General features: G+C 36.3%; 6 protein-coding genes, 2 long non-coding RNA genes and 2 other non-coding genes across 14 annotated transcripts; 7 read left to right on the top strand and 3 right to left on the bottom strand.

Moving 5' to 3' along the window:
* Positions 1–5009: 5009 nt before the first annotated feature.
* On the top strand, positions 5010–11515 carry LOC147548247 (senescence-associated family protein). 4 transcript variants are annotated; one of them, XM_086670654.1, is made up of 13 exons: positions 5010–5186; positions 6355–6770; positions 7412–7549; positions 8202–8275; positions 8422–8498; positions 8591–8662; positions 9172–9240; positions 9424–9470; positions 9558–9684; positions 9776–9844; positions 9987–10090; positions 10578–10653; positions 11143–11515. In XM_086670654.1, the coding sequence occupies exons 2-13, from the start codon at positions 6424–6426 to the stop codon at positions 11323–11325; spliced, it is 1383 nt and encodes a 460-aa protein (XP_086526780.1). In that variant the 5' UTR covers positions 5010–5186; positions 6355–6423; the 3' UTR covers positions 11326–11515. The 4 variants fall into 4 exon arrangements, with proteins under 4 accessions (XP_086526780.1, XP_086526779.1, XP_086526782.1 ...); XM_086670653.1 differs by having other exon boundaries at positions 5010–5196; XM_086670655.1 differs by lacking the exon at positions 5010–5186 and adding an exon at positions 5230–5277.
* Positions 11516–11657: 142 nt separating this feature from the next.
* Positions 11658–11758, bottom strand: LOC147548246 (U6 spliceosomal RNA). The gene has a single exon (XR_015239109.1). It is a non-coding gene; the product is annotated as a U6 spliceosomal RNA (small nuclear RNA).
* Positions 11759–12178: 420 nt separating this feature from the next.
* CRR3 (chlororespiratory reduction 3) lies at positions 12179–14847 on the top strand. The gene is made up of 3 exons (XM_086671892.1): positions 12179–12504; positions 12609–12748; positions 14549–14847. Exons 1-3 carry the CDS (start codon positions 12272–12274, stop codon positions 14671–14673), a joined length of 498 nt encoding a protein of 165 aa, XP_086528018.1. The 5' UTR covers positions 12179–12271; the 3' UTR covers positions 14674–14847.
* Positions 14848–26769: 11922 nt separating this feature from the next.
* Positions 26770–34945, top strand: LOC147548244 (putative clathrin assembly protein At2g01600). 2 transcript variants are annotated; one of them, XM_086665604.1, is made up of 15 exons: positions 26770–27263; positions 27370–27439; positions 27551–27648; positions 30634–30772; positions 30895–31022; positions 31992–32084; positions 32220–32270; positions 32724–32789; positions 32891–32956; positions 33100–33180; positions 33282–33359; positions 33579–33758; positions 33853–33928; positions 34005–34111; positions 34470–34945. In XM_086665604.1, the coding sequence occupies exons 1-15, from the start codon at positions 27174–27176 to the stop codon at positions 34845–34847; spliced, it is 1701 nt and encodes a 566-aa protein (XP_086521730.1). In that variant the 5' UTR covers positions 26770–27173; the 3' UTR covers positions 34848–34945. The 2 variants fall into 2 exon arrangements, with proteins under 2 accessions (XP_086521730.1, XP_086521731.1); XM_086665605.1 differs by having other exon boundaries at positions 26827–27263; positions 34014–34111.
* An 18943-nt stretch (positions 34946–53888) lies between these two features.
* LOC147548243 (uncharacterized) lies at positions 53889–58624 on the bottom strand. The gene is made up of 2 exons (XR_015237040.1): positions 56284–58624; positions 53889–54958 (listed from the first exon to the last, which is right to left on the bottom strand). It is a non-coding gene; the product is annotated as an uncharacterized LOC147548243 (long non-coding RNA).
* LOC147548242 (uncharacterized) lies at positions 57677–62867 on the top strand. Its single transcript, XM_086666584.1, has 2 exons — positions 57677–62587; positions 62676–62867. Exons 1-2 carry the CDS (start codon positions 62110–62112, stop codon positions 62690–62692), a joined length of 495 nt encoding a protein of 164 aa, XP_086522710.1. The 5' UTR covers positions 57677–62109; the 3' UTR covers positions 62693–62867.
* Positions 62868–71271: 8404 nt separating this feature from the next.
* LOC147548241 (glutathione S-transferase DHAR3, chloroplastic-like) lies at positions 71272–74730 on the top strand. The gene is made up of 6 exons (XM_086666583.1): positions 71272–71709; positions 73352–73442; positions 73531–73674; positions 73988–74105; positions 74244–74384; positions 74464–74730. The coding sequence occupies exons 1-6, from the start codon at positions 71505–71507 to the stop codon at positions 74548–74550; spliced, it is 786 nt and encodes a 261-aa protein (XP_086522709.1). The 5' UTR covers positions 71272–71504; the 3' UTR covers positions 74551–74730.
* A 1575-nt stretch (positions 74731–76305) lies between these two features.
* LOC147548240 (small nucleolar RNA snoR113) lies at positions 76306–76404 on the top strand. Its single transcript, XR_015239067.1, has one exon. It is a non-coding gene; the product is annotated as a small nucleolar RNA snoR113 (small nucleolar RNA).
* A 10993-nt stretch (positions 76405–87397) lies between these two features.
* LOC147548239 (GTPase activating protein 1-like) lies at positions 87398–101311 on the top strand. The gene is made up of 3 exons (XM_086671720.1): positions 87398–87598; positions 97105–97200; positions 100891–101311. The coding sequence occupies exons 1-3, from the start codon at positions 87410–87412 to the stop codon at positions 101176–101178; spliced, it is 573 nt and encodes a 190-aa protein (XP_086527846.1). The 5' UTR covers positions 87398–87409; the 3' UTR covers positions 101179–101311.
* A 19815-nt stretch (positions 101312–121126) lies between these two features.
* On the bottom strand, positions 121127–122340 carry LOC147548238 (uncharacterized). Its single transcript, XR_015238702.1, has 3 exons — positions 122230–122340; positions 122082–122140; positions 121127–121326 (listed from the first exon to the last, which is right to left on the bottom strand). It is a non-coding gene; the product is annotated as an uncharacterized LOC147548238 (long non-coding RNA).
* Positions 122341–127789: the final 5449 nt, after the last annotated feature.

The raw sequence follows: 127789 nt of genomic DNA, 5'->3' as shown, positions 1-127789 counted from the left end.
ATTGAAGTATGATGGGCTTAACTCTTGAGGCACCCACTCTTTGTTTGACTTGACTGTTGTTTGACAGTATGCGAGGATTAAGTCAATTTGGGTTGAAAACGCTAAATCCCGTTCTTCACTTTCCTCTTATTTAAACCCTAGAGTTAACAACTCCCCTCAAACTTATGTGTGAGGTGATGAATAATGATCCACAATTTGTAGACCACTTACTTTTGATAAATACCACCATTTCTTCCTCTAGTAGTCATATGAGCAGTTGGTTGAGTGTGCTACTTTGATTTCTAGATGTACCTAATTCACGAGAAGCCAAACACTTTGGACCTAAAAAGCTGGTGTGCTAGTGGAGTACTAGATGTACCTAGTTAAGTATTTGAAAGTTGACTGGTGATGAAGGATGGCAGAGGTAAAGAAGTGTGTGGTTCTAAATTCTGACTACACCTAGACTGTTCTTGACCAATGTTAACATATGGAAGTATATTATCAAAATTTTTTTTTTTTTTTTTTTGTTGAAGTTGCTTAGTAACTCCACTGTGGGTATGATCAAGTATTGCATGCCATGTATCATATTTGACGGCCACTTGAGCCACATGAGTCGTTGTAGTTCTTGTTTGTAAATTCTTAGTTTGAACCTATATAGGATATAAATTTTTCTTAACTTGTTCTTTTGCTAAAATTTTCTTGGACCAAATATCCTTTATATTGCATCCCCTAATATGAGTTATCATTTTTGAATTTTGAGATGGATAACAAGTTCTTTTTAAGATTAGTAACACATAGTACTTTACTAAGATTAAATGCACAAGTTGATGTTAAGAGCTTTGAGGTTCATGTACTTGCAATAGGTAGAAATTTACCAGTACCCACCATTACTGACTATGTCCCTTTATATGGTTGAGAAGAGTTTAAGTTGGTTGCAGTATGTATCGTGTGATTATTTGCACCTATGTCTGCTGGTCAGACTTTATCCTTTAGCTTTATATGATCAGAAGTATTTTCATTGGCAAAGCATTCTTCATGTTGAATATCATCTTCAAATGCATCTGTTTCACGATCTAAGTAAATATCTTCTTCTTCTTCAACCACTGTGGTATTATGCCATTCTTGAAAAACATCATTTTCACCATCCTTTATATTCATATTCTACTACATTATTGCATTCTTGGAGAGACCCCACTTCATATGGATATGGCGTAGATTTTGTGATATCTTCTCATTGTCATAATCATCTATATGATGTTGTGCTTCAGTGTGATAGCCAGTATGAGGTTCGTTTTTTTTGTATCTGAAGTAACATACTCCCCTTCAATGGCCTTGTCTTTTACATAAACCACATGGGACAGAAGACATTTCAAAGTCATCTACTTTCAGAGAGTAAGCTTCTTGATCTGATTCTTTTTTCAGAAGCCATTACTCATGTTGAATCAACCTAGACTTGAGTTGTGCTAGTGTTAAATGACCATTATTTGCTCTAAGTGCTACTGTGAACTGATCATAATCTGGACCCAGAACTTGTAAAGACAGTGTGATTAATTCTTACTCACTGATTTTGTCATGAATTGACAGTAACTAATCAGAGATTTGTTTTAGTTCTTTGAGATATTCTGCCACTAAAGCATTACCTTTCTTAGAATTTTGTAGGTTTTTCCTTAATTGTTTTATGCAAGACCTTCATTATGTGAGGTCAAGGTACTCTCATACCTTTTATGTTGTTTTTAATCCAAAAGTATCATAATATATGAATTTGGATAAAGTGCTTTTGAGATATGATCTAACAAAGCTTTTTTGCTTCCCCATTGTTGACAATCAAGATTAACTTGTTCAACTCCGTGCATTACTTTTAACTATGGTGGTTCCTCTATTGAACCAATTACATATCCTATGAGTCCATAGGTGTTCACCGTTGTTTCCACTTGATCTCTCTACATTAAGTAGTTTGAATCATCTACTTTCTCAGTAATAAAACTACTTTACAGTAGAATTGGTGGAAGATTACCTAAATTTGTGGAAGCAATGAAGTTTTTGAATTTTGCTGGTGTTCTTCACGAAAAAAAATACTTTAAGTTTCTCTAAACTTCTCTGGTTCAAACCTAGATCTATACTATTTGTTGATGATTCTTGTTGTTAAATGTTACTTCCTGTTTGATCTTCTTCTTGTTTGATGTTTGATTTTACGAGATGTTGACGTTGAATTCTGCAATTGCAATTGAGTTCTTGATGGAAAACCTAACTTTGATCTAGCCAAAATCTCTGCTACCATGTCATTTTTCTTGAACTCTATTTTATTTCAGTCAAATCTCAACTTAGTTTGTTACAATGTATTTATACTAAGTAGAGAGAGAATGGGAGAGACTGAGAGAATCTGTTAGAAAACAAATTCAGTAAGAAGTTAGTTAATAACTAACTTTTCTTATTATTTGTTAAACATGCACGTGCAGCTGCTGTCAAATACTTCTCAGACTTTGCTTTATTTGCTGGGCTTGACTGATGGGCTTGACTCTTGAAGCACCCCCTCTTTATTTGACTTGATTGATATTTGGCGTTTGTAAAGATTACATCAAGTTGGGTTGAAAATCCTAAGTCTCATTCTTCACTTTCCTCTTCTTCAAGCCATAGTGTTAACCATGTTAGTTTGCAAGTCTATGTATATGTTAAGGATATATGGACCAAGATCAACCGTCCGAGATATATGAAGATGAGGGGGATCGACATCAAGAGATCCGACGACCAAGATGAGTCCAAAATATTGAAGATATGAAAGATATCGAAGATATATTTAGGATATCTCTTGTAACTATTTAATAGTAATATTGAGTAGAGAATATATTGTTTCCTAGTTTAGTTAGGAGAAACTAGGAAACCCTAAACCCTATGAATAAGATATAGGTTCTAGGAGTTTAAGCATTCGATTACTAATCAATCATTGTAACGAATCTCCACAATTGTGGATAATAAAGTATAAAGCCGTTCTGGCTTTCTTCGTCGATGTAGGTCGTGATCCTCTGACCGAACCACGTAAACTATGGTGTTATTTATTTCAGTTTATGTCTTCTAATCTACCAACTAACATAAATTTTCACATGGTATCTGAGCAGGTTTCGATTTCAGTCTTGCTTCATATTTCGCTTCCGCATTCCACGATTTTTTTTATCGTTGTAATTCATAACGGTTCAATCTCTTAACCGATTATTTTCAAAAAAAAAAAATTCAAGATTATCTTATCTTTTAAAGAGAAGTTTTTCTTTCCTAAAACGTTTCCTCTCTTTCACTACTCTCCTCTCTCGGCTTCCATCAATCCAGCCGAAAGTCACTTTAATCGTCTTCCTCTTCCAATTCATCAAAGACCTTTTATACACTTCATTCGAATCCTCTGTCTGATTCAATTTCTTCAAATCAAACCAAGTTGATTTTCCATTCCAACCAAAGCTTCCCTTAACTAATTTGATTTGACGCACTTATCCTTCATTTTCTTATATCATTCATATCTTCCAATTGGATGACGAATCGATCGTTTTCTTATATTATTCTATATCAATTGATAATTTTCTCCGTGATCTCGCTTTTACAAGCCACGAATAATTCTACGTCATATATTAATGCAATCAACTTCGACATCTCATCTGATAACCTCCAAAAGTCTGCATACCTCTTTCAAGATTTCCCTTATTTGATTTGTCGATAGAATCCATGAGATGCTCTTTTAAATCCCTTCCCTTGGTAAGCTCCCAAGAAGATTCACTAAGTAAGCTTTTCCTATCTCCAAAAGGTTGACCATCACCAGACTCACCAACCTATTCTTTTACATCTTAGACTTATGAAACATGTAGGAATACACACTACCAGATTTCTGATAGACGGTACATGATCAATTATCCTTATTTCATCCAAAACACAAGCTACAATACTTGCTTCACACAGCATCTGTCCACGTCATATCTTGTATACCATGAATGCCAGCTTTCTCCATGGTATCCCCTCACGTTTCATCATCGTTCATACATCTTTAACGTGCTTTTTTATTTCCGACGATTTCTTTTTCTCGTTGTGATTAAATCATGTCAGTTGAATTTTTACATATGCTTTATTCTCTGGCGTATGCACCGTTGTTTTTCAACAAACTCTATTTTTTTCGAAGTCTCTTAAATTGTTATGATTTAATCATTAATCAAATCGCTTGGTCGATTTTTATTCCTTTTCCAAGTTATCTTGTGATTATCAATATCAAGATCGAGATTAACAAATTTCTTTTTTTTTCTCTATCTTAATGTCCGTTGAGTTCTCCATTAAGTTGGATTTTTATCTCTATTCAAACTTTCACAGTTTCCAAACATCTTTCCCAACGATGTGCCAAGATTCCTTCAGTTGAAGAATTTCAAGTCTTCAAGCCTATTCATATTACCAAGCTGCCAAGTCTTCAAGTTCAAGTTCCAAGTTCAAGCGAATCACTATAATTCTGGATAATAAAGTATGTAGCCATTCTGGCTTTCTCCGTGGATGTAGGTCATGATCCTCCGACTGAACCACGTAAACTATTGTGTTCTTTATTTTATTGTTAGGATATATGGACGGTTGATCTTGGTCCATATATCCTAACAGTAAGCATGTTTTATGAATGTAAATAAGTTTCTTATTTTTATTTTGAACATTTGTAGAAAAAATTGTAAAACTAGTGTTAAAGTATCTAAAAAAAAATTAGCGTTTGGAGTTGAAGTTCAAAAACAAAATGCTTCGGACATTTTACACCTACTGTAGTTAATGTCGCAAACTAAACAAATACATCTTTGTATATGAAATCATGGTTAAGTGCTTATGTTTGATCCATTAGAAAAATAACTACTAAGTCTAAGATCAATGTTGAGTGGGCCATTTCCAATTCTGGGTGTACCATGTTAATGTTTGTCCTCTAAGAACATATCAAGTGTCTAGTCTCGAGTCTTATACTTATCACATATATTCCCGTACAAGTAGAAAACAAAGACATTTTATCCAACACTCCCGTAGAAGTTTATTTTGGCATCCGTTGGCAATCGAGGGACCATAGGCTTCACTTGTGGTCTCAATTTCCTCTCAGTTTTTCAATGGTCCCTCTTCCTCCTCATTACAAAACCTTTTCTTCTCCAATCCTCTCTCTCTCTCTTTCTCTCTCTCTCTCTCTCTCTCTCTCTCTCTCTCTCCACAGTGAAGGAAAGGTTAGTAAAGGTTATCTACTCATCTCTTAAATTCTACTTGTTTAGCTTAAAAAACTATCAAACCCATGTTTCATTATTAGGTTCTGAAGAAGTATGTCTTTTTTGTTTCCCTGTTTCATTTCCTTTCTCTTGGGTTTTCTTCTTTTTCAATTAAATTGTTTGTTCTCCCAGGCTGAAATTTAGTGAAGTTAGATTTTACTCTTTGCTTTCATATGTCATCTTGTGTTACTTATCATAAAATTCAGAGATTTCTCAACAGAAACATCAATTCTATAGCAATTGAATTTTTCACAACTTCTAAACATCCAGCTCCATTTCCCAAACTACTTTCCAGTGTGCCATTATGTACTTTGGTGTTTCACCTTTATCAATTATCAATCAAGTTTAACATAAAAAATAAAATCCTAATTCATGTTGATGGTTTTAAGTTTGTGGGCATATGTGAGAATAGTTCCAGATGGGAGAAGGGCTATCTAGCAACGAACAATATAATGTCTAGGTCCTCTCCACACATCGCCAATTGGTTTTGAGTTGGATGGTCACAAGCTTAACATGGTATCAGAAGCTAGGGCCACACGTGATAGGCTTAATAGCCACACGTGCTCCACGCCACCCGAAATAAAAAACATGTGTTAGGCTAACCACGCCACACGTGAGGGGGCGTGTGAGAATAGTCCCACATGAGAGAAGGGCCATCTAGCAACCAACAATATAATGTCTAGGTCCTCTCCACTCATTGCCAATTGGTTTTGAGTTGGATGGCTACAAACTTAACAGCATCTAACTTAAAACCAATCGCAAATGAGTACGGTAAACCTAGATAGTATATTTTATGTTATGAGAATACCCTTTGTCCATGTGATATTATTCTCACACTCCCACTCACATGTGGTGTACGTTTTACGCAATATGTCCCCTTGTTTTGTTGGTCACGTGGAGAATGAGTGGTCGTTCGACCTGTCACATGTGCGTCTAGCTCTGGCACCATGTTAACTTTGTGGGCATTAAACTAAAAACTAATTGGCAATGGAAAGGACCTTAATATTATTTTCTTTGTTACGAGAGTGCCCTTTGTCCATTTGGGACCATTCTCAGAAATTAGGTGTTCATTTCAAGTTTGGAGCTTGATTTGTGGCATTATCTGATGCTATGATTTTAACTATTTCAGGGTTGAGTTTTGGTAAAGGATTGCTGGTTAAGTAGCTTGATTATTGATCTTGGTCTGTCTTACTAATTGATGAACTTAATGGCACTTGCTGCAAGTAAGGTTTCTGCTGGTCCAATGGTGACTATTAGAGCCAACGGTACCGAACCATGTAGGGTCACTAATTCTTTTTCCAAGTCAATAAATCATTCTGGAGCAAGTCCTATATCTCATAGGGCTGAATTCCGGAGACCTGGATGTGAGCGCCCAGTGACTGCGAAGTTAATCTTCTCCTTCGAGGCTTCGTGGCGTATGTATGGAAGCCCATGTATTAGTCATGTCCGCCGAGAACATTCTCTTTTATGTCAATCTACGGGAACACAAAATACAGAAACAAACGAATGTCTTAGAAACTCTGATGATCGTACTGATTTGACTAGGTATTGTTTCTCTACACTTTAGACTGACATCAAGTTTTCATCTTTTATCTTGTGCAGAGTTTCCAATTCCGTAAGCATTATAATGGTTCTGTTAAGTAAATTTCTCGTTTTTTTACATAAATTCTCACATTTCGTAGTCCAATTCAATATTAAAAGGGACACTCTACCTCTTTGTGTACCACGTGCAGGGTTCCCCGTATGCCCTTTTTGGGTATATTGACGATCTAATACTCAAAATTTGACTCACCAGATATTCTCTCTTAATTTACCCACTTTAGTTAAAATAGTTAGAATTTGAAGTTCCAACTAACATGATTCGATTAGTATACATCCATATTTATCCAAAACAGTCTCACTTCTGGTGGGCCGAAACATATAGTCGTTTCTCATGTTATACATACATAAAATCTGTGCTGCATAACGAAGTTAGAGCTTATTTATTAATCAAATACACTTCTCTTTAATGTATATAGTATAATTTCAAACCAAATCCTATATTATTTGTAATACTATTAGAGAGGAAATTAGAAATAAAATTGTTTATGAGCAATTTGAGTAGAGCTCTTTATTTGCTACAAGGAGTTCGGTTGATATGCTGAGGCAAGTCATATTTCATAATGGTGTATTTTTTTCTCTCTCAGACCTCAAATAGGAGATGAGGAAGTTGAGGACAATTCTACTAACTCAAGTGTTGGGTTAGCCGATGTATATAAATTTGTTTATAATGATGCGAAATTTGTAAACGAAAAAGCCCGCAGCGACATAGTCTTACTTTCACGGTAATTATCTTCTTTTCATAAGTATGTTTTCCTCTAAGAAAACATGCATATATGACCCGCTTTTAATTTACCTTGACACATCTTCTTATATATTTGCGTTTCTAATTTATTTCGTTTGACATTTAAATTCCCATTTCGTGTCGATTTCTTGTCATGCGCACGTTTTTGCATATATTGCATTATTCACAAAAGTGTAAAGTGTTTACATATCTATGTCATGTGGACTCTGGTATGAAGCATTAGATACAACAAATGTAAAAGATCGTAAGGGTTTATGGTTTCACACACACACACACTCGCACGCACAAACAAACACATTTCTTCTTTACCTTTTAGGTCCTAAATTTTAACTCAATCTTTTTGTAACTTTTTGGTCCAACCTTTGTTACATTATACAAAAAGACACTAACCTAGAGTGGTATTTTGTGGTTCTAGTCTTCTAGAACGATTGTGTGCTAGTTCACTTTCGATGTATGTGCTAATAAAGTGTCAGCCTGTCAGGAGTAACATGAAACAGTTTACACATGTCACATTTCTGTGCATCTGTGTATATGATTGTGAGTTGTGACTTGAGTTAGTAGGACTGTTCATATTAGTAAATTACTTAGGTTTACGTGCAAGTGTATAACCAAAATTGTTCATTTGAATCCAGTGGTATAATGAGGTTGAATGATCGTGCATGTCAAGATGTCGCAGTTCTAGGTCTGGGATTTCTTAAGCTTGATGGTAATTACTCTTTGCTTTCGGTATATCAACTTACATCCTAATTTGGAATCAAACGTGTAATATTGTTGTTATTTGATCCTTGTTTTGCTATGTGTCTCTCTGATTTCTTCTTCGTACATTCTTTTTCTGGTATAATCACTGTGTAGCTCGGGCGAGAGAAGACACTGAGAAGATCGATATTGGTGTGAAGCAAAAAGCAGAACGATTACATCATATAACGACAGTATGTCTTTTAGCATACTTCGACTCTTATTTTATGTAAATTATCATAATGGTTGGAATTTGAGTACTATTAACTCATCTCCTCACCACCAGATCCTAAAAGACAAAGCTGAATCAAAACTGAAAAGTGTAGCTAACAAGCACTGGAATGATGGGGCCTTGGAGGTGTTGTTTATTATCTTATTCCTTCTCGCTTTTCCTTGAAATCTTTATTCATGTCATATTTTAGGACGCCTGTTTTTTCATGTTTTTATCAGTCCGTAAATCAAAAGATTCTTTTCTGTAATTTTTTACTTTTCCACCAATTGACTTCATTAGGAGCAGCTCGTGTATGAGTTGGGTCACCAAATTGGAGAAAAGAAGAAGGGTAAAGAGTATGACGAAAATAAAAGAATCTGTTTACTGAGGAATGAAATTTCGGGTTCGGTGGAAATTTCGGTTTCGGTGGATATTTCAGTAGCCATTGAAATGGGAATATTTTTGTCATTTCGACCGAAGTATTTCGAAATTTATTTTCTTGACAAGGCATTGTTAAGAGAAACTTGGTTGAGTTTTAGTCTGGATGGAAATTTTGCTAGGCATGTAATGGAAATATTTTGTTCATTTTAACCGACATATTGTGAAATTTAATTCGTTGTTGTTTACTTGAGACTTAATCTTTTGTATTCATGTAGGCTGATTTGAGGCGTGCTGACTTCTTGGCTAAACGACGTGCAATGGAAGATGCTTGGATGGCTTTGGAGGTAAAGAAATTCATGATAAGTAACATTGTGAATCCATTCGGCTTTTCTTGTCGAATGTTTTCTCCACTTAGGACTAGAGTTGAAAGTGTTGGTTCAAATCCTGTTTCAATTATCGATTTAACCTTAATATTATGATAGATTTGAACGCAATAACAGTTATTTTAATGCTTTGCTTTCTCGCAGTTTGTAAAAAACATTCACGATATGATGGTCAGCAAGATGTACAAACTGTAAGTTTCTACATTTTGTTTAAGTTTTTAATTTAATGCCACAATTAGTGTAAATCGAAACTATATTGACCTAGAGAGTTTATGCAGTCCGTTGCTTATAAAAGAGGGTTCTTTGTCACCTAATGACATAAGGGGTATAATGCTTGAAAAGAATGGCGCGACTTTTGAATTTCTCCCTGGGGAAATCTCTTCAGATCGTATTTCTGCTATTCAGGTCTTTTCTAATTTTCGTGTCTACATTGTTTGCTTCATTATTCTCGTTAAATTTCATTACATCCCTTATAATTCTTAAAAATCATTTACAGGAAGCTTATCGCAGTATGGCATCTGCCTTGTCTGAAGCTGATGGAATTGACTATACTGACCCCGAGGAGGTATCGTCGCCCTGCAAATATACGGGTTCATGAATATTTTTGTAAAACCGAACTTGAAGGAAAAAGTAATAAATAAATGAGCTTATCTGTTGCAATTGACATTATTTCCATTTACGCAAATTTTGTTTTCCATCTGGTGCAGCTTGAATTATTAGTTGCAACTCTTATAGATCTTGATGCCATGGACGGAAAAAGTAGTGTCTCATTATTGGCCGAGTGCTCAAGCTCTCCCGATCCTAGTACAAGGTAAGTTACTGTCTTACTCTTTTGCTATGTTACAGAGATATTCCTTTTAGTATTTTTTTCCCCCTGTATAGGTTTTTATACTCGTGTAATAGGAACTTGTAGAACACTTGCAGTCACTTCAATGGGTAAAATGGTAAACTGTGAGATTGTCCATACATCTCTGTATATGTGCACATCTCTGTCCCGGCATTGAGATTTTTAGGTTGTCCTAACTTGTACCTCGTACCGGTGTCAGATACTGATACATATACAAGTGTTTGTTTGACATAGCTATTTTGCGATAGAAGTCCAATACAAGTAGGACTTGTTGAATCCTCCATACGGATCATTATCTTCGCTTAGATGGAATTCTATAAGTAGGTTACACAATTATAACCATCATCCTTTAATGAATTCATACTTATTTAATTACCATTTCACGATTTACCTATTTCACATTCAACTATATTTTACTTTACTTTCCCGGTTCATTTTTTACTCTTATTAGGCAAGCACTTGCAAATGCATTGGCAGCAGCTCCATCCATGTGGACTCTTGGTAATGCTGGCATGGGTGCATTACAGGTAAATTCATGACTGTTTTATATGCTCGGTCAAAGAGTTGTGCCAATAGATCTTAAGCTAGGGATCAATATGTTTATAGGCAAGCGCTCTGTGCTAACCTACGCAACCCCGTGCAAACCAAGTGTAAATGTGTGAGTTTGTGTAAACCTTACTCGTGCAAACCTTAACAAATCTCTGCAAACCCTATTAAGGAGCTTAAAACCAAAAGCATTTGGTAGATCTTTTTTGACAAAAGAAAATTTGGCATAGGGATTTTGTCCAATTTTGCCTATAGGTTAGTCCTTATTTTTGTTTATTTTGGATCCGGTTCTTCAATATATAATGTTAACCAAGTTATCTTTCTCAGTTCCTTTCAATTTTAAGAATTCGGATAACGAAATTACCGAGAACCGAGACCAGTTACAGTGTACAACTGATCTAGTTCTGGTACTGAAATTTTTTAGCCCAACTGACACTATTTTATTAATAATAATCTTGTTTTTGAAACAGAGATTATCAGAAGACGATAATCCAGCGATTGCAGAAGCAGCATCAGGAGCTATACATGAACTGAAGAAACAATGGGAAATAGAAGAAGGAGATAGTTGGAGATTCACGATGAATCATAAGTTAGTAAAGGGAGCTGATGATCTAACAATTGAAGAGGAGAACGACGATGTTGAAGAAGAATGATAAGTAATCGATTGTTATTGTAAATATATAGATGAATATGCTGGAGAATTTTCTGACGATTATAGAGACTAATTTCAAGAACTGAAAAAATGTTAACCCAATTCTTGCTATGAACCAAATGAACTGTCTAACTGTACTTTATGTATGAAAACTTAGATCAATGGTTCAAATTGTATCTTGTTTGCTTAAAGGGTCGCAGGCTATGTTTTTCTGCACTTTCTCATAAAATCCCATTCCATATCATCTTAGGTAATGAAGCCAAGAATCTGATATGAAACTCCTAACATGATAAAGAATATACATTGAGAACTGGATCGAAATAATTAAAAAATAATAATTTGGATCATTTCTCGCTTTGTGTGTCATCCTTGAGCAGGGGCCATGCTAATCTTCTGTGTATCGTTCCAATTTTATCGAATGTCCCCGTAGGGACAAATGTGTTTGTAAGTCTCTGTTAATAAGAACACAATCTCTTGTCACTCTAATAGCGATGTGGGATTATCCCTGCTTCCACCCCGACATTACTATGTGTGCCTTGAAAGACGGCGAATAAAAATTTTCTATACTCCAAGCGCGATGTCTATAGTAAGAAGGTTCTAAAGGGCCCCTTTAATCCCACCCCACATTGGACGAGTTGGCCTATTCATAACCACGTTAATTTGTCGAAAAATACTGCTATGCAGTCCGAAATTTGGGGTCTAGCACGGGCTGAAAGGTGATGTGGCCGGCTCCAATTGATCAAGTTGTTTCCATCTCATAGCCTCAGCAATAGTGGCCGGCCACATCACATTTCGGCCCGTGGTCGGCCCCAAATTTCGGGCCCTAATTTATCATCTTATCACTTTACCCGTTTAGCCTGAGATGCAGATTTGCCTAGTTTTGTTGGGTGGCTGAGACAGTTTAATTTATCTATCAACTAACTAGGAAGATCTAAAACTCAACAAGCATGGTTTGTTCTTCAAGATGTTTTTCAATAACCACAACCACCATTTTTGGTTCACTAAACAACAAGGATAACAATACCAGTAACAAATCATCTTCTCTTGTTCCACCTTCTCTTCCATACCAAAAATACAAGAATAAATCATCTCCATTAAAGAAGAAGACACAACAACCACCCTCAGTTGCTGAAGTCGAAAAGGCTATTGGTGCTGGCCTCTACAGAGACAGAGATCCCAGGTCTAATTTCTCTCTCTACTCTACTCTACTCACCCTCTCTCTCATGAGCTAGCTGCTAGCCTAGCTATTGGTTGATTGATAATGAACAAATAGATAATGTGTAGGGCGTCTGAGGAGAAACCCACAATGTTTGATAAGATTTTGACAAACCCATTTGGGCAAGACGAAACTCCTGTTGAAAAGAAGCTTCGTGAGACCGGAGAGTGGATCATCGACCGCACAGAAGGCACCACTCGTTCCGCTGGTACTATCTCTATCTGTTTGAACTGTATTAGTAAGTTCAGTACATTGTCTAACTGAGAAGAAAAATGATAGTTGGCCAGAGTTGGCATAATTTCAGGCCCCATGGAGGGCGTAAAAGAATGAAATTCACATAGAAAAGAAAAACTATAGAAGATGCTACAAATATAAACATACTCTAGACCTCAACCGTTCGTTAAGTGTGAAAAAATTCATCAAAAGAGAGAAAGAGAGTTGACTGAAATATGGAAACCGTTGATTTCGTATAGGTCTGGAGTCTGGAGTAGGTTTTGACTTATAGTCTTTTTTAGCACTAATCGATACAAAAACCTAATTTAAATTGTGGCTCGCCTTGCTCAGACTGTTGCCTTCTAAAATTAGGCCGACAACCTGACATATCTATTATCTATTATATAAAACAGAAGAGAAAACGATGACTGGGACAAACATCCTTATTTAATAAAGGATTATTGTCTAGAAGCCCTTCTCAAAATTTATAATATAGTCCTTCGTAGAAATAAAGTTACCTGTTTAAAAAAACAATAATAGTTTCCTTCTTAGAATAATCGTTTCCTTCTTAGAAATAAAATAACTAATTTAAGAAAAAAATAAACAAAATAAATTTCAAGGGTGAAAAAAAAGAAATCAAAATCTTTCTCTTTCAATAAAATAATAACTAATTTAAGAGAAAAGAAACAAAAACAAATAATACAAAAAAATTATAACTAATAAAAATCACTCTCACTCTCAATAAAATATAACAATAAATTTCGTAACATTTGATTGATACAAGTGTCCGTGCCCTAGGGCACGGGATATACTCTAGTTAATTATCATAGTTGAATTAAAAACGAGTGCTTTTTGGGTAAGAGCATCTCTAACAACCCTCTAAAACACCAAATTTGGAGAGAAATCTACCCAACAACCCTCCATATGGCCAAATATTTGGTGTTTGATGGATTGGGGATAGACAACACCAAATTTAAAATATTGTCTAGAAGCCCTTCTCAAAATTTAAAATATAGTCCTTCGTAGAAATAAAGTTACCTATTTAAAAAACAATAATCATTTCCTTCTTACAATAATCGTTTCCTTCTTAGAAATAAAATAACTAATTTAAGAAAAAAAGAAACAAAATAAATTTCAAGGGTGAAAAAAAGAAATTAAAATCTTTCTCTTTCAATAAAATAATAACTAATTTAAGAGAAAAGAAACAAAAACAAATAATACAAAAAAATTATAACTAATAAAAATCACTCTCTCTTAGTAAAATATAACAATAAATTTCGTAACATTTGATTGATAGAAGTGTCCGTGCCCTAGGGCACGGGATATACCCTAGTTAATTATCATAGTTGAATTAAAAACGAGTGCTTTTTGGGTAAGAGCATCTCTAACAACCCTCTAAAACACCAAATTTGGAGAGAAATCTACCCAACAGCCCTCCATATGGCCAAATATTTGGTGTTTGATGGATTGGGGATAGACAACACCAAATTGGTGGAGTTCATCCTTTCCATCTTTGGTCATATGTGCTAATGACTAATGAGCTTTAGTTTTAAGTTTTCTTTTACTATATTTTGAAGTTTGAGTTTCATGTCAGAAATTAATCCCTAACTTAGTTGACAAATACAGATTAAGAAAGTAACTACATTAAACTTAGATTAAGATGAAAACAAAACAATACAACTCATTGGACTAATACTAAGAGCATCTCCAACAGGACACTTAAAAAAATTTCTCAAAAGTCATAGTTGTCAAGTGTCAATTATGTTTGATTGTCTTTGAAATTAATGTGATGCAGGTCGAGAAATTCTAGTGGTACTATGTCTATGGATTCTACCGGTGTGGGTTTGTTTCCTCTTGGTTGCATCTGGGCTTATACAATTACCTTTCGACCTCCCATTTCTAGATGACTTGATCATGTGATATCACTATCTTAACTTTTATCCCAATGTTTTACATATAACTCTTGTATATGAATAACTTTTTTGCTAATTATATGACACGCTAATTGGAATACTGTATGAAGAGTTAATTAAATTTTCATTTTTTTTTTTTTTGATGAAGGATAAATTAAATTTTCATATTTAGTTGTGTGAATATGACGATTTCTTATGTTTTTTTTACGTACATGAATTTTGCACAACCAAACAAAAAAAAATACCATTTGAGCTGGATCAACATAATAAAAATGGGTTCGTATTTGGCCTTTGCACATGGGTCGATGGAACTTGACCTTACATATGTGTTGTCATTTCTCATTGGTGTCCATCATTCTTACATTAAAAAACATAAAAATAAGATCTTTAACTAAATTAAGATTGTTGTATGTCAATTGGGATTGTTATTCTTTTAGCTCTTACAAGAAAGACCTCCATTAAAATTTGGCAGTGCACCTCTAATTTACCTACCACGACCTGATTGTAATGTAAATCATGATAAAGCAACTATCTTATCCAAAGTGATTGCTTGTTTAATGATGGGTGTTGTATAAAGGATATGGATCGACTTGCCAAAGCAATGTCTCGGACTAGAACCAATCGGATTGGTTGCAGACTGGTTCGAGTCTAAGAATAGTCTACTAAGTTTGTAGTCATCAAACTCAAAACCAATTGGCAATAAGTAGAGAGGACCTAAACATTATATTGTTGGTTGCTACATACCCCTTCTTCCATGTGGGACTATTCTCACACGCTCCCTCACGTGTAGTGTTTTTTTCAGCCTAGCACGTACTTTTTTACTTTTCAGGTGACGTGGAGCATGTGTGGCTTTCAAGCCTATCACATGTGGACCTAGCTCTGATACCATGTTAAGTTTGGGGTCATCCAACTCAAAACCAATTGACAATGAGGGAGACGATCTAGACATAATATTCTTGGTTGCTACATACTCCTTCTCTCGTGTAGTCATGCGAGACTATGCTCACATAGTTCAGGGGTACTTTAATGGTGGTTTTGGATTTCAAGCAGAGAATGAAGGTTTGGAATCAAGATTCTTTCTGTCTCTATCTCCTCATCATTGGTCAAAGTTGATTTGGAATGAAGATTCTTTCTATAATGATTTTACTCTTTGTCTCTCTCTAAAATAAGGTTCTTTCTCTAACTCTTCATTGTGAATTGATGATACGATGGATTTGAAATCAATTGTTTTTGTGACAGCGTGAGGATGATGATAATAAAGATAAAAAGAGGGAAGACAGAGAAGGAGGACAAAGGAGCGACGGGCACCCTGGGTGCCTTAAACTAGGTCGTACTTGGCATTAATAAACACGCAGCGCCGATGATAATTCCACAGGATACCTTTAGCAGAGCCCTCACACTTTTTCCATCACATATTTTATCATTTTGAGAGTTGTTGAATGGTTTGTGGTTCTGTTGAGTTGAGCATAGTTAATACCTAGAATTTACGTACCACTATGACATGGCATTTTCACATTTTGTTTGGTCAGCAAAAAAAAAACTTAACAAGGTTGGTGGAGGTGGTTTAACTCTCTCCTTTTGTCTAGAAGTCTTTATTTATAAGAACAAGATATTCAAACAAAAACAATGGTTGTCAAATTTGACCGAGAACAAGGAAAGCTCAATGATCTTATTCTTTATGTAATTCAATTTTCGCCAAATTTGTAGAAGTCACTCTACACGATCACGTGTTAAACGAAATGCTCTTTTCTATTAATATACTTCAAATTTACAAATGATAGAAGTGAAAATTGAAACTAGTCTTTCTTTTTGTGAACTCAAAGGTCATTACTGATGGGGAATAACCTAGTGTATCTCATACACCTAATTGTCTAGTGTTGGTAGCGGAATCTCGAACATCATATGTTTAACACTAGTTTCCAGGATCTATACATGAACATACCAATGAACTAGATTGGAAAGATGATTACCTCTTAATCGCTTTCCCACGAACTAAATCCCGACCAGTATTCGGAAGATAAGAGCTCCAAGTGTAGCTCCTCTACTTGAGACACCGAGTAATGACTTGAACTCCCTTCTTTCAGTCAGCTAGGACCTTCTTGAAGGTTGAGATGAAGAACTCCTTCTTCTTGACTAGATACTTGAGAAAACTCCTTTTCTCTCTCTCTCTCTCTGAGATGTATATTCTGAAACTCTTTCAGTTAACCCTCTCAGTTGTTGAGAATTCTGTCTCTCTCTTTAGGTTGTATAATTAGGTATATATAGAAATCCCTAGAAGAGGTATTAGACTCAGACTAGGATTCCATAAACCTAATTATTAGGCAACACCCAAAATACCCTCCATTGGGTCACTTAAGTTGGCCGGCCAACATAGCCCTTTATGGGCTTCCTTGGCCGGCCCACTTAGGGCCTAGCCGGCCATCACATGGCCGGCCTCCCTAAAGCCATTCCGGGCCTCCCTTTTGGGCCCGGACATGTTTATCTCTTCGGACTTCTCCGAATCTTCCAGGACTTACCAATAACGGATCCAATCCACTTATTTGCCATTATCCATCTAGTCAATTCTCTCCGTTCAAATCATTACTCTGTTGTGTAACCCTTGTAGGATCCGGTCTATGTTAGCCGCGAATCAACTCTTGATTCGACGATCGTAGTTGGCTTCTAGCTAAGCATTACGACCCCTAATTGGACCGGACTAATGATCTTCCGAATAAGGTCATTAAGATCCTATTAGCCAAATTGCACGCATTGCATCCTTGGTCGAAGGACACTCCTTCGGAAGGATACCATTCCTTCAGACTTTAGGCATTATATCCTTCAGTCTCCCACTTGTACTTAGAACAAGTGCAATGCTCGATTCCCATGTTTTTTCGTATCTCATCTAATATGTCATATTCATCAGACTCTCTTGATCCCGAGAACAACTTCCAATCCAAACGATTAACTCTTAATCCGTTTGAGCACGACCATGCATTTTTCAGTTGTTTCTCATCAAGTGGCCCGGAGATACTTTATCCTGATTTTACTCAGGAAAACATAATCCATTCTTGTACTCCCACTCAATTTCATGTCTATCCTGTCTCCCTCATTATGCCGCTTTTATAACCACTTTTTACGGATGGCGTTTGACGGTACCAAAGTTCGACATTCCTTCCATAAACTGAGTGAGTACTCATGTTTTGAGGAATCTCTCCAATTTGCTTAAATGAGAGTTATGACATCTTATAACTTCAACTCTTGAAGTACTCTCATTCGGCGGGTTTCCAGTGTATCAACTATACACCCATGAAGTTGACCTTTGAATACTCCTATTCCCATAGCCCAAGAAACAACGCTATCTTGTCAATCACTCATGCTAGTCTTCCTAAGTCATTATTGTCCAACTAATGACCTGGACTAGGGATAGTAGGACGATGTGCTTCCATGTTCACTTAGTAGGGTTTCTTTCATTAGATCACGTATCTAATAAGCCTACCTGGAACACTCCATCCTTTTGGACTGTCGTCTAAATTCTAAACCACAATTTAGATGACGAAATAAACCTAGTTTATTTCGGATAACAAGAGTCTGTAAAATTTGAGCACCCGCGTGAACTCCTTCACGTTCTCAATTTTACAAGTCATCTTAGGATTCTCCTTCCTGGATCCTAATTCCTTAGATCCGAGCATCTCATGATCGTTCTAAGGTGACAGTTTAGTTTCCTTTTCACTTCGCTTTGTTATTATCTTGCTTTCGAACTCTTCGTAAGCTGTTATGTTAATATCAGTTTTCTCCCACTGAAATTAGTACTTCCCAAGTTCTAATTTTACTTTCTTATCTAGTAGAGTTAAGTAACGACTCCCAGCATGGAAAACTCTTTCCCATCTGTTAGCCTTCCTAAAAGATTCCTATCTTTATTTTCGGAAGATTACTTTTATGACTTTCTTCAATCTTCTGACTTGTATGGGCGACGACATCTTTTCGTACTCCAAGTACTTTTAGATGTTCGGGTAAACAACAATCATCTCATGATCGTTCTTATGTTTTCTAACATAAGTGTCTCTCCCATGTTTATCACGGGAGTTGGGTAGAATTTCTCTCCAAGAGATCTTCTTATTCAGACCTCTCCAAAACTCCTTTTGAACGAGTCTTTATCATCCTCTGGTCTATCTTCATAGACTTTTGATGCCCATGGTTAATTCACCCTCGTCTTCTTGTCCCCTCGTGTATGTCTCCTACATACAGGACCTGAAACAACGCTTGTTTCACTCCCACTTACCTTCTTGTCTCAGAAGATTTAACCATTCTTACTCTTATCTCTTTGGATTTCCGATCCAATTTCAGATTGGTTTCTGCTATAGTTCTCTTGAATCTTCTCAAGATTCCTTGGGGTTTTTGAGCAACCTTCTTAACTCCTTAAGAAGTTTCCAGGCGATCGTCCCTTGAACCATTCAAGTCGACATCCCTTGTCACGGAAGCCGAGTAACTCTTACTCCCTTTCGTTTTAAAGCCGAGTAACTCTTACTCTCTTTTGTTTTAAGGCAAGTAACTCCTTACTTCCTCTTGTTGCTTTTTATCGAATCCCATTCGATTTTTCCTCCCACTTGTCTTCTTTGAAAGGACCCTCCTTTTAATGAAGACACCATCGAGAGCAACAATCTCATTGTGTTTCGATGATTTGTGAGAAAACCCGTTCTTCTTCTTGAAGAACTTATGTCTAACACGCTTTAGACATTAGAATAATTGACAAATTTTAGAACCCCTTCTAAAATAATATCCATATCCAGATGGACTCAATTATTCACTATAGCTTTTTTTAGGTTTTTAGTGGTTTGGCAGATACGTATTAGACTTTGTGTTTTGGAAGACCGATGACTATTGAACTTATGATCTCATCATATTCTTTAGTCACCCAGATCCGCTTCTCGATTTAGGATTTGTTTCCAAAACTTCTCCACTGTCAAGTCTTGCGTCCATTCTAATCACATTAATCGCAGACTTTCATGTCTAACATTATTTTCTACGATTAACTGAACTCTTGTACTCCTACAAGATTTAGAATGACTAAGTCGGATCATTCGTTAAAATTACTTAAAAGTTAGATAGGCTCTTTTTAAGAACACCATAAAATATCTCATATTTTATTCACTCCCATAATCTCATTACAGAGTCAATGTTCTAAAAAGAAAAAGAAATACTAAAACTACTTTAAAGTATTGCCTATCGAGTCTATGATCCTTCTTGAGCTTTTCCAGCAACTCTTGCCTTCTCAGCTTTCGACAGGTTCATCTCCTCTTCAATAAATACTCAGCCCCCTCTTGCTCCTGTCATTCATAATGTGTATTTAATTGAATAACTTTTAATAATTTTTACCTTGACCGGAACTCCCAGCTCCGTCGTTTAGATCTTCCAAGAATCGCGGGCAATCTCTTAATCGAATATGAGATGTACTACCGCACACAAGACATCTCTTGTTAGGAAGGATAGTTCTGGGTCTTGGTGCTTTCCTGCCCATTCTCTTGCCAGACGGCTTCCTTCTCCTAACGTCTTCCGTTCCCGCATTCACAGTCTCCTGAACTCCTAGAATCTCTTCTAGAGTTTCAGGGGTGCCGAACCTACTTTCAGCAACTTCCAGAATCGCCAATAGACTTTCGAAGGATACCCGTCCAAACTTATCTTCAAAGTTTGCTACTACATCCTGAAACCTTTCATCCAATGAATTCAGGATGATGTCAACTGCCATTACGACTGGCATAGGAGACCCCATCCATTCCATGTCTTTGAAGTGATCAATCATCTCCAAAACATGATAACGGACGGGTTTCCCTTTCTCCAGTCGCATTCCCAGTGTCACCATTGTGATTCTAAATCTTTCTATTCGACATTGTGTTCCAAACACTTCTCTTAGTCGTCGAATAATGGTGTATGCCTCCATTTCAATGAACATATCTATATATTTTCTTTCCATGGCCATTAGCATTAAACCGGTTACTGGCGCTGACTTCCTTCGAATATCGTCTACTTGCTTACGTTCTTCATCAGAAGAAGTTTCTGAAAGTACGGGGATCGGAATGTCCAATATTTCTGCGCTTTCTCCTAGAACCTTTCTCAGGTTCCTCTCCCATTGAACGAAGTTGGTATCATTCAATTTCTCAAGTATGGTGTAGAGGTTGAAGATGTTTGTTGTCATAATTAAACTACATGTAAGAAATGCGAAAGTGATTAAACTTGTTATCCTGGCAATTTTTCTTAATTTGCCTATATTATTCTACTTTTGTTGTCCCCTTAGAATAATATAATTCCAAGATCCCATTCCTTCGAAATTAAGCGTACTTTGGCACTGCCCTTAATTCGTCGTCCTGGGTGAGTAACTCCTTACTGATCATATCTCATATGACTCTTGGTTAACGATTTAAACATTAAATCGTCCTTTAGCCTCGAAGTCCAAAACCCTTTTGCTGACTCGTTTGAGAATAACCATTTAGACATGTAGATCTCTTCATAGATCTACCCGTATTGTCCCGAGGTAAAAGATGGCACCCTGCTTTGGCATGACCCACCATCGATGAACAAGGGCTCAACAGGTGTCTTAATCTGGGTAGGCTTTACTCAAAATTCTTTTTAGGACTTATTACGTAATTTATCAAGTTGCGTTACTGTGAACTCTTGCATAACCATTTATGATTTATTACGTAAAAGTTTATGTGGGTTTGCGTAATGATTTGTTAGATCTTAGTATTACCCCTTAAAAGATCCCATCTTTAAGTTTATTTCTTGTTCGCCTATGGTTCGATTGGATCCATATCCAAGAACCTCTATTGACTACTCCCACTTGAACCATGATCTCATCATTCAGTTCGTTAATAGATTCTAAGACCCTATACTCTAAGTATTATTCGGGCACAACTCCTTGCGCTTAGAACAAGAAACGATAATCCTATCTAAAGGTATACTATTCTACGCAATCACACACATCCATACATACAAGAATATGACAATCATAATAAATAAAGTATGTATCCTAGATTCGTTTCTAGGTTTTGCTATGTTCCGTATAGCTATTCGTGGGAATTTTGTGACATCTCTATGTCTAATGGCTCTAAAGTTTCGTATTCTCAATACTCAAACTAGAAGCACATTACGTTTCTTCCTTAATTGTTTCCAAAATCAATATAAGGAAAAACTCCAATCGGGTTCTTCTCTAACCCCGGGTCTATGTCGGAAAAAAATTATGCTCGGAACCGGGAGAAAAGTCTGAAAAACTCCCTTTCAGATCATGACCCAAAAGGCCCCTTGAGTCTCACTCAAAAAGATCTGAGTCAACCCTGGTCAAAGTCCCTTGACTGGTCTCTGGTCAACTCTTGACTCAACCCTGGTCAAGGTCCGGTCCTAGAGACAGCACCTTCCTGCCGTGCTTGGTCTTTTGGGCAGATGCGTCCTAGCTAGCTAGACACTTCTGTCCTAGGACAGACCATAGACATCTCGGGTGAGATGTCTAGGATGCGTCCTGGTCGCGTCCCAGACGCGTCCAGACCATCCGGTCGCCTGACATCCCTCTCGGGTGCTCAATCCGAGAGCTGTTGGAACTCCCAGACGCGTCCCAGACGTGTCTGGCCTTGGGACAGCACATGTGCCATCTCGGATGTTCGGTCCGAGATGCACCCGTGCTTCACAGTCGCGTCCCAGACGCTTCTGTGCACAGACGGCAAGGCCATCCTATCTGGGATGCCTTCTGGACGCGTCCAGACGCGTCCTAGACGCTTCTGGATGCTCCGGTCGCATCCCAGTCGCGTCTGGAAGCTTCCAGTCGCATCCGAGATGCTTCTGGTCGCTCCAGACGCATCCTGGATGCGTCCGGACACCCGTCCAGTGTCTCGGTCCTAGACCGAGACTCTAAATAGGTTCCCTCGAGCGCGTCCCAAACGCGTCAGGGATATCCGAGACGCTCCTGCCTCGGAATCCTATTCCGTCTCGGACTGGGATATCCCAGACGCGTCCCACGCGCTGGGACGTCCGAGACCCGAGAGTCTCGGACTCCTAGTCCGTGTCGGACTGGGATATCCCAGACGCGTCCTAGACGCTCTAGGACGTCCGAGACCCGAGAGTCTCGGACTCCTAGTCCAGCTCGGACTAGGATTCCTGGTCCTTCACGGACTGGGATTTCCAGTCCGTGTCCCTGTCTGTCCGAGACGTGCTGGTCCGGCCCGGACGCGTCCTGGCCGGTCCGGCCAGTAGGGTTTCCAAACTTTTTGGAAATCCAACCGTTCCAACTGATGTTTCTTTTATTTTTCTTTGTTCCAGCTGCTGTTAGGTACTGTTTTTGATCAATTCATCAACCAATCTTCATGGTTTTGATGATTTTTATCAAAATTCTAATACCCTAAAGCTTGTTTATGAAAACTCTTTTCATAAAACTATGTTTCTAGTGTTTCTAGGTCATGAATCTCATCCAAAACCCTAATTTGATCTCATCAAACTTATGTTTGAATCTCTATTCAAACATTAAAACACTAATATCTAGTTGTTCAAGTATGAATCTAATTCGTCTAGTCAAAGATAGTTCATGCAAACGGCTCGTGATGCCACTGAAGGGGAATAACCTAATGTATCTCATACACCTAATTGTCTAGTGTTGGTAGCGGAATCTCAAACATCATATGTTTAACACTAGTTTCCAGGATCTATACATGAACATACCAATGAACTAGATTGGAAAGATGATTACCTCTTAATCGCTTTTCCCACGAACTAAATCTCGACCAGTATTCGGAAGATAAGAGCTCCAAGTGTAGCTCCTCTACTTGAGACACCGAGTAATGACTTGAACTCCCTTCTTTCAGTCAGCTAGGACCTTCTTGAAGGTTGAGATGAAGAACTCCTTCTTCTTGACTAGATACTTGAGAAAACTCCTTTTATCTCTCTCTCTGAGATGTATATTCTGAAACTCTTTCAGTTAACCCTCTCAGTTGTTGAGAATTCTGTCTCTCTCTTTAGGTTGTATAATTAGGTATATATAGAAATCCCTAGAAGAGGTATTAGACTCAGACTAGGATTCCATAAACCTAATTATTAGGCAACACCCAAAATATCCTCCATTGGGTCACTTAAGTTGGCCGGCCAACATAGCCCTTTATGGGCTTCCTTGGCCGGCCCACTTAGGGCCTAGCCGGTCATCACATGGCCGGCCCTATTGCCTGGGCCGGCCATCACATGGCCGGCCTCCCTAAAGCCATTCCGGGCCTCCCTTTTGGGCCCGGACATGTTTATCTCTTCGGACTTCTCCGAATCTTCCAGGACTTACCAATAACGGATCCAATCCACTTATTTGCCATTATCCATCTAGTCAATTCTCTCCGTTCAAATCATTACTCTGTTGTGTAACCCTTGTAGGATCCGGTCTATGTTAGCCGCGAATTAACTCTTGATTCGACGATCGTAGTTGGCTTCTAGCTAAGCATTACGACCCCTAATTGGACCGGACTAATGATCTTCCGAATAAGGTCATTAAGATCCTATTAGCCAAATTGCACGCATTGCATCCTTGGTCGAAGGACACTCCTTCGGAAGGATACCATTCCTTCAGACTTTAGGCATTATATCCTTCAATTACATCATAATCATAACATGCCATACATACATCATGAATCTATGGGAGATTTTATACGCAATGTCCAAAGTTGTGAAAGGCAATCTCGTTAGGTCAATAGATCGGCAAAAGGTTGTCCGTCTGTCAGCGACCTACAACCAAAAGAGAGAGAAAATTCTTCCACCTCTTTCTTCTTCTTTCTTCTTCTCCTTCTCGGCCTCTTCTCATCTCTCTCCCTCTCTCTCTCTAACCCGAAAGTTAACCGTGATAACATTCAAGCCTTAGTTACTACAGTTTCTTTTTCTTTAGGTTGGAACCTCATAAACTAAAATCACCATAAAAATATCAGAGAACCAACATCTAGACCTCTCAAACCAGAAAATATCCTTCTTATTGTAGGAAATCATTCACATACAAAACTTCAAAGGTAAATGGAGTCTGATTAAAAACAAACTCATTGATCTGCCTACTCAACTTAAAGATCTCTCTTATTTCTTAAATTTTGCTTTTAATCATCTCTCATCTGTTGTCTTACTATCAATTTCTCAAATTTATCTGATGTTCAACTACTTGCCCAAGAATGTGCCAAAACTAATCTATCTGTAGGTAAGCTTAATACTCGGTGCATACTGATTCAATCATTGCGAAACTCGATTAACATATAAAAGATATTGATCATTTGATTAGAAGTGGTGTTATTCAAGATAGTGCAAGTGTTGGTTCGTCAACCACAGTCACATCAAAGATAAAATCAACTCGAATCGAAGTAAGGAACTTTATAACTCACTTGAATACTGGTAATCTTGAGTTAAAACAACAAGTGTTTGCGTATATTTCGTATTCGATAGACCATATTGCCGATTTTGTAGAATTTGTGAGGGGGAGGGGATTTCTTTCCGTTGGGCTCCTACCTGTCATATTTTTTGGATTCTGAAGATATTCTCTGTCCCTAAATCCTACATTATATCAAGGCTTAGGTTATAAAAGTTTTAGCTTATACCCTCCCATATTTCGAGATTTTAAGGTATCAACCTAATTTCTGCAGAAGTCCTTTACTGCTACAGGATCCACGACATACTTGGTTGTATTTAGAGTCAGAGCAAGGCGCCTAAGACATTCGTGGAGAACTCCTAATTTTGGACTCAGGTGACAGAGTTCTTTCGGATTCAACGTCCTAATGACTTGGGCATTGGTTGACCAATTAGTTTTTTGAGCTTACTTTAACTTATTAACTTAGTCAACTGATGACCAATATTTGGTTCATTACTTTTAGGTTCGAGTAATTTTTTTTCTTTAAATTTAAATATACAACTTTTTCATTAGATGTCAGATTTCGATAAAACTCATATATTTAGATAGGATTTTCATAATCTTTTTTATAAGGTTTACTTTTAATACTATTTTTTTTTAAATTACATAAAAACAAAGTTTTTTTCCACTTATATTTTTGCAAACTAAGTTAGCAAATTTTGCAAACTACATAGCGAATTTTGCAAACTAGGTTTGCAAATCTCGCAAACTCGATTTGCAAGTTGAGCAGATTCAAAATTTTAAAAAAAAGTATCGAACGAAGAACATCAAAACCTTAAATATCCTCAACGAAGAACATAAAATCCCTAGTTTTTATGGTTACTACTAAAATCACAAAGAAGAACATAAAAACTCTAAATATTTCCACTTTTTTTTAGAAAACAAGTAACTATGACATAAACAACTCTCCGTGGCCGAAGTGAGAGCTTGATTTTCTTACTTGACTATTCTTATTTGGATTTGTTTTTTGGGGTTATACTTAGTTGTGTTGATTTCGAAGAAGAAGAAGAAAGTGAACGAACCTACTGTTCCTGCAAATCTTGTTGTTGATCTCGAAGTCATATCTGGAAATAGTAGAAGAAGAAGACCAAAGAAAAAGAAATCCTAAAGTGAAAAAAATCTTGTTGTTAAACTGGAATCCACCAAAATGTCTATGAGAACCACTCAATTTTTTTTGAGAAATCGACTACGATCTATGTTAGACTTTACAAGGCACGGATACATCACAAATATGTGATAAATACGATAACCGTATGAGTTCAACCATTAATAAAAACTACTCATTTTTTGTTTGACAAACTTGACTCTCTTTTTCACTAAAATCTACCAAAATATCTATGAAAATCCAAATCTACCAAAATCTATGCATTTGCAAATGCTTCAGACACTCGTCAACTCTGAAATGTGGGTGATAGAACACTTGTCACATTCGAAGCCTTCAATAGTGACAACCTCCAATAAGACCAAATCTACCAAAATCTATGCATTTGCAAATGCTTCAGACACTCGTCAACTTTGAAATGTGGGTGATTGAACACCTATCACATTTATTCAATAGTGACAACCTTCAATAAGACCGTGATTGAATGCCATAAACATCCGCGGACTTGGAAAACCTATCAAAATCCAAGAACGACGGTCCCTACACATGGAATTTTAGTGTGTCCAAATGCCATGTGGGATTGATTATTCCAGGTGTATATAGTAAGACAATAATAAACTAGAAATACTTCAAAAAAAAATAAAATAATAATAAAGTAGAAAAATGATGAGACCTACCAAAAAGAGGGCCAACTAGAAAGCAAGTCACAAGCATCACCAAATGTGACAACAAAACTTCAATTATAGAGAGAGAAGAAAAAAAGCTCTCCTTGTGGTTGAATCCTTGAATCCCCTCCCTTCATCAAATTAATTTCTTCTATCGCTTAAAAAAAGCGAAACGATCGACGTAATAGAAAAAAAAGGTTCTCCTCCTCTCTGTTCTCCACAGAGTTTTTGAAGAGAGAGAAAGTAGAGAGAGAAAGAGTGAGCGATCGATTCGCAGAGGCGACGGTGGATAGTAACTTTCGGCATCGTTCTAGAGAGAGAGAGATTACCGGAGAGAGATAACCGGAGAACGGTGAGATTGACACATGTCGACTTTGCATACTCTGAGGAAGGCTTATGGTGCTCTCAAAGATACCACCACAGTCAGTATTGCCAAAGTTAATAGTGAATTCAAGGTAGTATTTTCTCAGATTTGTGATTTTCTCTCTTTCTATTTCTTTCTTCTTTGTTATATCAATCTAAAATTGTGATTTGATCTTGGATTTGGGGGGAAAATCGAAGGACGTAGATGTTGCGATTGTTAAAGCAACGAATCATGTTGAATGTCCACCAAAAGAAAGGCATCTTAGAAGTGAGTTTTTTTTCCCTGATTCAATCAATTAATGAGAAATTCTTGTTTATTAAGATGGATTGTTGATGAAATCTAATGAAAATTTGGGATTTTTTTTTTCATTTCTTATAGAAATCTTGGCTGCGACTTCTGTGGTTAGGCCTCGAGCAGATGTTGCGTATTGTATACATGCCCTATCTAGGCGATTAGCCAAGACCCATAACTGGACGGTGTGTTCTCTTTTCCTCTCTATTTTTCTCTCTTTTTATGCACTAAATTTGGATTCTTTGGGAAGCATCTTCTTTCCCTTTTGATTTTGGTTTAGATCTTAAAAGGGTGTTGATGCCATTTCTTTGGTATGTAATTGAAGTTTATAGGTTTGGTTATGACCTATATGAAAGTGGGTGAAATTGGGAGATAATGGTTTGATATTTCATTTGAAATCCAACTAGGAAAATTAAGAAAGTAGATCACAACTTTATCTTGGTCATTTAGGTAACAAAAACAAATCTTTGAAATTTCACTGAATAAAAATCTATTCAAAATATTGATGTTAGTAAAACGATTTATCTTGGAATGGAATTCTGTTCGCTATTCTTCTTTTACTTTTTTACTACTTGTGTTGAATTAACCTGTTAGTAAGTAGACAACGAAATTGCATAATCTCAGAAAATTAGTTTTTTTCCATCTTCCAGTATAGCAGTATGTCATGAGATACATCATTGTTGTTGGTCTTTGACATGGTGGCCACATGGGCTATTATGACAAAGATAAGGTGAAGACACATGGCTACTACGACAGCGCTAACTGAATATCACAATTGTATTTACCGTTGAAACATTTAAAGTAGTATTTCAATAATGTATGTAGTATGCCACACATGAGAAATGAGAATAGGTGAAAGAGTATTATGCCACGCTATGAAGTATTCCTTATTTAGGGCATTTCTCTTTCCATATTTGAACATTTAAGAATAACTAACTCCTTTATGCGTATCAAAAACATAAACACATCTTTTGGAAAATATAATTAATTGGTTGTGAGTCTGTGACTAAGGATCCCTGTAGGGCATGAAGCAGAATCATATGATTAACAAACTAGGTTGCTGGGACCTTGCTGAATTGTTTTTACTGTACTGGTTCGTTTTTCTGATTAATACTTCTGAAAATAAATCTCTCCAACATTGACATACTGCGGTACCTTAGGTTAGAACAATTGTAGTTGAAATATTTCACAGACAGGAGTGAGGATGAGACGTTAAAGCTGGGGAGATAGAGAGCAAGAGAGGGAAAGGAGCAACACCTAAGGGTATACATTTGTTGCTAGCTTAGTTTTATTGGTCATGGAGGCATTTTCATTTTGTAAGCAAAACTGGTACAATTTGTGTTAGTGGGTGTATGTAACAAAAAAGTTACACATTTAGAGATAAGTTGGGTTCATTTCAGATTGATTCTTATTCTATTTTTATAGAAATACGAGAAGCAAAACAAGATCATGAATAAGTAATATTGGAGAGCCAAAGTGATCACTTTCGATTCTACTGTTGATCAACGAATTTATGGGCAAGGGCTAAAATCTTATTAGAAGCGTTTCATGTATTGTCGGGGAGTGGCTTGAAGAAAGTTATATCATATTGGTTTTCAAAAGAGGGAACCTTTGCCAAGATTATCACACATATGATATAATGCATTCTCTAGAATAATTTCTAAATGGCTAGCTTCAAGAGTTACTTGTGTTTCGGGATCTTCTCTGCTTAAAAATTGTTGGCCTTCATATGTTTTCCTTTTTGAACGTCCAACAAAAACAGAAAACTGAACAAAGGATCATTATTTATGAAAGCACGCGTAAAATTTACAATTTTGATATTGTTAACAAAGCATTTCAAATTGTCGATGAAGCCCTATAAAGTAAGGATTTTAGGACCAGTTTTTTCCACAGCTCCAATTGAAATGGATTCTTTTTAAACATGATTGGAGGAACTCAGAAATCTGTGCATTTTCACCTGTTATTTGCATTTTTTTTTGTACCTTCATGTCTTGCATTAACTATGTGGCCGGAAATTTTTATCTTAAATTTTAGGAACATGTATACTTCAAAATTTCAGCTGGGCAACTTCTCTGATTTACCTAGTTATATTACGTCGTACTATACTAAGTAAGGAACTTCGCTTATGAGCTGATCCCAATAGTTGGGAAAGCTAGACGAAGAGTGTGCTAACTGCTAAACACTTAACTTACCGAGACTTCACGTTCAATTGGGATACACTGATAAACACTTCATAATTCACCATTTTTTTGTTTTTCATCTTGGGGGTTTATATCTGAATTTCCATTGGCTCGTTAGGTACTTGTTTCATATCAGTATCTCTATCTTCCTTCCACAAAATAATTTGAAAACTTTGTGTTCTTTCTATTTCTTTTGAAAAGTGTAATTCTAAAAGGAAAAGAAAACGAAGTGCAAAGTGGGGGATGGTCCTTTGAAAGACAGATCATCTCCTTGGTAGACGTGGTCTGTGCATACAGCTGCTAGCTAGAAAATCCTCTTAGAAAGCAGAGAAATCCAAGAAATATAGTTTTTCTTGCCCACGACACTCCAATGGAATAGGGTAGTGTGATGATAATAACACTCTCCTAGCTATCCTTTTCCTAGTTAAAAGTTATCATGTGCCTATCTTTCCAAATACCCCATATAGTTGCATGAGGGATAATCTTCGAAAGCTCTTTCCTTCTATTGGGAAGTTTTAGGCCTTCCATTGCATGATGTATTGATCGATATCTCATGGCATCACCCACGTTAAGCCCAACGTCTGTGCGAAGAAATCTCAAATGACTCGAGGATATGCTGATTGCTTTGTTGTCTAGTAGGGATAAACTTATTCCATACTACCCTTGTCCACTGATTTTGGTTGGCCTGGTTTCTCATAATCCGTTTATAGCATTGATTCACTGTTACTGGATGTTGGGGATTCTCCTTCCGCTCTACTCGGTGACATTGTTCCGAAAGTTGAATGTTTTCCACTAACGTGAAGATGACCATGTACTCATCTATTTACCAGTCGTTAAGACCTCTTCCTAGGAATTCCAGCAAATGCTACCATTATCTATCGAACATGCCTGGGGGACAGTACAAATTTGCTGTTCACAACCTGAAGATATTAGTGTTACTACTACGCTCATGTTGTGATTATTGTTTCCTTTCTTGTGCACTATTTACAGGTGGCACTGAAAACACTCATAGTTATCCACAGAATGTTGCGGGAAGGAGATCCTACTTTTCGCGAAGAGCTCTTGAACTACTCGCAGCGAGGGCGCATTCTCCAGTTATCCAATTTTAAAGATGATTCAAGCCCTATTGGTTAATAACTCTTCACGCGTCTCTTTGAAAATTTTGTTATTATGTTTATAATGATAAAGCTCTCTAATTCTGTACTAGTGAGAAGAAACTTATAGTTAGTTTTGTTCCTTTTCAATTTTCAGCTTGGGATTGCTCAGCATGGGTTCGTACATATGCACTTTACCTGGAGGAAAGACTAGAATGCTTTAGGGCCTTGAAGTATGATATTGAAGCGGAACGTCTACCAAGACCTGTACAGGGGCAGGACAAGGTATATTTGAAGTTAAGTTTGTGTTCCATTTTTTTGCTCCTTGGCGAAGTATAAAACAAAGTAGGATTCGAGCAGGTTCAGAAGTAGAATACATCTGACCCATCTTTTAAAATTTGGTAGACGTATATGCATCTACAAAGAAAAAACAAAACTTACAAGCATCATCTAAGTTCATGCAACACGAGAAGTAATAAAATTTACATTTTTTGTTTTTTATGCACTTAATTCTTTATATTATTGTAGTGAAAAGAAGAAGACCATATTATCTTATGTTTTCGCGTAAATTTGGTACCTTTCTTCCGTAAAGAAATTAGAGGACGCTTTTTTGCGCGTCGAGGCATACCCCTCACAGCGTCACTCCTATTTTTCGGAGCAAACCGCCTTGAGACGGGAAATTGTTTTTTAACATTGCATTTGATGTTTGTGAATCTAAAAGGAAACTGCATAAGAAGTAAGAACTAGGAACCAGATTTAACTAGATATGTAAACGAAGCTCGTACTGCAGATAATTCTTACATTTCCAGTTCATATCCGCAAAGCTAATACAATTGTTTTTTGTGGGGCTCCCAGTCTTTTGACCTTTTCTCATATTGTATACATTTTTTTCATGGACTTCAAGATTCATTACATTCATTACATGGTCTGGATACGTCATGAATATATAATATGTAGATACATCATGAATTGATTAAGCCTTATAACTGCCATCACCAAAGACGTCTTGGGCCCTAAAGGCCATCCAATGGGGCCTAAAGCCCATTATTCATACTTGTACTTTATTTAACCCAAGTTCAATAAATTATGGATTTCTACTTCGTTTGAGAATCGAACCTGGGGCCTCCGTTTTCCAGAGTGGGTGTCTAACCGCTGCACCAAAAGTTGGTGGACCATATTATATACATTTGATTGTTTCTATCACTTGTGGACCTTGTGGTTTTTTAATTTTATCTGTCGTTGCTTCTGTTGCAGGGTTACAGCCGAACCAGGGATTTAGACAGTGAGGAACTGTTGGAGCAGTTGCCTGCTTTGCAACAATTACTGTATCGTCTTATAGGATGCCGGGTATTTGCTGCAATTTAACGAAAACAATCATTAGTTTTATATGTTCGAGAGTAGATCTATCCACTGCTGTCTTTTAAATTCTCAATTTTATATGTGATGATCTTGTTTCTTTGACCCGTACTTCTTACTTTACAGCCTGAAGGGGCAGCTGTGCACAATTACGTAATACAATATGCTCTTGCTCTGGTACGCCCAGTTTATTTTATTTCTGTTCTGTTATGACCGCTGCTTGACGAGCTTTTTTTTCCCTGACATGTAAAAATTGAGGCAATTATTCTAAGGGATTTCCTTAAGGCAGTAAAAACGTTATATTAGCTGAGCATTTTTTTTGTTTTGTAAACCACGGAAGGGAAAATTTTGGAAATATGTGGTTAAAATAAACTGTTGGTGTCAAAACAAATCATGTATACGGAATCAAAGTATTAATTTGGCTAGCTCTTATTTTCCCAGACACACTACGTATAGATTGAAAAAGAAGGTCCTTTTATATTTCCCTGTCCCACCCAATAGTCATTGAAATATTGAAATATTAAAATTTGGACAGTTAATGCGAAACAGCTTAAATGTCGCTCTTTTAGTTTCAACTTCCAGGTTATTATTTTTATTCTACCTACTCAAGATACTGGTATTTCTTTGCAGGTCCTTAAAGAGAGCTTTAAAATTTATTGTGCTATCAATGATGGCATTATAAATCTTGTTGACAAGGTACAGAAATTGATCTCTTGTTAGGAATATAAAACCTTGTTTTCACAACCCCACCTAACCTCTTCCATTTTCCCTAAGCACAATTACTTGTATTGTTGCAGTTTTTTGAGATGCCAAGGCACGAGGCTGTGAAAGCTCTTGAAATCTATAAACGAGCTGGACTACAGGTAATGTTGCAGATTTAATATTTTGTTGTTTCCTGAAGTTGAATCTTTTGAAATGCCTACGCTTCCGTAACAGTAGTTTTTCTGAAACAGAGGTAGTAGTTGGTTGTGGTGGTTCCCTAAATAGGTAAAAGTTTTTCTTGCAGGCTACAGGACTTTCTGATTTTTATGAAGTGTCCAGAGGGTTGGAGCTTGCCAGGAATTTCCAGTTTCCAGTCTTGAGAGAGGTAGTGGTTTTGATGAGGGGTGAAAATCTTTTTGATTATTTTATTTTTATCCCATTAAAAGACAGCTCGGTTAATTTTTACACTGGTTTACCCTCATGCAGCCACCCCAGTCATTTCTTGCAACCATGGATGAATATATACGAGAGGCACCACGGATGGTTACAGTTAGGGAGCCATTGGTTAGTACAATATTTGTTATCGTGCCCCATTCTAGTTGCATGAAAAATCTAGTTCTCAAATTACATGTTATTTTGCTTTCCCCACTGTTAACCTTAACCTTTCATTTTTAGTAACAGGCAAGTCTTTATGGTCAGAAAAATGACAGATACTGTATTTTTTAAATCTTCTTGAGAGCCCACATTATTATGACATTGACAGTATCAAATGTTCTGGAACAGGAAATGCCAGAAAGACTCCTTTTGACATACAAACCAGAAGAAACTTCTACTTCAGAGGATATAGAACAATCACCAATTGAAGAACAAAATCATCTGCCTTCGAACATTGATGCTGCTCCTGAAGTTGATGTTCCTCCCCCTCCTTTTGCTGACAACAACCTGGATGATGGAGATCTACTGGTAATGCCCCTTAGTTGAGCATCACCATAGGAGTTGATGCTATTCTACTTCTTGTGTTCACATCTGTACTCAATTTCATTCTTTTATCGTTTAGGGATTAAATGCTACACATCCTAATGCATCTGCAATAGAAGAAAGCAATGCATTGGCTCTCGCCATAATTCCGAGTGGTAAAATATCTTCCTTTGCTTTCGTTCCTTTATTATCCATATAATTGTCGTCGAGCAATGGGTTTTTGATTTGCAGATACCACAGCTTCTGCTCCAGCAAGAGATTTTGATCCTACTAATTGGGAACTTGCTTTGGTTACTACTCCTGGAACCAACATTTCTTCAGACAATGAAAGACAATGGGTTGGTCCTCTCAGCTCTTCTTACATTAGAATTTTCAATATTCAATTTCTTACTTCATGAATGAGTTAGTCTTGAATATAAGGGGTCAGTACATATTATGTTATTTTATGAATAGAATGCGAATTAGGATCAGACACATATTTCCTGCTTTAGTGATTGACTTGATGGTGATAAATTATTTGAAACGGAGAACTATGTTCTTGTCTTGGGCTTAAATGGTTTTTAAAATATAAAAAATACTTCAGCTCTAGAATAAGTTGCACTGATTTGAGTGTTTTTTTTATTTCCTGTCTATGTTCGTACTTCTTTTCTAAAGGAAAAGAAAAACTTTTGTAAGAATGGTTGTTCTGTATTTCAGGCTGGCGGGTTGGACTCATTAACACTGAACAGTTTATACGATGAAGGAGCATATAGAGCATCTCAACAGCCTCAGTATGGAGCGCCAGCCCCAAATCCATTTGAAGTGCAGGATCCATTTGCCGTATCAAATAATGTTGCCCCTCCTTCAGCAGTTCAATTTGCCGGAATGAATCAACAACAGATAAATCCCTTCACTCAATATCCATCAACAACCTATAATCAGCCACAACAGAATTTACTTATGGGTCCACCAAATCCAAACTTAAATGGGAGTGTGTCAAATCCATTCGGTGATATGGGCTTTGGCCAGTTTCCCGTGAATCAAGCTACACATCCTCAGAATACTAATCCTTTCGGAGCGAGCAGTCTGCTGTAGCATCGTTGCGGTTTTTATATGCACCAATATACAATTTGACCACGGCGGTCATACTTTGAAGGTGAATTAGCTGAATCAAAGCATTGTGTTTTTCTTTTTCTTGTGTGTCCTATCACATGTTAGTCTTGTCTGGCTATTTGAGCTTTAAAGATTATAACAAAAAAAAATTGATGATATTTGGATTGGACTAAAAGATTCTGAGGAGTTGATCCATAGCTTGTAAAGAAAGTGAACTTGTTGGAAATGTTAATTCTGTTGTTAAAAAAAAGCTCGAAACCAACAGCGCTAAACTTCAAAGGTCTTAAGAACTTTGAAAATATGATAAAAGTTTTGAATACCGGCCACTTAAGATTCTTTGAGATTTGCTTCTTTGGGCTTCATTTGAATAAGTGTCATCTTAATAAGTGGGACTGGAACTTGTATAAACTCTAACCCCAAAATGAAATCTAAAATAGGAATTAGGTCCTGTTAGAAAGCATAAAACTCAGAGAGAAGAGAAGTAGAAGATTTGTTTTATTTCTTCAAATCAAATCAATCCATTATTACTCTTCATCAAAAAAAAAAAAAATCAATCCATTATTACAATGATACTCTGCTTTTATACCATTTATCTTAGGTGAGAGAAAGTTAGTTGAGAAGTTGTTAGAACTAACAATTTCTTAATAACTTTATAACAACTTTTTATATAGGCACTCGTTATCTGCTATATTACATGTTTACGAGTTACACCATAGCTAGCTATTGTCGCTAACATGCCCCCTCAAGAAGATGAAGCTAGAAGCATCAACTTGTTGCGAAGAGGAAGAAAGGTTGACTTGGAGAGACCCTTTGTGAGGATGTCAGCAGGTTGTTGATCTGTTGGAATATGCCTGATTTGGAAACGACCACTAGTAACCAAATCACGAATGAAGTGATAGTCCACTTCAATGTGTTTGGTTCTGGCGTGACAAACTGAATTTGCTGCTGCTAAGTTTTAGCTCCCATATTATCACAGTAAAGCACAATAGGTGTGGAAACAGTATGATTCAGTTCTTGTAAGACATAAGAAACCACTTACTTCAGCAGCTGCTAGAGAAAGAGCCTTATACTCTGCTTCTGAGGGGGACTTAAACACTGTTGGCTGCTTTTTAGAACACCAACAAATCAGAGAACTACCTTAGACAAGGCAACAACCAGTGGTTGATCTCCTAGTGCCTGGGCACCCTGCGCAATCATGGTCCGAATAGCCTACTAACTTGGAAATATTACCTTTTGTTATGGTGAACCTTTTACATATCTCAGTATTTTCTTCACCAATTGAGGATGGGCAAACTTTGGTTTTTCCATAAATTGAACAACAAAGGCTAAATCAGGTCTTGTCATGTTAAGATACTGAAGTCCCCCAACCAGACATCCATAAGAGGTGGAATCATAAATCAATTCCCCATCCAACTTAGAGAGTCTGTTGCCCCTTGAAACTGGTGTACTGCTTGGCTTAAAGTCTAACAAAGAAGCTTTGTTCAGTAATTCCAAAGCATACTTCTTTTGAGTCAGGAGTAAATCATTTGAAGAACTCCTAGAAACCTAAATACCAAGAAAGAAGTGTAATGAGCCAAGTTCCTTCATAGCAAACTCAGATTTCAAAGTAGTAATCAGACCAGCCAAATCATGAGAATTGCTTGACCACTGATCCAAATTGGTGTATCTTTCCACTGTACCATCTGCCTTGTACTTGACCCTGAATACCCATTTGCAACCAAGAATGTTCACGAAGGAAGATGATGTTTTATTTAGTGACAAGGCTTGGTATTCTTCAAGCATTTCTTTACACCAATTTGGATCAGTGGCTGCTTGTTATAAGTTGTTGGCTCAGGAAGTTGCTGTGATAAAGTGACAAAAGCACTTGGAAGGGGATGATAACTGCTGTAGTGTACATATTCATCAGGTATTCTCTTAGGTAGTGATACCAGCTCTTAATCTGGTTCTCATAAGATGAACATACACAGTAGAGGGAACTGTTACAGGTGTTGGTAATACACTTGATGTTTCAAAAGTAGACACATTTGGATGAGAAATATAACCAAATTCAATATGATATGGGAGAGTTAACTGTTTATATAGGCACTCCTTATCTGCTTTTTATTAACACTCGAGTTACACCATAGCTAGCTACTGTCACTACCAGGTCCAAAGTATACTTCTTAGTGCGTCCTCAGTCCAATTTTTTTTGTTCCTTTTCACTTTGCTCCTCTATAAATACACAGTTTAATCTGTTAGAAAGCTTTAGGGTTCTTAGAGTTGAGTCAAGAATATCAAAATTACTTTGCTCCAACTAAATTTTTTTTTCTCCATTTTGAAATAGAAATCACTTTGACTCAAGCTCCATCCAAAACCACTTAGACCAAATATACTCAAACCAAATATTGGAGGAAGCGTCCTCTTCTACATATTGTTTATCTTCCTTCGTCATAAGGTTGTTCACTAATGGTCTCATTTCGTTAAGAATGAGTTTTTGTCCTTTTTTGTTTTGTTTTTTTTATCATCTCAAACAATGACTTCCGTTCTTCGGATAATGGTCGGAAAGTGACTTCTCGAAAATCGTCCTTTTAACTTTGAGTTACTGTTCATCTGTGTCGACAGTCAAGAGATGGGGGTTCGCGGGTTTACCTTCAAGTTAGTGTTCATCCTGTCGATAGTCAAGAGATGAGAGTTTATGGGGGATACCTGCAAAGACACTCTGATGCTCAAAGTCAGTTAAGTGTCGCAGGTTATAAGTTAATAAGCGAAGGGTAAAAGGTCAGATCTCTTTTCGGGGCAAATCTATGTTCTTTATATAAGTTTGCATGGTGGTGGTGAATCACTGGTTCAAAGGAGGCCACGTGGCAGGGCCCATTAATGGAATTTGTCTAATCATAGCAGACATGATTGTATCTTGACGCTACCTGACCTTCCGTGTAACCGGCATTTCTCAAGTTGTTGAGCTTACTTATGCAGACCTTCCTATTTGAGCTTACTTATGCAGACCTTCCTATTTGAGGGCTCAAGTTGTTGAGCTTACTTATGCAGACCTTCCTATTTGCGGGCTCAAGTTGCATAGCTAACACGGATCCACCCTTCTGCTGACATATAAGTCACGACAGAGCTCAAGGGTCTAAGAAACTCGTGTCGACTTCCCATGTCAGGACACATGGATCCGACATGTGTCGCCAATGTCAACTAGTTGACTTATTTGTGTGGTTGAGACTGATCAATATTCCGCTCAACATGAGTCCCACACTCCTTAGCAGAATGTAGGGATCCTAAAATGTAGAAGAATTAATAGTTTCATTCACCTCTCATGGTTAGCCATAAGCAGAATTCGTGTTACCAATAATTTCAATTTCTAAAGAGGTAAATCACACTTTATGTAAAGCTGGAGGGTTTGCTTTGCGTGTCAGTTTTTGATTCTTCTTGCCAAAGGCCGAGGCCTTTAACAAAAAAAAACTGGAGGTTAAATCGGAATTAACTTTCTAATTTTCTCCCTCTAATACGCTTTCTCAATTTTGACGTTCACAAATTGGGGGTAAAACGGAATAAACTTTACTTTATTCATACCAATTAATAAATAATACTAGATTTTCTATCCTATTTGATTATGTGTATGACCCCCGGATCGCGAAGCAGGTACCATTGCACCAAAAAGTTGTTCTCTTGACCTAGCTATTGAATTGATTGTTTTATTTACTTTCTAAATAATAAAAAAGATTATGTTGCAAAAAGATCACATAAAAGTATTGAATAGGGTGCTTCTAAAGGCACCGGGCCAAAAGGCTGTTAGCATCCATCTCTGTTAGCACCAAACCCAACCGCTCCTTTCTCTATTAGCACCGTCTAATTATGTAGGCACCAGTCTCTTCTCAGTTAACCCTAACCCCTCCATCCATCTCTCACAAAACCATTAGAAAGCCTAATTTCAAATTTTTTTCCTCTCTAAGCAAACCGAACTCTACTCATCAAATCGCTCATAATCTCACGAATCTCTCGCAAATTTTGCTGTGAAGAAGTCCTTTCACTCTCTAAGTGTTAGAATCAAGCATCATTTGGGGGAGATGAAGTTGAAAGCAAACTATAATTGCTCTTTCAAGGTTGGTTCAGAAACTCTAACTTTTATGATTTTTTTGAACAAATTTGTCGTTTGGTTGATTGGGGATGTTAAACAGAAGAGATCATAAAGTGAGTATTATGAAAATGTCAAACAAAAGAAAACAAAAGATTCTGCTAGTCTCATAACCTTTACCATTAAGCTACCCCCTTCCCCTCTCCCACCTAGGGGTGGGAATCGGTCCGGACCGGTCGGTATCGGACTCTAACTTCATCGAACCGGTCGACTCGGACATAAACTGTTGGTGACCACCTATTTACTCGGGCGGACTCGGACGGTCACTCTCAAGAATTCTTTGTCCATTGACCGTCCAAGACCGTTTATTTTACCGGTCCAGTCGGACACCGGACGGTCTCGGTCCGGACTTTCCAATAAATTTACTTAATTCAGAACTTTATTTTGTTACTTACAAATGAAGATGTTTAGCCAAGAAATCAAAAGTAAATATAAAAAAGAAAAAACACAGTTGATCATTTGACAAGATATAATTAAGCCATTCACTAATGTTTGGTCTTCCAGAGGACTATATGACTATAGCCAACGATCAACATATATTTATATGTCTATAAAATTCAACGGTCAACTTGTAAAAATGAGGACAGTTTAGTCGGTCAACCTATTCGGTCACTCGTACCGGTCGGTCAACGGTCGGTCCTTCGACATAAAATTTTGACCGTGACCGTCCGCCAATTCTTTCGGGCCGGTCGGACACTGACCGTTATGACCATCGGGTGTCCATGGACACTTTTTATCTCGGTCGAACGGGTCGGATAGCGGTCTTCCGGATCTTTTCCCACCCCTACTCCCACCACCCCCTTCCCGTACAAAACACAATCAATCTTGTATAAATTTCTTGTAACTTTTTGCTTTACCATTAAGCTACCCCCTTCCCATCTCCCACTACTGACAAAACACAATCAATCTTGTATAAATTTCTTGTAACATTTTGCTCGACTTCTCTATTACCTTACTATAAACTATAAACTATAAACATATACTCCTACTTTACCATATATTTAGCAAAAGTATAAACAGAGAGTGATAAACACGATAATATGGTCTCTTAAAAACAGATTTGTATCCGATTAGTAGACACAATTATGCTCTATTCTCTTCTCCCTCTCTCCTATTTAACCAATAATTGTTTACATAATAATACTTTTCAAATTGATGCTCTCACGACAAAAAACAGAACTACAATACTGAATTAGTGGGACGGTCAACTCTTTCACCTATTTAGAACTAGAATACCGAAGTTTCCTTTTATTTTGAAAAAAGATGATGGAAGAAGCAAACGAAGGCGAAAGTCACCCACATAAAAAACCGGTGCTTATAGAGAACTCGGGTCAATGGCCATTGACCCGAATCAATAAAATTTCCGGATGCTAACAGTCTTTTGGCCCGGTGCCTTTAGAAGAACCCTATTGAATAATGGATTTTTTTTGTTGAGAGATTGAATAATGGATTTAGTTATAAATACCATCTTACATGAAACATTTTTAAAACCTATAGTAAAATAAACAAAATGTTGAATGGGAGTAAAATCAAGATTTTTGTTAAATATAGAAGCCTCCCTATTTCAACCAGAAAAAGGTAGCATTCAGGTGAAAATTAATTAGAAAACTCAGGAGAGCCAAAGAATAAAATGGAAACCTTGTAAGTTCCAAATTTGAAAACCCTAAACTCACTCTCCTCCATCCTCTGTTTCTTTCAAATACCCCTTCTTCCCCTACTCTGTTTCCAGTAACCTTCCTCCCTCTTTCTAGTTTCTCTCTCTAGAATTTCTAAACAATTGTGAATGGTAGAGGTGTTCAAATTAGTGCCTGATTTCTCCAGGCTTATTTCCTTTAATGTAAAACAAACTGCACCTACACCTTCAGGTTTATTCAATCAATGCAGTTGGTATTACCGTTGTATTGGCATTGATCCCTAAATTTTCATTCTTTAACTTTCTCTCTCCCTTCTTTTTTCTCTCTCTAGAAAACTTGAAATAAGAAAGATGATGATGTATCAGAAGCCAAAGAAGATCAATCAAGGAAACCCTCTTCCCATAAAAATTAATGTAATTGGAAGTGCAGGACCATTACGTCTTATAGTAAAAGATGAAGAACTTGTTGGTTCAGTAATCAATATAGCTCTTAAATCTTATGCTCGTGAAGGTCGTTTTCCTATTCTTGGTACTGATCTTGATCATTTTGTTCTCTACTGCTCCAATTCAGAAGGCCCTGGTAATTAAATTTTAATCTTTCTACCTCTCTCTAGTTTTTTTTTTCTCTCTAAAATGTTGAATTGGGTTAATGACAGAACTGAATCCAGAGGAAACAATTGGGTCTCGTGGAGGAAGAAATTTCTGTTTGTATAGAAAACCAGAGGAGGAGGAGATGATTATAAAGAAGAAGAATTACTCCAAGGGAAGTATTTATAGTAAGAAAAGAATGTCATTGAAGAAAATTACTAGAAAGGGTAGTAGTGGTCACTGGAGGTCATGGCTTAACAAAAAGTCCCATATTTTTCATATTTCCTATTGACCTTTTTGTGACCTATTGGTAAATAACCTATTTGTTCAATGTCATGTAAATGTGGATTCAAAGGATTAATTTTAGTTTGGTTGGTCTTTTCCATACTGTGCTCTATGTGATTGTTATTTTCTTTATTATATTCGTCAAAGTCTGACTTGTTTGAATTAAAGTCAATTGAAACTAACTTGTTTGAATCATAGTCATGACTTGTGTCTAACTGACTATCCATCAATCGATCGATTATGACCAACTATCAGTCGTCGATCTCATTAGTATACATAATTAAGAAGCTAGTATTTTTCTCATTTTTTTCTTCTCTCTCCCCACACCTACCATCTCTCAATCCCCCTATCTTCCTCTCTTACCCTCGTTCTAAAAAACACAAACAAATTGTTTGTCTTTGTAACAAATAGGTCTGTTCGTGAAGACACACAACACATGTTAGTTCGTCTTTTTGACGACCAAAGTTTAAGTTTGTATTCTTCACGAGAAGGTATGTTTGCCGTGTTTGTTAAGATTCATGTTAGTCTTCCTGACAAACTCACAAACATATTTCTTCGTGCATGTTCTTCTTTACCAACATATCTATTTGTCTTTTTCTATTCGCAAATGGCTCCTTAATTAGTGTGCTTATAAAACACAATCAAGCTACCGAATTTCAATCTAGATAACCAAAGAGGTAAGAAGTGCCTAAGCCTGCTCAAGAGGAAGAAATCGAGTGAAGAACAAGAACAAATAATTGGTTTTTTGTTTATGCTCTTTATGTTCTTCTTGTTGTTCTTGATGATTCTCATTTTCTCCATCAATTGGAGATGTAGCGGAGGAACCATCAAGAAAGAGGAAAAGGAGAAGGCACTGAAAAACTTTAGAATGAAGTAATAAAATAAAGAAAGAAAATATTAGCTGCTAGGTTTGACTAATGAAATCATGATCTTGAGAGCAAATTAGAACGTTAAACAAATATGAAATCAAAAATTTTGAATTGGTAAAAGATTAGGAGATAAGTTGGAATTAACAGTAATATGAAAAATTACTTTTTACCCCCTCAACTAGTTACCCAAAATTCTCACCATCCAGGTCCAGTTATATAATACCGGAATCTTATCATGAACTTCATGATGTTCTTCACTTGGGAGCAAAGGGAGAAAGATAGAGAATCACAAACAAAGGAGTTCTTATAAAGAGGAAGATAAAGTTGTTCTTAAAGAGAGAGAGAGAGAGAGAGAGGCAAAATGTGGACTACTAACCTGCCAACATCAGCTTTTGCTCTGTCATTTACCCCTAATCGTAACGTGAGCCTATTTACAGGCAAATTATACTTAACGAGAATCAATGGACGCTCAAGATCTCTCAGTGTTAAGATATCTGTTTCAGTTTCAGATCCTCTCCAAGTCTGTTAAAAATTCAATCACCACTCCTGGAAAGCTTGGCCACTGTAACATCCTCACTCTCTCTCTCTCTTGATTGTGCTTATCATTCAAGTGATTTTGTGAAAATTTAGGTGATTATGTATACCACTTTTTCTTTGTACATCTCCTCTAGGACCTGAAATATGGATACTTGGAAGCTTCAAGTTTCAAATTTAGGACCCTGATAAGTGATAAAAATGTTGAAAGGTTATCAAAATAGGATTTCACACTACCCACATTTGATTTTCATATCTAATTGTTGTGGCATAGCTTTTAAAAATGATTAATGAGTGCAACCTTTTTAGCCTATTTATTGTTTTTGGCTTATTTTTAGTGTCATCATCTGAATGACTGTATCCATTGATTCGCCTACGAAAAATATTGAAGATGATATGTTACCGGAGTTAATCTTTTTGGTGTTTCGTATAAAAATGTCTTAGCTCCTGAGTTTACCCCGCTCTAATCGGATCAAGTAAACATGGGCTATATGAATGGTTGGTCATGCCCTTCTGTCTTAGCAATGCTCCCAACACTCTCGTGCTTGTGATGAATCAGGTACTTGAACATCGTATTAGGCGAAAATTCGTTGTTGTTTATTTCGATGATATTCTTATATTCAGTAAAATTGAGGCAGAGCACCTTGTACACCGCCGAAAGGTCCTAATCATTATGCTGTATAAGGAAGGACAACCCATGGCAGATTACCTTATTTTAGAGGGTTATCTATTTAAGGACAATAACTTATGCATTTCCAAAATGTCCCTACGAGAAAGCTTGACTCGGGACTTACACGCCAGTGGATTGGGCGCACATCTCGGAAGACATAAAAATAGTCCTTAGTTTTATTGAGTCAATATTTTGGCCGAAATTAAAAAGAGCTGTGGAGAATTATGTTCAGAAGTGCTACATTTGTCAAGTATCAACGAGTCAGGCTCAAAATACGGGTCTTTACATGCCCCTCCCCATTCCCGCAAATATTTGGAAGTATCTGTCCATGGACTTTGTGTTAGGCCTTCCTCGAACACAAATGAGGGTAGACTCGGTTTTTGTGGTCGTTCACAGGTTTTCCAAGATGGTTCACTTTATTCCGTATAGGAAGACTTCGGATGCCACACATATAGCAAAATTATTTTTTTGCGGAGTTGTCAAGTTACATAGAGTACCTAAATCGATTACTTCTGACAGGGACTCAAAGTTCCTTAGTCATTTTTGGGGCACCTTATGGAAGATGTTTGCCACTTCCTTAATTAGATAGAAGTATTATAGCTCATCCCCAAACAGATGGACAGACGAAGGTAACCAGCCGAACTTTAGGTAACATGATTCGTCGTATCTGTGGAGATAAATCCAAGCAGTGGGATCATGCATTATCCAATGCCGATTTTGCCTACAACAATGCAGTACATAGTGCTGCCGGAAGAACTCTTTTTTCTGTCGTTTATGTGAAAGCTCCTAACCACGTTGTGGATTTAGCAAGATTACCCAAGGGGGCGGGAGTTAGTATAGCAGCAGAAAATATGGCAAAACAGATTCAGGCGATGCACGACGAAGTCTGACTTCGACTTCAGGAGACTATTGTGAAGAACAAGGCGGTAGGAGATAAGCATCGTTGGGAAAAAGTATATGAGGAAAGTGATCAAGTGATGATTTTCTTACGAAAGATCGAGTTCCTGCATGCATGTATAATAAGTTGAAGCCCAAGAAGTATGGGCCATTCTTCAAAATCAATGAAAATGCTTATGTAGTAGATCTTCCTGATAAAATGAGAATTTCAAATACCTTTAATGTGGCTGATATTTATATTTTCTATCCGGATACGCCACTTTATTCTAACTGTAACTCGAGATCGAGTTCTTTTCAAGCGGAGGAGACTGATGAAGAGGAATGGGTCGATGCGGCCAAAGTCAAAGTCAAACGACAAATTTATCTTTGATAATTCGTTTTATACTTAGATAACATCATTTTAGGTAATAATTTTATAAAGTTGTTTATTTATTTGTTTTTTTAATTTTAGCTACCATTTTTCTAACTTCATTATCATTGAGTTATTACTATTTTCCCTGATTAGACATTATTTACATTTTTCTTTTAGGTATTTGTTTGTTTTTAAGTTATTTACTTTTAAGTAAAATAAATAAATAACTTCTATATACCAAGAATTTAAATCTTTATTAAAAGTAATAACTCAATTTTTAGTGTAAAACTAACCTATTGAATTGGACATATTTGAGGTTGTCTTTTATTGATGGAGAGGAATTGGTCGCTGCGTCCAAAGTTAAAGTCAAACGACAAAATTAGATGTATCTTTAAAAAATTAGCAGTTTCCTTGAATTCGTTAGTAGTTTTTATTTTCAGGTAGTTTCTATATTTTTGGTAGTTCCATTTTTTTTTAGAAAGTTTAGTTTAACTTTTGGGAACCTTTATTATTTAGAAGTTGTTATTGATTCTAGTTTATTTAGGTTTTCGAGTCTTTACTTCTATATAAAGGGTATTTAGCAATTGTCTAAGACATCAAGTTTTATCAATAAAAATTCAGTATTTACTTTAGAGCCGTGATTCAATGAGCTCAAGCTCATAAGATGAATTATGAGCTTGAGCTGATGGACCGTTATATCTTCCAACATCATCTCACAAATCAATTTACAGTTGGATCCTCCTTGATTTAAGGAGCAGAATAAACCAAAAAGGAATTAAGACTTTAATAATCCTCTTAATTACGATATTATCACATAACCTTCGATTTTTCTCACTCGTTCCTCTCTTTACTTTCTCTCTCTTGTTTTCTACTCTAATTGTTATTAACCATCGTTGACTGCTTCCAAAATACAAAACCTCTCCACCATTAAAATGAATTGTGTAAGAACCTGTGTCTTGACCCAATCATTAGACATCTATACCCATATGGTGATGTTGGGTTGATTCATTAATACTATCATCGTCGTAGTCTCTTCACCATCCTTCGGAGTTTTCTTTTGTATGCGTTCGATGTTTTTCTGTTTTGTTAAGGAAAATTAAATGTTTTGTGTGACAAGCAAGAAAAGAAGTTTGTTGTTTCGGTTCATAAATTAATTGTTCAAACTTGTTGTACTTGCTAATTCGAAAAATCAAATCCACGCCGAATTGTATAACAAGAACAAAGATGAGTTGATTTGATCTACATTTTCTATTTTAATATTTCGAGTCTTCGAAGGGGAACTAATATTTACAAGCTTATAAATATATAAGAAAAGAAATAAACATTTTGTCACATGATCGTCTTGATCATTATTTTTGTGTTAAAGGAATACAAAGCAACCATTTGAGAAGAAAACTAAAATGAGAAAATGGAGAGAGCGTGAGCGGAGGGGTGGAAAGATGTATTTGATAATCTAGTAATTAAGAAAACATTTATAGTTAATCTTTCTTGGTTTAACTATCTCCTTAAATCAAGGATTAAATTAAGAAATACCAAGTTGTTAAATTGATATATGGTATGATCCTAAAAGATCTAACGACCATGAGCTCAAGCTCATCGTTCACCCTATGAGCTCGAGCTTATTAAATCACTAAATGCTTTTCTGAGTTTTCCGCTGCGTCACTTTTTTACTAACTTTTATAGACTTAAAATCTAAACTTTTAATAAATTTCAGAGTTTAACATCTAATTTTGTATTAATTAATAATCTTCATGATTATTCTTTTTTTTTTTTTTTAAGTTTATTCATCTGAATCTCATGGTGTATGAATATAAAAATAAAATACTTTGAAAAGACCTTTAATAGATTGGTAAAACATTGTGAAATTGAAATTAAAATTATCATTTTTTTCAACAACCTAAAATAAATAAAAAATTTTAAGTTTTTTTTTTATACAAATATAATTAAGCTTAAGATAATAAAAATATGTGAGATATGTAATGAAGATAAATATCCGTCCGATTTGAAGATAAAAGGTAAATAGAAAAGGTAGAAAATAGAATAACAGGATAACAAACAGTACTCTCGAATTTTGTGTAACCACACAGGAAAAAGAAGAAGAAAGAAATAGAATTGTGTTCTATCTCAGCACACAGGAAAAAAACGAAGAGAGCAGAAGAGGGAAGAAGAGAGAAGAAGAAGAAGAAGAAGGAAAACATTATAAATTATTTCTTTTCATTTTATATTAAAAATATTTAAACTTTAGATCTCGAATTTGTCCAAAGGTTTAGATTCAAAATAAAGTTTAACTAATTTATATTTGTTGTTTATAACAATAAAGAAAAATTTACTTTTAATAATTAGTTTTATACTTTGATTATCTCTTTTTAGGTATAAATTTGTTTGATTTATTTATTTGTTATTTTATACATTATTTTTATCGTCATTTTAATTTATATACTTTAATTACCTTTTTGTTTTAGGTATTAGTTTGGTTTTTAAGTCATTTATTTTTCAAACAAAATAAATAAAAAATAAATAACTTGTAAATAAAACTAATCCCTAAAAATAAAAAGTTAATCAGTAAATAAAATGTAAGAGGGTAATCAAACTTCTAATTTTATAACTAATAATCCTATCTTTATTATTAAACTCGACCTACTGAATTAGACAAATTTGAGACTTTGTTTCTAATTGTCTAATTTTATAAACCAAGAATCTTAATTTTAATTAATTTAAGATATTGTTAAACTTAGAAAATAGCTTCAAATAGTTTGGTAAAGTTTAAAACTATAAATATACCATCGTTTTTCGACATTTTAAAATAAAAAATGTAAATTGTACGAAAATTATGTAAATATTCCAAAGTTTAGGATAAAAATATAAAAAGGTAACATAATGGGAAACCTTTTCTGGCTGAATCAATCATCAATCTCACTCTGCATAATTTTTAATTAATTTAACATATTGTTAAACTTAGAAAATAGCTTCAAATAGATTGGTAAAGTTTAAAACTATAAATATACCATTGTTTTTCGACATTTTAAAATAAAAATGTAAATTTTACGAAAATTATGTATAAATATACCTTCTATGGCCTTCTACATTTTCTATTCTAATATTTCGAGTCTTCGAAGGGGAACTAATATTTACAAGCTTATGAATATATAAGAAAAGAAATACACATTCACATGATGGATCATCTTGATTGTTATTTTTGTGTTGAAGGAATACAAGCCAACCATTTGAGAAGAAAACTAAAAAGAGAAAATGAAGAGAGCGTGAGCGGAGGGGTGGAAAGATGTTTTTGATAATCTAGTAATTAAGAAAACATTTATAGTTAATCTTTCTTGGTTTAACTATCTCTTTAAATTAAGGATTAAATTAAGAAACACTAAGTTGTTAAATTATTATATGGTATGATCCTAAAAGATCTAACGACCATGAGCTCAAGCTCATAGTTCAACCTATGAGCTCGAGCTTATTGAATCACGACTCTTTAGTTTAATCTTCTTCGTTTTGGTTTTATAAGTCTTAAAAGAACTAAATACTTTTCCGAGTTTTCCGCTACATCACTTGTTTACTAACTTTTATAGACTTAAAACCTAAATTTTTAATAAATTTCAGAGTTTAACATCTAATTTTGTATTAATTAATAATCTTCATGATTATTCTTTTTTTTTAAAAGTTTATTCGTCTGAATCTCATGGTGTATGAATATAAAAATAAAATACTTTGAAAAGACCTTTAATAGATTGGTAAAACATTGTGAATTAAAATTATCATTTTTCGACAACCTAAAATAAATAAATTTTTTTAATTTTTTGTTATAAATATATAATTAAGCTTAAGATAACAAAAATATGTGAGAGATGTTATGAAAGATAAATATCCGTCCGATTTAAAGATAAAAGGTAAATAGAAAAGGTAGAAAATAGAATAAAAGAATAACAAATAGTAATCTTGAATTTTGTGTAACTATACAGGAAAACGAAGAAGAAAGAAATAGAATCGTGTTCTATCTCAGCACACAGAAAAAAGAAGAAGAGAGAAGAAGAAAAAGAAGGAAATGGAGGAGAATATTAGAAATTTTTTTTTTCATTTTATATTAAAAAAAATTTAACTTTAGATCTCGAATTTGTCTAAAGGTTTAGTTTCAAAATAAAGTTTAACTAATTTATATTTGTTGTTTATAAAATAAAGAAAAATTTACTTTTAGTAATTAGTTTTATACTCTGATTACCTCTTTTTAGGTATAAATTTTTTTGATTTATTTATTTGTTATTTTTTATTTTATACATTATTTTTATCGTCATTTTTAATTTATATACTTCAATTACCTTTTTGTTTTAGGTATCAGTTTGGTTTTTAAGTCATTTATTTGTAAATAAAAAATAAATAACTTGTAAAGAAAACTAATCCTTAAAAAATAAAAAGTTAATCAGTAAATAAAATGTAAGAGGGTAATCAAACTTCTAATTTTATAACTAATAATTCTATCATTATTGTTTAACTCGACCTACTGAATTGGACAAATTTGAGACTTTGTTTCTTATTGTCTAACTTTTAAAAACCAAGAATCTTAATTTTTAATTAATTTAAGATATTGTTAAACTTAGAAAATAGCTTCAAATAGATTGGTAAAGTTTTTTTTTGAATTGTAAATAGATTGGTAAAGTTTATAACTGTAAATATAACATTGTTTTTCAACATTTTAAAACAAAAAATGTAAGTTTTACGAAAATGATGTATAAATATACCAAAGTTTAGGATAAATATATAAAAAGGTAAAATCATTAATGGGAAACCTTTTCTGGCTGAATCAATCGTCAATCTCACTCTGCATAATTATTGTTCTTGAATATACCTTCTATGGCCTTCTGAATTAACATTTGATATGTCCTATTATGGGGAAGTCTAATGGATTTGCATTAATGTGGCGTCTGTAAAGTACAATTCACATTACTGGTTGTTTAAGGGGCTAGTACATATGAAATCTTAATCATTTCAATATCTATACTTTCTCAATGGATTGAAATTATTTCAAATCATCCGATAAATGGTAACGCTAATTTTTTGTTAAGATTGAAAGAGATTAATGAAGTTTGTATGCTTTCAATGGATTGGTTACCATCACTACTAACTATAAGTAGAGAAAGGGAAAATTCTAAAGTAAAAAAGTAACGATAAAGTGGGGAACTGGTGCTCCGACTATTGCCTAGAGGCTATAATTGAGATTAGGTGCGCATTACCTGATTCAGGAATTTTCTAAACAATATTATCATCTTTCTCTCTCTTGTGCTCTCTAGTTTATTTGACGAAGAAATAAATCATAGAATTCTGAATTTCATGTTTATAAAATATAGATTGGTTCCACCGTAAAATATATTTGTAGTGGTTGATTTTGTATTTGGACAAGTTTCGAGCAAGAAATTATACTTTTTGAGGTTAAACTTTCAAAAAGGGCCACATTTTTTGATCTAACCACCAAACCTCGGGTCTACCTTGCATTAATGAATGATTTGGCTTCAAACTAATAATAGTAAACCTTCTTGTGCATGATACATAAGAATGTCAGACCATATTTAAGTATCCTTAATTTGAAAAATTGAGACATCTTGACACGTGATCAAGATGTATATTTGGCGAATTAGTTATTTATAAATAAAAAGTTATTAAGTTAGTTAGGTAACATAAGTCTAATTCTAAGAGCATCTCCAATGCAAGACTCAATCTTAAAATCTTAAGTGCCACCTAGGAGTTTAGAGTTTTTTTTGAGAAAAAACCTCTCCAATGCAAAACTCAATTGAGATCTTAAGATGATGTGGAAGCATTAAGTTTTAAGATGTCTCAACTAAAAACTCTATTTTTGATATCTCTTTTGAGAGTCTTAAGTGTCCTAGTCATCAAATTTAATTTTTGGACCAATAGAAAGCCTTTCTTTCTCAACCACTTTTTCCTATTAAATGTATGTGTGACATGTGTATCTATTAGAGTTTTTTAGAATGTTGCATTGGAGAAGGACTTGAATTAGAGAGACTCAAGTTAGCCACATAAGAAAGAGAATCTCAATTGAGACTCAACACATAAGCCAAATAGAGTTTTTTTTTTTTTAAGTTTTGCATTGGAGATGCTCTAAATTTTCTTTTCTCATAAAGGTATTTCATTTTAATTAAATTACAATTTAGATGATGATTGGAGTAAGGGTATAGCGGTAGGTGGTGGTGGACGTGGTCGTGAGGTTGTGATCAAGGTAACGGTGATGATGGTTGTTTTTTACTATTGGTGACTTATAGTCAGAGCCGTGGGTAAAGGGGTGCCACCGGTGCGGTAGCACAGGGCCCACCTTTACCCAATGGCCCACTTTATTATCCAGTCTATTATACTATTATCCAACTGTTAAAAGAAATTAATTACCCAATTATGATTATTGGCTTCAAGTCTCACCTCACCAGTCACTTTACAAGTTCTGCACATTCTTTAGAAAAGTACTTTTGTAATGGGGTACTTGTGGACCCGTGAGTAAACAAAGGCAAAGGGATTTTTTTTTTTTTTTTTTGACAAAGAAACTTTAATTTCATTAATGATGGAGTACATCCAAACATCTTACATGGCTTTGATAACATCATGTGTTTACAAATGCAAATTACAACATGATGATTAGAGATAGCACTATTACTGCCATAATTACACATACAAAGACCTCTAAAAGGCCATTACTAAACCCTAAAAGGCTATTCTAAGACCCTTAAAGGCCATTACAAGATCAAGATCTTTACATTATTTATACCATATAATCACAAATTTTTTACATATGGGTTATGAAGATCACCCATATGAATCGAATCCATGATCTCTTGGATTTCAGAGTACTATACCTCTAACACAGTGATTAGTGGAGAACTTTGAGATTTGAAGAGTATGTGGAATAAGATTGTTGATCAAATACAACATTTCTTCTTGATTCTTCTCTTTATAGTTTGTTGCCCATTCATCTCTCCTTGATGTCGATTTTGCTTTTCTTTATGTCGTAACCCTAGAAGAGATACAGGAAAACAAATACTACCTTCATGAGAGAATAAACCTTGTATTCCTTCCAACATCATCTTTCATATTTTCTTCAACCTTTTGTTACTCCAAAACTATGGTTAGATCTAACAAAAAAAAAACAATAAACTTCAACATAAAAAGTAAAGAGATCTCACCCGGTGAAGAGATAACCCTTCACCGGGAAAGCTTTGATTTTTTTGGGATTTTATACCATACTAGAGTATATCCTGTGCCTCTGGCACGGCAGAATTTGTGGAGTATTTTTACGTAATTGCATATGTTATGGTAAATGTGCTACGTACCTACGGTTATTTCGTGTTACTCGTGTCTTGCTCTCATGAGCAGTAAAATAAAAACACTACAAGTAAAACAAAAATCACGTGAAAACAAAGAAAAAAAGTGTTTAAGAAACTTTAATAGTACTAAATAAGAAATCAATATAGGAGATCATGTATTATGTACACCAAAAAATTAATACTGGAGAGAGCCTGCACCTACAAACATTTAACTTTATTTTTGGATGGAGTAGTGTCTCAAGTGACATTCATTCAGTCAGCGACAATTTATATGATAAAATGCGTCAATCTAATCATACTTATGCAAATAAAAAACATATCAAACTTTCTTACTTAAATGGTCGTAACATGTTTGATAAACTGATGTCTCTCGGAAGGCATCAATCTATCACACAGTATAACAATAATGAAAATTGTTAGCAACAATGTGTTATACTATGATTACCTCATAGATATTCTCTTTAGTGTTTCCAAATCCATCTTGTAAACCACGTTGTCCATGCCCACCTGTTCATACATGTAAAATTTAGAGCAAGCATAGATAGAGTTAAGTAGTACAACCAGAGTTTTACCTTCTATAGTTTTCTCAAATTCAATGTTCATTGAGGATTAGTATATATGTTTCTGTGGAGAGATTTATGGAACGCCCAAAAGTCCTTGTCCATCAATCACAGCCTAAAGAATCATAAAAATATGTTAATACAATAGGGAATGGATGGATTGATAACCTCCAAATACAGGTTCAATAACAAATTACCTTCAAGAGCTTAAATTCCTCTAGTATGTCTTGGGTATATTACTTTCTGCCAGTGATTTATGATGAAAATAATCATCGAAAACCTTGTCCAGCTCTTCTAAATGATTGAAGTTTCCAAGGAGATCACGTTATTTTTCATTGATCAATATGAAATATGAAGACAATGAACTATAAGTAAAGGGGAGACAAAATTATTAGTTCAGTCTTAGGGTTTCTTAATTTCATTGACCTATCAAAAAATATATTAAATTGAAGTCTAATAAGAAATAAAATCCTGAACAATCTCATAGGAAGAAAGAAAGTAGAGAGATTAAACCAACTTTTCATAAACTTATTTTTTACTAAGAAACTTTCCATAATCTTCCTCGTCCGGTATTAGGAATCTTCCTCAAAACCAAGTCAGCACATTGCAAAGTAATCCGGTCGTCCATTTCACGAAGGACCATTATGTAAAAATCAAAAAACCCATAGACAATATTGTCTAGGGTATATCCCGTGCCCTAGGGCACGGACATTTGAGAGAGATTTTAATTAGGTATTATTTTATTGATGAAAGAGAGATTTTATTAGTTATTACAATTTTCTTTTTAACCCTAGGGTATATCCCGTGCCTATCAATCGAATGTTACGGAATTTATTGTTAATTATATTTTATTGAGAGAGAGGGAGATTTGTATTAGTTATAATTATTTTTATTTATTTTCTCTTAAATTAGTTATTATTTTATTGAGAGAGATATTTTAATTTCTTTTTTTAACCCTTGAAATTTATTTTGTTTCTTTTTTTTGTTAAATTAGAATTTTTATTTCTAAGTAAGAAACGATTATTGTTTTTTAAATAGGTAATTATATTTTAAATTTGAGAAGGGCTTCTAGACAATATCTCTTATTAAATAAGGATGTTTGTCCCAGTCATCGTTTTCCCTTCTGTTTTATATAATAGATAATGCCTTACTTCTCTTTTTTTTTTTTTTGCACTAGGGGGAAAGGGGTAGGCGATTTTTTGAGGAGAGAGAAAATGTTCTTGTTCTTCCCTCTTCCTTTCCATCACAAACCCTAACCCCTCTCTTAGATCTACACCAGCTAATACCACTCACAACTTCTTGCCAATCACTTACTACTATTAGTAGATCTGCAACACCCACAGTGCTACCCCTTTTTCCACAGAAAAAGCCCCAACTCCATTGCATCCTTCTGCAACAACCCAAATCGCTTGACCTAGAAAATCTACCCTTTCTCATTTAGTAATCAATTCACTTCATCTACCAACTATAGCAATCTGATTATCCATCTGTTCCATTTTCTTTTCCTAACAACACACCAACAAAGTTACTCACCCTATTGTTCAAAATCAATAACTATTTGTCATCATCACTACTGCAAAATTCTTGCATCGATCAAAGTAAGCTCGAATCAAAGTCAGCCTTCCCTTACTCAACGAAGCCCCATATAAATTGCAGCCGGGTGAGAAGACGGCAGACGCAAAACAAAACCCAAACTTCATCATCACTTCAACACATTCAGGGAAGTAATTTATTTCTTCTTAATTTTGATATTATAATCTCTAGACTTGGCCATACTTCTCGTCCTTAATTAGGCTTCTTGACTGGTATTAGGCTTCATCTGTGTTGGTTATTTTGCTCTTTCGATCTTTCTGCACTAGGGTTTCCACTTGCATGTGTTGGTTGTGTATGCTTGCTATTTCATTTTCTTTACTTATTATCTGTGTGTTTTGGTTTTTAATCTTGTCAACCTTATGGTCTTAGTTTGATTGGTTTCTAGTTTTGTATGTATTTCTTTCCTCTTTTACTCTCTGTTGGTTTAATTGTCTGTTTTTTAGTAACTATCTAGTGGCTTCGGCTTGTTTATTTAGTATCTTCTCAGTTTCAATTTGTTATTGGTGATCTGGGTCTTTCTGTTTCCCACTAGCTTTTGTTTTGTATAGCCTGAGTTCTTGTATTTTCTTTAAAAAAAAAAATTTCTAGGCTGATATTGCTTCCTTCTTCGAACAATAGTATTAGTCTTCTTGTGTTTTCTCCTTGGGTTTGGGGTTTAGTTTTTAATCTGCTAAGGGGGGGTAGTGGATCGAGACTTTCACAGACTTTCATAGACAAATTGTCCCGTAGACATTTCAAGACATTTCGGATGATTTATTATAGACAACATGTGTTCCTAGACATTTTCAAGACATTGAGAGTTTGTAGACAAAATATTTTTATAGACATTTCAAGACATTTGATCCATAAACAAAATGTCCTGGGGACATTTTAATCTTGAGTCCATTGACAAAATGTGTAATGCATATTATATTTGTGCTAATCAAAAATATATTTTTCGACTTTTGTAGACATCTGTGAATATTTGTGGACATTGATGGATATTTGGTAGACATTTATTATTTTAATATTATTATTGTTTAATCATATGAAATAATATATTTATACTAACATATCAAAAATAGTTTTTTCGACTTTCGTGGACATCTGTGAATATTTGTGGACATTGATGGACATTTGGTAGATATTTATTATTTTAATATTATTATTATTGTTTAATCACATGAAATAATATGTTTATACTAACATTTCAAAAATATATTTTTCGATTTTCGTAGACATCTGTGAATATTTGTGGACATTGATGGACATTTGGTAGATATTTATTATTTTAATATTATTATATTGTTTAATCACATGAAATAATATGTTTATACTAACATTTCAAAAATATATTTTTCAATTTTCGTAGACATCTGTGAATATTTGTGGGCATTGATGGACATTTGGTAGACATTTATTATTTTAATATTATTATTATTGTTTAATCACATGAAATAATATGTTTATACTAACATTTCAAAAATATATTTTTCGACTTTCGTGGACATCTGTGAATATTTGTGGACATTGATGGACATTTGGTAGACATTTATTATTTTAATATTATTATTATTGTTTAATCACATGAAATAATATATTTATACTAACATTTCAAAAATATATTTTTCGACTTTCGAGGACATCTGTGAATATTTGTGGACATTGATGGACATTTATTATTTTAATATTATTATTATTGGTTAATCACATGATGGACTTCAAATGTCTCTTGTTTTTTGAAAGACATTTTGGCTTCCAAATTTGTCCCAAATCCTTCACAAATCCATCAAACTATGAAGTCCACCAAAGTATGAGACATTTTGGAAGACAAATCGAATGCCTCGGACTTTCATAGACTCTCAAATGTCTGGATTTGAATGCCTCAGACTTTCGTGGACTCTCAAATGTCTGGATTTGAATGCCTCAGACTTTCGTAGACTCTTAAATGTCTGAATTTGAATGCCTCGGACTTTCGCGGACTCTCAAATGTCCGCGAAAGTCCCAATCCAATACCCCCCCCCTAAGTTTAGGGTTTAGTTTTTTAATCAGTATGTGGATATTAGGTTAACTTTAGCTCCTTTATTGCTTGGATCTATATCTCTGCTAGCATATTTATTTGGAGTAATTTTGTAGGTTTTTCGGTTCTTTGTTTATCCTTATCTCTGGTAGTATGTTTTATTACTTGAATCTTTACCTCTACTAGCAAGTTTTATTTGGTGTAATTTTGTAGGTTTTTTTCGGTTCTTTGCCTATCCTTATTAGACTCGGTTCAGATTAGTTTTTTTGTCCAGTGGCCTTAAGAGTTGTGGTTCTGACCCGTGGACTTTTGTCGTGAGCCTCTCTGGCTCCTTTGACCATGGACACTCCCCCTAACAGTGACCTCTCAATCTTAGCTTGGAATGTGAGAGGTTGTGGTAACTTCCTTAATCGAAAACATCTTTGGGCATTAATTAGAGAGCATAAGCCCGACCTTATTTTTCTGTCCGAGACTAAGTGTATGAATACTAATATTGGCAAGTTCCTAAACCTTCAATCCGACTAAAACCACTTCACTGTGGAGCCCACTAACAAAGCTGGAGAGCTCGCCATTTTTTGGACCCAAGCCTATACTTTTGAGATTTTGCATGCAGACAGCAACATAATCCAAGGCACCCAGGCCAGTAATAACTTCCATTTTATCACTTCAATATTCTATGGGTGCCCTTATAACTCCCATCGTATGAGACCTTGCGACCAATTGAGCAACCTAGCCCCTGACCTTAATACTCCCTGGTGCTTATAGGTGACCTCAACACGATTATGCACCCGGCTGACAAAATCGGGGGTAAAGAGGCCCTCCCGGCCCATGTCAGGACAATTAAAGCTCGCATCAATAACTTGGGCCTCCTTGACTTAGATTTTAGTGGCCCTCTCTTCACTTGGTCTAATAGACAGTTCATGGGCAACCTTATTCAGGAAAGGCTCGACAGAGCCTTAACCAATCACCAATGGCTTATTGACTATCCGACCTTCACTCTCTATCATCTCCCGGACTTAGGCTCGGACCATGTCCCTATCCTCCTCACCACAAAAATTAAATCTAACATTTGTAAAAAACCATTCAAGTTTATCCGCACCTCGATGTCTCACCCGGAGTGCGGTAATTTCATTAGTATACTGGCTTACTTCTTATAATCAGATTCAGAACAAACTCAACTCCTTAGCCATTAAACTATCTCACTGGAACAAAGCGGTATTCGGTCATCTAGAGACCAGAATAAAAAACCTTACCTCTACTATTCAGACTGTCCAAAACCATGAGGCCTATGAAAGTTTATTCCACCAGTTCGAAGACACCTATAACCAGCAAGAAAGTTTTTGGAAGGAGAAATCTAGAATTGCGAACATCCAGTTAGGTGACAGAAATACCAAATACTTTCATGCTAAAGCCATCAACCGTGATCGGGAAAATCGAATATCCACTATCAAAAGAGACGATAACACTTGGTCTAACGATGTTACGGAGATCGCCAATATCTTCTCTTCTCACCTTATCAATATCTCATCTTCAGTTGGCACTCTCATCTCCGATAATTTGCTCTCCCTCTTTACTCCTCAGATCACCGAACTTCAAAATCACATTCTTACTGGCACCCCCACCGAGGATGAGATCTGTAATGCGACCTTCTCACTAAAACCTGAGGCTACTCCGGGTCCGGATGGCTACCCTCCTTTCTTCTATCAGTCTAATTAGAACACCGTTAAAACTGACGTGATCAATATTATTACTGAATTTTTCAGTAGCTCTCACCTTCCCCCCAGGTCTAACCATACCCACATCTGTCTTATTCCGAAAACCAAAACCCCTCAGACCACAGCCGATTATCGTCCGATCAGTCTGTTGAACACCACTTACAAAATCATAACCAAGATTCTGAAGGAGTTGAAGGAGATGTCCTTCGACCAAAATGGAAATGCGAGCAATATGTCAGCTAAAAAAATTGATGAAGAAGATCATCAAGTCCGATTGATTTAGGGGTTGTAGTGTTTAGCTAGAAACCAACTACGATCGTCGAATTACGAAGTAATTCGCGGCTAACTTCGATCGGATCCTACATCGGGTTACACATAAGAATGGGTATTTAATCGGATGATATGACTAGTGGGAGTTTGATACAACATTGGGAATGTCCCATAAACATATCTCACAGGCTTAAATAGAATTTGGGCAAAAGATAACAAAAAGGCCCGAAATAAGGGTTTTGGGCCAAGGCCGGTTCTGGTACTTCCGGAACTCGGATTGAGCTGAATTTTGGAGGGTGAGTTGCTAACATACCCAGTAGTATGCACGAAAAGTTTCGTGGTGTTTGGACACCTCCTCCTTAGGGAATTGAGAAAATATCATTAATTGCTATTTTCGACTATTTCTCTAAATCTTATCTAAAGGGTGTTTTAAGAAACCTTTGAGGAGGTGTATTATCATTAGGGTTCTATATAAACACTCTTAGGAAAGATAATAAGGTGTGAAATTTCTCTCTACGCTTTCTTACTCTACCACATCAAGTAGAGAGGAGAAAGTGAGCTAATTCCCAAGCTATCTTCTAGTAAAGCAAGAAGAAGGTCTTCTTATTATCAACCCATCATTGGAGTGCTAGTGAGTTTTCAAGGAGGGAGATTAAATACACCGTTCGGTGTCCCAAGTAGAGGATCTACGTTTGAAGCTCTTGGTCTTCTTTAATATATTCAACTAGCTCGAGGGAAATAGCGATTAAGGTAATCTACTATCTTCCTATTAGTTAATTATTAGTTTTGCATGATGATCTTGGGGATACTAGTGTTAGACATTCGATGACGTTATCCGCTACAAACACTAGTATAAGGGTATAATTCCCTACAGTGGCGTCAGACCCTCTTGCAATTAACTAGTTTTTCCTAAGAATTGAACTAATTGATATTTAATATGCTTGATAGTTTGATAGATAGAGTTTATAAAAGTATTTTAAAAGTGTTTTAGAAGTACTACAAACTCATAATTTGATTACAATGAATATGATTCAACTAGTTTTTCAAATAAAAAAATAAAAATTGATGATTGAAAGTGTTTCAAAACATTGAATTTTATTGATTTTGAATTGGTTTTCAAAATTGTTCTTGAAAAAATTAGAATTTTGATCCAAAATTGGTTGATTAAAAGAATTGTTTTTGAGTTTTAGGAAACTCCCAAAAAACAAAAATTTGGAATTTTACAAGTATTCTAAAAAGAATTGATTTTGAGTTTTAAGAAACTCCCAAAAACAAAGTTTGGAAATTTTAAAAATTTCTAAACGTTTTGAGAAATTTTAGAAGTGTTCTAAAAGGGATTTCAAAATTTTGAAAGAGTTTAAAATTTGGAAAATAGCAAATAGAGATTTGCAAAACAAAAAAAAATAAAATTGGAAACTAGGGCTTTGGAAACCCTAGTGTCCGTCCAGGAAGCTTCTTGGTCGGACAGAAGCTGCTGGACGCGTCTAGAGCAGCTGCTGAGACGCGTCCAGGAGACGCGTCCAGCAGCTGCAACCAGATTGTTACTGCCCGCATCTAGGACGCGTCCAGGTCGCGTCTTGGACGCGACCACCAGCTGCGATGGAAGCATCTGGACGCATCTTGGATACGCGTCCAAAGCAGCTGGTACGCGTCTAGATAACATCCTGAACGCGTCTAGGACGCGTCCAGAGCTCTCGACCAGACGCGTCTTGGAGACGCGTCTGGGAGGTTTTGGGTTTCTCATACTAGGTCCGAGACACCTAGTGCTGGTCCGGTCCAGCACCAGACGCGTCTTGAAGACGCGTCTGGGAGGTTTTGGGTTTCTCGGACTAGGTCCGAGACACCTAGTGCTGGTCCGGTCAAGCACCAGACGCGTCTGGTACATGGACTGGGTCGTGCTATGTCTGGACCTTGTCCGAGCCCTTTTGTGGGCTTGTGACGAGACTTGTCTAAGACTTGTCCCGGGCATTTTCGAGGATTTTCGGACCACGAAAAGGGACCATCATTCGAGTGGGAGTTTTTGCCAAATTTTCTTCCGATTCCAACCAAATAATATCAAAATTAATCCGGGCCATCCAGAAGGCCAAAATGGATTCCTCTTAAAATTGATTTATGAAATCATTAAAAATCGAACCAATATTTTTTCCGAAATTTACCCGGGCTTTCAAAACCCGAAACGGAGTTTTTCTTGAAGTTGATTTTAGAAATTATAAAAGATAAAACCAGAAAGCACCATTAGTCGAATTCTTCGAATTTAGACTTAAGGTCCGTAATGTGACATGTGATGTCGACAAAAGTGTCTCCCAAGATAATCATGCATATATAATTCTTAGCCTTAATATATATGAATGCATGTGATGTGAATGCGGGAAACTAGTATGACCATAGATTTGTTTCTATATTCTTGTTTTAAGCATAGATGGGTGCATATTTGTAATTAATTTTAATTTCAAGTTTATACGATCTGCGAATCGTTAAAGTCTTGTAATTAGAGTTTAGGGTCTATAAGTCCATTGAAGAAACTCAAGGAAGGAATCGATAGGCGAGTGGGAGAAATCAATGGAGGTTCAAAGATGAAGATCTAGACGAACCAAAAGACGAAACAAGAAGCAAACCAAAGGAGATTAGATCTTCTAGGTTAGGGGCCATACTAGGATCCATGTCTGCTTGATTTATTTTCTTGCGCGCATTTACTTACTTATTTACGCCTTATGTCGTCGATGTTAGTTAGGCTAAATAGTTCACTGCAACAAACGCCAGACTAGCGTAAAAGTCCCCAAAACGTAATCTTGAGTAATCGCCTATCCAGATTAAGACACTCGTTGCGCCCTTGTTCAAGGAAGGTGGGTCGGCCTTTGCAGAGTACCTTTTCTACCTTGGGACAATGTGGGTAGGTCTATAGAAGAGGCCTACACGTCTAAATGGTTCTACTCAACGAGATCAACAAGAGAGTCTTGGATACTCGAGGCAAAAGGATAGATTAGTCATTCATTAATGAAATCTATCAACCAATAGTCATAAGGTATGATCAGTGAAGTAGTTCACTCACCCGGAACGACAGAGTCACAGGGTAGGGCCTTCGTCCGCTTTACTCCGAAGAACTGGGATCTTGGAATCACTTATTCAATCGGGGACGATTTTTATTGAATAATGTGGGAAACCTAAGTTTTTCAAAATGATAACGAATTTTTAAAACTTTGCCATTTCTTTTATGTAGTTTAAAGATGACAAAAGATATTTTCAACTTCCGCTCACTTCTCGACAAGGAGAAGCTGAATGAGCACAACTTCCTCGACTGGGAGAGGAACCTAGGAATAGTTCTCAGGATGGAAGGCAAGGAACATGTACTAGAAACTCCAATTCCTGTATTGGATGATACTTCGACTAAAGAAGAGATAGATGAAGAAAAGAGTGTGCGGAAAAAGGCAGAGCCTGTAACTTGCTTAATGCTAGCAACCATGGAACCGACTCTGCAAGAGCAGATCATAGACATGGATGCTTACTCCATGATGCGACAACTTCGGGAAATGTTCCAGAAACAGTCGAGATTGGAGAGGTTTGAAACCTCTAAAGCAATTATGGACATGTGCCTTGAAAAGGGAAAACCAGTTGGGCCTCATGTTCGTCAAATGATCAAGCTCATGGGCAAGCTGGCTAAACTAGGTTTCCCTTATAGCCAACAGACGGCTACCGACACTATCCTTCACTCCCTCCATAGTGGTTTTAATCAGTTTAAGATGAACTACAACATGAATGGATGGGATAAAACGTTGGAGGAACTTCATTCTATGCTTCTAACAGCCGAGATTGGAGAGGTTTGAAACCTCTGAAGCAATTATGGACATGTGCCTTGAAAAGGGAAAACCAGTTGGGCCTCATGTTCGTCAAATGATCAAGCTCATGGGCAAGCTGGCTAAACTAGGTTTCCCTTATAGCCAACAGACGGCTACCGACACTATCCTTCACTCCCTCCATAGTGGTTTTAATCAGTTTAAGATGAACTACAACATGAATGGATGGGATAAAACGTTGGAGGAACTTCATTCTATGCTTCTAACAGCCGAAGCGGACGTCGCTATAGTGGAGACTAAGAAGGACGTTCTTATGGTACAAAATGACAAAGGGTTCAAGAAAGGTGGAAAACAGAAGAAGAAAACTGCGTCAAAAGGAAAAGGCAAACGGGTTGCCAAACCTAAAGACAAAGGTCCTCCTCCTGACACCAAATGTTTCTACTGTGATGGTAAGGGCCACTGGGAAAGAAACTGCCCTAAGTTCTTGGAGGACAAGAAGAATGGAACAGTGGCTTCCAATTCAGGTATAAACAGTTAACTTATCAAATACTGTAAAATTTCCAAACTTTAGTATATGATACCTAAAATTGTCCTATCATTGTGAATGTACAGGTGCAGCTGGGGACTGAGTATTTGGCTACGGAAGACAAGATCCAAGAGGGAGTAAAAGCCTCGACTGCTAAGGATGCTGAAAGGGATCGAAGTCTACTTTAGGCACTAATCTAGATTAAGTGTTTTTCTAGTTTTTAACATCATCTCTGTACTAAGTATTATGGAGAATCAATAAAGAACTTTATTTCTAAATTGAGATGTTATTAAAAGTGCTAAATTAAACAATCTATACCTAAGGATTCTAAACTTGGTTAAACACCTACAAGATAGGTTCAAATAACCAAAACATGAATCAACTGACAAGAAAGAAAGTCTTGAGTCAAAAACAGAGATTGATCTTAAAACGTACTTATAACCTATCCATATTTGGAGTGTCCAAAAGGATTAAGATGAAGAACACGAATCAAACTTTATCCTCCAAAATCCACTAGTCTAGACATAACTTCCCACAAAACTACCAAAATTCCGTCTAAAGCTAAAACTTGTAAAAAGCGTTACAAGACTAGCTAATATTTGACGCAATTTCTTTTTGAAAGAAATTTGGGCTTCTTCCACAACCAATCAAGAGAACAAAGTGTTTGTTGCTCATGATAGTATTCTTCTAGTAATTAGCACACCTAGTAGTCTGGGAGAAAAGTACTAATTATTACAAGAATAAGTGGGAGAAAAGTACAAGTCGATTTAATTCGATCATGAGAAAAATCATGAAGAATCATGAAGAACAATCATGAAACTTGTACAAGACGATTAAATTCGACCAAGAGCAACAAACTGCGGCTCCTCGGAAAAGGAAAGGTTAAAGATATGATCTTATAAACCCACCGCACAAAAGCGAATGCCATTCGCAGGAGAACTCTCAAAGCAAGTGAAAGTGTCTCTAAAGGAATATCTCAAAGTAGTTGAGAAAATTTCTAATTGTTGTTCAAAAGCCCTAAAAGGCCAAAAGTAAAATCTCAAAGACTCAGAAAATAAAGGTTATTTCTGAAGAGATAAAAGACCTGCGCAGAAACGAAAACTGACTCTAGATTTTGGCTAGAAGCCAAAATCATCATGGAATCCATATCTCGTCAAGACATGAAGCTTGATAATTTAAGTCAACGGAAGACCTAAATTGGTTTTCCAAAGTAGATTACTGAGAAGGATGGAAACATTCATGTTTCCCGAAACTAGACAAGAAGAATAAGATTCTTCCAATCAAGTTATGTCCATAGGCATGCTTCAGAAATCCATCGACGGATTAAAAGCAAGCATGAGTTAGAATCTTCGATTTAAAGAGGAAATCAAAGAAGTTTGATTCCTGAGGAATGAAGAAAAATCTTGAATCACGAGTTTCAAGAAGGTAAGTGGGAGAAACAAACCTTCCGGGTCCGTATGCAGAGTACATACAAAAGATTGAGTACGACATAAGATGTTGTGTAATAATGAACACACTGACTCAATAAAAGGACCACACAAAAGGATAAAATGCAATTTTGGGCATCTGAAGATCTATAAGCATAGATCAAAAAGATGATAGGATTAGAGAGACTGAGTACGCTGAGATGCTTGAGATCCGAAACAGAAAATCTAAGACTCGGAAAAGTCTAAAAGAATTTCGACCCAAAACTCATGCCAAAGAGCGTTGCCAAATCGGAGTTTGAAAAGACACCGATGAGCAAGCACGCATGAGAGAGACGTTTATGTTTGAAAACATAAAGTCAAGTCATGTTGAACGTGATTAGCATTTAGACATCCAATTCGAATTGGAAACCCAAAACATTACTGAAACATCCTAGAAGGCTAAAGGATGAAAGTAGTACAAATAGTCATCGTAACAAACTTAAAGACATGGAAGGAAAGTAGGCTTAAAAGTGTTTAAGCCGTAACCGTTGCAAATTCTATATAAGAAATTAAAAGCCTTAACTCTAGTAAAAATTACTAGATATTATCAAGGTTGAAGATAGCAATCTTCAAATTAATTGATAATAAGCAAAGTTTAAAACCGACTACCACAGTAGTCAAACTAAACTGTCACCTAAGACATGGTATGAGATTCATACACAGTCTAAGGCATGAGGTAAATTTGGAATAAACCTCGACAAGTAAAACTGAGTGGGTAAAAAGAGTTTTACGGAAGAGGCTCAGATTTACAACTCTCGTTATCAGAAATAATAGAGTTATTTCACAAGTCGTCTAAATTTGGTTTAGTGTTTAAACGACAGTCCATTGATGATAAAACATTCTGAATAGGTTTGTCAGATACGTGATCTGATGAATGAAACCCTATTAAGTGAACTTGGAATATTTATTGTCAAATCCCTAGTCCGGGTCATTGCATGGACAACAATGACTCATGAAGCTAGTACGAGAGTCGATGGGATAGCGCAGTTTCATGGGCTATAGGAATAGTGTATTCGATTCGACTACGTGGGTGTGTAAAAGGTTTATACACTGGATAACCCTCTAATGAGAAGTACATCACTCTTGGTGAACGTCAAATACTTCTCAAAAGACAAGATTTGAGAGATTCCTCAAAACATGATTGCTCCACTCATCTTATGTAAGGAATGTCCGACTTTGGTTCCGTCAAACACCGCGCCGTAAAAGGAGGTTATACAGATAGATACTGGAAAGGACAGGATCGAAATGAAGTTAAGTGGGAGCGCAAGAATGGATTGTGTCATCCTAATCACATTAGGTCAAAAGTGTCTCAAGGCCACTTAATGAGTGACAACTGAAAATGCGTGGCCGCGCTCAAACGGATTAAGAATTAATCGTTTGTCTTTTACAGTTGTACTCGAGATCAAGAAAGTCTAAATGACGTGACGTATCAGATGGGATATTAAATTGACACGGGAATCGAGGCATTGCACTTGTTTTAAGTCCAAGTGGAAGTCTGAAGGAGTTGAAGGAGATGTTCTTGGACCAAGATGGCAATGCGAGCAATATGTCGGCTAGGATAATTTATGAAGAAGAACATCAAGTCCGATTGATTTAGGGGTCGTAGTGTTTAGCTAGAAACCAACTACGATCGTCGAATTACGAAGTAATTCGCGGCTAACTTCGATCGGATCCTACATCGGGTTACACATAAAAATGGGTATTTAATCGGATGATATGACTAGTGGGAGTGTGATAAACATTGGGAATGTCCCATAAACATATCTCACAGGCCTAAATAGAATTTGGGCAAAAGATAGCAAAAAGACCCGAAATAAGGTTTTTGGGCCTAGGCCGGTTCGGGTACTCCCGGGACTCGGATTGAGCTGAATTTTGGAAGATGAGTTGCTGACATACCCAGTAATATGCACGCAAACTTTCGTGGTGTTTGGACACCTCCTCCTTAGGGAATTGAGAAAATATCATTAATTGCTATTTTCGACTATTCCCCTAAATCTTATTCTAAAGGGTGTTTTAGGAAACCTTTGAGGAGGTGTATTCTCATTAGGGTTCTATATAAACACTCTTAGGGCAGAGAATAAGGTGTGGAATTTCTCTCTAAGCTTTTGTACTCTACCACATCAAGTAGAGAGGAGAAAGTGAGCTAATTCCCAAGCTATCTTCTAGTCAAGCAAGAAGAAGGTCTTCTTATTATCAAACCACCATTGGAGTGCTAGCGAGATTTCTAGGAGGGAGATTAAATACACTGTTCGGTTTCCCAATTAGAGGAGCTACGTTTGAAGATCTTGGTCTTCTTTAATCTATTCAACTAGCTCGAGGGAAATAGCGATTAAGGTAATCTACTATCTTCCTATTAGTTAATTACTAGTTTTGCATGATGATCTTGGGGATACTAGTGTTAGACATTAGATGTTGTTATCCGTTATAAACACTAGTATAAGGGTATAATTCCCTACAAATTCTAGCTAATCGTCTCAAGAGAACTCTCCCTGATATTCTCTCCCCTTTCCAAGCTGCTTATGTTCTTGGGAGACAGATTACTGACAACATAATCATCAGTCAGGAACTTTCCCATTACTTCAGAACCATACGTGGATCTAAAAGCTTTTCTGTTTAAAGCTGGACATGTCCAAAGCCTTTGATCGGATTGAGTGGTCATTCGTTGAAAAGATTATGTCGTAACTAGGCTTTGCTAATCATTGGATCCAACTTATTCACGCCTGTATCACGACTTCCTCTATGACTGTCCTGATCAATGGTCGTCCAGGTCCCACTTTTAATGTCACCAGGGGCATTTGACAGGGGGACCCTCTATTTCCTTTCCTTTTCACCATTGCCATGGAAGGGCTCAGTAGACTTTTAGAATCCCATCAAAACCCTAACCACTTCATTGGATTCACTATTCCCAAGTCTAATATCACCATCAAACATCTTCTATTCGCCGATGATTGTATCATATTCGGCCAGAACTCTCTGGATAACATAAGCAATCTAAAGCAGATTCTCACCACTTTCAGTGCAGCTTCCAGGCAAATGATGAACTACAACAAATCTACCATCTTCTTCTCTAAAAACACCCACCCCAAATTTAAAAGAATGATCATCCGGAATCTGAAGGTTCACCTGTCCTCCTCGCTTGATAAATATCTTGGCACCCACCTCTTCATCGGGGCCAACGAAAAACAAGCGTTCTCCTCTCTTCTTGTCCAAATCCAGAATAAACTCTCTAAATGGCAAACTAATCTCCTTTCTCAAGCTGGCCGCTCCATTGTTATTTCAACAATTGCAACGGTTGTTCCCCGATACCAAATGCAATGCTTTGCCATTCCAAAAGGCATACGTAATCGCATTGAGACCCTTTATGTTTCTTGAAAATTTACATCGTACTAAAGCGGAACAGACAGCAAAAACCAACTGGGTACCCAATGGTGACCAGAACACTAAGGCATTCCATTTGGCAATGTCTACCAGAAGGCAGAAAAACACCATTCACCAACTTACTCTACCTAGTGGACAAACAACAAGAAACATAGACGAAATAGCGACGGAATTTACAAATTTTTTTCAGAATTTATTTACTGCTGATCTATGCTTTAAAAGTCCCCGCCTAGGCATCGCCTGGGCCCCGATCACACGCTAGTCCCCATGTGGCCGCTCGACTAGGGTCAAAAGTTCTAGTCCTTTTAGAGAAGCGAGTAATGCGGCGCCTGAAGCCGACTAGAGCCGACTTGGCTAGGCCCCGAGTTACTCGTTTATGGGTCAGGTAGGTTTTTTTTTTTTAAGAAACGAGATTTTCCTAGATCTAGGTTACAAGGGTTTTCCCTTCACTCCTTTAACAAGAACTAGCTCCAATCCTCCATTGCAAGTAAAGTTTCCCTCTCTATCATTATGTTTTCTTCTCTTTCTCTCTCTAACTCTCTAAGTATGTTCGACCTTGTTTATTATCTCTCTTTCTCTCTCTATACTCTAATTGTTTCTACATCTTGTTCTTATTTCTTTCTCTAAGTAAGTTCTTACTTCTAACTGGATAAAATTAGTTGATTTATTGTATAACTTCCATAATTAGTTGATTTTATTTATAATTTTGTATTTCTAATGTATAAACCATGTTTATAGTGGTAATAATTTATAGTATATAATATAATAATATATGCAATTATATACATACATATATATATATATATATATCATATATGTATTTATATTTTAAGTTTAACCGATGAAACCCGACTGGTCCCGTTGTCATCCCGCCTAGTAGCTAGGCCTGGGTCGACCGACTAGTCCCGATTTCCGACTTTTTGAGCATAGCTGCTGATTAAATTAGTCCACCGCCTATCGAAGTTCTGAACTCATATAAGGTATTCTCGGCTGAATAAATAGACGAAATCTCAAGAATTCCTTCGTCAGAAGAGATCAAAGCAGTGTTTATGGAGATGGAGGCAGTGAAGAGCCCTGGACCGGATGGCTTACCTTGCTATTTCTTTCAGCATAACTGGAGGTAATCGGACCAGAATTAATCACCTACATCCAGTCCATCTTCATTACAGGTGCTATCAATCCGACTCTTAATTTTACCACTATAGCTTTAATCCCTAAAACGAGGAATCCGAGTTTCGCCTCAGATTTCAGACCCGTTTCCCATTGTAATGCAGTTTTTAAATTCATCACAAAAATCATTGTCAACCGTCTCAGACCTTATTTAGAGGATAACATTGCTTGGACCCAAAACGCGTTTGTGCCTCATAGACAAATAATTGATAATATAGTGATTACTAAAGAATTAATCCATTCAATGCGTCATTCCAAGGCTAAGAAAGGGGCTTTTTCCTTAAAGATGGACTTGGCCAAAGCCTATGACCGAGTGGACTGGAACTTTCTTACATCGGTCCTTAATGCGATGGGCCTTCAAGGTCGTTTCCTCAACCTTATCATGTCTTGTGTGACATCGGCCCACTTTAACATTCAATTAAATGGTAATAATATTGGAGACTTTTCAGCCTCTCGTGGCCTAAGACAGGGGTGCCCTCTTTCCCCTTACCTTTTTATCCTCACCTCTCGATCTCTCTCTTTTATTTACTTACTATGAATCCCAAGTGATGTTACAGGTTACAAAATCAGTCCGGACAACCCAACTATCACACATTTGATGTTTGCGGATGATTTAATAGTGTTTGAAAAAGCAAATACAACAAATCTTACAAATCTAATTGAACTCATGAATCAATATTCTTCTTTCACTGGACAGCAGGTAAACTACTCCAAATCGTCTTTGTGTTTTGGTAAAGGTGTTCCTCGACATCTCCAGAGAGAATTCATGAATCGACTCTCAGCTCCTCTTGTAACGGACCAAAAAAAGTATCTCGGAGATCTTATCCTCAACAAAGGCAACATAATACAAAATAATCAGTTGTGGATTGATAAATTCCATAAAAGTTTATCTGGTTGGAAGAATAACTTTATTAGCCAACCAGGACGTACAGTCCTTATCAAATCAGTGCTGGCATCTTTTTGCACTTACCCTTGCAGTCATCAACTTTTGCCAAAAACAGTAACCCAAAGTTAGAAAAAATTGAAAGATGTTTTTAGTGGGGACATGCTACAAATGAAAGAAAGCTCCATTTTATTAAATGAGATATTATAACTGCCTCGAAAAATAATGGAGGATTGGGTATTCGATCCATTGAAGAAGTAAATCAGGCATTAATAGCAAAAATGATTTGGCGTTTTCTTACACATAAGGAAGCAGTATGGGTTCAATTATTGACGGCTAAATACTTAAGAAATGGGGACTTTCTTAACCAGATAAAACCTACTTATTCATCTCAATTTTGGCATGCAATCTCAGATACTAAACAAACTATGAAGAAAATCATATTATGGATTATAGAAGATGGGTAATCAGTCAAAATCAGTAAGGATCAGTGGGTTCCAAATATTATAGATCATACTCCTATTCCTACTCAACCTTTACCTTTAAACATCAACAAAATGGCAGATCTCATGCTTGTGAATAAAACACAGTGGAATATTACTATGCTAAACATGTACTTTGATCAGCAAATCGTTCAAGAGATAATAAATATTTGACTCAGTGAAGGAAACATTTGTGACAGACTCATTTTGTGTCCCACTGAAACAGGCAAGTTTTCCACTAAATCATATTATGCAGAGATTAAAATACCACCTATGATTCATGAAGAAGCTTCAACCTTCCCTTGGAAGCTTTTTTGGTCAAAAAAAGGTATGAACCCCAAAGTTCAAAATTTTATTTGGAAGCTAATACATGATGGAGTTCTCACTCTCAGCAATATAGGAACTCGATTTCAACACATAAATCAAAGCTGCATCATGTGTGAGCAAAATGAAATAGAAAATACAACGCACCTCTTTGGAAGCTGCCCTTTATTCGTGGATTTAAACACTAAAGGAGGAACTATCCACCTACAATAGAGACAAATAGAACCTATCAAAAACTTGAAGTTTATTCTTCTTAAAAAAGAAACGTGAAATAAGGATTGGTTTGCCTTCACCTATTTAATATGGGAATGTGTGGAAGCTTAGATGTGAAAAGCACTTCCAGAATAAACAACCTGATCTTATTCGATGCTCGTGGAGTACAAGAGACTCTTTAAGTTATGTTCCTAACCTTGAACTTTCGTCTTTAAGCTTAACTAACACAACTCAGGATGGAAGCTGGTGTCCACCGCCATTAGGAAACTTCAAAATCAACTTTGATGGAGGATACAGAGATGATAGGGCTTCATGCGCAGCCATTGCAAGAGATTCAGAAGGGTGGATTTTGGGGACGAAGGTTAGAGAAGTTACTCCACGATCGGCGATTTTTAGTGAACTCATGGGGTTAGAAACTGCCCTACATTTGGGGGAAGAATTAGGGTTTAGAGACTATATAGTCGAAGGTGACGCACAGGTGTTAATAAACCTAATCTTGACCGTCGATACCGAGATCCCTTGGCGTCTAATTAATGAGATCAACGATCTTCAACGGGGGGTCAGTATACACCAGGTCAGTTTGGTGTATTGTAACTGACAGAATAATCGAGAAGCCCATGAGCTGGCGTCCTCGGCTTTCACTACATGATTTTTCAAGAATGGCATTTTCATCCTTGGTGTTAACTTTGTTTAAGTTTAGTCCGTTTTGTAACTTTTGATTCTTTGGACTACTTTGTAACTTTTTCTAGTAATAGACTTTTGCCTTGTCCAAAAAAAAAAAGGAAAAAAAAACTAGGTCCATATGGGAAATTACCCAAAATATTACCTTCCACGTCCAGACGTCCAGTTATATATTACCGGAATCTTATCATGAACTTCGTGATGTTCTCCACTTGACTTGGGAGCAAAGGGAGAAAGATAGAGAATCACAAACAAAGGAGTTCTTATAAAGAGGAAGATAAAGTCGTTCTTAAAGAGAGAGAGAGAGAGAGAGGCAAAATGTGGACTACTAACCTGCCAACATCAGCTTTTGCTCTTTCATTTAGCCCTAGTCGTAATGTGAGCCTATTTACAGGCAAATTATACCTAACGAGAATCAATGGACGCTCAAGACCTCTCACTGTTAATATATCTGCATCAGTTTCGGATCCTCTCCAAGTCTGTGTTAAAGATTCAATCACCACTCCCGGAAAGCTTGGCGACTGTAACATCTCTTTCTCTCAATTGTGCTTATCTTTTAGTCTAAATTATTGTAAATTTTGTGTGATTTTTGGATACCAATTTTTCTTTGTACATCTCCTCTAGGACCGATAAGAATTGTTTCTAGGTTATCAAACTAGGAATTTACACTACCCAAATTCGCTTTCATACCTAATTGCTGTGGGATAGCTTTTAAAGATGATTAATCAGTGCAAACTTTTTAGCTAATATTTCTGTTTGACTGTATCCACTTATTCGTCTACTACGACGAATATTAAGATGATATGTTACACAAGTTACGCTTTTTGGTGCTTCGCGTAAGAATGTCTTAGCTCATGAGTCTGCACGCTGGAATCGGCTAGAGTAATTTATTGTATATATTACTAAAAGCCTAAATGTATAGAATAACAAATGAGGAAACAAATTGGTCCTACTAGGGGGTGCTGTGGGGCGTGCCACCCACGCGGCCACGCACCCACGCACCCACACCAGGATCTCTTCACATGCCCCACTGAGTATTAGAGATTACCGGTCCAGATTAAAATGCACCGTTGGTGCCCAAAGTCCAACCAAGATACAGCCACGCAGCGAAGCTAGGCAGAGGAACTCCAAAAGAACTTTGTCGGAGAAGGAACCATTTTTTTTGGGAACCAGAGAACATTCACACCTTCCAGACAAGGACAAATCGACAGTCAGGCAGGGGCAACTAGGCCCTGATACAAGAATTTTGTTGTTGGGGATGAAGAATCGAAAGAGTTCTCCCCATGTAAGGATCAGCATAAGGCAGACATGCCAAGGAATTTTTTATTTTGTTTTGTTTAGGAGGCTTGTCAAGGTAAATTGCATATTCAAGATAGGTGCAGTGGATGGGGTTTACAATGGCAGACATATCCTTTTGTAGAGGAGAAACCGAAAGGGTAGAAGACATCTGTTTGGTTGTAAGATGCCTTTTGCTATTTGGAAATAATTTGGACTTTTGTTAAACCATACGGTTGGGTTCCCACTGAGTAATGGTGGAGAACTTCCTATATTGGAAGTGCAAGGGAGGATAATCAGTAAAAAGAAAAAGAAGGCAATCTGGGAAACTTACTTCCTTTGTTGTAACTTGTAAGTTGGTTTATATGGAAGCAAAGGAACAAGAGAATCTTCGAAGATTGGGCAGATACTTTAGAAACAATTAACTTAGATATAAAGTTTAATACGTTTGTGTGCACCCATAGATATAAAGAGCTTAAGAATTTCGGTTTTCATTTTTTTTTTGTCAAATTGGGACGTGCCTATGTGAGAAGTGAGCTAGCTACCTTGTAAGCAATTGGTGCTCTTTCTCTTTATTTGTTTCTTCACTCTTAAATCCATTCTTTGTCTTCGGCTGTTTTAATATAACTGGACCAGTGTAATTTATAAATGAAAACCCAAGAGACCTACAAGATGACTATCATGCTACAAATGTCATATTTCGTAGGGAATTGCTCATGAAGTGAGAGTGATATAAATATGTTATAACATAGCATGTTATGTAAATTATACTTCATTATGCATTTTTTAGATATAGCAGGTTGCATTTTTCGCATTCAAGTTATATATTGTGCCACTTCCTCGTAAAACATAATACTACAGACTAGCTCACCTTGGTTTTACTTCTTCAGGTCCCTTCACACAAAGAGTTTTGCTGACTCTTGAGGAAAAACATCTTCTTTATGACATGAAATTCGTAGATTTGGCTAATAAACCAGAATGGTAGTCCCACAAGCTAGCTTACTTTGATTTATACGTCTATGCATATATGGTTTTACTTTTTACTAATCTGTCTTTGGTTGTTACGCAGGTTCTTGAACATAAGTCCAGAAGGTAAAGTTCCTCTTATCAAACTTGATGAGAAGTGGATTTCGGATTCAGATGTTATTACACAGTCGTTAGAAGAGAAGTATCCTGATCCTCCTTTGGTTACACCACCTGAGAAAGCTTCTATGTATGTTTTATATATTCATTATCGTAGTTTAGCAATTGGCTTTAGATATACATGCCTTAAATGATAGTTGCTCTGATCTACAAAATGGAAATGTCATTGAGAAATAAACATATTATGATCGGTTAATTTGCTCACTAATCTCGAAATAGTTCCGTTTCATTCAACATCTCATTGATCAGGTAAAAGTGCTAGTAACTTAGTTTGTATGTGTTAAAATTTGGCGACTTCATGCTGCCAATAACATTTGCTTGTTAGATCTTTAATACTTCATATATTAATAAAAACGTGAAATGTTCATAGTTTGAATTTATAGTGGGTCAAAGATCTTCTCCTCGTTCGTCGCTTTTCTTAAAAGTAAAGACCCAAGTGATGGAACTGAGCAGGCATTGATTAGCGAATTGACTTCATTCAATGATCACATTAAAGAAAATGTAAGCTTCTCTCTTTTCGTTTATACTTGTGTTTTCGAAGTGATTTTTCTGCTTTCATTTCAACACTTCGCTTCTTTTTATTCATTTTTTTCCATTTGTTCGGCCTTGTTAAACAATTATGTTCTTTTATGTCTGTAGGGTCCCTTTGTGAACGGTAAAGAGGTTTCTGCCGTGGACTTGGCTCTTGGACCGAAACTATACCATTTAGAGATTGCTTTGGGCCACTATAAGAAGTGGTCAGTTCCAGACTCACTTCCTCATGTAAAGTCTTACATGAAGGTATATGAGCTCTTTTGACACACTATTTCCCCTAATATCATTGTTGTAACAGTCCTGAGGAGCTTCTTCGTTGTTTCAGGAAATTTTCTCAAGGGATTCGTTTCTTAAAACACGAGCCCAGACAGAGGATGTAATTGCAGGGTGGCGTTCTAAAGTGATCACTTAATCAGTCGACCACTCAAAGTATTTTCCATCCAAGTATATTTAGGTTTCTCTATCTCCTCCAAATATGTAGAAACTTGCATGTAAATCCGATAATGTTCTGACACCTTGTTCTGTCAGTTAACTTGTAACCATTCGATATCCTTCAAAAATGAATAAATTGTACCTATTCCGATTTTGATAATTTTTGTGAAGTATGTATTCATGTATGCCCGGCCCTATAAATCTACCCGTTGTTGAAACAAATAAAATGGGGGATGTTCGGCTAGCACCCGACTAATTTTTTTGAGAAGCTATCTAGTTAACTAAATGATACAAAGGTGCAAATTTTGTGCCATAGTCTTTTCAAATAGGGTAAGTTTCTTTTATCACTATCCAAGTCCTTTCCTGCTGTTTCTCCAAGTTCTTCTGAACTCCTTTTAACAACCAAAATATCATCCACCACTTAAAACAATCACCCCCCACATAGTATGTGGCCTGCAGCAATTCCTTCACTTAGTATGTGGCTGCAGCAATTCCTTCTGATCCAGATACTGCACCTAGTTCGGCTATGGCTGGAGCAACCGGATCAAGTTATCCGTACAAAAGACGAATAAGTTTAGTTTGTTTTGGTTCGTTTTCTTTTCCAAACTAACAATTTAGTAACACAGAGTTCAGATTTCGCATCTAACTTCGGTGTCATTTTTTTTATCAGATTTGAAATTAAAATCTGAATTAGTTTTATGTGTAATTTTAGTTGTTTTGCATGCTTTTATTTTAAGATATTGAAACAAGTAATTATATCTAATAAATGTATTTAAAGAAACTGTTATACGTACTATCCTCTGTACTTCGGGGAATTACTTTGAGGGCACCTCTTTCAAATTTGATCTTTTAGAATGACGTCTTCCATACATGTACAACCTCTTTGAAAATACCAAAAGAAAATGGAGGAGTCCGTCATTACCACCGTCATGAACCATTACCACCACCAGTGTGACCATCATCACTGTCACCATTACCAATAACCACCTTCACCACCATCTGTCTCTCACACCATTTATTTTCTCTCGCGGTCTACTCCATTTGCTATCTCTCAGTCACATTTTTCTTCTTCATTTTCATAACTACCACCAACCACCACCTTGACCTACGACCACATTCACCAACCACACAATCATTTTCATCTTCACCGCTCATAATTTTTTCAAAAGATAAATAATATAAGATGGGTCGAAAAAGAGTAATAAATACATCTTACCAGGGTTGGAAACCTTTATGTAATTCGAATGAGAGCGGGTTACCCCTCAAGTTGGAGTGAACCAAAGGGTAATCCATATGGGTTTGGTTTAATAGAGACTTGGTCCTGACTCCTAAGTGAACCAATTAAAGAGGATTGGGGTAGTAAAACCCGAGGTGTCAATATAATTGGCTGATTCGCTTTTTACCAGTGGGCCAGATTTATATGAATTGCTCGTTATGAGCCTAAAATACAAGTTCCCCCCAAAATCGGTAGCTCGAAATTAGGGCTTTCACCAACAAATTAGCTCTCTTTTTAGGTTTTCAAACCTATATGTAAGTAAGAGCCGACTGATATTGTTTTCATCTAGTATTCCAAAGAATCCGAACCAGATGATCTAAAGGTGGTAAATTAGCATATACTGTACTTTTCTTTCTGATTTACTTCGATTTTGGTTCGTTTTTTCAGAATTTCAGTTATATCTAGTATGAATATTTATATCTTAACTTTAGGTTTTAGTTTGTTGTTGTTGTTATTCACTGGCTGTGATGAAAAAAAGGCCGGTCTTACATCTGCTTTGGTTCTATCCAATTGGTAGTAGAATGATTTGAATTATCATAAAGGTGTTTTCTGAGCCAGATTACTTAATTCCCCTCACCTTCCATTGATTTGATGATTCACAGTTTGCATTCATCTTCTTATTTGTTGCTAAATATATGATTGGCTTTTGGATTTCATCTGCTTTCTTTGTTATTGGCTCTTATCAACCTCATCGTTCAGGCGGTAACCCTCAAATGTTGGTTCGATAAAGAGGTCTTCGTTGGTGAAGTATTTATGGGTTCAACAGTTAAAACCCTAATTTCGATGTCTTCAATTTCTTCATAATAAGTTCTCTGTAGTTTAATCAGACCAATTAAAAAGCATATTGTTGATGAACTTGAATCAAATGGTGAAATCCCCAAAATCATTAGTCATTTAAGCTCCTAAGATCCATCATTTACAGTTATGGCAATTGATTGTGTTCATGAAATTGGGTATTTGGAAGAAAATAAGCAATTGGAAATCAGTTTCAGGTTGCTGAAACCCTCATGCATAGATCACAAGATACCAAATTCATGAAGAAAGACATAAAGAAGGATACCTTCTTGACTGATTAGTTGTCCGGGCCATGAAGAATGTTGAAAGCTTCATTTACTCAAAACCCTATTTTAGGACAATTTTTTTTCATTTGAATGAGACATTGAACAACTTCGGTTTGTAATAATCCGCTAGAGCAGTGTAAAACTTGCTCTCTTCTAACATGATCTCAAAATGAAATTGGTTTTGATGGAGAAGCTCTTTTGGCACTTTCTCTCTCTAGTTTTAAAAACTCTTGCTCTGATGACGAGAGGAAAAAAAAAGGGGAGTGGAGGAATAGATTTGGACCGGTGGAACTCTGAGGCATGTGATGACCACCAGACTAAGGTTGTGTTTGTTTTTTTATTTTTGTCTGAATCTGAATTAGTTGAATCTGAAACGTCTGAACTGAATTGGTTGAATCTGAATTAACTGAATTGTTTTATAAGTTAGATGTTTGTTTTTCAAATCTGAAACTAAAGTCTGAATTAAGACCTTGACATTTATACCCCCACCCTTCTTTTTGACCCAAAAAACCCTAATATATAATGTTTCCTTTTAAACCTAAAATCTATCTGCCTCATATTGCTACAGCTATGGAACTCATTTCTTTCTCTCCTTCTCCCTCTCTCTCTATACAATCAAACCCTAGCAATATGACTCTTCCACATCTTGTTGCTGGTATGGTCTGATTTCTCCATCTCTCTACATACAAATGAAGTTCACAGCAAACCCTCGCCAGATCTGGCGAGGGTTTGGAGCAAGACGACGTCGCCGAATCTTGGATCTTCCAGCCATGGTGGTTGTGTGTGTTATAGTGGTCGTCTGGTGTGTGTGTGTATGAGGTGTTGTGGTTTAGGGGTGGTGGCTGTTTGGTTTGTATCGTGGTTGGTGGCGGCGTCGGTCTAGTTTATGGTGGTGCCTGCGAGTTGGTAGTGGTGGTCGTCTATTTTATGGTCCTGGTGGTGAATGTGGTAAATGGTGGTTGTTTGTGGTGATGGTGGTTGTGGTCTGTGGTGGTTTTGTGGTAATGGTCGTGGTGGTCTTTGGTGGTTTTGTGGTAATGGTGGTCTTTGGTGGTTTTGTGGTAATGGTGGTGGTGGTGGTGGTGATTTTGTTGTAATGGTGGTGGTGGTGATTTTGTTGTAATGGTGGTGGTGGTGATTTTTGCTAATGGTGGTCTGTGGAATTTTTGTGGTAATGGTGGTGGTGGTTGTGGCGGCGGTGGTGGTGGCGGTGGTAGTGGCGGTAGTAGTAGTAGTGGCAGTGGTGATGGCGTACTTGATTTTCTAAATCACAGGGGCACTAGCGTCAATTTACACATTTCAGAAATTAGGTTTTGTTTCAGACTTGTTTTGAAGTCTGAAATAAATTGGTTTCTTTTCAGCCCATTCAGACAAAGACAAAATTCAGCTAAGTTTTCAGATTTACTTAAATTTGAAAAACAAACATCTGAATCTGAATTGGACCTCCATTCAGATTTCAGATCTGAAAAAAATAAAAAACAAACAGCACCTAAGACAAGGGTAGTTTTGTCACATGTGATTTGCACGTCCCTCATATAACAAACATTTGACGGAAAATATGCTACTCGGGAACGATTACCGTATTAAAGTGTAGTATCAAAGTATAAATATGCTTGATCTCAAGTTTGGTTTCAGAAGCTTTACCTTTAAGAATCTCATATGGCTCATGCTTGATCTCACCTAACAATATATCCTTAAACATCATAATGTGCAAAGATTATACCCTTTTTTCAAACTATTTGCAAGATTACAACAATAAATTTTTATTCGTCATCATGATATACACTTAAGTTTTGTGATCTCGGTAAGTAATAAAAAACCCTCCCATGTTCTAGATATTGTTCCAATTTTTCTCCAACGAACCAATAGATGGATCAACTAATTAGATGAAATAATGAGCTTAAAATTTTGCTTCACCTAGTTAGGAAACTATTATTAATGATGTATCACCAATCCCATCAAAATGTCCTTTTCGATGAGTTCACAGTCTCGCAAGAAAGACTTGGTCAAATTGCATTTTAGCAATCATTCTTTTATCCTCAACCATAGCTTTATGGAACCCAGATTCTATAAACTTCTTATAAGTACCAATCAACCTTTTACGAGGTTATTAATAACAACAATATGAATGTATTGTTAGCTGCAAATGTTTGCTAACTGTGTTAACAACAGTGAAAAACTTACCAAATATTGATGCCTAATAGGAGTTCAAAATTATCAAGCTGAAATCTTGCTCTTGAGTTTTCCCTACTTATTTTCTTGTCATCGTCACTTTACATCAATTAAAGTAAACCTTGTCTTATTTATACTGTTCGTGTTATGATTGCCTTATTACTTTCAACACGACTTTCTTAATGTGCGTCGATAATTCTTCTAGAGTATCTCCTCTCAAATTATCTTTATAAATTTGTCAACACTTTGTAGAATTCGCAAACAAAGAATTGATGCATTGTAGGACTCCAAATAAATATTTAGTTTACTATGATAACATGTTATATCACAGAGAGTTAAGTTTAGAATATAACAACCACATCTAGTCTAGATTGCACGTGGTTTGTATCTAGGTTGTTATCTACACCTTGTTTGCACCCTTTCATATTTGACTCGTTGTCATATCCTTTACCTCTCACATCCTCTATCTCATGACCAAAACTCTCTGAAGTTGTTTGCAATACTTCAAAGAGTCCAAATGCGGACATGTAACGAACAATTATAAGTTTTACAAAATACTCTTCTACTTTTAGTGGTGTAGCAGCTATGCCTACACACCTAAAAAAAGCAAAGTCATTTGTTCTTGATGATTGATATCAGAAGTCCAATAAAGTACGACACATAAAGTATTTAGCTTCCTTAACCTTTTTAAGGATTGCACCTCTAATTTCGGAAGATATCATTTGTATTAGCTCATTTCGAATAGAAATACTGAGAAAAGGGTTTCGGATTTCATTATTTTGAATCCGAAGAAGATGTTCCTTCATTATCTACGACAGACCCACAAAGCTCTCATTGCTCTTGGCCAACCTTGTGATTTCTGTCACTGTGTAAGAGCAACTTTGGCATATATCTTACTTTCAAAATCAACTGTCTCAGTAATAATCTCACAAGAACATGCCTAAATCCCAATTAAACTATGGCATATAGCCAAACTAACAATGGCCTAAAGCCCAACTACATTATTTATGCCCTAATAACCCCAAATTCAATAACCCAGAGATTCCACCTCTTCTGGAGATCGAACCCAGAACCTCCAGGGACCTTTGGAGTATATGCCAATACTTAAACCACTTGGACAACCAAGTGTTGATGTTATATCTTCAATATTAAGTTGATGCTCTTTAAGCCTCATAGGTGTCAGAAATCTCCATTGCCGTGTTTTGCTAGTTCGTTTGCCGATGGTCCTTTTTTAAGCAAGTTGTAACAAAAATACAACACCTTATCAAATCTTTCGCGTACACAAGCCAAATCCTATCGTGTTTTTCTCCATTTGATAAGTAACCCGACCTTTGGTCATATAATATTTGGGTCTTATATATTCATAGGTTGGTAAGTTGACGTTTTCAAATAATTGATCTCTCATTTTCTTCCAAAGCTATCCCAAATTTTAGGATCATAGAAATGATGCGGAATAAGATCATCTAAAATCAAATCATTTGGTTCCTTGTAGAGTCACTAAAGAACATCATTGACTATTTCTTCTGTCTACTAAATTATTTTCCAAGCTTTCGACATTATCTATATCAAGATCGTTCCTATCACTTTCATTATATGCTAACTTTCTACTAATTCTAAATTATCTTATTCATGTATTATATTTTCACACAAAATTTCTTTTCTTCTCTTGTCTCTTCAAATTTCCAGATTTTATATTTTTGGTTCCATAAGTTGTAACTATAAAAGATATAATAAACTAACAACATGACAAAATGATGAAATATTAAGGCTGCGACTGTGGGGTATAAAGAATAATCTCTGGGAAATAAATTCTCTAGGGAATCCTTGTTTTTTGTATATTCTCGGGTTAATATTTTATTTTAGTCCAAAAACTCACTTGATCAAACATTGCCCCCTATCTTCATCCGCTTTATCACCTTCACCGCAACAACTTCCTACCACCACCATTCGGGCCACCACCATGCCGACCACCATTGCCATCTCTTTCCTTTTTTCTCCTCTCTTGTTACTTTCATTCTCTCTCCCCCTTTCTCTCTTTCTCTTTCTCTCGTTGTAGACATATATCTCTCTCACAGTCTTTACCTCTCTCACAGTCTTTACCTCTCTTTCTCGCGGTCTCTCTCTATTTCTCGGTCAATATATTTCTCTCTATAGAAATCACAAAGTTCGTGGCCACGAAACATTTTGTGGGCATGAAATGGTAATGGCCACAAAACGTTTTGTGCCCACAAAATCCCCGAGGAGTGTTTCACCAGAAACCCTCATCGATTTCAAGTTCCGACGAAGAGTACACTTCCCTTTGCTGAAGCGGCGTCTGTGTGAGAGAGGGAGAGAAACAATGAGAGATTGATTGAAAAACAGTGAGAGATCGAGAGACATAGATAGTGAGAGCAATACAGAGAGATAGTAAGATGTAGACAATGAGGAATCGAGTGAGAAACTAAGAGAAGAAGAGGGAAACAAAAAGAAAACAAGAAAGAGATGGTGCGAGACAATGGGAGCGAGAAAGCAATAGGAGAGAGAGATAGGGAGAGAAAGATAAGGAGAGCGAATACGAAAATTACGGAGCAATGTTTGATCAAGTTCAATTTTTGACTAAAAAAAAATATGCCCATGAGTTCGTGTTTATTAACTAATGGTGCATTTGGATGACAGAATCATGAATCCGCGGATACATGAGTCATTCACATTCATGATTCCTCAGATTCATGATTCTTCGGATCATGAATCGAAGTATTATTTTTTTGTTTGTTTGCAAACTAATAAGAATCCTATGATTTATTATTATGAGAAATGCTAAATGTACAAAGAATCTTTGACAAGATTCTTGACAAAATGCCGTTTGAACGGTCCCGATCAAAGTCATACTTTGAAAAGCTTTGATCAATTTTTGTCTTTTAGTGAAAAAGAGTCATTAAGTCACAAATTTTGTCAAGGATCTTGTGCATGTAGCGCTCCCGTATTATTATTTAAGTGTTTTTAAACGTTTTTTTGAAAAAATATTAAAGAAATTTTGTTCCCATAACTCGTTTTTCCGAATATCGTTTTATCGAGAACCCTCCGTTTTCTTCATAATTTTTTTTTCGAGAACCGTTTTCCCAGAAAGACGATTTTTCCTCGAAAAGCCTTTTTCTCAAAAAAAAACTTTTTTCCCCAAAAATTTTTTTTTCGACAATTTTTTTTTCAGTAACTGAGATTTTATGAAACCTTTTCCTCACGAAAATCATTTTTTTTTCAAGAAAACCGATTTTTTCGAAAACTGTTTTTTCCAATAATTCGAGAAAAACGGTCTTCATGAAGCAAAAAAGTTTTCAGAAAATTTCAGTTATCTAAGAAACGGATTAGAAAAAAAAAACGATATTTCGGTAAAAAACAGATTTGGAGGGAAAAAAAAATTTAAACAAAAATATGTTTCCGGAAAAAAAAGTTATTTGGAGAAGAATGGTTTTCTGGAAAAAAAAACAGTTTTCGGAAAAATCAGGTTTTCGAAAAAAATGTTTTTCGAAAAAAAAATACTTTTTTGAAAAAAATAATTATTTTGTAAAAGAATTTTTTTTTTTTTTGATTTGAAATTTGAAATCTGGATTTATTAATTTAAAATCGTAGCATATCCTAGGGAATTATGGTGGGATTAATACAAATTTTTGAATTAAGAAACCTTAGGATTCAAGAGTCCTAGGATTCTTGGTAGCGAAATAGACCAAGGAATCTTACTTAGAAATTCTGCAACCAAACACACCATTAAATCTTTATTCCTTGAAGAATTTTTTTTATTCCCAGAGCCCCGACCAATATTAAGGCCACTGCTTCGAGGAAACATGAATATTATTTTAGATTAAAAAAATTGGTAGAATGTTAGGCCAAATATTTTTGTTATCCACGAACCCCACCACCATTCTTCCTCCCCCATGCCACACCACCCATGATTTCTCTCTCCTCCTCCCCCTTTGACTTCTTTCTCCCATTTTTCTATCATCTCCTTTTTTTTCTCTCTCCCCTTCCCTGTTTTTCTCCTCGCTCTATCTTTATCTTCTGAGACGAAGAAGATATTCCGTTCGCTAAATTAGAGAGAGAGGAAACAGGGGAAGATAGAGAAAGAGAGATAAAAAGGTGGGGGTAGAGAGAGCGAGAGGGAAAAGGGGAAAGAAAAAATGATGGTTGTGGGCGGAGATCATAAAAAATGAAGAAGAAGACGAAATTTTATTGCCCTAGGAAATTCAACACAATCTACAATTTTCCATTAAAATTTTGTATCCTGCAAAGTTTTATTGTTTCCCAAAGCGGCGGACAATTTTAATTATTAAGAACATCTTAATAATATATGATATCAAATATTTAGTTAGTTAAAATTAACTATAATAATAAACAAATTATTGATAAGCTAACTAAAAAGGCCGCATTGGGAATAAAGAAAAATCTCTAGGGCATAAAGATTTATTCAATAAACATTGAGTTAAGAGATATTTTTTTAGTTTAAAAATTGACTTGATCAAACATTGCCCCCTAATCTTCATCTTCTCTCTTCTTCTATCTCTTCTTATGTGTTTCTCTCTCTTCTACTCTCTGTTTTTTTTCCTCTCCTTTGTCTCTCATTTTCTTGCTCTCTCTCTCTCGTTCTCTCTCTTGTTAACTTACTCAATCTCTCTCGCTGTTTCTCTCTCTATCTCTAAGTGTTTCTCTCACAAGGACAAAACACAAACCCATCATTGATTCAATTACCAGTGAATCAAAAAGAGATAGAATAATTTATTGAACAGAAAACGAATATGTTCAACCAGATCCAAGTAACCATTAATCTAGCACAAAGAGTATGAACTGCATCATGTCTAACCAGCAACACGTACAGATGATCTAGGTAAAACATCACAAAGATAAGTTATAGCCCTAGTAGCAAAAATCATCATATCCATATTAGCTTCATTACTAGCTAAATGAATAAGAATAGGAGAAAACTAATCTGTGGTAACTTGTAATTGATCTATCTGTAAAGAATAAATAAAACATCAAAAAGTTCAGTGAGTGAAGCAAGTTGAGCAGAAGGTCACTGCTGTTGGGAATTGCTTGGTGTATTCCTGACCGTGACAAAATGTGGCCCGCTTGACTCTTGGTCCATTGAAATTGACCCGAACTTTGACTCGCTATATTTTACTCATCCGAACTCCGATTTGACTTCCGTTCTTGCCTACGGGTTTGTCTTGGACTCTACTTTCCATCCGAGCACAAATCTTGACCATGAAATCAGAATCAACAAATGACCAAAATACCCTTAGTCTGCATTTTCTCCGACTTTTATCCGTTTTACACACATAACTCTGAAAAAGGTACCTGAGTAGAAAAAAGAGTAATTCATTAGAGTAACTGCCCTAGATAGACTAACTTGTCCAAACTAAGAGACTGAGATGGGACATTTTCATATCTCATCAGTCCTTTCGTTTCATCATTCAAGTCCGTCAAACTCCTCTGGAGATTCTCTTGTTCACCATAATATTTCCTTAAATGGTATCGTTTTAACTTTTCTGTCTTTTCTCTGATTCATCTACTTCATCAGAATCACATGAACCACAAGTAGATGAATCTTTATATGTTTCACCTTTAGGTCGACCAGAAACTGAAGTCGATGATGAAGCTTCAACTTCAAGAAGTACTTTGATTACTATATGAATATCATCATGTGTTCTTTCTACAAATAGATCCCATAGTAATCCTAATATATATGAAAAGAAGCAATAGATTACAGACTTTTCTCAAGGTTAGTAACTTTTCAAATTCATGTGACAATCACAGATTATGTTCTTCTTTTCTATGAGTAACTTCCACATTTCTAGGGTTTGTTTTGAGGGAGGGAGATGGAGCAGGAAAAAGAGAGTGAAAGAGGGAGAAGGAGAGAGAAAAAATAATAATAGAGCGATTAAGAGAGAGGACAATAGTGAGTGACAGATGAGAGAAAAGAGGTGGCAATAGTGGTCGAAATGCTGGTGTGGGAAAGTTGTGGTGGTGAAGGTGATAGTGAAGATGAAGATTAGGGGAAATGTTTGATCAAGTTAATTTTTGGGCTAAAAAAAATATTCTCCCGAGAATGCACAAAAGAACATGGATTCCTTAGAGAATTTATTCTCCGGAGATGATTCTTTATGACCCAAGTCGCGACCATTAAAAAAGAATTATATGTGTAAGAAGATCTTTGTTTAGCCTACATGAGACCTTAGAGGGTCAAATTTTGGTAGGAAACACAAACTCTTTGCAAACATGAACGGTTAGAAACATGATCTCTGTAGGAAACATGACCTTCTAAGAAACGTCTTAGTATACTTGGTTTCGACCCCTTTAATTATGGTTTTCCTAGTCTTATAAGTGGTTGTTTTCATTGGAGAGAAGTATGCTACTTTTGATTTGGGGGATAAAGTTAAAGGCGATTGATTCATAAGGTTTTAGTGAGTTACAAATACTAGAACCCGTGAAAATTCGTTGTAATCTTGTTCTTGATTCACAATGAATATCACCATGCCCTGGTAGGTCTCACCAACTGAACCGCATAAGTCATTTGTGTGTATCTGGTTGTTTATATCCATTATTTTTTTCGTGGTTTGCTTGTTATGTATCATAACAACAATCACAAATGAATTCCACGAAGTTTAAATTCATTAATCGCAAGTCCTCTCTCCTTTGTCGGTTGCAATGAAAACGATATTATTATGATATTCTTTACAATATTTTGATTTTTTTCAATATTATAATAAAACGTGATAACTACAAAGATATAGTATTAAATAATTTAAAATCAATATATCGATATAGTCAACAATTGAAATATTTAATGAAGAGTAGAATAATCATCAAATACCGATAAACCACCATCTTTGTCAGGATTCTAACGGTTAGCGAATAATTTCGTTTTTCGGAGAAACCTAAAGAAGGATTCTCCATCATCGAAGGTCAACTTATCCTCGGCCGGTTGCAATAAAAATGATATTTAAGATATCCTTTAAAACAACTTTGATTCTTTTCAATATTAAATAAAAAGTGATAACTAAAAAGATGTATTAACTTAAAATCAGTATAGTCAAAAATCGAAATATTTAGAAAAAAGAAAATATAAAAATCGAATAACGGTACGAAACCATCTTTCCCAGAGTCCAGCAAGTAGCGAAGAATTTCTTGTCTCAGAGAAACCTAAAGAAGGATTCTCCTTCATCTTATTCCTGAGGCAAGGGAGACAGAGGGAGGAAAAGGCCTCTTCTACCGCAAGCCCTATGAGAGGAGAAAACAATGTACAAAACACAAACAAAAGAAAGAAATCCTATCAGATGACGTTAATTAAAGAAATATAAAAAGTACATAAATTATATGAATTTTGTTTAGATTGAACTCCAAGAGTCATTACATTTGAATCACATAGATACACCATGATTATAATACGCAATACATCATGAATTTGAATGAGCACAGTACCTGCCAATTAGGACATTTTGGGCCCTAACGGCCATATAAAAACCCCTAGGGCCATCATATGCAGGGGGCTTGTAAGTCTATCTATTCTTACCTCTACTTTATTTATTGTCTAACCTACATGGTATAAATATCAATGATAAAGTACTTCCACTGAGACACGATTCCACGACTTCATGGGTTTAAGAGGGAGTATACTACCACTGCACCAAAAGGTGCTAGACACTAAAAAACTTAATATTGTGATAGTCCTACAACACTTGAGGGAGTGTTCTGAACCCAGGACATTGTTTCACTCTCAACCTCAGCGTCGAGATCTTTTAGGAGGGTTGACGGATTTTTTGCCAAAAACAGAACCCCGAACCTAGTGGAATATGTTTTGGGTGTCAAAAGTATACACGATATTGATAATTACTACGATATGAAGCAATGGTATTAATATGGAGGGCTTGTGGGGGGCTCGTAAAAGTCTTCACCAATAACAATCCCATACCAATTGGATTTCGGTTGGATAGTAAAGAGATAAATAATCGATAACTACTAAAGATTAGAGAGTTATAGACAAAATTTGAATTTGTGAAAAAATGAGAGATTAAGAAAACTGATCATAAACAAGACAACTGAAAATCAGTTGATGGACCGTGGTGCAATCATAGTGGGGCAAACTAGAACTAAATATAGGAAACAAGAAGCCAAACGGGAAGCTGGTCGTACACTAAGAAGTAAGAGGCAAAAGGTATTTACACTATATATATATATATTTATATATATATATATCCATCTACTTTATCTATGTGATTGAGAATATAAGGTTAGTAAAATTTGACATTGGTCTAACCCAAACTGATTCAAAGTCCAAAACAAATCCCTATATTATAAGACAAATGGAAAGAATAAAGTTAGAGTTCATTCATCCGTTTTATTTTCTTCTCCTTCATTTTGTTTCTTCTTTTTCAAAATTAATGGAAAATCTCCAAGGTCTTCTCAGAGTTAGAGTTATTCGAGGAGTTAATCTATCTATTCGTGATGTTCGTAGTAGTGATCCTTATGTTGTTGTACAACTAGGCGGACAGGTTTGCTTTCAAACATTTATAATTAATTGATTTATGCTTTTTTTGGTTATTTTGATCTTCTATTTGAAAATGTAAAAATTGTTTCAATTGAATCCTACCTAAACATTAGTTGGACCTTTATTTCCTAATTTTTGGTGGTGGTACTTATCTAAACAAGGAACAAGACGTCTCGTTAAATTCGTCTTTTTCGTCTTCTTGAATTAAGGCCTAAAACTTGTCCAGTTTGATTCTGTTTGATTGAGTTATTAGAAACTTTAAAATTAGAGTGTGTTCTTGCGTTTTTACAAGTACCACCTCATCAAGCTTAAAAAACTAAATTGATAAATTTTTTATATTGTAACTACCTTTTCCTATTAAATTAAAGACGTGTGTATTAAATAAAGTTATTTTAGAGATGTCCATCAGATATACTAAACATTTAGAGTGTCTCTATTTTGTCACATATGAGGCAAAAAAGTGCCACGTACAGCTTGGAGGCCGAACCCCACCCAGACGGTACTGGTGCAGCTTAGGTCAACTTACACAAAAAAATGCAGTTCACTCAACGATTGCCTTGGATTCCAAACTCCATATGGAGAAGGAGTGTTGTTTGCTACGACTCGATCATTTACATGGACCTACTTCTAATTCATTTTTTGTAAGAGATATTTAATTGACACTTAACAACTACGCTCTTCAAATGTTTTCTTGAAACGGAAGTGCTAGAATCACGGGATATATTGAAAAAAACAATCTCCGAAATGCTGTCGTTTTATTTAAGAAATTTGACTTAATTTGGATAGTTAAGATATGAACGGCCCAGATGGGTAAAGAGAATTGAATCTGGACCGTTCATCTCTTAACAATCCAGATTTAGTCAAATTTTCAAAACGAAATCGTCACGTCATTCCGCAAAGCATTTCATTCTTGAAAATCCCATTGGAGATGCTCCTAATGTTTAACCTTTTATTTTCCGTGTGCCTTCTAATTTATTTCTCTCAATAAGTTAAAAAATATATGTTTATTTATTCGTAATTGTAATTGCATGCCATGTGTATTCAGTATAACATATCATGTATTGTATGTAGTTAGATAAAGAATATGGCATATTGTCACGAATAAAGAGCGACTCGGCACAATCACTCGAAAGTTCGTGCAACACTTACGCTCAAAGCGATTCTTGCCAAGCACAAGTCAACCTTACTTCACTTGTTTTGCCCGTAACTCTAACTAAGGCAAACCAAAAGGGTCTCTTGGAAGCGGAATTATAAGAGACAAGCACACTTGAATACTTAAGAGAACTAAGAAAGGAACACACCAACTGGCTTGGGGTGGAATTCGATCTTTATTAAGAACTCTCAAGTACAATGGTGTAGATTACAAACACTCTAAGTCTCTCACACTAGGACTATTACAAGGCTCGCACGCTTCCGAAGTCACTCACTCACTTGCTTGGTTGCTCTCAACTTGAGTGATTTGCAAATGAGGACCCCTTCCCCTTTTATAGGCCAAAGGGGCTAGGAAGGTTTTACACACATACATAGAATTCTCTACGCACATCCTAAAGACTCCTAGAAATATCTTGGATCTTCCAGAGTATTCTCTAGGTTCTACAAGCTTCTAGAATCTTCCGACATCTCCTTGTATTCTCAAGAGTTCTCCACACAATTTCGTCTCCAGAATGTTCCAGAGAGTTCCACCAAGGCAGGGGAGGACACTTAGCACCATAATTGGGCCATTTTTGTGGGCCAAAAATTATGGGTGTGACATAATCCCCCACTTAATTCGTAGACGTCCTCGTTGCAAACATGAAGCAACACCTGCAACTGCATGACTCGGCTCCTCTGCTTAGTCCTTGGTTGTTGCGTTGCTCCTTTAAGACTCACCTATACCTTCGACACCTTCGTGCGTTTTTTGGCTTCGACGTTCCTCTGTTTTGTTGTGCATGCTGGCTCTGCACATGTTATTCGTCCCGATCCTTGGTCTTTTCGCATGTGGCCGACCCACTTGGTTGTGGTTTGTCTTCGTATCCACAAGGGCACCTTAGTTGCTTTGTGTGGTGTTGACATGATATTTGGGAGCTTCTCTTCTGCTTTCTGATGGGCCTAAAAGATTACCCTAAAAGGTTTATACCCGCAAGTATACGGGCGTCAAGTAGTAATAACCCGGTAAAATCAGGGTCGATCCTCAGAGACTAGTGAAACCTATTCTAACCTAGAACTAGCACGGTTTTCTTTTAAAACTGGTTTTGGTGATTAAAGATATTAAAATATTAAACCGAATAAAAACGGTAAACGAATCAATGGGGGAGAAGTCTAAGATTTTAGAATCCACACAATAAAATCACCTTTTCGGACAAATATTTAGAATGATTAATTCTCCTTTTTATAACTCAGAATTTAGGGTAATGAACTAATCTAATTCCGGGAGATGTTTTAAAACCGATAAATCATAACAATGTAATTGTGTTTATTTTGAAATATAAATCTCTAAACTATTATCCATCAGTCGGTAAGTATATATCATCAAAGGATTCAACCTAAGTATGATGCATCAAATTAAAAGTATGGATAATGAATAGAAAATCTATTTAACAAACTATAACAAATTAAACTATGAAGCATAATCAAGAGTTAATCAATCAAAAATATATCTTTAAACGATCAAAAAAGAGTTTCATCGTAAAATCCTAGATGAAGAGTCTTAGCTAATCATTATCAAGGAGGTTAACAATAATAAGTATGAAGTATAAGAGAAAAGAAGAAAAAGAATTAAACTTTACATGCTGATTTTCCTCTGGCAGCCAAACGCGCCCCTAAGGAAAATATTTTCCAGCAACAGTGGAAAATTATTTTCCAGTGAAAAATTCCGATCAACCAAGGTCTTCTTCTCCACCAAAATTTTTCTTTCGACTGTTTTGATTTATGAAACAAAGATAAAGAGAAGATAATTCAACGTTGAATAATGCTCTGTTTATTTCTTTTCTCTCTATTTCTCTCTTTACAATTACCTTCTTCTCTCTCTCACAAAGATACAAAGATAATGAAGAACTAGAATGAATATGAAATCCTTCTTTCTCTCCTCTATTTTTTGTCTTTCTCACTCTACAAATTGCTCTCTCTCTCTCTCTCTCTCTCTCTATCTCTCTCTCTCTACTGTCTCTATCCTTCTACTCTCTAAAAAATAATTCTTTGAAGCCCAGGAAGAAGAGAAGAACAGAGATAAAGTTGTAGCCATGAGGAGATTCCCCCGAAGAGAAGATAATGTAAGAAGATGGCTCTCTCCTTTTTTTTATAAAGTCCAGCCGAGTCCTTCAATACATGGATTTGTTTCTAACTCTAATTCCGGCCAAGAGGGTAAGCAAATATCTTTGAGAATAACCTTCTCCCAATCTCGATCAATATCCTTCTTTCTATCTACTGCTATCTTTTATGTTTAAAAATCCTTCCATTCTGAAATCTTCTCCACGTCTCTATAAAATCACGATCTCCTCAACCAAAGGGTAAGAACTCCCAATTTCTACATAAAATCTGACTTCCAATCTGGCTTCCAATCTTCCCTCCAATACTTTCCTTCTCTGTCTCCTTTCTCCACCCAAGCCAACTTTCAATTTTACTGTCAACCTGTTATTCTCGGCTCAATCTCTCTGTTTCTATAGTACTTCAAGTCGTTCTCTCTCTATTTTGAAGAGAAAGAAATATCTCTCTCTAGATTTAGAGAAACCAGATTAGGTATTAAGAATAAAAAGGAAATCCAAATAATATGGGAGCCAATCACGTTTTGGCTTTGCTGGCTAATATAGGGACGATAAGGTTCTTCGCGTCACACTTTAAAAAGTTGCGTCGCGCGTCCAAAAATAAGGGATCGAGTTAGATGAGCAGCGAGGGTTGGATCTAATACGGGGTGGACGGGAGCATTTCAGTATCTTGTGTCGCGTAACGTGGAATCAACGCCTGGAGTTGATCCCAAATATGTCCCGCTTCTGCCCACTAGTGTACCGAAATTTGAATCCCCTCTCTCGATTTGCGCCAAGTGTGTCACCACAACATCTGTGCTGACCTTTGGTTAACGAATTTGGAACCAAACTTTCACCCGTCCTAGTTTTCGCATCTGGACTCTGCTTTAACTTCCGCTTTCGCCGTTGGGTTCGTCTTGGACTCTATTTTTCACCCGAGCACCAATGCTGACCAAAATTACCAGAATCAACAAATGAACAAGATGCCCCTCGCACGTCTTTTTCCTAATTTTAACCATTTTTCGCGCTTAACTCCTAAGAAGGCACCTTGGAAAGAAAAAACGAACAATTCATCAGAGTAACTGCTCGAACTGGACTAACTAGCCCGAGTTAAGAGATTCAGATGGGACATTTTCATGTCTCATCACTTTTCATGCCTTTTCATCCTCTTACTCGTACCAAGCAAAAGAGAGGAGAGAGTAATGGATGTACCTTCTTTGTTGCGAGTCATGGGTACTACGCAGGAGGACTTTTTATCCATGATTTGGAGTACGCCAAGGTGTGGTCTTACCGCTGACTTGGATACTTCGAGGAAGTCTAGCCCAAGGATAACTTTGTGGTTATCCATGTCTTCTAGTAGAAGTCTAGCTTGCCGCTCCCTGCTCTGATCTTTAGTGGTACTTTCCGCACTACTCCATGTAGGGCATTGGCACCGGAGTTCACGGCTTCCATGGTGAACTCTTTTTGGCCTTCAACCTTCATCCCCCAACCTTGCAGCTTCTCGGGGAGTGATGAAGTTCTCATTTGCTCCACAATCGACCATGGCCCGGGCCGACTGTCAATTCAGGGTAAGGTCCGTTCCTTACCTTTGCTTTTGGCTTGGTGGATGGCTGCTCCATCTCTAGAGTAGTGAGGCGAACTGAGCTCATCTCAACACAGTCTTCATCATCCTCGACCTTTTCCTTGCTCTTGTTCATGTTTGCTTCACACTTGCCCCCCATGGAACTAAGGACACTTCTCTTTGGACATAAGTAAGAAGGATGGTTACCTTGACAGAGGAGGCTGTCTCTTGGCGGGTCTCCTTTCTCCTTAAATTTCTTGTTATCCTTGGATGCATCCCACTATTTCCTGTCTCGATCATAGTCTTTGCCCTTCCTCCAATCGTTCTCACGATCGCTTCTCCACCTTTTCGGTCTTGCGCTTGCTCTTTAGGATTTTCTTTCTCTTGATGAGGCTTGAAGTCCTCCAGTTTCTCTATTGTTTCCAAGGCCGTGGATAGGTCCTCCACTCCTCTCCGACGTAGCTCAGTAACTGCCCACTTCTGCAGTCCGTGTAGGAAGAAGAACAAGCGATCCTTTTTGGACATGTCTGAATTTTCGAGCATTAAGTTGTTGAGCTCCTTCACATAGGTAGTAATAGATCCTGTCTGTTGGAGCACCAGGAGTCGTTCTCTAGCTCGGAACTCCACGTTCTCTGGGAAGAATTGGGTCTTGAACTCCCTTTTGAAAGCTTCCCACGTATCGATCCTGCATCGCCCCCTATCGATGTCATCCGTCTTTCGTCGCCACCATAGTAGCGCATCATCCGATAGGTACATGACTGCAGTCTCCACCATTTCTTTTTCATCAAGGGTTATTGCCTTGAAGTATCTTTCCATATGTACAAGAAGTTCTCTACTTCCTTGGCATCTCGGGCTCCAAAGAAACACTTAGGCTCGGGCACCTTCCTTCGGCTGGCTTCTCGGACTACCACCGTCCCTTGAGCCACATTTCTTTCCAGCACAGCTATCTTGGCCACGCATTCCTCAAGCTTAGCTTCCAAGGCCTCTATTTTGCTACCTTGTTCATCTGTTCACCTACCAATGTCTCTAGGTCGCTTCGATAAACCCTCAAGCTTGCAGATGTCTCTTTGTGCAAGTCATCTTGATCAACTGTTAAGCCTCCAAGTCTTTCTCTTAGCTCGAAATAGGACTCCTCATCCTTCTGAACGAGCTCCTTTAGGCCATCGAGCTCACTGGCCATCTTACATTCAAAAGCTTCCCATCGAGCTTCGAAGGAAGCCTCCTACCTAGAGTCACATGACATACCTCGAGCAGACTTGTTTGCTTTGGGACGTCCTTCCTTCCTTGGGTCCGCTATGACTCCTCCTTTCTCGGATTCGTTCGACATAGGTCCGACGTATTCTTACCTTGCTCCGGTCACACGAACAAGGCTCTGATACCACTTGTCCCGAACAAAAGAGCGACTCGGCACAGGCACTCGAAAGCTCGTGCGACAGTTATGCTCAAAGCGATTCTGACCAAGCACAAGTCAGCTTTACTTCACTTGTTTTGCCTGTAACCCTGAGTAAGGCAAACCAAAAGGGTCTCTTGGCAGCGGAATTACAAGAGACAAACACACTTGAATGCTTAAGAGAACTAAGAAAGGAACACGCCAACTCGCTTGGGGTGTCAATCTTTATTAAAAACTCTTTAGTACAATGGTGTAGATTACAAACACTCTAAGTCTCTCACACTAGGACTATTACAAGGCTTGCACGCTTCCGAAGTCACTCACTCACTTGCTTGGTTGCTCTCAACTTGAGTGATTTGCAAATGAGGACCCCTTCCCCTTTTAAAACTTGATGCACCCGAAAAGGTTGCACACCCAAGCGGAGGTATCAAGTAGTAACCGGTAAAACCGGAGTCGATCCAAGGATAGGAAGGTAGTTTGGATGTCGAAGGGTCTTATCCTCCGGTCTAGATATCAAATGCTAACTTAGACTAAAAAGGAAGGGAAACAAAGATAAATGGGGGGGTTTTGATTATGAGAGTAACAAAAAGAATAAAGCAAGCAAGTAAACTAACTAAACAATAAAAGTAAACGGGCGAGAGAGATTCGAGAGAAACAAGAGTCGGGAGATAAATAAGTGAGAGAGGTGTCGAACCAAGAATCCGGTAATGATAAACCTACAACTATGTATGGTCCGACCTAATGTTCAAAGTATAACCGATGTTCGACTCCTAAGGTGATGTCTATAAGCACTACGTATATCTGGAGATCATACTTAGTCAACAAACACATCATAATCGGTAAATCCCGAGTCAACGAAAGTGTTGTCTAGTCGCCTAACTATGTGAAGTGCATGACAAGACACATGAAAATATGACTTAGACTACGATCGATATCGAATACTTCGTTTCGTCTATTAACTATGCGAAGTGCTTGACAAGACACATGAAAATATGATCAAAACGATAATCGAATTAAATGAACATCAATTCATAATCAAAACATCAAATCATATTAAAAATAATCACGAATTCATCACATTTCATCTCATATAATCGACACACTAAAGTTAACTAAACATGGTGATTGAATAAGAAATGGAAAGAAAATGATGAGAGAATCCCCCTTTTTCGATGTCGTTCGAGGCTAAGATCGTCGAAAAATATGAGTCTTTAAGGTGCAGCCGATCTCCCCTTAGCAAAATTTTGGGTTCCCCATAGCGACCACCATCATCCTCTCCATTTAGAACACAACCTCCATTAAAGCTAAACCCTAGCTTTCTCTCTCTAGAAGTTGTAGTCCAAAACCAAACAAACCACATGGGTAGCTAGCCAACAAAATGGGGAGTAAAAGGCCTAAGGTTTCCGGCCAAGAAAGTGGCCGGAACACCTAGCGAAATCCGGCCAAAGAAGTGATGATTCCGGTCAACCCTAGATCCGGCCAAATGCACATGCTCCGAGCCGTTCCCAGCAAGTTGCGACCGTCCTTGCAGCTCCCGTATGCGTCCCTATTGCTGTCCCGTGCATGAAAATGGCGTCCCGAGCTGGTGAGCAACCAGAGCAGCTGCTGTGTGTTTGCTCTCGTTCCGGCTTGCTGCTCCAGCCCGAGCATGCTGCTGTCGGCTTCCCGAGCAGCTCGAACTGCTGCCGTGCAGCCCCACCCAAAGTAGGAACCTTAGATGGACCCCACACATCGGAATGTAAGATCATAAAAGGAGTTGGACTTTTATTTAAATTTAACGGAAACGATGCACGATGACTTTTTGCAAGTGCACAAACATCACATTGAAAACTTGAAACATCGCATTTAATAAATAGCGATGGAAATAACTTCTTAAGGTAACCAAAGGAGGCATGCCCCAGACGGCGATGCCATAACCATATTTCATCTTTATTTTTTATTTCAGAATTGTTCACTCCTAATGCCTGACGCAATTTATTAGAGCTTTCAGATACTAAATCCAAGTAATACAGCTTTCCTCGCCTAACACCATAACCAATTGTTTGCCTTGTCCGGATGTCCTTAAAGACACAAAATTCAGGCCAAAAGATGACAACACAAAATAGAGTGGTGGTTATTTGAGACACTGATAATAAATTATGATCTAAAGATGGGACAACCAAAACAGAATCTAAGTTCAATGTGTTCGTTAGAGTTATAGGTCCTTCCCCTACAATAGGGGCTGAGGTGCCATTGGCAGTAGAGACATATTTATGTGAAGATTCGTTTATGGTTGAGACCTGTCTAGAATCAAAAGTCATATGATCTGTAGCACCAGAATCAATTATCCAAGTACTATTCGAAAATTGTGTAGACATATTTAAAGTCTTGCCTACATTACCTGTAGTGGCTATTGTCGATGAAGCTTGCTTAACAGTTGGATCTACAAGGGTCTTCTTAGAGTTTTTCTTTCGATTATGATCCCACCATTCTGGATAGCCTAATAGTTCATAACAATGACTTTTGGTATGACCAATTTTGTTGCAGTGTGTACACTTATAAGTAATTTTGTCAGATTGACCAACAACTTTAGCAAAATTTGAATTTGCCTTATTGAGAGTCATTATGCGGAAGCATCAGTTGCCCTTCACTTTAGCTAAACCAAAAAACAAGATGAAGATGAAAGGCTCTTCTCTTTCAATCAATATAAATTCCCAAACACAAATTTAAGACTTTTGGCTCTGGTACCAAGTTGAAATTGATCAAAGAAATTGTTTTATTCCTTGATGATTACAAAAGAAATATAAGACTCTATTTATAGAGTTACAATACTACTAGTTTCTAATATTTTACTAGTTTCTTAATAGTTTATACTAATATATTTACTAGTTCCTAAATCTTACTAGTTTCTAATATTTGATATTTCCTAATATCTATTATATGGGATATCTTAATATATAGAAAGATATTTCAACAGGGAGGTCACTTAGCAGTTAGCACCATAATTAGGCCATTTTTGTGGGCCAAAAATTATGGGCGTGACAATATGCTCATATGCTGGAATACAACCATTTTTGTCTATAAATAAAACTTTTTGTTGTGGTTAGATTTTTTTTTTAACATGATAAATAATTATTCCAAAAATCTCATCAGAAAATAATTGATTTCTAAATAATCTATAATAGTTTCAAGAAGACTATCCTCTATCTTTTTATTCATGGGATTCTATTATTTGACATGGATTTTTGTGTTTTTAATGGAAAACATGTGTTTGTATAAAAGATGTGTTTGTAAACAATTCTTTCTAGAAATTACTATATGAACTCAACTTTTACTGAGTAAGAATGTCAAAATCTTTGCAGAAAGTGAAGACAAATGTAGTAGAGAACAACGTAAATCCGCAATGGCATGAAGATCTTACTCTAGGGGTTCATGATTCGAACATTCCGCTCAAGATCGTAAGTCTCTTATAAACTAAAAATATTTGGGGTTTATTCTATTTTGGCCCCACATTTGTGATCAACTGGCTGTTTTAGCCTCGATAAGTGTTCGACAATTCGATTTGGCCTCTATAACCTAGAAAAATTTCATCTTTTTTTAGAAACAACTTATATAGTATTTTTGTAAATAACTTAGAGGTCGTTTGATTTTTGCACTTTTTAAGTGATTTTCACTTATTAAGTGCAGGCCGACAATTTTTGGTCGTTTGTTTCACTCAATAAGTGAAAATCACTTCTAAGTGGTGGCAAAGTTAGTGCAAAAAAATAAGCTTCACTTAGGAGCTTAATTTTTTTCACTTACTTTGTAAGTTACTAAAAATGACATCTTGATACTTCTCCTACTATAATTATATGGTAATACCATATAATTATAGTTAAAAAGAAAATCTTAAATAATTGATAAGTACAAAGTCTTTTTTTATGACTTTAGCGATGACTTTTCACCTTCTTCGCTCATCCTTTACCTAAGTTTTTCTCCTAAACATTTTTCATTATCTCTTCCTTCAGTAATCACAGAACCACCAAACTCCATGATACGCTCTCTTACTATTTCACATCATCTTTTACACTCAAAGTCGGTACGAGTGTTTAGGGGCCTAGAGCAGTATTCAAACTGGGGCCCTTTTACGTGTGACTAGAAATAAAAATAGAAATAAAAATCTAAGTTGTTTAGAAGAGGAATTGCTTTGACCACTTGCACGTGAACTATATAATCTTAATAGCTAAGCTACAACTTAAACGTTGAGACGTTGAGACGTTGAGACGTTGAGACGTTGAGACGTTGAGACGTTGAGACAACTAGTGGCGTATCTAGCAAAGGGCACTTTTCCAAAGGGTGGGTATGTCAATTGTCATGCATTCAGTTGCCCTAAAAAAGGTTTAATGTGTTCTTTGTTTTATATGTAAACCCAACTTTTTAACCTAAAAATTGTTCCGGTGTAAACACCTCAACCTTTTTGTTGGAAATCGACTATGATCTACGTTAACCGTTACAAGGTATGCATATATCATGAAGATGTCACAAACACGATAACAACGTAAGTTAAACAAAGAAATGAAAGATGCCTAAAGTCTAACTATATGAAAGAAGGCCTACAACTCTTGGTTGGAGTGGTAAGAGGTATAATCTTCCACCTAAGAGGTCAAGGGTTCGAGGTACACGCTGAATAATTCAAATAAAAAATACATGAAAGAGACCTAAAGTCCAACTATATAAAAGATGTCTAAAGCCCGACAAATTTATACATTATTTATACCTTTAATAACTCAAACTCAATAACCATGGATTTCGCTTTCCATGAGAATCAAATTCGAACCTCGGACTTCAGGGATTTTGGAGTTCATGTCAACACTATCAACCACTTGACAACCAAGCATTGACAACACCTCAACCTTTTTTGGCATTCTGATTATAAGTTGATTTTACCATTTATAGTTTTAGTTGTCTAGAATTTCAAATTAATACAGTTATAGCGTTAAATCCTATGATTTTTCTTTTGGAACAAAATTTTGCTTCAATAATTAAATTGTACTATAATAAAAATTTGATTTATAGAATGTTAAAGTGCGTCTCATTTTCTCTATTTGGAATTATATTTTAGAATAAGAGCATCTCCAATGCCAAACTCAAATAAAATCTCTATTTGTCTTATTTGTCAAGTTTCAAATTTCCAATTGAGATTTTGACTCCTAAGTTGTGAAAATAGAGATCCTCAATTTTTTTTTATCTCCAATACAAAACTCTAAACTTATTTTATTTACTTATGTGGCATAGTTATTTTTGTATAAAAATAACTAATTATTTAGAAAATATAGAAGACTTGATTTCTATTGATTAAAATTCAAATATTTATGAGTTAGACAATTAGAGATATCTCAAGAGAACACTCTAGAAACAGAGTGACCTCTTGAGATATTTCTATTCCACCCTTGACACGTCATCTTTGAAATTCAAATAAAATGTTGCACTGGAGATAGTTTTTAAGAAAAAACTCTAAAATTCATATGTGACACTAATTTCTAAGATTGGGTGTTGCATTGGAGACGCTCTAAGGCTGTACTAAACTTAGAGACAAGAAATTCATTATTTTCTTTCTCTTGTAGCTCAACAATAAAATCCTCATCACGAGGTGGCTATGATATAAAATTTGTTTCAAATATAAAATTTTATAATCTCACTTAGATAAAACGAATTTGTTTATCATTTTGAAAATTTATATTAATCATGATATTGAAAATGACATCAAAAAGCTATTAGCCATCAAGAAAACACTTCTATTAATTAATGTGTTTATCAATTTACTTATTTTTAAATTTTTGTACTATGTGGTTGTAGCTTTTACATAGTCGTCATATTTTAGCCTCTCTTAAAAGTAAATTCTAGATCCGCCACTGGAGCTAACAACTCTTGGGTGGAGTGGTAAGAGGTGTAGTCTTCTATATTAGAAGTCAATAATTCAGGACACACTGACAATTTAAAACAAAAATACGACGTAAACGCTGCACAAGTTTTACTTAACATATTTTTCTTTTTAAAAACTCAGACAGTCAGACTAGCCTATAAGTTCTAGATTACAAACCGAATCATAACTAGTATTTCCAATCAGAGATTGATCTCACACTATACATTTTTTTAGTTCAAATTTGAGATGAATGTAAAATTTGCAAATGATAAGCACAAGACACTCTTTTTTTGTTATTTAAAATGCCCTTTGCAATTCTTCAATAATTAAAAATAATTTTCTGCCAATGACTTAGCTAGTTGAAAACACATTAAGTACAGCCAAATCATATTTATATTTAAATTTCAGTCTACAATTGACCATTAAACATAAAAGAAATTACACCTACTTGGAAAATAAGGATCATAGCAAATTACCAATCAATTAATTAGAAATATAAACAGGAAAAGTGTTCAATGGTCTTGAGTTAAAAACTTATAATGTGGACAAATAATTGAAGAAGTTGAAAAATAAATAGAAAAGATAAAAGTAGCGGGGATCTATCCCTGGCATTCGAAGTAAGAAAAGGAGATAGTTAACCATTGTGTTAAAGTCGCAACTCCAATCAAATCTTGCTCCATCTTGTTAAATAGGTACAAATAAAACCATAACTTAAGCCTCCAATCTATCCTGTTAACAAACAAAAAGGCCTCCAATCTATTGGGATCCATAACAGTCGCTGACCCCCCGTTCCAAGAATTCGGTGCCTAATAGACTCGTGTTGACATCCAGTTCGAGAATTCAGGTGGCAGAATTCTTTTGGATCCACCCCTCTATTGGTTAGAGATTTTGCAAAAAAAATGTCTAAAAGGTGTCCTCAAGGCATATCATATGATTTTTGTTTACGTAACTTATTTGTCAAATACTAGCTTTTGTAAGTCTATCACAGATGCATAAACAACAAAATATGTCACAGTTTGAGAAACAATTAAGAACACCTTTTCTAAAATATGATATTATTAACGAGATAAAATTGTATATTTACGTATGTTAAGAAAATAAATGTGATTAGGATATATTCAAATATATATAGACAAAAAACAATAACATTTTGTCTAATTTGTGTCTGAACCACTCGGACGTTTTAGCAGATAAAAGCAAATTTGGGCAGTATTACTGTTTCATGTGTTCTTGTTTGGTATTTCAGAGAGTATTAGACGAAGATATATTTAGTGATGACAAGATGGGTGAAGCTGAAATTGATCTAAAACAACTTTTAGAAGTTGTGAAGATGCATAAAAAAGAACATACAATTGATACCACTCTTCTGGAACTGATGCCAACTCAAGAAAATTGCTTATCTGAAAAAAGCCACATCAGGTTGAAGGATGGAAAAGTTGTTCAAGATTTATGTATTAGATTAAGGAATGTTGAAAGTGGTGAAGTGGAGCTTCAACTCCAGTGGATACCTCTTCCTACAGCTTCCTCCTGTTGATAGGGTTGCATATATTTTATGAGGAAGTATGAAGTGATGGGAAAATAAAGAATTGCTTGATTGATGAGACTAAAAGTTAGTTTTGTGTTTGTTTGCCAATATTTGACCGAAGAATTTTATACAATGAGGTATAAATAAATGGTTAGAATTGCTTGTACCAGGAGCATCAAGTGTGTGCCTTGTAATTAAGATTGGATTGAAGTTTACATGATTGATACAATCTTGGTGATTGGAGTGTGTGTATGGTAGTGTTTTTCGTTTTGTTTCTTTTAGTGTCCGAATCTGACTCACCGAAATTTATATCTTGTTGCGGTTACATGCAAATGTTTAACTATTTTTTGACAAAATTTTTTTGCCCGGAATACAATTACCAATTAGAAACGGGAGAATCTTCAAATCACACATACAGATGGGGAGTAAGTTAAAAAATAAAAAATCTTACTTTATATATACTAGGTATCTCCCGTGCCCTGCGGGTGCAGTCAATCCTGTCGGGCTTACGGCAGTCGTGGTCGAAAACTTTCATAGTACAAGCACATAAGATTCAAGCATTCGCTCAAATGCACGTACTACGTTGTCTACGTAAATCGTTGTCTGATGTCACACAAATCGAGCGAAAACCTAGGCGTGCTAGCACTAGAACATAATATAAAATTGACAAAAAAAAGTGCTAGCACGTCTAGGTTTTTGTTCAGTTCGTGTGACATAAGACAACGACTTACGTAGACACCGTAGTACGTGCTTCCGAGCGACTGCTTGAACCCTATGTGCTTGTACAATGAACGTTTTCGACCACGGCTGGCGTAAGCCCAACGGGATTGACCGCGCCTGCAGGGCACGTGAGTTACCTAGTTAATAATAAAATGACTAAGCTAAAATCACCTTGCATTAGAAAAAAAACTACAGATTTAAGATCTAATATTACATGCCTCTCTAAAAGAAAGTAGCATAAATTTGAGAAAATGTTGTAAACTAAAATATTTTGAATATTCATTTGTGCTGAACATAAAAGATCTTGGTTTTCAATTGAAAAAACAGTTATTCTGACAAAATAAATCTCCATTTACTATCAAGTTTTACATCGACAAACAAGGAATTAACCATTAATCTAAGAGTCTAAAGAAGAATCACAGATGAAATCGAATAAAAAATTGATGAGAAAATATATTCATTTCCTTCTACTATTGATTGAGGTCAATAACATTAGGTCAAGGAAAATAAAAAACAAAAAATAAAAATGCACAAAAATAAAAATTAAATAAGATTTTGTCAAACAATAAAGCAAGAAAAAATGTAATAAGAAGCAACCAATCGTCGAGGTTCTCATTCTTCATCATCTTTTTTTTCTTTAGTATTCAATTGATTGAGTCATTCTCCGTAAAATTAAGGAACTGCAAAAAGTTAAACACTAATTACAATTTAATTTCTAGATTGCTCTAATTCATATCTATTAATCTCCTTCTTTCATGTTCCCCTGAATTCCTTTCAATCTATTATTGTACTTTCTTCTCTACGAAGTTAATGGTTGAAGAAGTAAAAAACAACAAGAAAGAAACGAAAGTAGATAAATTAAATTATGAAAGTAACCCAACATTTAATATGTAATTAATCTTTAGAACTAATTTTTTGAAGTACATTAAAATGAAATTAACACATCAACAAATGAGGGGCATAGAGAATTAGAGAAGGTAGGTATTCAAACATCTTTAACAACAATGCAAAAAAAAAAAACATATTTAATAACAAATTCATATTATTCCTTTCGTTCTTTTCTCTTCAAGCAGGAATGCTTCTCCTACCTTCAAATATAAAATAAAAAACCAAGTTAAAATTAAGAGTAAAATAGAATAAAAAATAATCATTATTACAAAATAAATCTCCATTTACTGTCAAGTTTTACATCGACAAACAAACAATTAACCAATAACGTTTCCACATTTCTTTCTCACAAAACAAATTTCAAGAACTTATGTGACAAAAATCTCCTTTCACCATCAAGCTTCACATTTCTTCCTCAAAATAAAAAGGGTTGATTCCGTTTTGGCCCACATATTGTGACCAACTCACCGTTTTGCCCACTAATTGTGTCCGACAGTTTGTTTTCGTCCCTAATTGTGTCTGACAGTTCGTTTTGGCTCCAAAGGACCAAATTTTTTATGAAATTATCCTCGGGGGCCAAAATGGAATTATTTCTGAAAAAAAGGGTAAAGACACAAAAACCACATCACCTATTTCTTTCTCCTCCACTTCACCTTATGTCTCGTCCATCACACCACCTCTTCTCCACCTCACCTTTCTTCTCCGGCGAATGGTCGCTGGCCGGGTCACCTTTAACATAAAAAAAATCGGTCTCTCTCTCTCTCTTTTTCTTCTTTCTCTCAATTCCGTCGGGCTCACAACGTAAATCGTTGTTTGACGTCGTGCAGACCGAGAAAAAACCTAGACGTGCTAGCACTACATGACATAAAACACAATGCTAGCACGTCAAGGCTTTTGCTCGGTCTGCGCGACGTCTAACAACGATTTACGTAGATATCATGTTACATGCATTCCGATGAATACTTAAATTCGTTGTGCTTGACGACTGGCGTGAGCCCGACGGGATTGACCACACTCGCAGGGCGCGAGAGATACCTAGTTAATAGTAAAATGACTAAGCCAAAAAGATCATCTTACATTACAAAAGAAGCTAAGCTATAGGTTTAAGATCCAATAATTTAGGTGTCGGGTCTATATAAAAGAAAATAACAATAAATTGAACAAAAGTTGTAAATGTTAAAACATACTGAGCGTTCACTTGTGCTCAACAAAACATTTATAATTCCCATAAATGTTAGGTGTGAATGCAAGCTGTCAACAAGTCACATCCATCACACCCTCCTAATATCTACGGTCATTAGATATGAGCTCGAGCTCAATGAATCACTGCTCAAAGAACTATGATGCTTACTCAACAATAATAAAGCAACTCTCGTAAAAAAAAAAAAACAGTAATAAAGCAAAGATAATATAGTAAAGAAAATCAAATTTAATCCATCTATATACCAAAAGATTACGGAAGGAAATAATTATATATTAATGTATGCAAGTGTATTATAATGTAAATTTACATTTAATACAACTTTCGGGGAAAAAAAATATAAGAAAAGGAATTTACATTAAATCCAAATTAATACAAATTTACATTTAGTATAAATTAGTACAAATTTAGATTTAATACACATTTCAGAAAAAAATATAAGAAAAAGAAATTACATTTATACAAATTTTTATTGACAAAAAGTTAAAATCGGGTATATAAAAAGTAAACTAAGTCAAGATAACGTCAAATAAATATTACAGATTTTGTAAGCAATAAATAATTTATTCGTTACAAATTACATTAAGTAAGTCTTGTAAATTCAAGTCTTGGTTGTTCATCAACTCTGTAAAACAAAAAATCCAAGAACTGTTAGTAATCTACCAACATAATCATGTGAAAAGAATAAAAAAAAAGTTCAAATTTATTTAATCTGTTAAAGATGAAAGTCGAGGGAGATGAGTATTAACCCAAACAATAAGGTTAATTCAAATTAATAGATATCCATAATTTCTCTTTTTTGTCCAACTACCTAATGATGAAACATAGAGGAAAAAAATCTGCCAAAATAAAACAATTTATTTTTGAATAAGTAAGAAAGGATGTAACTTAGGTTTTTGGAGACTTCCTTCTGTAAAGGGATTTAGTCAATGATTAATAGAATTAGAAGGTGATAGTCAATGTGAATATGATGATAGATATATAACCGACTAATCCACCGTAGTTAGAGAGAAAGAAGGGTATAGTGCTGGAGAAAAAAAATAGAAATAAAATAATACCCCGTCAAATGCAATTTCACATGATTCTTTAATGGGTAGAAAAGATATTGGGAGGTAATAATGGGTGTTTTGTAACTGCTTATTTAATTTCGTGACTGTGGGGTTTAAAAAACTATAATTTCAATTACCCTAAACCATTAGATCAAGACCTTAAGAGATTGAGCGACCAAGATTTATAAATGCCAAGTTATGACATGGCACCTAAAACCTAGCTAATTTGTCATATAGATAATTCAGGGGGTGCTTCTAAAGGCACCGGGTCAAAAGGCTGTTAGCATCCATCTCTGTTAGCACCAGGCCTAACCGCTCAGTTCTCTATTAGCACCAACCAACTATGTAGGCACCCGGTCCCTTCTCAGTTAACCCTAACCCTTCCATCCATCTCTCACAAAACCAATCAGAAATCTCAATTTCAAATCTTCTCTCTCTAAGCAAACCGAACTCTACTCATCAAATCGCTACTAATCTCACGAATCTATCTCAAATTTTAGAGCACTCCATTCTGACTCCTTCTCCCTCTTTCTCTCTCTACATACAACTCTAGAGAGAGAAACTCAGTAAAATCCACAAGTAGTAAGAAATCTCTCAAAAGCTATAGTAGGCCAAGAAAGAGAATTCAAATTTAGTTAGGGTTTTTCAAAAGTCGGCACCGTTTTAATATATACGAAAATTTTGATTGATTTCTTGATGAAGTGGGCATGTATAGGCCTGAGATTATTTATATAGATAGGTTAGTCATTAGAGAGTTTCTTATCTTGTTATTGATCAATTTATTTATCTAATCGTTGGCCTTTTTGACAAGAAAGATGAAGAATTTCAGTAATTATTATCTTTTCCTTGTAATTAGAATAAGAATTTGACCTATTCAAAGATTATAGAGAGAGAGAGAGTGTGTCAGAACTCTTTTTATTATTTCTTCACATTTTAATCAATGTTCTCAATTTCTTTTATGGCTCAACTTTTACGTTAGGTTTGGTGCCTGTACAGGAAGTAAGGAGAAAGAGTCTAGGTTTTCATGACGCGTGGAAAAAGCTGTTAATTTTATTTTGGATTTTACGAAGGTGAACATCACTCACATTAAAAACCGGTGCTTATAGAGACTTTGAGTCAATAGCCATTGACCCGAGTCAATAGCCATTGACCCGAGTCAATAAATTTTTTGGATGCTAACAGCCTTTTGGCCTGGTGCCTTTAGAAGCACCCTAATTCAGGACGTTTTTCTGCATTGCATGATCATGAATAACTCCAACAAGGTAGAAAATGTTACGTTTTTTTCAATGTTGAGGTCTCAGTGCTAAGTGTATGGCGTGCTCAAACAAACTACCGGTCGAATTTGTATCTGGATACTCTTTTTTACACTTCATATTCTTTTTTTCATTTCAAACTCAAAGTTCACAATTTAGTTGTATGTTTGGAGTAACACTTATAAATTTAGTTGTTTCATTTCAAACTTATGCAGGTTAGTTTGTTTTTTCAAAATCCTCGCTTTTTTATGTATTTGTTTCATTTTTGTTTGCTGCGGTTGAACTTGTTTTGGGAATGGTGGGTAATTTTTATTGCAGGTTCAAGTTATACCAAAATCTAGTTCGGAGACAGTCCAATGAGGTGACTGCCAAAGGACAACTCTGGTTCGGAGATAATCCTCTCTTTTTTATCTATTTGTTACATTTTTTTTTGCTTTCGAAACCTAGCTATTTCTTGTGTATAGTATTTAATATATGATATTTGGTGTTTTTTCATTTCCAAAGAACCAAACGACTTGGACAACTAAAGGCACCTAACAAGGTCGTTCCAGAAGCATATGGCAAGTGGAACATCAACAACTCAAGAGAACGACGATGCAAAATATCCTGGAACTCGTGGCCGCTGAGACATTTGAAGGTGCGTCTGAGGACGGAGAATCACTTAGGCATTGTGAGGGAGCTATCTCTAAATTGTGTTCTTTCTCGACTATAATATAATGATCTAATGTTTGATTGTCTGTTTTTCACTAGATGGGGAATGCTTACGGACCAAGAGTTATACAAAATAAGTTCGAATTTCTAACTTGAAAATACCCTGCATACTTCAAATCATTTTACAGGGTCAATCGAAGACTTTGATGTTTGTGCAAATCAGTTCGTTAGAGAATCACTCAGGTAAGTCAGTAAGTTCATTCAACTTTGGAATGACGTTACACGGAGTTTAGTTCAGTCCTGCAAAGGAAGCAAATCGATGCGAGTGAGCTTCAAATGTTGAATACCACGGGAAGACTATCACTTAACATAACATACAAAATTTGGAAACAAAAGTGAGATTGAAGCATCATTTGTACAGAAAACCAACGAAAAAAGTAAAAGAACTTGAAGTGCAACTTCATTCGAAAATGGAGGTGAAAAAACAGTGGGAGAAGCAATTTCGGCAAGTTAATGACACATTGAAGGGAAATAAAGAAACTTGAACTTTTCTTTCATACAAAGGTAGTCTTATTTTGGTAAAAAGTTTAATTCTTTGTTTCTCGTATGACAATAATTTGTCATTTGCACTTTGTGTCGGGTTCAAATAGAACAAGAACTGAACGAGCAAGGACATTTAAAGTCTTTGACATTGTCACTCAACGTTGCTGCGATTTTTTTCTTTAAAACTAATTGGAATGTGAATGGAAGGCTAAAAACACATTATGGAATCTGAAAATATTTTATTTTAAAAATTATGTTTTGTAGGTTATAAATTTGAAACCAAGCTGAAAGAGTGAACAAAACAACGGTTTTAATTTGTTATTATCCTTCGACAGCTAAGGGCTTAAGTTTGATTGAAAACTTATTCGGTTAGGAGGGTTGGTTATTAGGTTTGAGTTTTGTTGCAAATTTTATCTTCAACTTGATTTTTCCCTGTTTCCTATCCAAGGTTTCCATAAATTTCTTCAGATGTTAGTTTTTCAGCTTCAACCACATTGAAACAAATGTAACTAATATTGTACAACAATTTAAATCTGTGTGGGCATATGATGATATTCTAATAAAATTCATCGTAATATTTTCAGCTAATTGACGCAATTTAGAAAGAACTCAAATTCTACAAGACGTGAGACTCCTTACAATAACTGACATAGTCCAAATGACTTAAATCGTAAGTACTTATTCTCTTCTTTTACCATTTTGTGACGTATAACGTGCGTTATGAAATTGTCCGTGTCGAAGGCATGGGTCATGCCTAGTATGTTACATGGGGAGATAATTTAATTTGGCCCCACAACCTCATTGCTGGATTTTTCTCTCCATTTTCCTCTTTTACCTTCTTGAAGTCTGTCCCGGAATCAACTAGCTGTTCGATTGAAATTTCTGTAAATTAGCTTGATATTTTCCTTGTTGATCTGTCTCTTTTCTTGCTCTCTATCTTTTCTTGTTTTTTGCTTCTCAATTAAAAATTGTATTGAATTGGAGAAGGAAAGATATAGTGAAGCAAAAAAAAAGAAAACTAAAAGTACAAAAAAATAAATAAATTTAGTAGTCGAATAGAATGAATCTATCATTAGCTAGAAAGCCAAAATCGCGATAGTTCAATTGTTATTTCTCTATCATACATAACTAATTACACTTACAACATAATGTAAATGGTTGTCAACATAACCATGTAATGTTGTGGATTGATTTCTACTTATGAATGTAATTCTGGTTTTACTCAAAAAAAAAAATACAGATCAATATAATGCATGATTCTCAAGCTAAATTTGGAGGAGTGAGGAGGACTTTGTAAATAGACATGACATGCATACTAGGGGCTAACTAAAATTAAAAAATCAGGGTATATAGAGTGCTCCGAAATTTTTTCATAAACCTACTTAGCACACCTCAGATAGAGTAATCCGAGGGCACTCGGATTAAGTCAAAATCGTGCAGGATTTGAACATCCCGAACAAAAATTAGCTTGAATGTCCTCAAATTTCCCTCCGTAGGCTTCTGGCTACCCATTCCAAAGTCCACGGAAAGTGCTAAGAGATGGGAGGGTGTATAGCAAAACCAGGGACGCCTATAAAGTTATAAACACTTTCTTTAACAGAAGGGTCGGTGATACGGGAAAATAAAGAATTTTTTCGAGTTTAAAATTTTGGGTGGAAACAAAAAAGAAAATAAAACTTTTGTTTTTCCAAAACACTCAAACCCTTATACATTTCAGCTTCTTCCTTTCCCACTACCACCATCAACTCTGGCGACTTCCATCAAAAATTCCAGTGACACCTCCACTATCTCTGACAACATTTATTCTTTTCATATCTTCCTTGTTTTCTCCTCTCTTTAACAACCAGACGAGTTCCGGTAAAGGGGTGCCTCCTCCTTCGACGGAGATAGAAATAGAATAGAGAGAGAGAAGAAAGAGAGGAGAGAGAGAGAGAGAGAGAGAGAGAGGGAGAGAGAGAGAGAGAGAAAAGAGAGATTCTGGCGAGTTTCGCCGGCCGACTAATATGCCAACGACATAAAATAGAGGGTGTGTTTGGGGAAATGTTTTTAGTTTCTCCGAATTTTTTTTTCTCCCAAATCACCGACCAAATGAAGTTGCAAAAAAGCATTGCTCAGTTGGCGCATAAATATCACCTGATAAATAACATGGGGCAGAGGAAAATAGCTACTTACCTTCACAGTTATATGTATCTGCTCACACACAAAAGCAAATAATTGTCGAACATAAAAATAAACAACATGAGAGGAAATTATTTCAAAACTTCAATCATTTCCCACCAAACCATTCACCAAAAAACTAAAGCAATGAGAGTACTTTTGTTAAATTATCTTGTGTGTTTTTCTCATTGAACTTATCCAAAGACTAGCAAATGAATCAGACTACTAAACATTCTAATAATCAAATTGATCATTATGCTGAGAGGTTGCCTAGCTGCTTCATTTCCAGTCCCTCTCCATTCCTGCAAATTGAAGAATATATAGTCAACTTAGTAGACGAAAACCCAATCTATATCTAGTAATTGACATCCTCAAAATCTTAATGACTTTTTTATTTTCACAATTTTTCGAATTATAATTAAATTACTTATCTCAGAACTATATGTGTATGGCTTAGTAAGTGTCGAGACTTTTGCATAAATAGACTCGTGGAGCTTTTGCTAGTAACAAAACTTTGTACCTGTTGACTTATGCCTGTGCATCACAAATGGGGGCAATATCGGGGATTGCTAAGGCTTGATGCGTTACAAAAAAAAATTTAGTAGGAAAATGTCATAAAGAAGACTATAATATCGATGATTACTAATATTTGAGTAGATGGGGATTGCCATGTTCTTTCCTCAATTCCTCCCTTTCTTCCTGTCGGAGTCTTTATTCAACACAATAAACTTCAAAATCGATCGAGTATTTTATTTTCATTTATGAAGTTAGTCAGGTTTATCATTTTACGTGATGTTTTGCTTAAATACAGCTATTTCTATGTAAGATACATCTTTTTTTCTATTTGGTTTTAGCTTAATTCATTTGTCTATAAGCTTTTTCGAGAAAAATAATTAGACAGGACTAAGCAGAAACTAAACAATTTTTCAAGAGAGCAAGTGTAGTATAGTACTGACCTTAATTTTGTTGCCGCATATTGTAGATGTGGAGCTTAACCTGTTTGAGTGACCGAAACATCTTTCTGTTTGGTTCTGGCGAATAAAAGAACTGCAGACACACACACATATATATAAAACAAGATTAGAAAATACAACAAGAAGACGCTATATTACCAGGTTGTCTAAGGCTTCGCGCCCGTGTATAATGTTTGATCTGAACCATTTACTTTGTGTGTTTTTTTGTTGAAAGACCATTTACTTTGTCTGTTGTCCTAGACTTATAATTAAGAGCGTTCATGTACGTTTGTTTCTATGTTTTCTTTTTTTGTTAAGAGTCATGAAAATAAGATGCAGCGTTTTAGCGTTGCAGAGAAAAGAAATTTGTGAGATCCTTGTAAATACATAGTAAATTTTTTTTTGCATCTAAATGACAATTCTATTGTCACATCAGATTCCAGACAGGGAAGTTTTAGAGGTGCCTCCCAAAAGTGTTAAAGACGCCTTCTGGAAGGCAAATTTTAGGGAGAAAGTGTGAGGACGAAGACATCTTCGTCTTAACATTGTATTATATTATCTTCCTCCGATAAAACAATACTACATTCTTATACTGATAAACTTATAGAAACCCTAGATCGCGTATGCGGAAACGAAATATGTGATTGATTTCCTTTCTCTTGCCTAAACATCCTCTAAAGAAAATGAGGAAATCATTCAAAGCCCAATTTGTAATGCCTCAAATACTAATAATACATGGGGAAATAAATCGTAACTATGATATGAAAACAGATCAAAATAAAAGCATATTTAGATTAAGAAAGATCAATACAAATACTGTATGTATAGAAAATTAATATTGAATGCAAACTCTGTATATAAATATGAAATTTACCCAATCGACTACATCGGAGTAAGTCCTTCGTCTTCCTTCGACGTGCCAACCGTGTGGCACTTCATCAATTCTCTTATATTTGTCGCTCGAGACTATTCTCGTCTCGCCAGAGATTCTTGGTGCTTGTTCCAATGGTAAGTTTTGTTCCTCGGGCATGAGATTGAGATCGGTAAGAACCATTGTTCACTTAGGGAGGGAGACAGAAAGAAGGAGATGAGATGAATTGTTTCTAGACGCTGAAGGTCCTGAGACTTGAAGCAATATAAAGGATTTAAACCGGAATAGTTAATAGAAGAAAGTAATTTAATAAAAAGAATCTCTCCGATACGACAAACCTTAAAATGGTTCGTTTCGCATTGTGAATATTGTGCATTTTGAAACTGGACGAAAAAAAACCATTAGTACAATAGTTACCGACCAAGGTTCATTTACTGTGGGCGTTGTTTTTCTAAACCACTTTTATTTATTGTTTTTCTCACCAAAAAATATATCCGAATGACTATATAAATAAGAATTTGTCGTATAACTGTCGTAAATTTATTGTAACAATAGAATTACTCGGAAAAGAATCACATCAGAGAGTGTACTAGTCAAAAAGAAAACATTAGGAACCTTTCTGAAGTGATGCAAGTAGGAATGAGAAGGGGTTCCTTCTTATGCACAAGCAACAATTAGACATATATGTAAATGTGCATAAGATTTAAAGCCCAACAAGATAACAAATGTGAGATTTCATCAAAAAAAAAAAAACATGGGGAGCAAAATGGGTTAATTCCCACATTGCCCTCCATTAATGGACCAACCTTTTTGTTGTAACTAAAGGACACGGAAGCTATCGAACCTACCTAGAAATTGATCCGACTACGAAAATTAATCGAGAAGCTATGCCAAAACTAAATATGCGAACAGAATTTAACGAGGTTCGGCTTTAAAGCCTACGACCTCGGGCGAACAAGAAATCTTTATTGAAGGATAGATGAAGACGACTAACACAACCCGCAAGTTCGTCCCAAGATGGTACCGTATAGAATTAACCTTCTATACTAAATCTTCGACGACCGAGAAATTTAACACCGCTCAAAAAACTATGAAAAATTTCTCTCACTCTTGCTCTCTCTCTCTAGCTCTCTAAAGAAGAGTTGTTGTTGCTTGTGTTGGTGTTATTGTAGGCTCACAATACCCCTATTTATATAATAATATAAGCCGGTGGGATTGCTTTAATTGAACCAAATTGGAAACCTTCAAACCGCCATCATCAATTTCAAACCGCCTACATGAATTTGGAAACTGCCTCCTCTTTTGAAATTTGGAAACCTTCCTCTCACAATTCTCCACCTCGTACACAATTTGATATTCTTCAAATTTTGGACGAACACCAGGATACTCCTTGTAAGATATATTTACTTGTAACTTCATCCGACTGCACCATATGACAATGGTTGCCTACGTACCCTTTTACAGGATCAAGCCTACCGTAGTTCTACCAATCCTTCACATAAAGTTTATCTTGTCGCCATTACGCCCTTTCGGGCAACTTAACACGAGCCGATTTGTAGCAATTCCAGACAATGCTGAAACTTGCTACACGTCACCACTTTAGTCAACATGTCTGCGGGATTCACATCTGTGTGTACCTTCATGAGAGAAACATCACCTTCCTCTATGACATCTCGTACAAAGTGATACCTGACATCGATATGCTTAGTACGAGCATGATGGACCTGATTCTTCGCCAAGTGGATCATACTTTGACTATCACACCATACATCTACGTACTCTTGCTTAACCCCTAGATCATCCAGAAGACCCCACAACCACAATGCTTCCTTCACACCCTCGGCCATAGCCATATACTCGGCCTCCGTAGTAGATAACGCAACTGTAGATTGTAACATCGATCGCCAACTAACTGGAGCACCATGTACCCTAAATACATAACCAGTAGTAGATCGTCTTCTATCTAGATCGCCAGCATAATCCGAGTCAACATAACCGCTTACCTGACATGTGTCTCCACCAAAGCACAAACCCGTATCAACAGTACCCTTCAAGTACCTCAAGACCCACTTCACAGCTTCCCAATGTGTCTTTCCCGGGTTTGCCATAAACCTACTAACCACACTGACCGCCTGTGAAATATCCGGACGAGTACACACCATAGCGTACATCAAACTGCCAACTGCACTAGCATACGGTACACGATCCATATGATCCTTCTCCACCGTAGTAGTGGGAGATTGTTTTCCCGAGAGCCTGAAGTGTGGTGCCAAAGGTGTTGACACCGCCTTTGCATTCTGCATCCCGAACCGAGAAACTACTCGTTCGATGTAACTTTTCTGATTCAAGTACAGTTTCTTACTTGATCGCTCTCTCTTAATCTCCATTCCCAGTATTTTCTTTGCAGCGCCCATGTCTTTCATCTCAAACTCTTGACTGAGTTGAGATTTCAACTTATTTATCTCCACCATGCTTCGAGAAGCAATAAGCATGTCATCCACATACAAAAGGAGATAAATAAAGTCACCTTCGCGAAGCTTCTTGATGTATACACAACAATCATAGTCACTTCTGCGAAAACCATGCTTTAGCATGAAAAAATCAAATCGTTTGTACCATTGGCGAGGGGATTGTTTCAATCCGTAAAGAGACTTCCTCAAACGACATACTTGATTTTCTTTACCCTCAACCTTGTATCCCTCAGGTTGAGCCATATAAATTTCTTCTTCCAAATCTCCGTGCAAGAAGGCGGTTTTAACATCGAGTTGTTCCAGCTCAAGATCCCTGTGAGCAACAATACTCAATAGCACCCGAATAGAAGTATGTTTCACGACCGGTGAGAAAATCTCATTGTAGTCGACCCCTTCTTTCTGTGCATAACCCTTGGCCACTAGTCTTGCCTTATACCTTGTACCTTTGATCTCGGAAGAATCCTCTTTCTTCTTGTACACCCATTTACAACCAATAACAGACTTACCTTCGGGCAATGGGACAACCTCCCATGTCTTGTTCTTGTGAAGAGACTCCATCTCTTCTTGCATAGCAACCAACCAACTCTCTCTTTCCTCCGCGGTAATAGCTTGTTTGAAGGTGACCGGCTCGTCGTCTTCCACCGAGAGTGCATATTCAACCAGATTTGCCTGCCCGTAATGCCTAAGAGGTTTGTCTGACCCTAACCTCTGTACCGGCTTATATAACCGTTTCGGCCTAGTGTGTACCGAAACATCCTGCTGTTGTTGTTGTAAAACTTGTGTACCTTCCCCTTGAACCTCCTCATGATCGGGTTCATCAATTTCCTCATCCTGAGTATTATCCTGATGCTCCACCTGGTCATGATTCCTAGAAACCCGTTGGTCTTCGGCTTCTACTTCCACTACTTGAGCTTTAGTAGACCCAACATCACCACAACTAGGCACCGTAGCTTTCGCCATAGCTACAATAGATGATTCATCAAACACCACATCTCTGCTGATTACAAACTTCTTGTCTTCCGTACACCATAGCCGATAACCCTTGACTCCTGTAGCATATCCTAAGAAAATTGCCTTCTTTGCTCTATTGTCAAGTTTGTTACCTTTAACATGGTAATAGGTCGTACAACCGAAAACCTTAAGTCTCCCGTAATCTGCATGTTCACCTGACCACACCTCGTAAGGTATGCCGCCATCTAAAGAAGAATGTGGAGACCTGTTCACAATATAACAAGCTGTAGCAACAGATTCTGCCCACCATTCTACGCCTAATCCCGAATTGGAGCGCATACATCTAGCCTTCTCAAGTAGTGTACGGTTCAATCTCTCTGCGACTCCATTCTGCTGAGGTGTGTTTACTACTGTCCAGTGCCTCACAATGCCTTCCTGATTACAAAACTCCTTGAATGCCCCATCCGTGTACTCGGTCCCATTATCCGACCTTAACGTCTTCAGCTTTCGACCAGTTTTGTTCTCAACCATTGCTTTCCACACCAGAAATGTGTTGAATACCTCATTCTTATGCTTCAGAAAATAAAGCCAGACAAATCTCGAATGATCATCAACGAATGTAACAAAATACCTGGAACCACCCTTGGAAGGTAACTTTGCCGGTCCCCAGACATCGGTGTGTACGTAGTCTAACACCTCTTTGCTCCTGTGCTTGCTTGTAGAGAACGTCACCCTGTGTGCCTTCCCGAACACACAATGCTCACAAAACTCCATGCAAGGCTTCTTCATGTCCTTCAACAAGCCTTTCCCGCACATCAGAGATAGACCCTTTTCTGACATATGCCCAAGGCGCATATGCCAAAGCCTCGTACTAGCCGTTGGATCCCTTCCACTGATTCCTACTGCTACATCTCCAGTAATTGTTGTCCCCAAAAGTTTGTATAAATTACCGTAACGAGTACCTCTCATTACCACCAAAGAACCCTTAACGACTTTTATGGAGCCATTCTCTATAATTATCTTACAGCCGTTCCGCTCCAACACACCAAGGGAAATTAGATTTTTCCGCAAATCGGGTATGTGTCTTACGTCCGTCAATGTTCTCACCACTCCATCGTGCATCTTGATACGTATTGTTCCGCGTCCCACAGTTTTACATATACTATCATCACCCAGTATAACTGTACCACCATCTATACTCCTATAGGTAGTAAACCACTCCCTATTTGGACACATATGGTGTGACGCCCCTGAATCAAGCATCCACTTATCGGAGATCTTCTCTGTTACCGAGAAACATTCGTCAGGGTCTTCTGACACATATCCCGCTTCTTGCATCTCTTGTTTCCCCTTGTAGTCTTCGTTCTTTTGCTTCAACTTTCTCTTTGGACAAGTCGCTTTAAAGTGGCCAGACTCACCACAACTAAAGCACGTTTTCTTGAAAGAGCCTCTAGATTTGGATCTAGATTTCCCGCCCTTTCCCTTTCCCCTTTCATTACTCCTCCCCCTCGTTACAAACAACCCTTGTGCTTGATCCTTGTCTACTCCACCCGACGACATACTGCTAGTAGCAACCTTACGAAGGTCATCCGCTAATAGCGAATTTCTCGTCTCTTCCATGCTTAGACTGTCACCAACAAGCATCAAAGTTTGAACAAGGTTCTCATAGGATTTAGGCAATGAAAGTAACAATATGAGGGCTTGGTCCTCATCCTCAACCTTAACATCGATATCCTTCAAATATGAGATAATCCTGTCAAACCTATTCACATATTCCTGAATAGAAGAACCCTCTTCCATTCTACATGTGAATAATTTGGATTTTAAGTAGACCCGATTTGTTAAAGTTTTCGTCATGAAACTGCTTTCTAGCTTTAACCACACACCCGCCGCCGTTGTTTCTTCGTCTACTAGGAACGCCACGTCCCTCTCAAGATATAACATAATGGTAACCCGTGCTTCGAGATCTAACTCTTCCCAATCCTCATCTGACATATCTCCTGGTTTCTTTCCCGTTAACGTCTTGTGTAATTTCTGCGAGATTAGCAGATTCTTCATCTGCATCCGCCAATAAGAAAAATCGTTTTTCCCATTGAACTTCTCTATCTCATATTTCCCTGATTTGACCGTACCACTTCTCGATCCCATCTTCTCTTCGTTCAATTTCAACAAGGCTCTGGTACCAATTGTTGTAACTAAAGGACACAGAAGCTATCGAACCTACCTAGAAATTGATCCGACTACGAAAATTAATCGAGAAGCTATGCCAAAACTAAATATGCGAACAGAATTTAACGAGGTTCGGCTTTAAAGCCTACGTCCTCGGGCGAACAAGAAATCTTTATTGAAGGATAGATGAAGACGACTAACACAACTCGCAAGTTCGTCCCAAGATGGTACCGTATAGAATTAACCTTCTATACTAAATCTTCGACGACCGAGAAATTTATCACCGCTCAAAAAACTATGAAAAATTTCTCTCACTCTTGCTCTCTCTCTCTAGCTCTCTAAAGAAGAGTTGTTGTTGCTTGTGTTGGTGTTATTGTAGGCTCACAATACCCCTATTTATATAATAATATAAGCCGGTGGGATTGCTTTAATTGAACCAAATTGGAAACCTTCAAACCGCCATCATCAATTTCAAACCGCCTACATGAATTTGGAAACTGCCTCCTCTTTTGAAATTTGGAAACCTTCCTCTCACACTTTTTTTTTGTTGAACATTTATGGACCAACCTGTTCATTTGGTCTCCACTTTTGTTTAATTGACTATTTGGCCCTCTAAATTAATATATCTATCACTACGTACGCTATCAGGTCAGTTCGAATAGAGATAAACGCATCTGTGCCCGAAAGGGAGGCCCGGAAAGGCTTTAGGTGGGCCAGTCATGTGATGGCCGATCATAGAAAGGGGCCGGCCATCTCATGGCCGGTTAGGCCCTAAGTGGGCCGGCCAAGGAAGCCCATAAAAGGGCTATGTTGGCCGGCCACTTCATGGGAACCCAAAAAGGGTATTTTGGGAAATACTTCTAATTGAGTCTTTATGAATCCTAGTTTGGGTCAAACACCTATTCTATGAAATTCTGTATATGGACCTAATTAGACAACCTAAAGAGAGAGTGTGTGTGAAAATCAAAAGGACACACAAACAAGTAAGTTATTCTCAGAGAAAGAGAGACAGAGTTGTCTGAGAGAAAGAAAAGAAGTTTCTGTCAATTATCTAGTCAAGAAGAAGGTGTTCTTCATCTCAACCTTCAAGAAGGTCCTAGCTGACTCGAAGGAGGGAGTTCAAGTCATATACTCAGTGTCTCAAGTAGAGGAGCTGCAATTGGAGCTCTTATCTTCCGAATACTGGTCGGGATTTAGTTCGTGGGAAAGCGACTAAAGGTAATCATCTTTCTATTCTAGTTCATTGATATGTTCATGCATAGATCCTGGTAATCTAGTGTTAAACATATATATGTTTAAGATTCCGCTTAGAACACTAGTCAATTAGTTGTATTAGATACATACAAAACCCTACAATTGATACATCGATACAATGTGATAAGCACGATAACTCCCCAATTACTACTGGCCTAAAGCCCAACGAAACTAATGGATTAAAGCCCCACAAGTTAATGGCCTAAACCCCAAAGATATTACTTTATTTATATCTAAGTTCAATATTTCTGGATTTGCTCTTCCATGGGACCGAACCTCGTACCTCTGTGTTGCGGAGCAAATGCACTTACTGACTGGGCTACCAGTTGTTGCCATATTATTATTATATTACTATGTTTTTATCTTATGATATGAAACAACATATAGGTATTTAAAGCACATTAGAGACTGACTTTGAAATGAAATTGTGTTCATGTAGTATGTATTTAAGTTATTAGCGTTTGTTATCAGGAATAAACTCTTATTTATTTACTCATCTAAATTTTGGTTTAGAGTTAAATAGTAGTCCAAAATAACACACAATTTTTAGACAAATTCGTCAGATGCCAAATTGGACGAATGAAACTCTATCAAGTAAACAGTAAACTTGGACTTTTTTCATTTAACTCAAACTCTAGCTTAGGTCATTAAGTACACACTAATGACGTTAGAAGCTGAGATGTAATATTGACCGATAGCTTAGTGATGAGACATGAAAATGTCCCATCTGAATCTCTTAACTAGGGCTAGTTAGTCCAATTCGAGCAGTTACTCTGAGGAATTGTGTGTTTCTTTTGTCCAGGTATCTTCTACGGAATTGAGCTCGAAAAGTAGCTAAAATTGGGAGAAAGACATGCTAGGGGCATCATAGTCATTTGATGGTCCTGGATATCTAAACCATTGTTGGTGCTCGGATGAGAAGAGGGGTTCATGACGAATCCGTAGGAGAAAACGGAAGTCGAATCGGAGTTCGGAGGATAAAACTAGAGCAGGTCAAAGTTTGGGTCAAAGTCAGTTGACCAAGGTCAGCACCAGGCTTCTCGATACACGTGGCGTACAGATGGGAAGCAGATCTGATGGCTTTGATAAATTGCGGGATACGTTCGGGCCAAGTGGGTGTATTCTGGGGTTCTTCTCGCTCACGTATACAGATCAACGGCCTACAATCTTTCAGTGCACGTGGTTTCATCTCGATCGTGAGCTCCATCTCTTCTCAGCTATCAGCGAAACACCGTATCAGTTTCTTCTTTCTTGCAAGCCGTTAGACAGCAAGTCACTTAGCCAAATGGGGAATCGATAATGGGGGATTTCCCAAAATCATAGGAAGATCCATTCATTACTTCTCTCTCATATCTACTCACCATTGACAGCCAACGATTCTTCGACACGTGTCAGCCATGAATTGGCAATACTCCACGCTTGATTAGGTATTGTCTATTCTCTCTCTCATTTCATTAAATCTCTTTCCTTAAAACCAGTAGAATGAGAAAATATCTCTCTTTGAAACAGAGCGGGAAAAGAAGGAAAGGAGATTTGTTAGATTAAAGAGATAAGAAAGAAAGATCGATGGAAATATTGTGGGAAGATTTCATCTAGAGATAGAAAGAAAACTCTTCATTCAGGGAAGGTTTTTGAAATAGAAACCTAAAGAGAGAAACAGATGATTAAAAGAGATTCTCTTTTGAAGATTTTTTGTAAATGAAAAGGAGATAGCTGGAGATCTTCAGAGGGTTGCTGGAATACAGAGGGGATTGTTGAGAAATCAGGGAGATGGATTGGGCTATAGATAGAGGAGAATAACAGAGGCTAAGGGGATCCATCATCATATTGAGGAGGTCCTCACGGCTAAATAGAGCAGAGATCATTACTTCTTCATCATCTATCGCCATCTTTTCTTTGTATTTCCTTTTTGTGAGAGAAAGAGAAATTAAAGAACAGAGAGAGTGATTAGAGAGAGATAAACAGAGAAATCAAATAAAATAGAGAGCATTATTGAGTTTATCATCACCCGTTTTATCTTTTGAATCTTCTTCTATTATTATTTTAGTGAGAGAGATAAAACAGAGTTGAAAGAGGGTGATTGTAGAGAGATTGAAAGAGAAATCAGAGACTTGGATCGCCATAGAATCATCTTCTTCAAGAGCTTATAGAAACAGAGAAGGAGGTCTTCATTTTTTCTGAAATTTCTGAGGAAGAAGAAGACTCTGTTTACTTTGCACCTACTATTGGAAAATATTTTTTTATTGGAAAATTATTTTCTCCACGGGAGTGTTTGGCTGACAGAGAGAAAATTATTTTCAGAGATATTTTCATCAATCACTACAAAAATGAAGGCTATTGCCGACGGAGAAAAACTGTCGATAACATGGGAAATACCGTCGGCAGTATACTTTGCCGACGGCACAAGAGTGTCGGCTTTAAAGCGGTAGGCAATATTACTGCCGACGGCTCTGCCGACGGTTCAAAGGATGTCGGTCCCTATATTACCGACGGTATCCTAACTTCTCCCTGCCGTCGGCAGGTTCCGTAGTGATTCGTAACTAATTTTTATTGCCGACGGTGTTTCTTTTTAAAACCACTGTCGGCAATGGATTTTGGCGCCAAATTTTTTTCGCGCCCTTTATAGTTGCCTTTATTCTGCCGACGCCTTTTAGCCGTCGCTACCAAATTTTGTCGACAGAATATATACCGTCGGCAATAACTTTCTTAATTGTTTTTAAAAATCGATTTTTGTCACCCATTGCTGCAGTATGTGATCCATAAACTGCAGCAACATAATGAAAAATTACCTGATAAACATACATTCGAAAGAAATTCATAACAAAATAACCAAAAGCATTCATATATATATAATAAAACTCCTTTCTTCAACCGTCCAACATCAAAATCATTCACAAAGCATTCATATATATATAATAAAACTCCTTTCTTCAACCGTCCAACATCAAAATCATTCACAAAGCATTCATATATATAACAAAACTCCTTTCTTCAAAATTCATACTTTTCGTCATCGATTTCAATCCCTACAATGAAAAAGAAACAAAACATATCTTAGGGTCGAATGGCTTAACATTGAATTTGATTCAAAGTTCACCAAACAACAACTATAACAATTATATCAAAATAAAAAAAACAACTATAGCAATTAGTACTCTCAGACGTAATCATGAATTTGAATCAATCTTTCAGGAGGAACAGTAAGATTATAACGGTTCCGTAGCCGAAATGGATATAGTTTAATTAATAAGCAAGACATTGTGGTATGGCCTGTTCAAAACCATTCTCTCCAAATGCAGTATAAAATAGTCACAATAGTTAAGTTTAGAACTTACTTCCACATTCAGAACCACCTATCAATTCGGTCCACTTAAGATATATTTTCTTCCTATATTCTCTCAACAATCAGGACCCATAAATGAGACTCAAAACTTCTCAATTCTCTCATGGTTCAACATTCCACGATTCCACCTAAAGACTTAATAAGCAGCATGAAGACTAATATGATACTAGAACTATAGCTAGGTTAACAACTAGAAGGCATGAATAACATAAATAAAATTAGCACTAATGGGATTAACTTCAGCAACTGTGCTCAGGAAACCTAAACAACCTAAACTCTATCTGTAGTAGTCCTAACTTGCATAGCAAGTTTACCTCAGCCAAAACATGTAACCTATACGAAAGTAACTACTAATTTTCATACAATGTTAGAGACTACGGGATCCAACTATCCTTGAAAACATAGTTAAGAAAATGTGAAGATTAAGTAATAGCATACAATCCATGAAGGCGCTTGTGAAGGTCGACGATGTATTCCCTGCTAACAACCTACTGCCCCTGTTAAAACTCAAATACAAATAAATCATCAAAATATGTTAAGTCGACGACATTTCAATACTTATTTGAGAAAAATAAGTTAGATATACCTGTGATGAAGAACCAACTCCATGTGACGAAGAACCAGCACCCTGTGATGAAGAACCAGCACCTTGTGATGAAGAACCAGCACCCTGTGATCGCATCATATTCATAAGTTCCGAACCTTCTTACTAATTGCCTCTTTCACCATTAAAGATTATGTGGGCATAATCAAGTGAAGAACTTAAGGAGACTAAGTACAAAAGATTTGTAAACAAAGTTTCTATTTTACCTTTCACAACAACAAAAAGATGTTTCTCTTTTACCAAAATAGATTGGAAACGGAGAAAATAGAAACGAGAGATGCTTGAGGAAAGAAGAATCCATTAATCTAACCTAGAAGACAAAATAGAAACGAGAGAGCGTGAGGAAACATCATACCTTGAGTTTTCGATCAGAGGAGAGAAAGAGGGAAGGAGATGGGTGAGTAGAGAGGAGGTTCTGAGTTATCGGGTCTAGGGCATAAGAGGGTCAGGGCCGACGCTCTTTGAGAAATCCGTCGGCCAAATGTCCGCCGCCGACGGTGCGAAAATTAATCTCCGTCGGCAAATGAATTCCCAAAATATTTTCCCACCAGAAGTGAAAGTCGCGCCAATTATTTACCGGCGGTACAACATAAAACCGTCGTCCAAGTCCTACCACCGACGGTTTTCCTGGTCGTCGGCAAAGGCGTCGGTAAACCAATTAAAAGGGAGGCCATCGTGGTGTTATGTGCCGACGGGTTTCTCATAAACCCGTCGGCAGTAGTGCACCTATGACGACGGTTTGTAGGAACACCGTCGGCAGTATTATTATCCCCGACGGTTATGGTTAAAACCGTCGGCAAACCCCGTCGGCAATAGACCGTGTTTTTGTAGTGAATCCAAATCATGTGTGTTTGTTTCTATTTAACTTTTAATCTCAATTTTGTTTCGAACATGAGTAGCTAAATTTTTAATCTAGGGTTAGGATGAAGCCGTAGTTTTGCTTAAGTAAATGACCACCATCTCACCATAAACTTCTTTGATTTGCTTTGACATTGTAAAATTAATTTCTTCTCACTAGTTTCGTGATATCTCTTTCATTAGTTATACTTATATTTTTGATGTTTCATATTTAGACTAAGTGTCTTTAATGTCTCATGTTTAAGATTTGATAGCTAATAGTTTGAGTATTGTTTGAACGATTGATTTGAAATTAAAAGTTTAGATAGGTTTGTTCTGAAAATATATGATTTTCCGAAGTTTGGTAGAAAAGTTACCATTCCTTGAGTTATAAAAAGATTGAGTTGTGGTTGAGTAGGTTAATTTACAAGCATGCTAAGGTGGATTCCGAAACCCTAGGTTTTCTCCTCATAAGTTTCTCCATCAAATTATCTTTACTTTGTTTAGTTAAGTTTGTTATTTTATCAATTTCCTCATTATAAAAACCACTTTTCGAAGGAAACCATATTAGTTATAAGATCTAGAATAGGTTTACTTAGTCTCCGCGGATCGACCTCGGTCTTACCGGGTTTACTACTTGACACCCGTATACTTGCGGGTGGAGACCTATTTAGGGTAACCTTTTAGGCCCATCACTTAATTGCATGGGCCATATGAATAAAAGGTCCTCAAGTCAATTACATGGATGCATATTAGAGAATACACATTAGATAACTCACCATGAGAGTTTTTAATATTTGAATCTCATAAAAACTATAATAGACAGTTTGGGGAAATTTCTTAAGACATAAATATTCCACATGTCTTATGTAAGGAACGAGGGTAAAACCTGTGCCCTGGGCGCAGACAGTTCTATCAAATGCGTAATCTTAACCTTTGAAGATAAGTTCAGAAGATGCAATCTTAGCCCTCGAAGAAGGTTTGAAGATAAGCTTAGGAAACATAATTTCAATCCTTTGAGATAAGTTTGAGAGGTGTAGTCTTAGTCATTGAAGAAGACTTGAAGATAAGTTTGAGTGATATAATTCTCAACCCTTGGAGATAAGTTTAGAAGGTTCAATCATAGCCATTGAAGATGAAGTTATATTCAAAAAAAAGATAGCATCTTCACTTATTATATAGATTTCACACTTTAGGTCTGTCAAACCTCAGCTTTGACCAGTCAAAGAAGTCAACTGATTGGCTTGGGATGCACGTGTCGAATATTTGAATACGCGCGGGCCTGACCTTAACTAAACCAATAAAGAGGTGGACCCAAAAGAACTTTGTCACCTAATCCCCGTCATAGGAGGTTGCACAAGGCTCTTTGGCACCTTTAGCTCTGTCATGGCTTAAAGGCCAGCAAAAGGGTGGATCCAGATCAAGCTTTGCAACCTGAATCCTTACAAGGGAGGTCTGGAGAAGCATGTTCGACACATTGAGTTCTGCTCATCTGACAAAAATGTCGGCTACTCGGGGCTTTGATAATGTCGAATGTCCCTTTGTTGTATCAGGAGATACAATTGTATCAGCTGCGATTGAAAAGATTATGTTCACGCCCCTTTTAAATGGCCTTCTTAAAGCTAATGATTCACCACCAGGCAAGCCTATATAAACAACACAGGTTTGCCCTGATAAAGGGATCGATCTGATGATTACCCTTCGTTTACTTCAACTTTCAATTTGTAACACTAAACTGACTTGAGCATCAGAATGTTTTGCAGTACCTCCTATCTTTTCACTGGCGGTACGGAAAGACATCAACTCAAAAGTACAGTACGATTTTCAAGAAGATTTCCGGAATGTTATGTCAAGGTGTCAACTAGAAAGTTGAATTGAAGAAAAGAGAAAAATAATAGACTAAGAAACTAAATTCCTACCATAAGATTGTAATAAAATATTTTAGATCTTGTTGTATATGTCGCGTTGTGTTAGAATTTTTTTATAAAGATGAAGTACATTCATGGAGACATGTTTTTTGTTGAAAGACATTTTTTTTGTTGAAAGACATTCATGGAGACTTGCATAAGAGATTACATGCATACACATAAATGTGCATTTAAGTTGTAGATTATATATGAATAGACTAGGCATAGCCGGTGGCTCCGGCACGGTGGAAATCCAAATTCATACTTAGATCGCGATTACCATACACTTGCAAAAACACAACCACAACTTTTTATCTTTTCGAGTTTACCTCAGATCCTTCATAATTTCACAAAAAAAAAAAAAAATTACTGAAGATATCAATACCACATGATACAGAAATGTACAACTATTGAGGATAAAGACAACAAAGTGTAGAGAAAAAAATAGTTGGATACCTAGGTTTGTAATTATGAATATTAGGATTTAATAGATTCAAATTTACAGGGGTAAATGTAGGATTGTATTACCAATAATATATGGGTAATTAAAGTATTAAGAAAGTGGCCGAACAAATTGATTCCATAGGTTAAGAAAAATAGGACTATTTTTTTCAAAATATTGAGATTAACAAATTCCCTTGAAGTAAAAGAATACACGATATAACAATATTCGTTACGACATAAAAACTTTTCTTATGTATTTCGCATCTTTTGTCTAGTTTACTTATTATTGTTGACAATTGACAATATAAGACACACCAAGGGAGCATACTACTTATGGGAAGCCAAATGAACCAAAAAATAAGATGCCCAGTAATCATATCGGCGACAATATAGTGATTCAAAAAAAAAAAAACATACTTGGGCAGATTTCACAAATTAATGTTAAAATGTCGCTTAAAAGAATTTTAAACCTCCAAAATGATCAAAAGAGAAATCAAACTTCATCAACATCAAAGCAAAAAAGATCTAGTTCATCAACCTCTCATCCATCTCTTCCAGCACCTCGAAGAATTTGTCTAGCTTAATTGTGTGGTTGAGTTTGGCATGAAGCTTCTTCTTATATTTTCGTAATCTTGAAATAGGCACAGGTTAAATTGTAAGGCAGAAGAAAAGAAAAAAAAAAAGCTTGTCCATTACCTCTTTTTGTAGGAGAGTAGGAGAATAGGAGAAGTCTCACTTCTTCAGGATTTCTTCTTTAAACTTCTAGTTTCTTCAATCTCCTCTTCATTAAGTTCCTTGGCGGTGAAGCCAATTATAATTCTATAACTATAACTGGTCACAAATAGACAAACATAAAATAATTATAGGACCATAAGATATTATCTAAGTGGTTAACAATTTGGAATAACAAAATTCAGATGAATAATTAGGATTACAAGATTGAACTTCGGAAACATTTGACCAATAAACTCAACTTTTCAGTTAAAAACTGTTATCATTCATTCTCTCATTGGTGTTTAACTATATAGGAGAATTAGGCTCACGATGGGTCATCTGGTATTATTTTACATGGGCCTCACAGATAAATTAATAGAGAAAAGGTCTTATGTGTTATGCAACAAAATGAAGTTTTATTTGGTTAAGCATCTTAAATTCTTTCTTGTCAAACGCAAAGTCATGATTCATTTGTTGGAAACTTGAATTCCATCTCTCTCTCTTAGACTTCTTTATTCATTTCTTAAATTTTTATCTGTGAAGTGTCAAAATTTTTGCAGCTTCATCAAAGGAGATGAGATTAGACTTCTACAAAGTGGTTGAATTTTTCGAAGATCTATTCAGTTATTTGGTTATAAAAGAAAACCTTGTTAAATTCTTGGTGTCCCTCAGTTTTCTATACCACAAGAATATAAAGTAACTAAGACAACAATCTTAGTGCATGCAACCAATACAAAATACTAATTTATCTACCTCGGACCATAGAATTGTTTCTCTATTTGGACCACCACTATTTAAATATGCATGAATATGAATTTGACCATTAAAGAAGATGGTTAGTAGGAAGATTATCAATTTTAGCATATGAATAATGTTTAGGGAGACTAAAATCTTCTCATGCTCCATCTTTCTCAGTTGAATTATCATCATCATGGAAACTTCAAGTCTAGAATCACACGATAACACCCGTGTTTATCTATATTTCTAGCTTCCCATACATTCAACATGATAAGTTTTTAGGCGCATTCCTATGCAATAATCGAAAATATACTAAAATTTTTCCGGTAACTTGAAATCTTGAGAAGATGTAAGCCAACATAAGAAATTAAGGTTAGACTTGCGACATTTAGAAAACTTGTTACCTATATAAGAATGTTCACTTTCGCCTTTGTTATTAAGAAACTGAGAAAAACATAACTATGAGTTACGAAATAAAAGAGAGAAGATTATTCACCTCGATACTTTCCAATATAGTGACTATATCAAAGATTTGTTTTCGGACCACTCCTGCAATTTGAAACACAATAAGAGAAAAAGAAAGAGGGAGAGAATGATAGAGAGATTATTATGCAAAAAATCGCAAAAACTGAGAAAATTGAAAAAAAATTGCGTTACTTGATGCACATTTATCTAAGAGTTGTCTCCTTCTCGATATTATGCTTTGGATCACTATCCATTGGACTCTTCACTCTTTTTCTTTATGAAATTCATAGGTCAGAATGGGAGTTATCTTTTTAGAATGAATATATGATTTAAATGGGACAAAGAAGAAGAACACACGAGTAATGACGCTTTAGTGGCTTAGAGGTGTTGTGGTCGTTTCATTGAATACGAAGGATGGATTCGAATGGGAGTTACCT

This window comes from Eschscholzia californica, unplaced genomic scaffold (assembly GCF_041429995.1).
Source record: "Eschscholzia californica isolate CP2 unplaced genomic scaffold, dmEscCali1.0.p SCAF_3, whole genome shotgun sequence".
Classification (NCBI taxonomy): Eukaryota; Viridiplantae; Streptophyta; class Magnoliopsida; order Ranunculales; family Papaveraceae; genus Eschscholzia; species Eschscholzia californica.
This window is presented reverse-complemented; position numbering and strand designations above follow the sequence as displayed.

Bases quoted from the DNA above. Each gene is read 5' to 3' on its own strand.
- LOC147548241 (XM_086666583.1), top strand. From the start codon at position 71,505: ATGTGGACTACTAACCTGCCAACATCAGCTTTTGCTCTTTCATTTAGC. The intron at 73,443-73,530 runs GTAGTCCCACAA...GTTGTTACGCAG, and splicing joins TTGGCTAATAAACCAGAATG to GTTCTTGAACATAAGTCCAG. The intron at 73,675-73,987 runs GTATGTTTTATA...TTGAATTTATAG, and splicing joins CCACCTGAGAAAGCTTCTAT to TGGGTCAAAGATCTTCTCCT.
- CRR3 (XM_086671892.1), top strand. From the start codon at position 12,272: ATGGTTTGTTCTTCAAGATGTTTTTCAATAACCACAACCACCATTTTT. The intron at 12,505-12,608 runs GTCTAATTTCTC...GATAATGTGTAG, and splicing joins TACAGAGACAGAGATCCCAG to GGCGTCTGAGGAGAAACCCA. The intron at 12,749-14,548 runs GTACTATCTCTA...AATGTGATGCAG, and splicing joins AGGCACCACTCGTTCCGCTG to GTCGAGAAATTCTAGTGGTA.
- LOC147548242 (XM_086666584.1), top strand. From the start codon at position 62,110: ATGGACATGTGCCTTGAAAAGGGAAAACCAGTTGGGCCTCATGTTCGT.
- LOC147548239 (XM_086671720.1), top strand. From the start codon at position 87,410: ATGGAAAGAATAAAGTTAGAGTTCATTCATCCGTTTTATTTTCTTCTC. The intron at 87,599-97,104 runs GTTTGCTTTCAA...AAATCTTTGCAG, and splicing joins TTGTACAACTAGGCGGACAG to AAAGTGAAGACAAATGTAGT. The intron at 97,201-100,890 runs GTAAGTCTCTTA...TTGGTATTTCAG, and splicing joins CGAACATTCCGCTCAAGATC to AGAGTATTAGACGAAGATAT.
- LOC147548247 (XM_086670654.1), top strand. From the start codon at position 6,424: ATGAACTTAATGGCACTTGCTGCAAGTAAGGTTTCTGCTGGTCCAATG. The intron at 8,276-8,421 runs GTAATTACTCTT...ATCACTGTGTAG, and splicing joins GGGATTTCTTAAGCTTGATG to CTCGGGCGAGAGAAGACACT. The intron at 10,091-10,577 runs GTAAGTTACTGT...TACTCTTATTAG, and splicing joins TCTCCCGATCCTAGTACAAG to GCAAGCACTTGCAAATGCAT.
- LOC147548244 (XM_086665604.1), top strand. From the start codon at position 27,174: ATGTCGACTTTGCATACTCTGAGGAAGGCTTATGGTGCTCTCAAAGAT. The intron at 31,023-31,991 runs GTATATTTGAAG...CTTCTGTTGCAG, and splicing joins CTGTACAGGGGCAGGACAAG to GGTTACAGCCGAACCAGGGA. The intron at 33,360-33,578 runs GTTAGTACAATA...GTTCTGGAACAG, and splicing joins TTACAGTTAGGGAGCCATTG to GAAATGCCAGAAAGACTCCT.